Genomic DNA, 144,179 nt, shown 5'->3' with positions numbered 1-144,179 from the left:
TTGAATGTCAGCAGCAGTCTCCTCAGTCCCTTGATCTGCCTCTTGATCTAATGGGTTCCATCTTTTGAAGAGAGTTGAGGCCAAAACTTTCATTTCTGAAATGTCAAGAAATTATTAAACTCGTAACACAAATGACATCAAAGGAAACCCATGGTGTTTTTGGTGTCCCGGGGAAAATTTCATCTTATATTTTGGGTTTAAATGTATAGTCTTGCATAAACAAACAAACAAACAAACAAAAACACAGTGCAGTAAAATTGTCAGTGATTTTGAAAGCCCAAGTCAAATATTCTTGAGGATATGGCTTGTTTAATAATTTTTAATGTGGTTTTCACTGGCTTCATTACATAGAGGGCTAACCAGTGCTGCTTTGAACCACTGAAAAGAACAGATGACCTTGGAGATACTGTTTTCACACTACCTAATTAGAATAAAATAAAGCAAATGTGACTGTTAAGAAATTGCTGTTAGGGGAAAAACCTTTCATTGTTTTTATACAAAGTTGCTATTGCAATGTACCTATTTCAAATCATTTTAGGGTTTATGAAGTTTGTTTATAAACATGGATTTCTTTTACTAGTACAATAAACCCATTTGGTGGGTAATGCATTCTTCTTTTTTTTTTGAGACAGAGTCTCTGTTGCCAGGTTGGAGTGCAGTGGCGTGATCTTGGCTCACTGCAACCTCCACCTCCTGGGTTCAAGCGATTCTCCTGCCTCAGTCTCCCAAGTAGCTGGGATTACAGGCATGCGCCACCATGCCCAGTTAATTTTTGTAGTTTTGGTAGAGATGGGGTTTCATCATGTTGGCCAGGATGGTCTTGATCTCTTGACCTCATGATCCACCTGCCTCGGCCTCCCAAAGCTTTGGGATTACAGGGGTGAGCCACCGCGCCCAGCCTAATTTTTGTATTTTTAGTAGAGATGGGGTTTCACCATGTTGGCCAGAATGATCTCGAGCTCCTGACTTCGTGATCCGCCCACCTCGGCCTTCCAAAGTTCTGGTATTACAGGCATGGGGTAATGCATATATTATTGCTGCAGTTTATGTATGAGGACGTTGAGGATTCATAATGCCAAGTTCACTTACAAAAGGCCACACAACTGAAAAGAAGCCGAGTCTGGACTTGAACCCAGGCTTCTGTCATTGAGACCAGTGATGTTCTTATGTGTTAGTCATATTTTTAACTTTCTGTCTTTTATGATCTTTGATATCTTGGGTTCTTGCTAAGGCTAGAAAATCTGCCCCTCCCACAGCTAGCTAATTCCTATAGGTAGTAAACAACTTGTGTTTCATATGCAAACCAACCAATCCAAAACCCATAACCTAAACCACCAGCTTTCTTTAACTCTCACACACCAAACTAGTATTTCCCCTGCCTTAAATCCACTTAGGATGAGGAACTGATAGTCAGGGACCACCCCTATATTATGGAACCAGGTAAAATTTTTCAAACTAGCCAGTCCTCAACTGCTTACCTTGCCTTGACTATTCCTGTGCCCCTAAAACCACAATAAAAGCCCTTTGCCCATACTTTCTGCTCATTCTTTCTGCCTTCTGATGGAACCTGGTCTTCCCCATGTGGCCTTGTATGGCATGGCATGCCCCTCCACTTGGGAACTGTGAGTAATAAAACTCTTTTTTCAAAGGTAGTTGTCTCTATGTCTGCCATCTTGGCACATCTGATTAAAAAAAATCCAGATATATATTAAGGCATCTTCCCACATCAGCATCATACCCCTTTGGTGGTTAGCATTACCCTTGTGCCATCCCTGGACACTAAGGGAGGAAGCTACTTATAAGGTCCCCTGAGCTTCTAAGTTATACAGGCCTGATGCAAATAATTTTTGTATGGTCCCTGTCCTTATTAACATTCTGATTAAAAATAGACTGCAAGATTCATCAGTCCTTACAAGCAACAGTATTTTATTGATGAAGATTTAAAATAATGGGTAGAGAAGAGGTACTTAGGTATTTGCTTATGATCTAATCAGTGTACTGAAGATTCTTTGTGGTGTTCAGGCATTGTCTTGTTCAGATCCAGAAACCATTTTTTAAATGTTCTTTATTGATAAATGTGCAGTTTCTGGCTAATTTCATATTTTTTACCACAAGCAAATGATAGTAATGCTGTTTTTACTGAAAATGTCATGGATCTTTAGAATCTGTTTTATGGGGGAAAATATAGCTATTCTTGCCTCTGCTGTTGCCAGTGCCATTTGTTTACTGCTGGTTAGATCATTACTTTTGATGTTGTATTGTTCATCATGCAACCCATGGATGTTGCCTTCCAGCAACTCTGAAGCGGTTTGTTTCTGTGCTTTGTCAATGAGGCCCACAAATGCAAGCCTTGCCCCATCTGTGCAAAAAATATGAGCAATAATTTGTTTGATGGTCATGTTAAATTTGCCATTCAGAACTTTGTAGTAAAAGCATGTTTTCCAACTGTATATCCTATAAACTCTTTAGAACATAATCACTGTCTTCTTAGAATGATCACTTTTTCAATGTCACCTGCACTCTTTCCTCTACACATTGCGGCCAACAAGAGGTATAAGCAAAGGGCTAGTGAGTGGAGTGAGAAGGGCATTCTTATATGTGCAAGAAATGGCCTCCCTCATATGACATGGTTTAAGACAGACCTGAGAGAACAACATCATAGTATCAATTAGGGACAAGAGAGGACGTGGAATGAAAGGGCCCTTTGAAATAGCAGTGCACTGGTCTTGAACACTTTCAGACTATATAGGTGTAGCCTGCTCTGTGACTGTCAACCATACGTGGCATGAAGCCTGCCAAGAACGTGGGGTGACCTCCCTAGTAACTCACGTAAGCTAAAGGAAGGATGCCTTCTGCCACTCTCACCACCCACAAGTGCTGTAGACAAGAGGTGAATCCTGGATGGAATTTGTGCTGGTGAAAGGCCAAGAATGCAGCCATAGGCCAAGAATCCACAGTGGACCACAGCTCACCCTGCGTCTGACTGGAGCAAGAGGTACTTCATGTCAGTGTGCCAGCACCATGGTGTAGCCCAATTTCTTGTGATCCCATGAAAGAAAGCAAGCAGTCAGTAGAGAACTGCTTACCAGGCCATCCTCCTAGAACCAGGGCCTGACCAGACAGCCTGGGGACAACACCTCAGGCATAAGTCAGGGCATCTGATGATGCCTTGTTTGGGAAAGAGAATCAGAGACTGCCCCAAATAGGAAGATGCAAAGACCAGAACCCACAGAGCCCTGAGCTCAGAGCATTTTGCCCTCGTGGCTCTGCCAGCTCCGTGTGGTCCCAGGTACCAGAGGGTCTTAGAAAATGTCAAGAAAGGTACTTCGTAGTACAGGGTTCTTGAGCTGGGGCCCTGCTTGTCCAACTATTAGGGTGATACTGATTCCCTGCCCCAATTGCATTTTGTTACTTTTTCTGATTAGCAAGACAATGAAAAGCTCCAGAATACATGATGAAAAGCCTCATTTTCTGTGCCAAGTATCATCCATGTGCCCCTTCAAATCCATTTCCACCCCTTTCAACTCCTTTCTGCTCTGGAGGTAGATACCTGACTGATAAGGACTGCATCTTCAAGGTCTCTGACCCTCTAACTTCCAGCTGGATTTCACCAATGGAAAGCCATGGTTGGGGATCGGGGGACATGTCAAATGAAATAAGAGATCTATTCCCCCTCATTCTTTCCTTGTGAAATCATTTTAGCTGTGTTTCCCCACCCGAGACCACTGCCCCTCTTAGGCCGCCCTCCCCATTTTAATCTCTCTCCTGGGTTCTGGCCGCTTCTCTCCCAGTGGTACCAACTTGGTTGCTTCTAGCCCAAGGGTACTGCACTATCTACTAGCCTTACTTCCTTTGTAATTAACTCTTCTAGAATTGTCTTATATTGATACACTTACAAATGTAATGCCTTGTTAAAACATACACAAGTGAGAGACAGGCAGCAACTGGAGAGGGCTCCTGCTTAGTGGCCCATGGCCAGTGCAAGCTGCCTACAAGCCTCATGAACAGGCTAGTCTCACTCAGTCAGCTATCGGGGCCTGAACTTTCTGTCTAAGACATGTGAGCTGTTTGCAACAGAAGACCTGGGCATCCCTCAGCTGGGCTAACAGGTCATGCCCCTCTGGCTGCTTCAGGGAGCTCCATTTCCTGGTCCTCCTCAGAAAACGTTATAGTTTGGCACGGGATTATAGCCAGTCAACATGCTTTCCCATCTGTAAAATAAAGAGGTTGGATTAGGGGATGTCTAAGATCCGTTCTGGCACTAGCGTTTGAGATTTGGAGAAATTGCCGAAGTGGAAGTACTTCCTTCCAGGTCCGCCCCTAACATTTGCAGCGCTTAGTAAAGAATGCAAATAGAAGTCGTCTTAACTGTGAGTCAAAATATTTAGAAGTTTCAAATAACGGTACAAAAAAATTTTTAAAATATGTTCTATATTTTCACCCTGACAAATGATGCTTTCACCACAGTAAAATTTTTTAAATGTGTAAAGATATAGTTTATTGGCAAAATAGCAAAGATGTATGAATTTTAACCATGACTGCATAAATGTGATATTATGTTGATTGACAACATTTGAATGAGTAATAAAATGAAGATGTGCATAAATTATAAATAAATTTATATTACTTCCAAATTTTAAAAGGTATTTATTGTAGTGAAGGTGCTAATTATGGCTTTGTCATCAAAATTTCTTTACAGTTTTTGTTCTTCTAACAGGGTCTAAATGATTAAAAAATAAAGGCAATTGTATTCAAAGTATACAAGTATTTTAATAGATTTTTCTACCAATATGACTTACCTCATAAAAATTCCAAACATTAAAGTTATTTCTATATGTTAAATTAGTTTTCTTCTAAGTATTCAAATTTCTTCTAAATATTCAAAACAATAAGCATTAAGATGTAAAATAATATTAATGAATAACAAACATTCAAATAAAAATTATTTAAATAAAGCTAAACTTTTTGTTTGAAAATTTAATTAAATTTTCTTTTATTAAAAATCTCCCACATTCTAGAGTTCATCATCAATCATCCAGCATCTGTAAGAAACTTAAACAAACTTACAAGAAAAAAACAAACAACCCTATTAAAAAGTGGGCAAAGCACACGATCAGACACTTCTCCAGAGAAGACATACATGCAGCCAACAAACATATGAAGAAAAGCTCAAGATCCCTGATCATTAGAGAAATGCAAATCAAAACCACAATGAGACACCATCTCATACCAGTCAGAATGGCTATCACTAAAAAGTCAAAAAACAACAGATGCTGGTGTGGTTGTAGAGAAAAAGGAAGACTTTTACATTGTTGGTGGGAGTGTAAATTAGTTCAACCATTGTGAAAGACAGTGTGGTGATTCCTCAAAGACCTAGAGGCAGAAATGCCATTAGACTCAGCATTCCCATTACTGGATATATATACAAAGGAATAGAAATAGTTCTATTATAAAGACACATGCCTGTGTATGTTCATTGCAGCACTATTCACAATAGCAAAGACATGGAATCAATGATAGACTGGATAAAGAAAATGTGGTGTGTAACTGTGGAATACTATGCAGCCAGAAAAAGGAATGAGGTCATGTCCTTTGCAGGGGCATAGATGGAGCTGGAGGCCATTATCTTTAGCAAACTAACACAGGAACAGAAAACCAAACTGCATGTTCTCACTTATAAGAAATGGGAGCTGAACAATGAGAACACATGAACACATGAGGGAGAACAACACACATTGGGGCCTGCTGGGATTGGGGTTGTGGGGAGGGAGAGCATCAAATATAGCTAATGCATGCTGGACTTAATACTAGGTGATGGATGGATCTGTGCAGCTAACTACCATGGCACACATTTTCCTATGTAACAAACCTGCACACCCTGCACATGTACCCCTGAACTTAACAGTTGGAAATTAAAAAATATATATCCCACGATTCTGGAGTCCAGTGTCCATCTAGTTGCCTATGTAAAATGTATTCCTTTTACACATATTATTTCCACACCTGATTTATACAAACTTAAGATGAAAACGAATTGTTTAATAACCTAAAATCTTACTCACCAGCCATGTACAACTGTTGTGTAGAGTAGGCTAATTTGTAAATACCTCCAGAAACATAAATTAGAACACAAAGATTAGGAAAAGAAAGGACATTTGGCATTACCAAGAAGCAATATTTCATTACTCACAGGGGCTGACATGTGGTTGGGCACAATAAAATGTAATTTTTATTAGTAGAAGTATCAATAGTCAAGAGTAATAGTTGTAGTATTAATTCTGTTTATTTAAAAATTGTGTTGCTATCTGCAACAACAGAGAACAAAAGCTTATATACAGTAAGCTTGTATATATTAGGTCTGGAAATAATATGTGTGAAAGGAATACTTACTTTTTACATTGGCAGCTAGATGGACACTGCTCTCTGCTTATTCCTTTGCTCTGTGTTGCAGAATTATTTGGGGGCTAATTTAAATAAAGATAGCCTATTTGATTTCTCCTCTATTTTGACCAAATTAAATCCTAATTTCAATTCAATAGATGATTAGGGGGTTAATTAACTACTGTTGTCTCAAGAGCTGTCTCAGTTTTACCTAGAAAGAAGAGATTTTTAGTAAACAAAATCATCATTCTGTTAGAATCTAACTGATGAGTATTTAGCAAAAAATTTTGATTCAGATACATTTTGAGCTAAATTGCCCTCATAATTTGAACACTGAGTCTTGGCTTCTAATTTCAACTACAGAAATGTAACTGCAAAGCAAAATTTTATACAAAGCCTGATACTTTATCTCTTTCAACCTCAACAGACTAGGAGTGTTATTAATAGAACTTTAAGAAATAATCTTTGCATTCCTTTGTCCTATATTAATTTTCGCTTCTTTGCCTTTTGCCTTTTAAAATTTCTCCACTACCTTATCGAAGAGAAATTGGCAATGATCACATTTTCTACTTTGATTTTCACAATGGGTATTTTAAAAAATGTGGACTAATAGACCAAAAGGAATGGAGTTGATCAGAGAGTTCTTGTGCTTTTGCTTTTGTGAATTAAGCTCTTCGCACCAACAGTCGCAAGATTTCTGTCACACTGGTACCTTTTGAAAGTTGGGTTCTTTCTCCTCCAAGAAGGAAAACAGAATTGAGCTTAAAGTGCTTTTAAAGTAGTAATGGCATCTGGAAAAATTATATTTAAATGCTATATGAAAGAACATCCCCAACAAAAATAACTTATCTTGAAATTACCAGAAATGTCACCTAGATTGAGAATGCATGAGCACCTTTTATAAGTTAAGGTGGAACAATTTATAAATACAGTAATGAAACTATAGGTATTGGGATAGCGTACTGCTTTTTTTTTCAGCTGCTTACCAATTCCTTTTTCCTTCCAAAGAGTGAAAGAGAAGGATAGAAGCCCCAAACCCTTCTCTGTTCTCTTTAGTGGAGTAGTTATATCTAGAAGAATTCCCTAAAATTTTCCCAAGACATTCTGGCCTGACAACAGAATAGGAAAGTCCACAGTTAGATAGAGACCCTAAATCCATTTCCAACTAAACACAGATTATCTGAGACCTCTCTGCTTGTGGAAAATATTTCTAAATATCCAAACAAATGAACAAGTCTCTGAAAAATGGGGCAATAATCAGTGTTTGAAACGGAACAGTCCTGGTAGTATCAAGCATGGCTTATGAATATTCGTATTTTAATTTTCAGTGGCCAGGCCCTGAGAGGCCCTGGCACAAATAAATAAAATAACGTACAAATACAAATAACCACTGCACCTGGTCAGTATCTTAAAGACTCTTAGAATGTTTGAACTGGCATGGATTTCAGGGTTCTAAGTACCACATTTTTCAGAAGAAAGAATGCCAAGAGGTAGTGACCTGGGTAATGCCACAGCATTGGACCTTGGCAAAGGCAAGGACTGGGAAGATGTAGAGGAAGTGTAGTGGGGTAGAAAAATCAGGGGTTATGTGAAGAGGCAGACTTTGGTTCTAGTCTCAGTTCTGTCACTTTGACACTGCCTTTGCAAAATTATGACTGAGACAGCAAAAGAGATCTAACTTAACTGATTCCACCTTGCTTCTAACCTCCAATTGTTCATTCCTTGGCGTAGACTGAACTAACTTTGGGAGAAAGTTTTTTTTTTTTTTTTTTCCTGAGGCGGAGTCTTGCTCTGTCGCCCAGGCTGGAGTGCAGTGAAGCAATCTCAGCTCACTGCAAGCTCCGCCTCCCGGGTTCACACCATTCTCCTGTCTCAGCCTCCCGAGTAGCTCTGACTACAGGCGCACGACCAGCTAATTTTTCTGTATTTTTAGTAGAGATGGGGTTTCACTGTGTTAGCCAGGATGGTCTCCATCTCCTGACCTCGTGATCCGCCTGCCTCCGCCTCCCAAAGTGCTGGGATTATAGGCGTGAGCCCCCCCGCCCCCAAGCTCACTTGATAGTTTAAACAAAGACTGTAACAGCCCTTTCCCAAAGCAGACCTCCTTCTTGCCTGGGGACTAGATTGCCTTTGTAGGACTATTATTAGCCACAAGATTAGAAATTATGGTTTAGGAGTCATACCGCTGGAGGCTACAAGATTCTGACCCTCCCTAAACTGCTCCTAAGATCAGTGCTTGAGGTATTTTTCAGACCCTGCACTTGATGGATCAGCTGACGCCACCCAGATCAATAAATTGTCTCATCTGAACTTGTGGCCCACACCCAGAAAAGTGACTCAGCACAAGAAGACAGCTCTGACTCCCTATGATTTCATCTCTGACCAGTCAGCACTCCTGGCTCACTGGCTTTCTCCCACCCACAAAGTTATCCTTAAAAACTGCTCCCTGAATGCTCAGGGAGACTGATTTGAGAAATAATAAAACTCTGGTCTCTCACATAGCCTGCATGAATTGCTCTTTCTCTATTGCAATTCCCCTGTCTTGAGGAATCTGCTCTGTCTAGGCAGAGGGCAAGGTGAACCCTTTGGGGGTTACATTAACATAACAGTGCCCCTGTATCCATTTCCTTATTTTTCAGAGTGAAGCATACTATGTGCTTATGGATTAAACAAAACAGTATATAAAGTGCCTAGCACAGACCAGATGTGTTGTGAACATAGACTATCTCTTTTTTTCTCAAATCAAGAATTCTTTGAAATATAGACCTCTATATATTAGCCCACTAAAGGCACCGAATAAAGGGAAATGTATAGTAATATAAAAAAAAAATATCTCTGACCTAGAAAGTCCTTACTTTCAAAGCAATGGGTGTCAGTGACTCATCACTATTGGACTTAAACAGAAGAAAAGGGATGGGGGTTGGGAGGTTCCTATCAAAGCAAAATAGGACACAGATGAATAAAAATACACACATATATGTTTTATATACACATGTTAAACTATCTACATTTAGGTGGAACTAAAGAGAGTTCAATCATAACTGATTCTACCCTCTTCTGACTCAAAAGAAGCATTAAGTAACTTCCTGCACTCTACTGAAATGAGTTCTCTCCCTGCCCGCCCCAGCACCCTGTAGCCTGAGAACCTGGCTTCACTTCAGAAGTTGAGTCACTGTCTTTTTCTTAAAGACCATTTCTGCCAACACATTTCTCCATCCAATTTCGGAAAAGAAAGATTCATAAAGTCAAGGAGTCCCATTTGAGTAGTATCTTATTTTCACCAGTGCAGGTATAATGCCACCCTGCATTTAAGGTCAACATTAAAGAAACAGAAGGGCAATTTTGAGACGTCATCTAACCAAAGAAAATTAAAATAAAATTCAAACAAAAAGAAAAATATCAATGTTTCAACATCCCTCACAGTTGAATTCAGCTGCAATTTCTAATTTGCAAAAGGAAGTGCTTATTCATCTTAGTTCATAATGGCCCCCAAAGTGCTCAATTTCTCTTGCTTCTCTTAATCACAGACTCTAAAGGGACATGAGAGATGTGGATTAACAATGTGGAGATTTGAAATTGATTTTATTTTGGTAGTATCAACTAAAATATATAATCTTTCATTAATTTAAGGAATTTCAAATTGAAATGAAAGATAATTTTCTTTTCTTTCTTTTTTTTTTTTTTTTTTTTGAGATGGAGTTTCACTCTTGTTGTCCAGGCTGGAGTGCAATGGCATGATCTTGGCACACTGCAAACTCTGCCTCCTGGGTTCAAGTGATCCTCTTGCCTCAGCCCGCTGAGTAGCTGGGATTACAGGCATCCACGACCACGCCTGGCTAAGTTTTGTATTTTTAGTACAGATAGGGTTTCACCATGTTGACCAGGCTGGTCTCAAACTCCTGACCTCAGGGGATCTGCCCACCTCGGCCTCCCAAAGTGCTGAGATTACAGGCATGAGCCACTGCAACACTCTTGAATTAAGAGCATTATAAATTCATATAGAATTAAGCAATAGACACATTAACAATAAAACTTGACTTACCACATGAAGTAGAAAGTTCATTATAGTGAATGTACTCAGTTTCAATATTTTTTAAAATGCCAAGAAGAAATTGCTATGTTGAAAATAATAAGTGGTGTACATATGTATGAAAAGGAAGATCATGGGAAATGTGATGTATATTGTTACATCAGATGTACTTCTTTTCCATCCCTGTAGCTATGGTTTGGAGCAGGCTTCATCCAGATTTGTACAGGCATGATCTGATAGTCTTGCTTTGAGCTATGTCATATACCACATAGTGTGGCATGAGAAGTCCATGGGAAGCCACTTGGTGCTCACCCACATGTAACCTGGAAGTACTGAAGAGTTAACACTGATAGAGCACACTTGACCAATGAAGGATGGGGCTGTTGGAAATGCTTCCCCCCTGGATCTTCTAGAAGGACAATTCTGACATGCATTACATAAGGCTCCTCAGAGGGTCCTGCTGGATGGAGCATCAGTTGACCATAGAAGTAGCCAACACATGCCAGGCACGGTGGCTCATACCTGTAATCCCAACACTTTGTGAGGCTGAGGGAGGTGAATCACTTGAGCTCAAGAATTTGAAGCCAGCCTGGGAAACATGGTAAATCCCCATCTCTACAAAAAATGCAAAAATTATCCAGGCATGGTGGCATTTGTCTGTAGTCCCAGCTACTCAGGAGGCTGAGGTGGGAGGATCACTTGAGCCCAGAAGGTTGAAGCTGCAGTGGACCAAGAGCATGCCACCGCACTCCAGCCTGGGTGACAGAGTAAGAGCCTGTCTCAAAAAAAAAAAAAAAAAAAAAAAAAGGTGACCAACACATTCTTACACTGCCTATCCCTCCTCCTCTGCTTGACTTCCTATATTAGCTATCTATTGCCATGCAACAAATGACCTGAAAACTTAGTGATTTAAGACAACAAATTTTTTTGGTTGTTGTTTTTGAGACAAAGTTTGTCTCTTGTTGCCCAGGCTGGAGTGCAGTGGGGCAATCTCGGCTCACTGCAACCTCCTCCTCCCAGGTTCACGCCATTCTCCTGTCTCAGCCTCCCAAGTAGCTGTGACTACAGGCACCCGCCACCATACCCGGCAAATTTTTTTGTATTTTTAGTAGAGATGGCGTTCACCGTGTTAGCCAGGATGGTCTCAATCTCCTGACCTTGTGATCCACTCGCCTCGGCCTCCCAAAGTGCTGGGATTACAGGCGTGAGCCACCATGCCCGGCCTAAGACAACAAATATTTATTCTCACCAGTCTCTGTGGTCAACTTCAGAAGCAGCTTGGCTGAGTGGTTCTGTCTGTCTCAGGGTCTCTCATGAGGATGCATTCCAAATGTGAGCTAGGAGTGCATTCATCATGAGGCCTGGATGGGGTGGGAGGACCCACTTCTAAAGTTACTTACAGGGATGTGAGGAGCAGCACTCAGTTTGTCACCACATGGACTGCTGCTCACAAGGTGGCAGCCAACTTTCCCCAGAGTGAGTGAGGCAACAGAGGGCAAGGGAGAGTGCAAGCAGGAAGTCACACCATCTTTAATGACCTAGTTTCAGAAGGAACATACTATCACTTGTACTGTATGCTATGGGTGACATAGATCACCCCAGGTTCAAAGCAGGAAGGGATTACACAAGAGTGTGAACACCAGGAGGCAGGGAACTAGGAGGCCATCTTGGAGGTGTGGACACTTTCTCTATGGCTCACTCATGATCCCTGGGGCCATTTCAGAAAAACCACTTTTCTATGGACAGGATGTTTATTGAATTCTCCCAAATTCAGATGTTGAAATCCTCATCCCCAAGTGATAGTATTTGCAGGTGAAACCTTTGGAAAGTAATTAACCATGAGGGTGGAGCTCTTGTGATGGGATTGGTACTCTTACAAGAAGAGACACAAGAGAGCTTGCTTCTTCTCTGTCCCCACCAGGTGAAAATACAGCAAGAAGGCATCCACTTGCAAACCAAGAAGAGGGCCCTCACCAGGAACCAAGTTACTCGCTTCTTCATCTTGAACTTCCTGGTCTCCAGAAGAGTGAGAAATAAGTTTCTGTTCTTGACGCCACCTATTTCATGTTATTTTTGTTATAGCAACTCAAGTTGACTAAGGTACACTTGTATGGAACTCTTTTATCACAGGCTCTAGTCTTGGATAAAAACTATGCTAACACAGTGAATGATTTTCTCTCCGTGACTTTTTTTTAATGAGGTACATCTATATATGTATGTATTGATGTTATTTTGTGCAAAAAGTAAGTTGCAAAACTGTTCTATTGTATACATAAAACCTAAACATTATAAAGGAAACTTAGCAGTGGTAATTTCAGGGGAGAAGGAGATGAGGAAAGAAAGACTTCCTAATTTTCATTTTCTTATTCTCAGTACTGCTTGAATTTTTGAAATACATTTATATATTCCTTTAAACATAACTTGAATTTTTGGGGTAGTGAGATTGTGGGTCACTTTAAATTTCTCTATAATTATCTATACGCAAAAGTACCATAGTGTTTATAAAAAATAACAAATTTAACAGTCAAAGAAACCCTCTTTTGTCAGGAACTATTAAAGGCATTCAAGAAATGGTTTCGTTTAAACAGTACATGAGGTCCCTATGTTTAATCCCTCCAGGTGGTGAGCTTCTGTGTTAACCCAGTTACTTCACATAACAGAATTAGGGAGACATTCCAAACTCCAAGAATCCATGCCCAAAGAGAGCAGACTTCTGTCAGTCACTGTGCTGGCTGGGAGTCCATTCTCTTAACATTATGTTAAACCTGGGAGTACATGGAAGAATTACCTGGAACCATGGTCCAGAATCTTGCTCTTGTCCTCTGTTACTTTTCATGTGTTTCAAATTAACATAAAACCCCTCAACAATACAGCACCAAGATAATGTGAATCCCGATATAAAGCAATTGGCAATTGGTTACTACTATTTTCTCAAAGGAGGTCAGGTAAAAGATCTTATCTTGGAAATGTCAGACAACATTGTGTGGTGAAGCAGGTGATAAGGTGAAGGGTGGCTCCCTGCATCCTCAGTATCTTCCTAGCCTAATCTCCCGCAGTTACAGCCAGAGAAATGAGGATCAAATAAACAGAGCTGGGGTTTCATTGAGCCTGTCCTGGAAATCCCCTGATCACAGAGATAGTTAAGCTGTTGTGGACAGCTGCCACCAGGTGGCAGCAAACTGAGTTGGGACCAGGATGGATTTAGATTCTGCTTCCAGATCTCTCTTGTCAATTGGATACACAGATCCAACAAGCAACTCATTAACCTCGAATAATGCAACCCTGCATTTTACCCTTGACTTCTTAAAACCCCACGCAAGTAGTTATGGCAAGATTTTACTCTCATGTCTCTTATATTCCAGATGATCTCTCAATAATGCTAATATTTGTTAAAACCAGAAAAGAAACTATATTAATCTATTAAATAATTTGAGTTTTCAACAGTATTTGACTGCAGTTGTAAGGAATGGAGGAGACAGACCAAGAAGCTAACAATGCTTTTTGAAATCATTTTTTTTATAACAAGAAAAAAGGTGAATATTAGAAACTACACGCCTTCCCAAATTATAGGAACATTTCTTGGTAAGCAAGTTTATGTCCTACAATTTTAATTGCAAATCCAAGTGTCCTTGCCAAGTTTTCCATGTTGTCAGTGAGGAACAGAGATGACTGTGGCTAAGACATTGTGTTCTTTGGGTGCTGTGGGCCATGACCACGGTACTGTTTGCATTCTGATACATGGACACTAGCAAGGCTCGGTATTACAGTCAGTATTGAAGTCTGTGAATATCTGGAATACTAATATCAGTCAGTAGATTAGTGGATATCTAATATATTGCATCACTTTCTGCTCATCCCAATATGAATTTAGTGTCCCCCAAACTTCCAGCTTATTTTTGTGGTTAGCAGAGACATGAAAGCATGCAATTAGATCAAAATCTTGTCAACGCAATAAAAGTTCAAAATGTGATGTAAATATAAAAAAAAAAGTGGAAAGATATTTTTTGTATAAACTATCTCTCTTGTCCTATAAGTTTGTCCCCTTAAAAAGTTGTTGGTCCACTATACTCCTCTGAATAGCCCTCTGAGAGAGGTTATGTCTACTCAGGACTGATGTATATTGTTGGATTTTCATTTTTGCCTTTTTATGGTGAATATATAGTGTGTGGATTTAAGAAGATTTAGAACACAGCAGATATTTTTCAAGTAAGGGTAAATGTAGCTACAAATATCCTTGCCAGCAACAGAAAGATCAATAGGTATAAATTTAAATTCTATGCAAACCCACTTCCTTATACTCATTTACCCGTAGCTCCTTTTTACCAAATTAGACTGAGAGGTAAATATTAATAAAATGTGTACATATTAACAAGTTTTCTCAGTTATTTTCCTCTGTTGTAAAAAGTCTTGGACCACAGAGACCTTTTTTTCTCTGCCGATGACTGTTTTGACTGGGAGAGACACTGCATTTTTCAAGCTCGACCCAGAATATTCTTCTCTTAACCCAATTAACTATTTTCATAATCACTGTAAAATTTAACCATAAAACTCATCTCTCCCACCTTAAGATTTTGTTTCTCAAGTGAAAGTAGAAAAACATTGTTTATATGAGTTCCTCATAATCGCTCATCATTTAGAGTTGCTGTTGGGAACATCTTTGCAAAGATTCCTGTATCTTCAAGGATGTGGTAGCTCGCTGACTGTAGAGACCAGACTTAACTGAAAGTTCTTTCTTAGATATGAAGATTACGGTATTTACACTCTCCTTTTATTTAGGGAAATTTAAAAAATATTATTTGGAAATTGATGTGTGGACATCAATGTAAATGCAAATAGCAAAGAAAAAATTCTTTTCTTGGTCATATTCCAAGAGTTTCCACCTGGAGGAGACTCAGTTTCGGAGTTGATACTGGTGAGCCTGTTTGGAGTCTCCAGGGTTACAGGTTGGCTGGCACCTGAGATAGATAGGAATGAAGGAGAGCTCTACTATCTGCTTAGGAGGGGAGAGATTTGAGACTTCACATGGGAGAAATGGTCAGCGGGAGACCCAAAGGCTGGTAACTGAGAAAAATGTATGGCAATTTTCGAGTTAAATACCATATGTCATGCAATGCAAGCTCTCCCTTAGTGTCCTCTGCAAAATCATTGGTAAATTTATATTGCTCATTCATGCTTCATAGAGAAGAGTTTCTGTTGGGAAAAACTGAAAAAGTACTGAATCTAGCGTTAAGGCTTGTATAAACTGAAAGTAGCTGTCTACAGAAGAAATTACATATAAGATGAAAAAGAATTTTAATAATATGATTTTCAAGCTGGAGAATCACTTCCTTATCTAAGATGCCACATTTCTCATAATTTACATGAATAGAACATCAGTTTAGATGTCCTAAGAATAAATACTTACAATATTTTAAAGGGAATGGTCATACTTAGTGTGTCCCTCTCTGGGTTTGTTAGGGAGCAAGGACTTGAAAACAGAAATATATAAGCCTAATGCCTGAAGTACCTGCAACCTCTGGAATTGTAAATTACATAAACCAATGATTTCCATTTAAGTTGATTTGGTTTGAATTTCCATCACATGCAGTGAAAACTTTCTTGCCTTTGATGCAGAGAGCAATTCTAGTTATCATCAGAAGTGGTCAGAAAAGGAAGACTCATGGGGATGAGAGACTGAGAATAAGGAAGGAACCTGGTAATCATGGCGGTTTGCCATCCTGTCTGCCTGGTCTAATCAGTATCCAAGCTCTAGCTTCAGTATTAGGCAGGGTGCCTGAAGAATTCCAGGGACTTCTTTATGTGAGAAACATTCTATCAAACCTTACCTATGCCTTGGATATTGACGAGTGCTATGATTTGGATGTCTCCTCTAAAATTCATTTTAAAAGTTTAATTGCCATTGTAATAGGATTAAGAGGTGGCATCTTTAAGAGGTGATTAGGGCTTGAGGGTTCTGCCCTCCTGAATGGTTTAATGTCATTATCTCAGGAGTGGGTTCATTATTTCATGTGTGAGCTTTTGATAAAAAGGCAAAGTTCTGACTCCCCTCCTCTCTGTCCCACATTCTCTCTCGCCCTTCACATGTTATGATTCAACAAGAAGGTCCTCAGCAGATGCTGACACCATCCTCTTGAAGTTTCCAATTTCCAGAACCGTGAACCAAGCAGATGCTGACACCATCCTCTTGGACTTCCCAGTTTCCAGAACTGTGAGCCAAATAAACTTCAATTCTTTTTAAATTGCTCTGTCTGTGGTATTCTGCTATAGCAGCAGGAAATGGTCTAAGACAAGGAGCTGGCCAGTTGCAGACTTGATCACAGAGGATGGATCACTGAGGGTAACTGGGATAAGAAGTAATGCATAATGGTACAAAATGAAGCAAAAAGGTCATTTCTGGTCTAAAGATCTGAGTCTTACCTCTGAACCAGCCTTGACCCTCTTCCTTGACTATACTTCAGCTGATTTTTCCAACCTGACTATATGCACTTCCTATTCATGACACTGGCTGAAGGCATCTCCTTCATCCTTGACCCTGCTAACCCAATCATTACCCCGTACCTCCCTGGGAATTGCCTGAATCTGTCTCCCATTGGACTGACCATGCCCAACTCTCTAGCTAGGTTTGCAGTTGTAGGTTTGGACTCCTGCCATCTGTTCCCTTTTTTACACAGGCCCTCAGTGGCCAGGCCAACACAATGTTCTATCCATCATGTTTTATCAAGGCATTAACTTCAACTGTTTGGGGCCTTTGATTTACTACTCTGATAGTTTTATTTGGAGTTTTGTAGGATGGTAATAACTGAATATGGTAGTTTAGGGGAAAGAGCAGTGAGAAGACAAAACTTGGAGATAGTGGGAATAAAAATTAAAGATTATTAATAATCTTATTGATTGCTTAATAATTTTGATCTTTCTTTCTATTTTAAAAAAATCTCTCTTGTGCTTTCTTCCATCTCCTAAAACTAGAGGAAGAATTCTAGTCATGATTCCCCAGGGGTTTGAGGTGAGCTGCCATTATGGTTTCTAATCTTTGACATCTGGGCATATCAAGGCCTGAGTCAGGGGAGGTCAACTGAATAGTAGAATACCAAGTTAATACTAAAATTTGTCTTGACTCCCAAATTCTTCTATATTTTCTATAACTCTCTCAAAGTGGCTTTCACTTCAATCCTCCAAAACAAATAGCTCCTGTCAAGGTCACTAAATGAAGTCTACTTTTTAAAAACCAGTGGGAAATTTTCAGGTCGCTTACTCATCACAAGTGATTGCACAGCAGATCCTCCCTTCTCACTTGGCTTCCAGGGCACCACACTCTCTGATTTTCTCCCTGGTAAGTTAATGCTTCTTACCAGTCTTTTTTTCTGATTTTTCCTCTTTCCTATTCTTTTAATATTGGAGTGGCCCAGGGCTAAATCACTGGACCTCTTCTACACTGAGTGTGTTGGTGATCTCTCGTGTAATCTCAGGGCCTTAAGTCCCATCTATTTGCAGATGCTTCCCAGATCAATATATCTGAGTTGATCTCTCTTTAATTCCCAGGTGATATATACAACCTCCTACGTTGACGGCTCTACTTGGATGTCTAATTTGCATCTTAACTCTAAAATCTCACAAACTGAATTCTAGATCTTCCTCTTTAAACCTTCAACTTCCTCCTCATATCGGCTTCCCCATCTCAGTGAATGGCAACACAACCTGTCTAGTTGCTCACACCAAAAGCTTTGATGTAATTTTTGTTTTTTAATTTAATTTAGTTTAATTTATTTATTTTTATTTTTATTTTTATTTTTTGGAGACAGAGTCTCACTCTGTTGCCCAGGTTGGAGTGCAGAGGCGTGATCTCAGCTCACTACAGAACCCTCCTCCTGGGTTTAAGTGATTCTCCTGCCTTAGCCTCCCAAGTAGCTGAGACTACAGGTGTCTGCCACCATGCCCAGCAAATTTTTGTATTTTTAGTAGAGACGGGGCTTCACTATTTTGGCCAGGCTGGCCTTGAACTCCTGATCTCAAGTGATCCACCTGCCCCAGCCTCCCAAGGTGCTGAGATTACAGGTATGAGCCACAGCGACTGGCCTGGCATCATCCTTGAATTCTTTTTCTCGAGTACCCCCCATCCACTCTGTCAGCAAATCCTGTTGGTCTGACTTCAGCTTATACTCTACCCACACTACCCCATCATCAGAATCTTCTGTCTGAAATAGCCTCCTACTGGTCCCATTTCTATTCCTGCTCCCCTAGAGTTTATTCTGAACATAGCAGCTAGAAAGATTCCTTTAGTGGGGGGAAAAAGTCAGATTACATTTTTTCTCTGCTCATAAATATCTAACGTCTTTCAGTGTCTCCCAGAGTAAAAGTCAACAGTCTTATAAAGTACTATGAGTCCTGTGCAATGTGCCCTCTTTCACTCCTCTGACCTCATCCTTTCTCCTCTCCCTTCAGCATACCTCCTCTTCAGGGCCTTTGCCCTCACTGTTGCTTGGGCCTGGAACACCTTTCCACACTCACTTGCCTTCTTTCTATGTGGGCTCCAATATCACCTTCTCAGTAGAGCCTTCTCTGACTACAGAATCCCGCACCCCTTCCCTGTCTCGCTTTTGTATTTCTGCATACTTATCACCCTCTGACACATTCTATGTTTTACTTGTTTGTTAGCATTCTGTCTTTCTCTAGTTAATCTTATGCTCCACCAGGGCATACAATTTGGTTTCGTTTACTTCTGTTCTCCACCTAAAACAGTGCCTGGCACATCAGAAGTACTCAATAGATATTGACTGAGAGAATAAATGACAAAAAACAAATTGATATTTCTGGTCTTACTATGTAACCGCCCCTAGCCCCCACAGAAAGAAAATTAGTAATAAACACTGTCTGCTGGAGGCAGTGTTAAAGACACAGCTCTTTCCCCACTCATTTGTATGCAACAGAGTTTTATCATACATATTTCAAGACACTTAAGTATTAAAAATAAAGTTGATGCAAAAAATATGAATATAGTTTCTGGAAAATTAAATGTAAACAAAAAGTTTAAAAATATATAATTACAGAAGATTTGGGGGAAAATCACATTTGGAGGATATAAAAGTCAAAGTAAACACTTTAAAATTATGAACAGGTAGGTATGAACTTAGTTGTAAAATTTGATACCAGCTGACAAATTTTTATTCTTGTTATTGTCCTGTTATGAAATATTTTAGATTATAGATAACATAATAATTTCAAGGCTAGAGAGACTTTGGCTTAGCCAAGAAACACGTTTTCTCATCCACACAATGCCAAATGGAAAACTTCTGAGATAATTACAATGACATTTAGCAGTATCTGACCAATTTTAGCAACATACAATGTCTGACACCATTGTTCTACTAAAACATTAATTTATATAAGAAATGGCATTGAACAAAGGGAAAGGTCATTATTTAAATGACAAAATTTCAATAAAATATCACTTTAATCAGAGGAGACATGAAACCTTACTTTATTATATTTACATTCATTTAGGGAATGTATTTTACCAACAATTTACCTATAAATTAATTAAATCATTGAGATTTTCAAATATGATTTTGGAAAATATACGTAGAGTTTTTTTTCTTTTCTTTTCCTTTCCTTTCCTTTTTTTTTTTTTTTTTGAGGTGGAGTTTCACTCGTGTTGCCCAGGCTGGAGTGCAATGGCGCCATCTCGGCTCACCGCAACCTCTGCGTCCTGGGTTCAAGTGATTCTCCTGCCTCAGTCTCCCAAGTAGCTGGGATTACAGGAGCCCACCACGAGCTAAGTTTTGTATTTTTAGTAGAGACGGGGTTTCACCATGTTGGCCAGGCTGGTCTCAAACTCCTGACCTCGTGATCCACCTGTCTCAGCCTCCCAAAGTGCTGGGATTATAGGCATGAGCCACGGCACCCAGCCCAAGATTTTCTTTTCTTTTACCAAAATAATATTTCAGGCTATCCTCAAAAGACTGGTTTCAATAATTTGAGATGGATGCTGAGAATAACAGAGGTGCAGATGGATCAATATAGATTTAGGTTTGCTAGTGGTGAGTAGGAACACTCAGGGGAAAATGTCAGATAAACCAGGGGAAGCACAGCCAATGTCCTGCTACCCTTGTTACTGTGCTTAACTTCCCTCTATTTACTTCCTCTGTGTCAACCTTGGCCTACTCTCCTCTCATCTTCTCCTTCCCTAACCCACTGGAATCATATCCTATCAGAAACACTCTTAATTAAACAGATGCACAGCATTTTATACATACACAAACCTTTCCACACACCCTCTTGCACACGCATGGGCACACATACAGACACACATGAGCACACATACACATATCCCATCGTATTCTCATATGTATCAGATTTTATACTACATTTAAATATGGTGCTTCTGTAAACACAGGTACCAATAAACTTGTTTACAGACCCTAACACAAAAGTTGAAAAATAAAATATTAAGCCAACACAGGACTTTTATTTGTATACAATTTATTGATACCAAGTCATTGAATAAATGTTACTATAATAATGAAAATGAAGTGATACTACAATTTGCTTTAGAACGTTCTTGTAAAAATTATTTTTTCAGGCCGGGCGCGGTGGCTCAAGCCTGTAATCCCAGCACTTTGGGAGGCCGAGACGGGCGGATCACGAGGTCAGGAGATCGAGACCATCCTGGTTAACACGGCGAAACCCCGTCTCTACTAAAAACACAAAAAATTAGCCGGGCGAGGTGGCGGCGCCTGTGGTCCCAGCTACTCGGGAGGCTGAGGCAGGAGAATGGCGGGAACCCGGGAGGCGGAGCTTGCAGTGAGCTGAGATCTGGCCACTGCACTCCAGCCTGGGCGACAGAGCGAGACTCCGTCTCAAAAAAAAAAAAAAAAAAAAATTATTTTTTCAGTAGTGTTCAAGTTTCCTTTATTTTAGTAATTTGGATAATAGCTTTTTTTTTTTTTTTTTTTTAAAGACAGAGTCTCGCTGTGTCACCCAGGCTGGAGTGCAGTGGCGCAATCTCGGCTCACTGCAAGCTCTGGCTCCCAGGTTCAAGCGATTCTCCTGCCTCAGCCTCCCAAGTAGCTGGGACTACAGGCACCCACCACCATGCCCAGCTAATTTTTTTTTTGTATTTTTAGTAGAGATAGGGTTTCACCGTGTTAGCCAGGATGGTCTTGATCTCCTTACCTCGTGATCCATCCGCCTCAGCCTCCCAAAGTGCTGGGATTACAGGCATGAGCCACCGCGCCCGGCCAATAGTATTTGTTTTTATTTTATTTTATTTTATTTTATTTTATTTTTTTTTGAGACGGAGTCTCGCGCTGTCACCCAGGCTGGAGTGCAGTGGCCGGATCTCAGCTCACTGCAAGCTCCGCCTCCCGGGTTCACGCCATTCTCCTGCCTCAGCCTCCCGAGTAGCTGGGACTACAGGCGTCCGCCACCTCGGCCGGCTAGTTTTTTGTATTTTTTAGTAGAGACGGGGTTTCACCGTGTTAACCAGGATGGTCTCGATCTCCTGACCTCGTGATCCGCCCGTCTCGGCCTCCCAAAGTGCTGGGATTACAGGCTTGAGCCACCGCGCCCGGCCTAGTATTTGTTTTTAACCTCATTTCCTGTGATTGTTTCCCCTGTTCCTTGGAAGGTGTAGAAACTGATGTCTTACTGGATCTATTTATAACTACATTGGAAGCATTTTAGTATATAATTTGTAAAAGGAAGGGGAGAATGGAGAGGGGGTTACATAAAAGAGTGTGTTTGTTTTTCTAAGGCAATGTTCAGGGTAGGTTCTAAGCTCAGTGGGAGTTGAAGTTGGCCTTTGGGATTGTGCTGTGAGAACTATACTCAGAAGAAGTGTCCCTATCCACGTTTCCAAAGTTCTAGAACTGTCCTTAACACATGAACCAGTTTATGTGTAGCTGAAGTGGATTGTGTATATGCCCTTTTCTCATCTAAATGCCTTATGTTACTTTGATACAAGCTTTAGAGTGTTTTGCACACAGTCAACAATCTTTAGAGTCTTTAAAAAATATTTTTTAGAGGAAGCATAATGAAATAGTCATCAAAATTCTTTATGCCTCTGCAAAGAGTTGAATTCAGAGGGTTAAGCAGTTCAGTCAGAAAGTGCCACTATGATGTGGATGAAACAAAATGAAAGCAAACTTTATTCAATGAGAAAATTTAGCACCAAAGAAATATTATAAATGCTTACTAGATAAGTATTTACGTTATGAGTCATGACCCATGGTTAGTGAAGTATTCCTCTTCAGCTTTCAGTAACCACGAAGGTAATTTTTATAAAAGTAGTTTTTACTCTACCCATAATGATAGCTGGAAAAGATAAACTCCTACACAAAGTAGTGGTGGGGGTGTCGGAGGAGGAGGTTACGATCTGTGTGGGAAGCTGTAGGTTGTTGGGGACGCTTTATAGTCCCAGATGGCTCCTACTCATTCAGCATTAGCAAATCACCCGCTACTTTTTCGTTGCTTAATTGGTCTTTTCTCTCTCTCTCTCTCTAATCCAACACATAATTTCAAAAAACAGCTTACAGTTCTTATTAAAACACTTGAGTTTGTATCAAATTGCATCAGCACATGGAATGAATTAATAAGATCTATTCACACACATTTTATTATTCAAGCTGTGTGTTCCTGTAAAGACCTTATTGACTTGTTCCATTTTAAAATAAAGATGCTGCGTCATTCAATATATTAAATTCAGCATTTCATTTGAAATTACCCAAAGCCTTAGGTAATACTGTTCACAGCTTTTCCAAGGAAATAACTTTTATCTTTGCATGGTTTGATTTAAGATTGTGGCTCAAAATTACTTTAGTGGAGAATGTTGTCCCCCACAGAAACATTTGCCAAAGAGGGATTGCTGCTCTGAATTTCTATGTCTCTTAAAGCTGAGTGAATTAATTTTCAGATCTTAATAACAATTTAAATTAGTTTTTAATCAAAAACCAAAGAATCTCAAACTTTCAACATAATACATGTGTTTATACAAATACATTTCTATATACTATATCTATGTCTTTATATATACTCTGTGTGTGTGCACAAACACACACACTTGTATACAGAAAAGTAAATGAAATGAAAAAATAAAACAGAAATCACAGCAGCAGCACACTACAGTTTCATAGCCGTTCTCAGGTATTTTTACAAGTTCACCTCACCTGAAGAGGTCTCTGGTGTGCAATGCTAATTTGAAAATCTGACATATAGAGGGAATCCCAAGCACCCACAGTTTCCCTAAAGAGCTCTGATGATGAGGCTATGCCTCTCTGTCTTTTTAAGAACTCTTTTACTACTCATAGTGTGGGATAAATTGAGTGTGATGCTTCCTTCACCAGTCTCAACAGCCTATCACTACAACCCAAACAGGAACTTCCTCTTTATCCACAATTTTGGCATAAGTCTCTGGCCTAATTTCCAAAACTTAGCTTCTCTCAAAATGTCATCTCAGTCATTTCTGAGAACCCAAGGGAACCATACCATATATCCACCAGGACAAAGGTCTCGGGTCTTCAGATTTCGGCAGACTTGCCCTATAGCTGCTCAGCTGCCACAGCTGAGTTGACCTTCACAAGCTTGTGGTCTTCCGTGAACACCAGTCCTCCAATGTGACTCTGCTGGTGTTCCCTACATGGCTTCGGGGAGGGTGGCTGCTTTTCAAAATTCCTGTTGCACAACTAAGATCAGGCTGTAATTTTTGTCAAGAATTTCCTGAAAAGTTAAAGATAACAGAAACACAACTCAGAAGACAGCTTACAACTGCTACTAGGGATCAAAAGTGGCCTTTATCTTCCTGGGTAGCCTGTGATCAAGGCCAGCTCAACTCTCTCTATTTCCATAAGAAACTTTAAATGTCTAAGCCTCATGATCCAGAGCCCTTCTCTTTTGCCCAAGCTGATTGACAAAGTGCTTGCTTTAACATGTTCTAGGTACTTTACATACACCCTCTTCAATTCTCACACCACCACCATAATAATGATTGTAACAACAATAATAATCCTACTTGCAGATATGAAAAATAAAGCCCAAAGAGGTTAAGAGTTATCCTAGCCGAGTCACAAAGCCAGGATTTGAAAACTGTCTGAGTATCTGACTCCCTCACATGTAGCTTTGGGAATCTAGAAGCAACTAAAACTCTGATTGTGTTCAGAGCACTGAGCTCAAGCACACATTTTAATGAAACTCTAGCAGGCTTACCATTTGATGCAGCAATCCCATTACTGGGTGTCTACCCAGAGAAAAAGAAGTCATTATATGAAAAAGATACTTGCACACACAAGTTTATAGCAGTACAGTTAGCAATTGTGAACATATGAAACCAGCCCAAATGCCTATCAATCAGTGAGTGGATAAAGATACCATAGGACCAGACACTCATGCCTGTAATCCCAGCACTTTGGGAGGCTGAGGCAGGTGGATCACCTGAGGTCAGTAGTTTGAGACTGGCCTGGACAACATGGTGAAACCCCGTCTCTACTAAAAATACAAAGAATTAGTGTGATGGCACCTGCTTGGGAGGCTGAGGCAGGAGAATCACTTGAACCCAGGAGTCAGAGGCTGCAGTGAGCCAAGATCATGCCATTACACTCCAGCCTGGGCAGCAAAAGCAAAACTCTGTCTCGAAAAATAAATTAATTAATTAATTTAAAAAATTACACACACACACACACAGACACACACACATATATATATGAATACTACTCAGCCATAAAAAGGAATGAAATAATGGCATTCTCAGCAACGTGGGTGGAATTGGAGACCATTATTCTAAGTGGTTATATTCAGGAATATTATACTCAGGAATGGAAAACCAAACGCCCTATGTTCTCACTCATAAGTGGGAACTAATCTATGAGGATGCAAAGGCATAAGAGTGATACAACGGACTTTGGGTATTCCGTGGCAAGGGTGGGAAGAGTGTGAGGGATAAAAGACTACATATAAGGCACAGCGTATACTGCTCAGGTGATGTGTGCATCAAAATCTCAGAAATCACCTCTAAAGAACCTATCCATGTAACAAAACAGCACCTCTAAAACCTATGGAAATAAACAATAAAGATAATAAAAAAAGAAACTCTGGCAGTCTTGAGTGAAAGAGATGAGGGGGTACATGGGCAGTGAGGAAGGAGCCAGGAGCAGGAGAGCAGCGGCCCATATTGTGGATAGGCTAGGAGGAGCAGCTGACTCAGGTAGACCCACATGGGAAATTTGAAACACCTACCTTTTTGGCCCACCAGTCTCCAGCAGAATTAAAGCTTGTGTACTCTGAATTCAGAGGAAGAAATGTTCCTTCCCTCTGGCTGCCTTGGCTTGTGGCAAGAATCTCAATAGATCTGGATACTGCACCCCAGTATCATGTGTAGCAGGGAGAGAAGCAGGTGATGCTGTTGCCATTGTTCTTAAGCAAAAGTTTCTTCCTATTCCAAAGAAAGTCCAAATCTTACGGGTAAGACATCAGTTAAGCCATGGTTCGTTTGACGGCTTGGACTGTGAAGGTGGTTCTCCATAAGCCAGAAGTCATCGTGCTGTTCGCAGAGGCATGGAATGTGATGTGGAGACATTAGCCCCAAAAGCTAGAACCTGGGGATCCAAGGCCAAGGCCAAGAAAGGCGTGTGAGCCCCAGAGAGGAAGCTCACCATTGGAGAGGCCAGAAATCAGAAGAAACAATGGGTGGGCAGCCACAAGTCAAGCAATAAGGTCAAGGCAAATTAGTCATCAGTGAGACAAGCAAGAACACAAGTTCTCCTCAAAAATGTGGATAACAATTTATAGCTGTATCTGCTTGACATAATTAAACTAACTGCAGATGGTACAATTCTTTGTAGTGTCATGTAGATTTTATAGTTACTCTAAGATATAGCCATTTTGATGGCCATTTATTTGATTTTATCTGCTCTCTATAATTATTTGGGGCAACAGTCTCATCTTCAAGTCATTTTACCTTTACCTTCAAGATTCTACATGCTCTTACCAGCAAATAGAGTGACAACAATTCCTGTAAGTTTGTATATTCGGGTCAAAATCTGAGCTGAGAAAGTAAAATGCCTTTTTGAGATTTTATAGCAGAAATCTCTGTGTCCCAACAACATGCTACTATCTTCAAGGTAATTTATACAGAACTAAGACAATACACTTCTTCCTCAGTTGTGATAAAAACATGATTATTAAAGATGTACATATATTCCTGAACAATATATTTTAGCTCTATCCTCTAAGTATAACTAAACCTGACTTCTTGATCCTAAATTCTCAGGTCAATAGTCAGAAGGTTCCTTTTGACCACAGAACTTCCAGAATTGTACAGCCTCACGGACAGACAAGCCATCTTCCTGTCTAAAGAAGAGTACTCACATGGTAATTCTAGAATCTGCTCTACTCAGAACCACCTTCCTCAGGGAGTTACATTTTACTTAACTTTCCACACTCTGACCTAATACAGTTAAGCACTTTTGTTCAACCACACTTTGTGTGTGATCTCAAGCCATCCTTTCACTGGTCAAAATTTCCAACAAATGGCAACTGGATGAACTCATAATCACTGAGGGAATTCTCCAGGTGAGAGATTGATTGTGATTTTTAACCCACAATATTTTTTCTACAATCTCCAATAACCATACAATTATTTTATTGAACCTTTCCAAATACTTTCAAATCAACTTTATTGGGAGTAACTGCCATATTGATGTTTACTTTGATTCCTCTTCTTTTGACTAGGCCAACCTAGTTTGACTGTCTACCTCCAACTATCACAGCAAAAAGTCAGGAAGTAGTTTCAGCTCAAGCCAAGACCTTTGATCTCCAATATGACTGTTCTTTGATTGTGCAGATGTGGACCCAAAGAAAGGTCCTGGGAATGGGATACCCTCACAACCCTTTGATCTTTTCCACCCTTTGCTGCTCATAGGCAGTGATCCTAAGTCTCACCTCACTACCCATCATGGGATTTTCTGAAGCATGAAGCAGGAAAAATTGTCTAGATGAACTTTCCATTTATAGGATGACACAAACCCCTTATAGGAAGGACAGGAATGGGTAGGAAATTTTAGTCTCATGTCAAAGGGTCCTGGGATACAGTAGTTGTTCTGACTTCTGATGTTAATGGTTGATTCCACCATGTGGTCACTGACCCTGATCTAGCACGTCCTCTTGTCTGACTACTCTGGCCTGTCTGCCCCTTGGTTCTGTGTTTTGAGTTTCTCTGGTAACGTAATATCCTGGTTCAATGTTTCGACTGGGTTTTCTGTACTCTTTGGCAAGGCAGATATCCTGGCCTCCCGCAGAGTACTCTGCTGCCCACAGTCTAGCAGTGCTGCCAACTGATGCTCGACTTGCACTGAGACATTTCCCATTACTTTAGTAACTACTTCAACAACAGTTGCTTTCCAATTTCTGCTTGTTTTGAAACTACTTGCTAACTTGAGGAGGTTATAAAAAGTTATCTTCTAATTCTAAACTTTGTTTGCACTAAGCCTCAGCTCACTTTGTTTTTTCCCCATTTGAACTCTTAGTTCGGGTACATCCATTGGGGATGACTTTGGCAATTTATCCAAAAGGCGTATACGGAACTCTACGTGAAGGTGTGAATCATTCACAGACTCTGCGGCTCTTTTATTTTCATTTATCAACCCCAGAAGGTTTTGCTTAGGTGCAAGGTGGAGATCTTTTTCTGAAAGAGCTTTAGGAGTTTTTCCATAAGAAAAGCAATCAAAGTGAGAACAGAGCCCAGCTTTCCAAGGAGCACTGGCCACAGCTGTCTTTATGAGCAAAGGACCAGAGGATGTGCAGCTGCTGGATCTTCAGGCTACCCAAAAATAGTCAGGGACGGGTCCCCAGAGTCACTCCCTCAGAGAGGCAGCAAAGCATGCTTTGTCAGAGACGGGAATTGAGGAGCCTGGGCGGACAGCGTGCTAGCCAGAAGTTTGAGATGTGGTTTCAGAATGAGGAAAGAAGGGCTCCAGACTTGCTTGAGAGATGTCAGAGCAAAAGATAATAGGTGATCATTTGCATTATTTGTTTCTTTTTCGTGGAAGTGGGCCTGTGGGCTGTGAACTGGATATCCTTCAAAGTTTTCCAAAAGATAAAAGTAAGACGAGAATTAAATTGTAATGTTTAATAGTTGTACATATTTAAGTACCTGATAAGGCAGTCTATTAGTTTTTGCTGTGTAGCAAATCATTCTAAAACTTAGTAATGTAATATAGCAACCAATTATTTAGCTCTGAATTCTCACAGAGGCTGGTGAGGTCAGGCAATCACGCTTTTGGGGCTTGGCTGGCTTTAACAAGGAGGAGAGTGAGTGGGGCATGGGAGGCACCTGTGAATATGTCTCTCCTCTTGATGGAAGACACTAAAAAGTCACATTGCTTCTTTTATTAAGGGGTAGAGCCTATTTCTCCCGGCATTGAATCTGGAATGCCCTTGTAACTTGCTTTGGCCAATAAAATATGCAGGAAGCAGAGATGTACCATTTCTGAGCCTATGCCGCAAGAGATCTATTCCCATTCCATTTACTCTCTCTCTCGGTTTTTTTTTTTTTTTTTTTTTTTGAACTCTGCTAGTTACCAATGAAATATTAATGAAATTTCATTGAAATCTGAATTGCAATTTTGGGAAGAATGCATGGTTTAAAAATGGCTATTTCAGGTAGAGAACCAAACTTACACAATATTAAGTTTTTTCAATAATTTAAGGAAAACTCGTTATCTGTCTTGTGAAGCTGTAAATCTGTCGTTACCTTTTACCCAACATCCATGAAGCACTAAATTTCTTAGGAAATGACAACTGTTTAGGTTAATATTATTATTATTATTTTTGAGACAGTCTTGCTCTGTTGCCCAGGCTGAAGTGCAGTGCCACAGTCTCAGGTCACTGCAACCTCTACCTCCCAAATTCAAGCAATTCTCCTGCCTCAGTCTCCTGAGTAGCTGGGATTACAGGCACCTGCCACCACCCAGCTAATTTTTGTATTTTTAGTAGAGACAGAGTTTCACCATATTGACCAGGCTGATCTTGAATTCCTGACCTCAGGTGATCCGCCTGCCTCGGCCTCCCAAATTGCTGGGATTACAGGCATAAGCGGCCATGTCCAGCCCCATGTTTGTTTTGATTATCACAGACTTACTGCTCTGCTTCACTGGTATAACCCAGATTCCATATGGAGGTAGCTATTACGGTATGACTTATAATCAAGCAGGCTTTTGAACCATGTGCATAAAGTATTTTTAACATAAACTAGAGAAATTCATAGAACGCATTTCTTCAAGATCCTAAGGAACAACTTTGAGTTTTGTTAGAATACACTAGTGACACAGACAGCATGGAAGCCTCAGAGTTTGAGAAAAATCAACAGCCAAATATGAGATTCCAGACCTCAACTCTGGGGTGGCTCATGGTCTCAGGCACATACAAATCATATAGAATGGCCTCACTGCCCAAGAACAAGTGGTCTAGAGTAGACAGTGACTGAGATTCACATGGTTTCCTCTTCCATTTGGAAGGCAGTCACATCAATCAATTGGGAGAAGTGACAAAAGATGCTTGGAGAAAAAGAAATAGGCCAAGTCCAAGTGAAATACACTTATAGCCAAGGATGGCTGAAAAATCTTGATACTCCCACACTAGGAGGAAATAGGAAAAGATGTTTCCCGTGGCCCTTCAGGGGCAGGACAGTGAAGGAGATCAAATTCGAGAAAATGTGGACTCTGAGAGTTCGAAAAAATGTAAGTTTGCCATAGCTTCTGAAGTCAGACCCAACAAACAAGAACCTGGGGGTAGAAATAAGCAATTTCTCCAATTCCGATCAGCAGACACCTCACCTACAACTTTATTCTCCGACTCCACACCCTCCGATCAGACTGGATCTCAGTTTGGAGACACCATTCACTAATTTGTCTTCATCAGGATGAGATGAGTCACAAATGGGAGGGCCACTTACCCCTGCTATTCACAAACTCTGCCATGGATAGGCAATGAAAACACTATCTCCTTGATAACGTTCTGCTTCTTCATGTGGGTGCTGGTTACACAGGTGTATTTAGTTTTTGAAAACTCATCAAATGCAAATGTGTATGTACTATTTCTATATATTAGGCATCAATTTAAAATGTAAAAGTAAAAAAAAAAAAAAAGAAAGATTACCTCCTAAATGCTTTCAACATTGAAGTTTGGACATAGCCCCGTATTTCTTTCGACTGAGTTGAAAAGGGACATCTAGTGGCAACTTGGCATGTAACTTGAGATGATGTTTTCCAGAGAAACAAATACTCCCTTTCACATTGCCCATGGTCCCAGCCCCAGAGCGCACTCCTCTTCCCAGTCCTAGGAATGAAAGAAGGAATCACCCAGACACTTCCCTGCTGAATCTGGCAGAGGCTCCTGAGTGCAATGACACTGACCAGGAAAAATAAAGATTAGGATCCTGCTGGACTGTGACTAGAAGGACTCTGGAGTGCAAAATGAATGTTGACTTTCTCATTGTGGACGGTGACATAGGTTTTACTACAGTTTCGCCAGAAATGCTTCATAACCATTTATTGTGAGAATTACAGTCAAGAGAGAAAATTATTACATTCTTTGGAGGGTCCTTGCAGGTAAATGACCCAATCGATGGAAAGTCGGGTTCTATCAGTCCTCAAGGGGACTGGGCTTTGTTTTATGGTGACTGAGACATCATGCTGCTTTGGTGGGGTCTGGATATATTCAAGAGAAGTAAAGCAGAAAAAATTGAAGTGAATGCAGAAATTGAATGGGCAGAGAGAAATTGGAAACAACGAAATCTTTTAAGTTTAGCTTTGGATCGAGTTTTCACCCCAACTGACTTTAGAAATTCTTGGTTTATTTGTATAAAAGTCATAATAATCACTGTACGAGATTGTGGGAAAAATACAGGCTTCTGAGACTCACAAACCAGGGTGTGTTGGGCCTTAGATTCCGCATTGCTAGCAGTTTTCCTCGTAATACCGGTACTGCTGATCCAAAGACTCCACTTTAAGTAGAAAGGAGATAATGTTTGTAAAGCATCCGGTATACCATAGATGATCAGAAATAATTGCTAATCATTATTTTCAATCATCATTGTCATCAAAATCACATGTGTGAATTGCTTCCATTACAGTTAATTATATACCACAACAATAATGTTATTAAGTCATACAATAATTGTAAAATACTTATTTCAGCAATAAACTCTGTCCATATATGCTTATTCCTTATATTACGTAATTTTTTAATATTAAAAATTTTAAAAACAAGAGACTATGAAAGCCTGTTGAATTTGTGACACTTTTTATTCTCTCTCTTCATTGTAATAGATACAGAAGATTGTGTGAAGTCTTCTTAGTATTGCCCAATTAGACGTATTATTACCAATAAGAATACTTGGTGGCTTCATTCAGTAGCAAAATATTATGCCTTGTATAATATCAGTTATTATGTGTATAGAGAAGATAAATATTAGAAGAATATACACCAAATTTTCTGAAAATGACTGTCATCTTTGGAAATCACAGTCTATCATAGGAGTCTATTTCTCCCTTTTTTCCCTTTTCGTGTAGTGTAGTTCATGATTCTTATGTGTGGCTTTGTAATTTAAAATATTTTTTAAAATAATTATTATTTTGGGTCTTTGGCTATGCTTGACTTTCCAGAATCCTAGCATCTTTGTAAAATGGAGAAAATTTTCTTAAGAGTGAAGTACTTCCTCTTAATGTCAAATGTTTTTACAGTACAATGAAGTACTCAAGAAGACAGCTTTTCTAAAGATCTAATTACTCCTTTTTAGGAAATTAAGCATTCAGTTATATAATTTTTAAATTGTACTGGGAGTCCAACCTTTTAGGTCTTTGGTACTTTGGTTTAATATCTGAAATCATTCATGCTATTAATTCTATAAGTAGAATCAACTCAGAGTATACATACTGTAGAGCAATGTGAGGGTCATATTTGTGGGATATTTTTCACAATGATACAAAGGACCTTAAGAAGACTATTGATTTCATGCCATAAAACCAATCAAAATGGAAATGTGTTGTTTGCTATTTGGGGTGATATCAAATTAAACTCTTTGACAGGGAAGCGATTTTTAGGCACTATGTATACCAGTCTCATTTTTAGATAAAGGAATGGAAGCCTCCAGGGGTTAAATGAGTCTGATATTTAATAAGTATGTTAGAACAAATGCCCCTGGAGAATAACACATTAGTTTACATTAAACTTCTATAAACAGATTTCTCTCCTTGGTGTATAAAATTACTTTTGATACAAGCTTTAAAATTTTTTTGTGAGTTTCAAAGTGCTAGAGGTAAACTTTTACATTTGTTATATAATCTTTTGGATCTTTTGGGATAAAACAATGAGGGCTCCTCTCAAACTTCAGCTTAGTGAATGACTTTACCTTAAAATGTCCATAAACTTAATAATTTTAGTAACTGTTTTTAGAGTTCCAGAGTTCCTGTCTATTCCCAAGCGCATGAACCCCACAATGCCGTAGAGCTGGAGTGAAGATCTGAAGATCATTTAAAAACAGCTGACTGTAAATGAAGGTCATAGAAGGTGGAAACCACAGCTTAACATTAAAAGTTATTTTTCCATTTTAGGTTTTCAACTGAAAACAAGAAACTGCTATAAGCAAAATGTCCCTTCAAATGTCTCTGTATTGAAAACAGAAAAGGATACAGATATAGTGAGGGTAAAAGTCAAAGGGCCCGAGTGTCAAAGAGTTCTTTGGGGACTTCTCTGTCAACACCTGGAATTGCCTTTGAAAGGCCACCATATCTTTTGGGCCTGGCTTAAAGTGGTAACTGGACTTTGGTCCCAAACAGCTGCATTTCTGATTTATCGACATCCATGGTTCATCTCCTTTTTGTTCATCCTCTTTAGTAAGGAGATTTATGCCCATCCTCTGTCCCAATAGTTTGCATGATATATCCTCTTTTTGGCAGCATTTTACAGAACAAAAGTTGACTACAGTTCTTAGGAAAAAGCAGAGCTGTGCTACTTTAATGATTTAAATCATGTGTTGTTTACCTGTTTGCTATCCATATCAGAGTAAAGATAAAAGCATATATATAGTAATGGAAGAGAATGTAGCAAAGATGCATTGAACAACTCGTTTCTCTAAAATAAGAGTCATCAAATATTGTAATCAGCTAGCCATACTTCTAGTTGTGATAGGAGTTTGTATCTGTGAGAAAAAAAAATACTATTCTTTTTTATGAAGAGCAGGAAGCCCAAACTAACACTAAAGTTTGTTCCTAATAAACTGAGCTAGGAGAGAGTAGAACACAAGCCCATAATATGACCCTTTCTAGTTTGATATCCAGTCCAGCTGAGGCTCCCAGCACAGCCACCCTCTGTCCTTTAAGTAATATAACAGGTGATATTCTGAAGTTGCCATGGGAATATACTCTCTAGTTTGCCTCTCTCATCAAAACAATAAAGACCAAAGTTTGGCAAGAGGCCATGGCCTCCGTCTTGAAAGACTCTGGAGGGTAATTAAATGTCCCTAATCCACAGAAAGCTCTCACCTAACAGACAAAATCTAGGTTGAACACTTCCTGAGGAAACTGTACTTAAATGGGACAAACATTGCCAGGTTGGCTTTACCACACTTGGTAGAAAAATTCTACGGTGGTGAACACTTTTAAAATAATTTCCTCAACTGTGACAACTACATTTATTGTCTCCACTCAATCTCCATTTCTTACCCATGATTTGGAACTTGGATGTTGGGAGGCCAAGAGGGAGAGGAGCCTGAATCTGTGGCGGAGGGGGAGGGAGGAGGGTGCCTGGAATCTCACCAGAAAGAAACATGTGGAAGCACTTTGCCTGTCTTCCCGAGGACACCTGTGGACAGCCTACACACAAGGCACGCGGTGAGGTCCATGGGAGCTGACTCTTGAGTGACGCATTCAGCTCATCTTCAGAGACAAGTTGGGTTTACCCTTTCTCAAGCCTAAAGCTTGGAAATTTTCTTATCTTAGGCTCTTTAATACTCTCGCTGAAAAAAAAGAAGAAACACTGAATATGACTGCTTTTTTCTCCCCCAAATTCTAAATGGCCTTGTCTTGCTTCGCCAGTCTCATTTTCTCCTTTCCGCCCCCGTTTTCTTCAGACACTTGTACCCTCAGACATGTGAAACTAATTTTAGATCAATAATTTTTGACACTGGTCTTCAAGTTTTATTAATTTTTTTCCTAACTCATTTCCTCATTTTTCCCTGAAGGTAAATCACTGAACAAAATGCTGTGAACAGTAAAAATCGTTTAGTTGGCACATGGCCAGTTTCTGCTCACAGCTGATGTCAGGTGGCTTAGATGTATACAAGAAGCAATACAGTGTTTTATGTGCAAATAATGCATTTATTTCATGGTGGCATTCAACAGAATCCAGTTTCCCCTCTACAGTTAGAACGGTGAGAAGCAGTGATAACAACATCTGTCATTCTGTTTTATGGACTATTCTCCTCTCCCAATAACAGTTCCATGAGGTAAATAAATATGGTGTCTTTCTACATTTTCATTTGACTAGCATTACCATCCTCACCATCCATCTCATAGTTTGGAGGTTTTTTGTTTGTTTGTTTGTTTTGAAATAGAGTCTCACTCTGTTGCCAGGCTGGAGTGCAGTGGTGCAATGTAGGCCCACTGCAACCTCCGACTCCCTGGTTCAAGCAATTCTCCTGCCTCAGCCTCCTGAGTAGCTGGGATTACAGGCAGGTGCCACCATGCCCAACTAATTTTTGTATTTTTAGTAGAGACGGGGTTCTACCATGTTGGCCAGATGGTCTTGATTTCCTGACCTCGTGATCCACCCGCCTTGACCTCCCAAAATGCTGGGATTACAGGCGTGATTTTTTTTTTTTTTTTTTTTTTTTTTTTGAGACGGAGTCTCACTCTGTCGCTCAGGCTGGACTGTGAGTGTAGTGGTGCAATCTCGGCTCAACACAACCTCCACCTCCCAGGTTCAAGCAATTCTCCTGCCTCAGCCTCCTGAGTAGCTGGGACTACAGGTGCATGCTGCCATGCCCGGCTAATTTTTTTGTATTTTAGTAGACGTGGGGTTTCACCATGTTGCCCAGGCTGATTCTGAACTCCTGAGCTCAGGCAATATGCCTGCGTTGCTCTCCCTCCACACTTTAATTGATGTGATCGTCAAATGAAAAGACATGTGGCTTGAAACAAGATGGTCTTTCAACACACTTTGGGAAAACTTCAGTTCCAATAATAGCAATCACATTGTGAATTTGCATAGCGTTCTATAATTTTAAAAGTACTTTCAGGAAAGGAAGACATTAGTTAGATCTGAATATTCCAGTCTGTAAGGATGGCTTAACTTTTAGCCCCCTTGTTGTTGGCTGATTAATTTCTCCTTGTTCTTTCGATATTGTGCTAAAATAGCATACTCTTGTGAAATAATAAGTAATTAATTTTCTCACATTGAAAAAAACTAACAGGGTAAATGTCATTTTGTGTTCATTTAAAAGACTTTTTAGAAGACATATTCCAAATGCTTTAGGGAACCTTGAAACAATGGAATTTTCATATCAAATGTATTTAATTTAATAACTCAGGTTAAGGATGGACTGTTTACTTCCTAAGCTCTGTTTTGATTTTCTTTTTCAGTTCACTGCATATGCAAGCTACATCGTATAATAGACTATTTTTTAAATTTTTTGAAAATACAGAAACATAAAATACAGTACAGAAAAAGAAAATACAGTAAAGAAAAACGTAAGAAACAGTATGGCTTTACCAACCAGGACTGATTTTTACAGCATTTTGTAATAAAAAGGATAATGTTGAGGCTCCCTTTGTCTCACACTTCCCAAAGCATGTCTGTAGAAGTGGAAGTGTAGAAGGGGATTATCACTGTCCATCTGTTTTTCTGAAGTCACAATGCCTGTTGTGATGAGAGCTAAAGTAGAGCAAAGAATCAAACTCTGAGAAAATGTCTCCTCCAGCATATTGCCAGTATGCTATTTGCCATTTTCTTAATCTTACCATGCCTATCTGAAAAATGAATACTTCAATATAAGCAAATGGTATAACTAACCAATAATAATCACTATTAGGCACTTCCTCAGCAAACATTTTATTCCCAAACTGGTACAAATGTCTTTATCACTTTGGAGAGGTTTACCACTACTAATGATTTTGCAGACTGTTTTCTGGGATAAGAAAAATACACATCATTCCTAATGGTATAGTGCCAGGGAAGCCACATAGAGACTGTAAATATAATCTCCCCTGTAAGTAAGAAAACACTCAGCAAGTCCTGTTTTTAAAAGGTAATGAGCTTATTTCTAAATTACTTTAAAGGGTAACTGTTTAAATGTTAACCTGGGTGCTAGCTCTCTCAGGGAAAGAAATAGGAAGATGAAACACAGGAACATTCCTAGAAATGAGTGTGTGACCTATGTGGTCCTTACAGTAAGTTATACTAATTCTAAATTTATGTTTATGTGTTGTGGCCCTAGTAAGCTGATACAACTTTTCCATTAAGTGGGCAGGTGGATTTCCTGTAGTACCCCCAATTGCCTGAAGAGGTTTATTGTTTTCTTGTGTTTCCATTACAACATAGAGACTAAGAGGGAATCCTCTGTGGTATTTTCACATAGGTTGTGAATCTTTTATCTGTAGGTTGTATTTGTATCTGAGAGGTGAATATTAATAGTCTCTTGGCAGCAGAATGACTTTCTTAAAAAAGGGGTTTCCCTGTGTATGGGTGGATTAACCTTTCAAAATACATGTTTCTACTTAAACCACTTAGTTACTGTTTCATTCAAAGAGTCATAAAGACAGGTCTCCGTATTAGACCTTGTAGTGCGCTTACCTAGACCTGAGAGGGACTTTCAGGATAGAACATGGTGAGTAACATAGTGTCCTGGGCCTTTACTTTCATTTCGCTTACTTACGAGAGTCGGCTGTAACTTAATTTCTTTTTAAAATGCATAAAGTTCTCATATTAGAAAGACATGTATAATTGATCAGGATCTCAGTAATATTAACAATTAAGATATGGTTTTATGTGTTCCCGGTGAGAAATGATATAGAACTTGTTGTAAATGTAATAATGTGTGCTGTTTCCTTTAAATTTTTTACTTTAGAGCTTTTATCAGTTGGCCCCTTTGTGCACATTAGATAAAATAAGCTTTGGAAATGACACATTTAACTATGTGAATGTTACTCTATTTGCTTTATTACTTCTAAAAATCCTATAAATAATAACTAAATGTAAGTACTTACACGAATAATTATGCTTTCCCTCTTGGCATATTACAGGGTTGAACAATCTTGATTAAGCAATGAGCAGAGCCAGCATCCATTTAGTGTGTTCCTCTGCAGGGGACATTTTTCACCATGTTCTTCATGGTGCTATAGAATCATGTCGATGGGGAGCATAAGACATTCTAAAAGAATGTATTTCTCAATATAAAGTTACCGGGCTCTTTTATTTAAATAGTCAAATTTCCCAAAGGAGATTGGAAAATAAACTTCCCTAGGAATAATTTAAGTGTGAGCAGTTAAACTATCCTGCAAGGAAGGTTCATTTTAAAAGCGAGCAGTAGACAAAGGTAGACTAGATGCTTACAGGTGCAGTGCCGATATTTCTTGAATCTGATAACATTTGCTTTCTGGCTTAACCACAAACTCCCTGCTGTGAAATGCTGAGAACTTCGTTCTTCTTAGGAATCTCGATCAGTGGCCTGTGGCAGAGACTCCCAGAGTGTCCTTTCAAGTGGCACTGCATGCACAGACCTGTCCCCACAGTGGAAGGCCTGAACTGGGCCTTAACCTAATGAGCAAGAAGCAAATATTTGTGGAATGGATCAACGTTAACAAACTATGTTCAGATATGATCTTCTCAACTTTTTAAGTCTATTTTTTATATCAGAATTTTAATGAATTTTTAAAGTCTAGAAGGGAAAAAACATTATACCTTTTCATTTTCTCCTTTCCTTTTCACTCTGTCTCTCTTCCTTTGTGCCTCTGTTGCTTTCTCTCTGTCTTCCCTATGTGTACCTCTGCCTCTGTCTCTTTTCCTGTCACTCTCTGTCTCTGTCCCCCTTTGTCTGTTTCTGTTTCTCTCTTTTTTGTCTTGATCTCTCACTATGCCTCTGTTTTTCTGTCTCTCTTTCTGTCTCCCCTTCCGCTTGGTCCTACTGTCTCTCCAAGTATATATTTAATTATCATTGGCTTCCAGCACAATTCTCTCACTGAAATTTGTAGCCATTGTACAATTCCCCAATTTTAATGATATTAATGAGGCATGAATGAGGAAGAAATAAGACTTTTTAAATATGGGAAATAGACTGTTAAATACAATTCCTCCTGTTAAAGGAACCTAAAGCACATAGTCGTCAAAGAGACCTGCGGCACAGTGTAGAGGAGACAGGCAGAGTTCCTGTATATCTCATCAATCAAAGTCTCTGATTCATCAAAAGTCCTGGAGGCCTCCTTGTCCAGGTGGGGGGCAGAGGTGGAGAAGGTGTGAGGAGGGGAAGGCAAAGGTGCTTACTAAGTTTTTGGCCGACTAAATACTTCCTGCTGGATAAAACCTTAGACCTCACTTTAACTGTTAACTTTCAAAAATTGCTCTTTAACACTTTACTCTTTAGCTCTTTTTCTAAACACTGCTTTCTTATTAAGATCAGATAATGATGAATTATCAGAGGAACACCTATTAGTTATAGTTGGCTCCCATCTGTTTGTGGTTGTGACAGTTTAGATCTTTCAAATATTTGTTTCATAAAGGATAAAGATCTTAGAACAAACAAACAAACAAAAACCTCACTTTTCACATGTATGTCCACAAATCTTAAAGAAAAAACCGAGAATAAAAAATGCCCTTCTAATGAAATTGCACAGAGCATGAATAAAAATCAATTATATTTGAAAACATGGCCAAGATTAAATATCTCCGTTGTTTTGAAACAAAGACACCATATGGGGGGAAATTATTCTAGTGGTTGCAAAGCACAATCCAAACAAATGAATCTCTTGATTAATCTAAGTATGTAAAAAACCTTGGATGACGGTCACAAGGGGCAGTTAGTACATAGTTAATAGATCATTGTGATAAGTAATAAAAATTAATCATTCTCTGCCTTTGCTAATCTGACATGTATGAATGCTGCAAGAAGAAAGGATATAGGATGTAATGTAGTATTAAGCAGTATAGTTAATAAAATACATTTGAAGGCAAATGATTCCTTTCTCAGTTTTTGATTACATCTTAAATTTCAAATATGGTGAAATGTTTCCTTTTGATGTGAATAAATATAGATATATAGATTACAGCCAGATGACTCTCAGACAGTGTATAGCTGACACACTATATTCAGTATGCTGTTCAGTATGTTGTCACTTTTTTCAATATTAGAGAATACGTTGTCATTTTCCCCCAAACTCTTTACTTAGAAAGGTGTTCAAAAATCTTCTAGTAAGATAGTTCACATTTTCTAAATTACGAAAGGCAAAACAATTGTAGATATTAAAATAAAAGAAAAATTGTTCAGCTTAACTTTAAGCTATAAAGATCAAATTTTATTTATAATGAAAAGAAATACCTAAAATCATTTTAATAGAAAAAAATGAGTAGAAAGATTATCAACTTTAAAGTGTTTAATGTAGACAAATTAGAACCTGCCTAAATATGGGTGAAAACAATAAGATGAATTTCTAATTAGAGAGTGTTCTGCAACTTGTTTAAAAGCAAGAAAAATATCAAAAAACATAACCATGAACATGTACATTAAGATATAATTAGTCTGAGAGGATCTTGAGCTTTACAGGTAAAAGCCGAAGTGTGGATTCTGTATCGGAAATCCAGTGCTCAGGGATCAAGTCTCTCAAGTCTCATCTCAACTTTTCTTTTTCTTTCTTTCTTCTTTTTTTTTCTTTTCTTTTTTTTTTTTTTGAGACAGAGCCTTGCTCTGCTGCCCAGGCTAAAGTGCAGTAGCACGATCTCTGCTCACTACAACCTCTGTCTCCTGGGTTCAAGCAGTTCTCCTGTCTCAGCCTCCCAAGTAGCTGGGATTGCAGGCACCCACCACCACACCCAGCTACTTTTTGTCCTTTTGGTAGAGATGGGGTTTTGCCACACTGGCCAGGTTATCTCAAACTCCTGACCTCAGGTGATCCTCTTGCCTTGGCCTCTCAAAGTGCTGGCATCTCAACTTTTCATTATCAGCAGAGAGTACTAATTAAAATCACAGAGCTGAGATCAGTCGTTATTATTCATTACTATAATTGAACAGTCTTCTATTTATTTTCATTTGAGGAATTGAGACAGCATAGTTCTTTGTATTGATGCTTGTTAATCTGGGGATAATCACTGTCTAGCCTCGGGTGGTTAGATTTAGCACAACTGATTGATTTTAATAGTAATAATGTATGTTTTTTTGAAAGAATAGTTTCTGATATGGCTTCTATTGCTGAAAATTTGATGGAAATCAGAATTCATTATACTCTTTCCTTTTAGTTGCTAACGATCTGTTGACAGGAGTAGAAAAACTAGTATTACAATTATGCAGATACCTTCTGTGCTAATGGATAGGGAAGCTAAGAAAGTTGTTCAAGGACACAGCTCTGGCTTCTGCTCTTCATGCTCTGAATCTCATAAGGCAATGATGAAATGCAAGTGTGATAATAAGGCATTTACCTTTTCTAGTTTCTGTGGAGCCTTGTAAGGTCTAAATAAGTGGAGGAATTTAAATCTTGTTTGATATTTGAAACTCACTGGAAAGCACGTAGCAAAAGTGATTTTTTATAGGACATCAGTATTATTGTGTGTTATTTTTTAAAACCATCTTTCAGCTACTTTACCATGGAAATAATGAGAGCGAATCCAGCATTAAAGTTTGAATTGTTTTTTTACAAGACCAGGTATAAGTTTGGTCATTGCTTGCCAAGCTGCATTCAAAATTAATGTATAGTTATAAAACAAAATTTATTACTTCAGAACAAAATCCTGGTGTGCAAAGATTTCTGATAAATTGGCACAGGCTATCCTTTACTTCCCTTTCAAGCGGGTAAGCATCTGCCTGGAGGAACTGGTACAGTTAGCAGGAGGCTAAGGATAGGCCGAGGCTGGCACACCTGTAATGGATATGAAAGCGATCCATTCCTAGTTCCACCTGAAGCATATTCTCATAAAAACAAACACACCCTCAGCTCCACATTTTCATGATTTTCAGCAGAACAACCAACTTTAAAAAATAATAACATATATAATAACATTTATGTCCAATAAAAATCACTTTCTCTATAGGCTTTCCAGTGAGTTTTGAAGATTAAACAAAATTTAAATTCTCTCACATTTATTTGGAGCTTACTATTTGCCATGCAACACTAGAAAAGTCATCTTATAGGGCAACTGAGGTGGAAGTTGCTTGCAAATGCAGTATCTTGTTTAATCATTATGGACTTTTCTTTGAAGAAGGGAGGTATTATCCTTACTTTGCAGGTGAGTACATTGGGGCTCAGAGTGTTTAAATAATATGCCCAAAGACATACAGCTTGTTAAACGTGAGAGACAGATTGGAATCCACATCTTTTGACTCTAAACCCAATCATCCTTCCAAAACATGTTTGAAAAAGCGAATTTGTAATTTGGGGTGTTTTTATGAAATATATCAGTAGAAATCCACAATACAGGAATATTCCCAAATAGAGCTGAATAAAGACTCAGAACAAAGATATGCTCATTTTTCTGCAGAATGAAGGAATTCTACGGAAAACTAGATCCTCTTCACAGGGCAAAAATTTCACTAATATTTCACTAAGCCTCTAAGATGCATCAAGAGCAAGATAGCAATATTGCAAAATCCTAGGATGACCAGTTTTCATAACACTCAAGTATTAGGAGCACTCTTAGCTACTACGATGTACAATCTGTTCTCATATCAGAGCTGGTGATAGACATTCAGCGACAAGCAAATGTAGTGATAGCCCTGGTGACAGACAGAATCTTAGTCTCCTGACTCCTGGTTCAGGAACTTTTTTAGTTTCAGTCCTCAAATGTCAGTTTTGCATGTAGAAGAAATGCAGGTGTCCTGATGTGATTGAGCTGTAGAGAATTTGTGGTAGCAGAAAACTTTATCGCTATAAAACAAAAAGACTTCTTAGAAGGAAATAGATGATGAAAGTCCCCTTATTTGACACCTTTCTCAGAAATATGAAATGGAAAAAAAATAGTTACAGCTCTTTTGAGTAGTTCTTTCTTTTGGTTTAGCCAAACGATGTGTAGCCAAAAATCTTTTTCTTGTTCTCAATTTCTCTTGGGCCATTACTGTAAATGACAGTAGTGTGTAATTTTCCTTTCCTCCAATTTCTTCCACACTGTAATCAAAGGTCCTTAAGTACCTATTAGGTATAGGAATCTTATTTGCTAGAGGAAATAAATGAATTAAAATGTGTAACATATCTTTTTTTGAATAGCATTAGCATATTCTTAAAAACATTGATCATTTGCCTCATTTTGCATAGAAATTATCTGAAATCTTTTATTGCTGTTTTAGCTTTGTGCTTGTAAATTTAGGTTAGTTTTATAGTCACATGACCTGCTTTACTGTTCCTGTTTCTAGGCTAAGTGAATTCCTTTTCCTTTTTTAATATTTATGGAGATAAAATGATGGATAGGGAGCTTTAAGGATAAAGCTTCTTGAACATACAAACTGGTTATTTTATATATTAAGAGTGATTTAGACTGAATATTAAAGATATTATTAGAAAAACATAACCAAGATTTTATACTAAAAATGTTATAGTTCATTACATCTCTTTCTTACCAATAATAGCAAGGATCTCAAAAAGGTTGTCCATTATCATCCACATATTGGCAACAAGTATCTCAAGCTTTGGAAATTACAAAAAGCCATGAGAATTGCTAATAGTAAACCATAACTTTTTAAAGAGCATTGGATTTTATTTATTCACATTGATTTTTTTAAATAGAATTTTAATACCTTTGGGGAGGATATTTCTTCACTTACTCACCACAGCCCCTACCACAACTTGTCACCAATTTATGTCAGCTTCCTGACTCTGCAGGCATTTTCCCACTCTTGACTGAATCTATTGCTCTTTTTCATCCCCTACTCAGTCAAATCACAGCAGGAACAAATCCATTCGTTCCGTAAAACACACAGACTGGCACTCAAGGCATGCTGAATACTCACAGCTAAGGACATTCACTTATTTCTGACTCTAAAAGTTAAGTGGTACATTTACCTAGGATCATCTTTGTTTATTCTCCCACACTATTTATGACAATTTTACTTTTTTGCCATTACATATTTAAATAAAATGTATATAAGCCGATAATACATGAGTACCAAAAGGTTAACAAAACATTGTTTCAATACAAGCTAGTTTTAGCATCTTGGAAACATCTAGTAAAGGTTAAGTTATCAAATTTGAATTGGATATTGGTGAGGGCGAATACAAAAAAAAGTAGTTAATTATCATAAAAACCTAAAAGCAGTATGTTTTCAGATTGTTTTGTGTCTTAAAATTTTTGCTCCTTTGTAAAGAAACCAAAACTAGAATTCACCGAGGATTTATTGTGGGCCAGAAGACACATGTGGACAACCATTAATAGATCTCTCCTTAGAAAACAGCGCTTAGCAATGATGTTCACCTATGTATTTTCAGTGACATTAAATTAATATGGTATTAATGTATCATTCTTCATGAGTCCCAGCTTTAACCAATATTTTGATTAACTGACTGCCTACCTGTAGGTCTCTTATGTGATCAATAAGAAAGATTTCATGTATTCTTAAATGGTATAATGTCATTTCTAAAAAATTAATATAAGTGCTTTTATATCTGTAAGCATGTGAATGTACATATATATGGTTTTCAGCCTATTACTTTATAGATTCTTCATTACTTATTATATATGGATACAAGGATAGTAATTTTCATGATGGTTTAGTACCTGATGAGAACATTTCATCCTAAATGGATTGAACCCGGTTAACATTTAACGTTAATTTAGTAAAGATAGTAAAATGAAACAGTTTCCAGGTAGGTGTTATGAGTTGTAAATTGCATGGCCCAGAAAGAAACACATTTTATATAAATAAATATGCCTTGTCAGCTTCTATCCTTTCTACCTTAAGTAAAGTTTTCATGCCTTTGATTGTATGTAAATTTGGACACCTCTCAATGTGTAACATAGACTTGACCAACATAAATGTAAACAATAGTACAATAATTCATTGGTAATTTTTAATATAACATTCTCAAGGTCTGTAAAACCTATCTGAGCAAACTTTGACTATCACAGGTAGTACTAACATCTTGCCCTTGAATCTGACTTTAAAAATCCAAATATTTTAAAAACTGTCACTAGAAATGTCAAAAAGCTCATAAAACTTTGTTTACTTCCAAAAGTAAGTTTATCTTCAAAGTTGGGTTATTTTGGAACTATGGATTGTGTAAACTTCTGCTTAAACAATCAATAGCTTATGATTTTCACTGATGTGCTGAAATGCATCCAAGAATAGAGAACATCTTTTGGCTAAGTTAAACGGAAAGCAACAGCTGCTTCTTTAGCAGTATAGGAATTTCTAAAAAAGGAGGAAAAGGACGAGGAGAAGTAATCAAATGATGGAAACAAAGGCATGTGTTTGCTTTTAGCTTCAGAGGATGCTCAGTCAGTTGGGTACTCTTACTTCTATGGGTTTTTTCTTTGTTTGTTTGTTTGTTTGTTTGTTTTTGAGATGGAGTTTCAGTCTCGTTGCCCAGACTGGAGAGCAATGGTGTGATCTCAGCTCACTGCAACCTCTGCCTCCCAGGTTCAAGTGATTCTCCTGCCTCAGCCTCCCGAGTAGCTGGGATTACAGGTGCACACCACCACATCCAGCTAATTTTTGTAGTTTTAGTAGAGTTGGGGTTTCTCCATTTTGGTCAGGCTGGTTGAAATCCTGACCTCAGGTGATCCACCAGCCTCGGCCTCCCAAAGTTCTGGGATTACAGGCGTGAGCCACTACGCCTGGCCACTTCTATGGTTTTTAATTGTAAATCTTTTTGTTCTCTGAAATTATATGTGGCTGTAGCTAGGGAAAGTAGTGCACACCTGTAGTCCCAACTACTCAGGAGCCTGAGGGAGGAGAATTGCTTGATCCCAGGTGTTCAGAACTATGGTGCACTATAATGGTGCCTGTGAACAACCACTGAACTCTAGCTTGGGCAATATAGTGAGACACTGTCTCAAAAGAAAGAGACAGAGAGAGAGAGAGAGGGAGAAGAAGAGGGACAGGGAGAAGGAGGAAGGAAGGGAGGGAGGGAAGAAGAAAGGAAGGAAGGAAAGCAGGAAGGAAGGAAGGTAGGAAGGAAGTAAGGAAGGAAAATAAACTATTGGAAATTAAAATTATGCCCGGGATATTGACTTTTCTGATTATCACTGGTTAATATTTTTACTTCCTGGATAGAATAATAACAAATGTAAAATTCTAGCCTAGGAAAAGGTAATTTATGAAGGAAGTACAATGTTCAGTAAACTAATTAATGTCTTTGAGACAATTTCCATCTTGTCTGTTTCCAGTGCCTCCAAGATATTATTTGTCAATTTTAAACTGTACAATATTAAGTCTGGAGATTTCCTTTGGCACATGCCATTTTTGGGGTGTTTACCACCACAGTTCAAATAATACGATGCCATTGCCTAAGAAATATAGTTTTATGAGGTTGTATCTGTAATGTAAAAATTTTGTAGGTTAGTTTTAAAATATATTAGTATTAAAATAGATCAGTATCTAATTTTATTTTATTTCAAACTTAAAATTTCATCTGTATAATTTTCAATTATGGAACAACAATAGAAGATCGTGACTACAGGTCAGATGGTTTGGTGTCTAATCCTAGATCAGTCATTAATTAGCCAAGTCATTTGTTTTCTCTGGACTTCTGTTTCCTCTATTGTAAAATGATAGCATTATAATTCTTAGTGTGTTCTCCACAGTGTCCGATTCTATGATTCCCTGATACTCCAAGACTCCATGTGTAATTTCACATATGCTTGGAAATTAGCATTTTAAAGGTAATTTTTGAAATAGTGAAAGAATATAAGACAGTTTAAAAACGTTACTATAAATTTGTTTATTAATTAAATATTTAAAACTTCATGTTTCAGAAATGAGCACTTACTGCAGTCACTCTATCAGATGGCTATCACTTGGTTTCCTCTTCAACATATTTGCAGAATTGTGTAATATCTCCAGCGTGCCATGTAAACAAGATGCGCAGTTGTGCAATTTTGCATATTTAAAAGATAGCTGTACTAGTTGGTGGTCCAATTCCTTCCACAGTCCGGAAAGGCATTTGCTTTCATCTAGTAACTAGCTACCATGGTGGTAACAGATGATTTTTAAACAGCTGTCACAAGCTGAAAACAACACAAAACAAAACAAAAAGCCACCCTCCCACACTATGTACAGCCAGCTTGCCAATAGCTGAAATGAATCTTTCCTGGAGCATTTTAACAAACCTTTTTTTCTTTTGTGGTGGTTGTTACAATTAAACAGAGAGGCATGAAACTCAGACAAACTGGCTTCATGTTTCCCATGTGCCTAACTCCTAAATGTTCTAATGGGGTCACAGCAATTGGTGGTTTCCAGATGCATTTAAAATGTGTTCATTGCCTGCAGGAATTGGCTTTTAAAGCATACACAAATCAAATTCTTCAATCTCAAGATTCTACTGTAAGTCCCATGAGGTACTATGTAGTCTGTATAACGTTTGTCCACAGTTTGGTGCTTAAGTTGCACCAAACTTAAGTGCAACTTAATAATAAATTTTAAAAATGAGAAACAAATTCTGGCACAAGTAGTTTCTTTTCTCTCTTTTTTTCATTGTCTCATTACCACTTCCCTTGTTACCCTGAAAATCATAGAAATAATCAGTAACTCCTATTGGAGAAAAAGCTGTCATGAGCATTCTTCCTCGAAGAAAGCTGCTGGCGTCCTGGGGTCAGTAGGCACTCCTGGATAACTCATTCCTAGACTGGGGTTAATTAAACTACAAACATGTCAGTCTGACAACTTTAACCGTTCATGCTGTGTGTATTAGAATGTCCAGCTTTCTTTTACTTGCTCCTGGACAATTTCTCCCTGTCATGAGATTCTTCCTTAACTCACTGAGCCTGTGTTTACACCCAGTGTTTTACCTTTCATTGAAACTAGGCAGAAGGCAGGCTTGTGGTCTGTCTTCTCACGTCTGGCAGGGCTGAAAACAAGACATGAGAATAAAAACATGGCTTTTGATGAAAAATGCATTTAACAGGTGGTTTTCTCCTTCGGTGACTGACATAGTTAACTTCCCTTGAGGTACATCTGAGACTCATGTCCTTCATATTTTTTTCTTTTAGATTCCATGTGGACGGCTCATAAACAAAAATGAGAAACAGGACGATAAACTGGTAATGGTCACCAATCAATCTGAAGATTCTGAAAGGTAATAACAGTTTATTTGGAGATTATATGCTTCTGATACTAATATTCTAATTAGAGCACTTCTGCTTTGCAACAATGATAGTGTACTAAGAGTAGAAGAGAAGCTGTCTGGATGGAGCTATATAGAATAGACAAGGAAAAGATGACGGGTCACAGTACGGCCTATCTATCTGAACATATTTTCTTTTATTGCTATCCACAGGGCAAAAGACATGGTAGGTTATGAAGATTACTTGATTTTTAACGTATTTGTAAATTTCCATTGACAAGCCTTGGTAGATGGTTTCTCTGTAATTGCACAAATTTGTCTCTAGGAAACAACTGTATTCCACCAGTAAGGTGAAGGAGTAGCTTTATCTTTTCTCCTGATTTGCTTAATCCTTAGCTCACCTGAAGGAGTGTGAGAAGTTTACTAAGTTCCTTATGAAAAAAAATCCCTTACTTAGGCACTTTCCACATTCTATCAATCTTTCAATGTTTTTTTTTAAAGCCTCATTCTATTTGTTGGTTCTAAGAAATCGGAGGAAAGTGAGATTTCCAGAGATTGGGATAGAAATACACGAAGTGGTTTAACCTAATTTCTGGCAAAGAGAAACTGAGGAGAAAGATGGAAAAACAGAAGGAAAGGCTATTCCAAGCTGAAGGCAGAATGTGTGCCAAGATGTGGTGGTAGGAAAGTCGTGTATTTGTGTCTGGATCAACTAACGGTTTGTTTTGGCTTCCGCAGGTGGTGTGTAGTGAAAAGGAAACTCAGTTGATACTCTCTCTTGAGTGAGAGACTAAATAGCTGAGAATTTATTCTAAGGCCAATATTTCTGTTTATAAAGACAAAACTTCTATTTTGTGATACCTTTCAAGTGAAAGATAATTTAAATATATAATAATAATTAAGTTCTTAGGCCAGTGGTTCTTAAACTAGAGTTCTCAGATCCTGTGTGTCTGGAGTCATATTCTCAGATTGTCTATGAGAATCTTTTCATTAAAAGAGGCCCGTCTGTACTTTCAATACGAAAATCATGACTGGACAAGGGGTAACATTAAGAATTTCGAACCAAGGATTTCCAATAGGCTACTCTAGCAATAGTGTTAAAAATTAATTGGAAAGGGAAAATATCTGAAGTTCAAATAAATATAGAAATATTGATTTCTCCCATTCACCTCAATTACATTCAGTATCTTTAACAAGCATTTTAGCCTTTAATTGTATACAATTTAGCATTTTCCTGTGCACTATACTTTATTATTCTATAACTGTACTGGGTGTGTAAGTCTCTCCTTGTCAATATGATTTTACCTACCTCAACGGAAAGACTTGACATGCAGCAGAATATTCCCCCCGAAGACTGTGGGTCTACAATAAGCATTGATCTATTTTATATAAATTTTAATAAAATATTAGTAAAATTGAAATTTACATCACAGGAGTCATTTGATAATGAAGTTATTATATTGACAACCTCTAAGATACTATAGGCATTACAGAAACAAAAAATATATGATGTGATGTTGAACAACTTCTACGAAAGATGATACCCATCCTCCTTTGGTAGCAGAAGCATATGCTTGGCAAAATTTCACCATGTAGAAAAGGAAGAAAGGAAGGGAGGAATAAAGAAAGGAAGGGAGAAACCTATTATTTCTAAGAGGTAGGGGCTATCCTCACCCCACCACCTCTCCACATGCGCAAGCCATTTCCTTCCACATGGAGAATTCTGAGGACTTTGTGTGAGCTCCTGAGTCCCATTCTCTTGCCTCCTCTCCACAGCCAGCAATGCATTTTACTGTTTAGTTCTATTTACCGATGATGAAAATTATGTAGAATTTAGTAGCTAATGTTTTTTCTAAAGTGATTAAAATTTTGTATTTTGAATAGAGAGGGTTAGGTTCTTTGATAGTAATCTAAAATGTTCAGAAGATGTTTTTCAACTTGCCTTCTAGGGTGTATATACCTGGAAGTGCAGAAAGAAGGATAAGGGATGAGGCAGTGAGGCAGTGGCCACGGTCCATGTCTTTGCCTGAGGGAAGTGGGAAAGAAGAATAAAGAAGAGAGGTGAGAGCAAACAGGGCAGGAAGAGAATAGTGAGCGCCTGAGTCATCTTTCCCTCTGTCACTCCTGAACTGACTCCTTCCTCAATGAAGTGCTTTAGGGCCTACATATTGATATTATGGTTGACACCAGGCTTCCTTTCAAAGGAGTGGAAGAAATAATTTTGATTGTCAGTGTGGGGGATTATCAAAGTAAACATGGTGTTTTATAGTTTTTATATTTCCCTTTAACACAGTTTTGAAACATATTGTTATTATAAAAGCAATCCCTCTCAACATGTGTGATCCTGGGGTCATCCTTTTTTCGAAGTACTCTTGTAATACCAGTTCCTCATTTTAATTTTTCTAAAGCAGATGCTTTCCTGTCCTAACAATTATTGTAAGAAGAATGTCTTTTTTTTAAAAAAAGGATCATGCATTCAGAAAATTATAATTATAACGTTGCAAGAAAAACTACTATGATTCATTTTAGCCTGAAGTAGAACTCATCTCAGAAGAATGAGATGAATTTGTGTTCTCATGAAGTAACCCTTTTACCTGGCATTAAACTCATTCACAACTGCAGTCATTGAACCTAATATTAAACAGGATCTAATGCCATCCATTTTTCATGCCTTCTGGTAACGATGTAGTGGATTTCAGATGCACTTAAGGAGCTCTGTGTCTTTCTTCATATTCAAATCATTCAAATGTCTTTATGTAAAGCATTGGTGGACATTAAGAAAATTAAACAATACTTTTGTCTGTTTTTCTCCATGTGAGTAGCATACTCTCTTCCAGATGCAACATTGAGCAGCCAAACAGCTGCTGGCTATTAAAAGTCCCTTAAAGCTCTATTTTTTTTTTTTTTTTGTCTCATAAAAGGAAGAGAAGTGTAGGAATGTTTATGGGGTGACAGGCAGATGTTTTACTTGTACTATGTATGTGGTAAACGAAAACTAAAATGATCTCTTTTATAATATCATCGGCATTTCTACAATTCTTTTGGCCTCTTTATTTTTAACCCCCTTCTTACCTGACTCTAAATTAAACTGTTCTGGAAAGGCAGAAGGAAGAACCATTTATGCAGCTACTGTAAGTTAAGGTTATCTCACACCTTTTCATAAAGACAGACATCCCTGAAAATGTATCTTCTGTCCATTCATATTGTTTTGTTAGGTAGAAGAGAGCCTTATAGTTTGAAGAGCTAAATAAAAGTATTTTTATTTTCACTAAATAAGCAGCAACACTGATGAATAAGTATTTTTTAATGACACACAAAACATCACAGACCAATCATAATTTTTTTCATAAATTTTACTAATTTATTTATTTGCAGTTCAAATTTGTTAGTTTTTCAGAAATTACATGTCTTCAAACTGATAAACATCAAAGTCCCATTGGGTCTCTGGACAATAGACTAAGTTTCTTCTCTTTCCACATTAAGAAAGCAGTCTCTCAATCTTATTTATTTATGTGTAGTATATTAGATGAAATTACATTTTATTGGATGGATACATTCACAGAGATTTGAGACAAGGAGCTTTGGGACAACTTGTGCTTTGAGCCAGGCTCATAAAGCACATTTCAGAAAAACCTCTTCCATGCAAACAACGCCCATGGGATAAACACAGATTTCCATATTCTGAGGCCTACCTTATACAGAAGGTCCAAGAAGATATTTAGAGTATACCTTTTGTTCTGTCTGCCTTTAATACTTCATGCTTGCATACACTCTTGGATTCAATGTAGAAAGCACTTGTAAGCCTATTACTGTATGCTAGAAAGTGTTTGGGAGATGTTGTGAAAAGAATACCAAATTAGAATTTTCCCAAGAATCAACTTAGCATTTTTCTGGGAAGTACTGGTACCAGCATAAAATTTGTGTGTCTAGAGATGGGAAATCACCCAGCTTTTACCTCAGTGGAAATGTCTTTGATAAAAGCTGTGGTGGCACGGAGCTTGCTTGGAGGTCTGTACGAGGCCCCAGGCAGGCCACAGACAACCTGCAGCCAGCTGAATGAATTTAAGTCTGTCCTTTCTGTGTGTGGCAGCTCTAAGGACTTGGCTCTCTTTTTCCAGAAGGCTTCAGAGTTTATGCTGAAGCCACCTCCTCCGAGTTGATAATTCAATATACAGACCCTCCATGGCAGTACATTCCATTTCTGTGGCTTAAATTTGAAGCAGTTTCAAAGCCAGTTAATATAATAGAAGGTATTGCATTAGCAAAATTCTAGTTTTCAGGGCAATTTGGAAATAACATATTCACAACTCTCTCTGCTACTCTGACAGGAATTTGTGTAAATGTACTAAGTGAAGAAATAATGGGAAAAATGAAGACACTAGAGTTTGGAAAATTCAATTTGGCTTTGGTTTGAATCTTTTTGTTTTTATTCCTTCACATAAATTGAAAATTTAAATGTAATACCCTCAGTGAGTTGGGTTTTCATCTCTCATGGGCTTCCACTTGGGATACTACTTATGTCTCTATTCAAATATAAGTTTAGAGAGTAGGCAGGTTATATTGAAGATTTGTTTCAAATACCTTTTTATTCCTCTTTTTAGTATTTTATGTCATTTGCTAGTATTTATATTGACATAAGACTCTAGCTGTCACTTCATATTCTAAATATTCTGCTCTGTTAGTTAAATTGTATCATAATTATTTAAATCACACATCACCCCTCTTTCCAAGCCAAATGAACTAGAGAATCATTTTTCAGTTTCACATCTAGGAATCATTTCTATGCCAAGGGCATTTCTGCTTTCCAAGCCTAGTTATTTTCATTGTTCTAACCATAGAAATTCCTTTATTTTCTTTATATTACCAGATCAGGGTTTTCAATTATGACAGAAAATACCTGCGTACTAAAATGCAAAATAATATTTATTTTAAGATCCAAACCATTTGATGATTTCTCTTTTTCATTTCATTCTTTGCTGTGCTACATCATACTTCATTTTAGAACACAACAGTGGGGCTGAATTGTGTCCCCCTAAATTCACATGTTGAACTCCTAACCCCCAGTGTGACTACATTTGGAGATAGGGCCCTTAGGAAGTAATTAAGGTTAAGTGAAGTCATAAGAGTGGGGTTCTGGTACAATAGGATTAGTGACCTCACAAAAAGAGACCAGAGAGCTTGCTGTCTCTCTCCACATGTGCACAAAGAAGAGGTCATTTGAGCACACTGCAAGCCTTGAAAAGAGGCCTTAGAATGAAACCTACCTGTTCACAAACTTCCCAGCCTTCAAAACTATGAGAAATAAATACCTGCTGTTTACACCCAGTCTATGCTGTTTCCTTATGGCAACTCAAGAAGACTAAGACACCTATTTGTGCTACAGGTACTTAATAAGGATTTTATTTGCTTTTCTTATTGATCTATAATGATTTCAGAGACTGTGTGAAGAAATTGGGCTTAAGTGGCTATTAATATCTAATAGGCATCTGGAAGTCCAGGCAATATATTAGAAGATATTCCCTTAGGGGACCACCAATACTTCTATTATTTAAGATATCATTACTAAACCTGGTGCAATTTCAGGCTATTAAAAAATGTTCCAGAGAACAAGGACTTATTTTATCTCTATGTAATAGTAATTTTTCCTTTCTTTATTATAAATTATAATTCATTAAAGGATGGTGAAATACCTTTTCATCTGTGGGCTCAGGGTACCTCACACCTACCCTTTTGAGCAAAGCTGATAGCAAAAGTTCTTATTTATTTAGAAGTGAGAAGTATCCACTATCTCAATGACACCATTTAAAATCAGTATGGTGGTTAAGAGTGTGGTTTCTTGAATCAGACTCCCTGAGTTCAAATCACACTTCTTAGGTAAGTCATTTAATCTAAAGCCTTAAAAATACTTCAAATTTTAACAATTTTCTCTTTTATTAGAAGCACTCATGTAAAATTCAGCAAAACTCTATACATTACCAAAAAAATGTGCCACCAACTAGTTTTCTATAGTAAGAAATATACTATAAGAAGTACCTAGAATAGTTCTTGGCCTGTAGTAAACCTCAATAAATATTTGTTGAGTGAGTGAATAAAAGTTGCATAACTAAAATGATCAATAAAACATCAATAAAATAATATAATGGATATTTACCTCTTTCTATTTGGAATAAAAAAGCAGAAGATCTTGAATCTTCTGTATTTGTTTAATGGAGCTTCACAGGTACACACATGTGTGGTATTTGTCATAACTTTATCGGTCTGAGTTTACAAGGCTAATCTGGAGCCTAATTATTTCCTCTGGGTTCACTATTCCTTCTAGGAATAATGCTGCTTGCTTGAGTTCATTTAAGCATCCATTATACCCAGTGTGACTTCTTTTTTCTGACCACAAATGCGTAGTTTTTTCCCCCAACTCTCCATGCCAACTATGTGGCCAATAATTCAATTCAATGTTGACACTACCAGAAGTTAGTACAGACCCCACAGGTTAAGGCCTCAGTCCCACAAGACTGCCTGCACTTCAGAGGCCAGTTACAAGTTCAGTGACCACCCACACTTCTGACCAACATGCTACAAATTCAGAGGTTACCACAACCCCATCCTCAGGTTTGGTAATTCATGCGAAGGACTCACAGAACTCAGGAAACACATTTTGCCAGTTTATTATTAAGATACAACTCAGGAACAGCCAGATGAAAAGAATCCAAAGGGTGAGGCATGGAGATGCTGTCACACAGCATCCTCGCCCTTAACAAACCTGCCATCCTCCCAGCACATCAATGTGTTACCAACCAGGAAGCTTTCCAAATTTCTTTGCTCAAGAGTATTTATATCCATACAGAACCCAGTAGACTTAAGTTTTTTTTTAAAGAGTATTTACATCCCAATGTCCAGCTACCTCCCCTTCCTGGAGATTGGGGAATGGGGCTGAAAGTTCCCACCTTCTAATCACAAATTTGGTCTTTCTGGCACCCTGACAGACTTCATTAGCATAAACTTAGGTGTGGTCCAGAGGACTGTATATTTCAAATAACAAGACACAGTCATTCCTATCACTTAAGAAATTCCAAGGATATCAGAAGCTCTGTGCCAGGAACCAGAGACAAAGAGTATATTTTTTATTATACCACACCCACTTGTAACAGCACAATGGATTCTCCTTGCCTGTTGCCTAGACAAAGCCAATTTATCAAGACAGAGGAATTGTAATAAAGAAAGCATTTATTTCACACATAGCCAGCTGAATGAGAGACCAGTTTTACCCTTACTCAAATCAGTCTCGCTGAAAATTCAGGGATCAGGGCTAAGGATAATTTGATGAGCAGGGGATTGGGACGTGGGTAGTGCTGATTGGTTAGGTTGGAGATGAAATCATAGGGATTTGAAGCTGCCCTCTTGTGCTGAGTCAGTTCCTGGGTGGGGTCCACAAGACCAGATGAATCAGTTTATTGATCTGGGTGGCACCAGCTGACGCATTTAGTTCAGGGTCTGTAAAATATCTCCTCTTGGGTTTTACAATGGTGATGTTATCCCTAGGAGCAACTGGGGAGGTTTCAAATCTTGATGTCTCTGGCTGCATGACTCTTAAACCATAATTTCTAATTTAGTGGATAATTTATTAGTCCTATAGAGGCAGTCTGGTCCCCAGGTAGAAGGGGGTTTGTTTTGGGAAAGGGTTGTATGTTAGTTCATTTTCATGCTGCTGATAAAGACATACCTGAGACTGGGAAGAAAAAGAAGTTTAATTGGACTTACAGTTCCACATGGCTGGAGAGGCCTCAGAATCATGGCGGGAGGTAAAAGGCACTTATTACATGGCAGCGGCAAGAGAAAATGAGGAAGATGCAAAAGCGGAAATCCCTGATAAAACCATCAGATTTCATGAGACTTATTTACTACCACAAGAACAGTATGGGGGAAACCATCCCCATCATTCAAACTATGTCCCACTGGGACGCTACCATAAGACATGGGAATTATGGGAGTACAATTCAAGGTAAGAGTTGGGTGGGGACACAGCCAAACCATATCAGGTTGTTATCATCTTTGTTTCAAAGTTAAACTATAAACTAAGTTCTTCCCAAAGTTAGTTTGGCCTATATCCAGGAGTGAACAAGGTCAGCTTGCAGGTTAGAAGCAAGATGGAGTCAGTTAGGTCAGATCTCTTTCACTGTCATAGATTTCTCAGTTATAATTTTTGTAAAGGCAGTTTCAAATTTTTGGTCTTCTTGTCTAAATTGCCCGCCTCTGTGTGGTTGCCATGCCCAAATCTGCAGGCTGGTTGTTTTTATTAACTAATACCTTAAGTCAATGTTAAAGTAGTTAAATAAAGCATCTAAACATCACTGAAATTATGAAATAATACAGAGAGTAAGATTTAAAGATATATAGCATCTACATAGACTTTATTGCCTAATCCATTAACATACAGCTATTATAAATCATTCATTGACATATCCTGGTTTCTACGAAACTTTAATAGATTTAAACTTAATGGAATTTTCTTGATTTTCCTGGGACTTGTTAGTTGCTCTTTTAAATTTAGAAGTTTCTGCTTTACAACTGTCAATGCTTAATGTCTATTTTATGCTTTGAGGTAAAATACGTCATTGATCATTGTTTTTTAGTGATCTTGAGGCTTTTTTTCTGTACTTCTGAACAATTCTCTGAATATTCAGGGTTCCTTCTTCTTTCTTCTTCAATTTCCAGTCGTTAACGGCAACAAATAAACAGCAACAAATAAACAGCAAACAAAACAAAACAAAACAAAACAAAGAACCCCAGATCACACATACTATATTTTCACTAATATGATCTTCCATGACTGTTTTCTTCCAATGAAAACATTTCCCTCTACCTGATCCCATTTTTTTGCCTTAGCTCTTTGCCCTTTGGAGTCAATATTTGAACTTATTTCTATTTTAAATTGAAAAGTTGACCTTTCAATTCATGTACAACTCCCATGAATTCAAAATTAGATAGCTCTGTACCCTCAGGAACTTAGTGCAAGAAATAAAACATGGCTGGGCTCAGTGGCTCACACCTGTAATCCTAGCACTTTGGGAGGCTGAAGCAGGTGGATCCCTTGAGTCCAGGAGTTTGAGACCAGCCTGTGCAGCATGGTGAAACCCCATCTCTATTAAAAGACAAAAAAAAGAAAAAATTAGCTGAGCATGGTGACACACACCTGTAGTCCCAGCTCCTGTGGTCTCAGTTACTCAGGAGGCTGAGGTGGGAGAATCTCTTGAGTCTGGAAGGCTGAGGCTGCAGTGAGCCATGATTGCACCACTACACTCCAGCCTGTGTGACAGAGGAAGACCTCAAAAAAGAAAAGAAAACACACACACACACACACACACACACACACAAAATATATATATATATATACACACACACACACAAATGTAATATCTTAGCACCTTTAAATACATTTATATTTTAAAAGTTAGAACAATAAATTTATGATAAAATTCCTATGAGAATAATGAATAATTTATAGATTATTTTTAAGGAGCAAGTTGCTTATCATCATATTTAACTTACCTGAGGATCAGGGAATAATAGCTTCTTCCTAATTGTGTTAAGGTGAGGATTAAATGAGATAACACATGAAAAGTGTTTAGCAAAAAGTTTATTTTGATTAAGACTTGCATATTCACCTACCTAATGAACATGTCTCCTTGAGAAGTCTAAAAGATATCCCAAGTAAGGGTCTCCTAAGACTAGTCTAAGTTTGCTCTTCTCTTGGTCTTCCCTGTCTGATATTGTTTGGCTATGTCTCCACCCAAATCTCACCTTGAATTGTAGTTCCCATAATTCCCAGATGTTGTGGGAGGGACCCAGTGGGAGGTAATTGAATCATGGGATAGTTACCCCCATGCTGTTCTCATGATTTTGAGTGAGTTCTCACGAGATCTGATGATTTTACAAGGGGCCTTTGCCCTTTGCTCCGCACTTCTTCCTGCCACCCTGAGAAGAAGGTGCCTTTCTTCCCCTTCGCCTTCTGCCATGATTGTAAGTTTCCTGAGGCATTTCCAGTCATGCAGGATTGTGAGTCGATTAAACCTCTTTCCTTTATAAATTACCCAGTCTCAGGTACTTCTTCATAGCAGCATGAGAACAGACTAGTACACTATCTCAATAAAGGGCAACTTTATTATTTCTGGTTTCTTAATCTGAAAGAATTTGGAGGCACCCTTGAGCTTTTTCTCTCTTTCCTTTTTCCCTCCTACTGGCCGAATTCAAATTACGCCCAGAATACCACCTTTGTGTCCACATCCCTCACTACCATTCTGTCCAAACCACAAGTATCCCTAGTCTGCATAATTTCAAGAACTTATTAAATGGTCTTAGTACCTTTATCCATGCTTCTCTACAGGCTGTTCTAAAGCCACCAACAAGAATGATCTTTCCAAACTATGTCACATCATATCCCTCCTTTGCTGAAAACCCCCATCCACTCAGAGTAAAATGCAAAGTTTTTACAATGCCCACGAGCTTCCTCGAGCTGGCTCCCTTTTACCTTTCCAGTGTAATCTGCTACAACTCCCCTTCTCACTCCCCCCACTCCAGCCTATTTTCCTTCTTGTTGTATGTTGGAAAAACCAAGCAAGCTCTAGCTGTAGAGATTTTGCACTGTCTACCTTTACAGGGAATGCTCTTTCCCCAATAAGCCATGTGGCCCATACTACACCTCCTTCACGCCTTGCTCAATTGTCACCTTTCAATAAGTCCCACCTTTGATCACTCCATTTAAAATTGCAATTCCCATCTCCCCAGCTAACACCTCATAACCCTGATTCCACTTACATTGCTCTTTATTTCTTCTATGACACCTATTACCTGTTAAAATGCTAACTAGACACAGAACTTCTACAAACGGGAAAGGGAAAAGACACCCATAATGAAAAACCAGTCAAGAACCAGAGCAAACAATTATAGAAGAGAAAAGCAAATGAATAATGAACATATTGAAATATGATCAATATCGCTGGTAATTAGGAAAATATAAATTAGAACAATGGAATTCTTTTGGTTGGCAAAAATACCAATAACACCTAGGACTGACTTCGGCTGCAGGAAAATAAGAATTCTTACACGTAGCTGACAGGAATGAAAATTATCGTAACCAATTTAGAAAATAACCAAGAAGCACTACTAAAAGTTTTAATGTCCATACCCTTGGAACCAACAATCTCACACTGGTAAATCTATTCTATATAAATAAAATACTAGTATGTAAGAATATATCTAGACAGGCATTTTTATTGTGCCTTTATTGTAGTGACATCAAGAGGAAAACGTAATTAGAAACAACTTGCTATTCCATCATAGAGAAATGATTAAGTTGTGAACCCTGAAAATCTGAGACAGGTCTCGGTTAACTGAGAAAGTTTATTTTGCCAAGGTTGAGGATGCACGCCTTAGGAGGTCCTGATGACATATGCCCAAGGTGGTCAGGGCACCGTTTGATTGTATACATTTTAGGAAGATATGAGACATCAATCAATGTATGTAAGACAAACATTGGTTCGGTCTGAAAAAGGCAGGACAACTTGAAGCAGGGAGGGAGCTTCCAGGTCATAGGTAGATAAGAGACAAATGGTTGCATTCTTTTGACTTTCTGGTTCGACTCTCCAAATGAGGCAATCAGATATGCATTTATCTCCATGAACAAAGGAGTGACTTTGAATAGAATGGGAGGCAGGTTTGCCCTAAGCAGTTTCCAGCTTGACTTTGCCCTTTAGCTTCGTGATTTTGGGCCCTAAGATTTATTTTCCTTTCACGAAGTAAATTTGGTCCATTCATAATTTTCAAATATTATTTGTCTATTTAAAATAATTAGAGCAATATGTATGAACTGATGGAATATTCAGAGAGTTTTGCATAAATGCAAAATAACCAAATAATTAGCAGTTATATATAATACAATACTTTAATATTAAATATTTAATTTATAATATATATTTATATTTTAAAAAGAAACAAAAATATCTTGTGTATTAGTGTATATATACAGACACACATATATTATATATATACTCTACTTATATTTGTATAAACACAGAGAAAAATATGGAAGAGTGATGTTCATACTAATTATCAGAGTAGAGTGGAACTGAAGGAAGCATAAGAATATTATTAACTTTTTTGTGTTCTCTAATGTTTGCTTCTTAAAATGGATATATTTCTATAATGTAAAATATCCATTAAAAAATAAAACAGGCTACTATTTGAAAATACATGGTCCAATAACCTGATAAATAAGTTTATGTATTATATCAGATGACCTAGATTGTTTTGAATGTTTTATTTGAATAGGTTTTTGGGGAACAGGTGGTGTTTGGTTATATGAGTAATTCTTCAATGGTGAATTCTGAGATTTTGGTGCCCTATCACCCGGGCAGTGTACACTGTACCCAATGTATAGTCTTTTATCCCTCACCCCTGTCCCATTCTTTCCCCTGAGTCCCCAAAGTCCGTTGTATCATTCTTATGCATTTGAGTCCTCATAGCTTAACTCCCACTTATGAGTGAGAACATATGATGTTTGTTTTTCCATTCTTGAGTTACTTCATTTAGAATAATGATCTCCATTTCTAGCCAGGCTGCTGCAAATGCCATTATTTTGTTTGTTTTTATGGCTGAATAGTATTTCATGGTATCTATCTATCTATCTACCTATCTATCCATCTATCTATCTATACCACATTTTCTTTATCCCCTCATTGATTGATAGGCATTTGGGCTGGTTTCATATTTTTGCAATTGTGAATTGTGCTGCTATAAACATGCGTGTACTAGTATCTTTTTCATATAATGACTTCCTTTTCTCTGGGTAGATACCCAGTAGTAGGATTGCTGGATCAAATGGTAGAACTGCTTTTAATTCTTTAAGGAATATTCACACTGTTTTCCATAGTGGTTGTAGTAGTTTACATTCCAACAGCAGTGTAAAAGTGTTCCCTTTTCACCACATCCACGCCAACATCTATTATTCCTTGATTTTTTTATTATGACCATTCTTGCAGTAGTAAGGTGGTTTTGCATTTTGTTTTTAACTTGCATTTCCTTATAATTAGTGATATTGAGCATTGTTTCACGTTTGCTGGTCATTTGTATATCTTCTTTTGAGAATTATCTATTCATGTCTTTAGTCCACTTTTTGATGGGACTATCTGTTTTTTCTTGCTGATTTCTTTGAGTTCCTGGTAGATTCTGGATATTAATCCTTTGTTTGATGCATAGATTGTGAAGATTTTCTCCCGCTCTGTGGGTTGTCTGTTTACTCGGCTGATTATTTCTTTAGCTGTGCAGAAACGTTTTAGTTTAATTAAATCCCATCTATTTATCTTGTTTTTGTTGCATTTGGTTTTGGGTTCTTGGTCATGAAGTCTTTACCTAAGCCAATGTCTAGAAGGGTTTTTCCAATGTTATCTTCTAGAATTTTTATGGTTTCGGGTCTTATATTTAAGTCTCTGATCCATCTTGAGTTGATTTTCGTATAAGGTGAGAGATGAGGATCCAGTTTCATTCTTCTATATGTAGCTTACCAATTATGCCAGCACCATTTGTTGAATAGGGAGTCCTTTCCCCACTTTATATTTTTGTTTGCATTGTCAAAGATCAGTTGGCTCTAAATATTTGGGCTTATTTCTGGGTTCTCTATTCTGTTCCATTGGTCTGTGTGCCTATTTTTATACCAGTGCCATGCTGCTTTGGTCAGGTCACTATGGCGTTATAGTGTAGTTTGGAATTGGGTATTGTGATGCCTCCAGATTCGTTCTTTTTGTTTAGCTTTGCTTTGGCTATGTGAGCTCTTTTTTTTGGTTCCATATGAATTTTAGGATTTTTTTTCTAGTTCTGTGAAAAATGATGGTGGTATTTTGATTTGAATTGCATTGAATTTGTAAATTGCTTTTGGTAGAATGGTCATTTTCACAATATTGATTCTACCCATCCATGAACATGGGATATGTTTCTATTTGTTTGTGAGTTGACCTAGATTTTTATCTCAATGCTTCAAAATAATGTGACATTTAAAATAAATTATATAACTTCAATGTTGGAGTTTATCTAGGCAGTTTCTTTAATTTACATATAAGGAAAATGAGATCCTCATGTACTAATACATAGCAGATTCTTGGTATATAACTGTTGAATAAATGAATGTGTGTATTAATTAATATACAAATGAATGAGCTAAATAATTGCCCAAATCATAGCTAGTTGGTTAATCTAGAATACAACTCTTCTGATTCCAGGTCCAGGGCTCTTTCTACCATGACACAAGCCTGGAAGAATAACATGCAGACATGTATTGCGTGAAGCTAGCTAGGCTTAGCTAGAAAACTCTTACAAACATTCTAGCTCCAAATTTGCCTAAGGCAATAATCATGATGCTCATGCTGTAGAACCATATTTATGTCTTCTTCTTAGAAAACCTATTGTCTTCTATTTTGGGAGTTTTGTTTGATTTTGAGACATACAACATAATGCTTAAAAACTAATTTTAAACACATGAGATACAAAACAATGCCTAGTAACCAGATGTTCCACCCTGGAGCCTACTGCTCTGTAAGAAGCCAGCCATTGACTACACGCCATCTTGCATGGAATGCCCTCGTGGTTTCTGCAGTAAGTCCTTCTGTGGTCCTTCCAAGCACTAAATAAAACATCCGTATGGCCACCCAGTTGCCCCCTTTCGTGGAACATTTGATTAGCACGTTTTCTGGACTTTCCTCACACCTCAAAACTTTCTTTCCTGCCCCCTACTCATCCAGACTCATCAGAAGCATCCATTTACATAGTTTAGAGTCCATTCATAAATTAATCATGGTTATTGCAGCCACCAAAGTTCCCCCTTGACCTTCAACTCCTACTCTCCTCCCCAGCACACAGTTCCACTTTTGCTAATATTCAGAGTATCTTACCAAAAAGTGACCTTTACTTTCACTCTCACCAAGCAGATCCAAAAAGCCAGTTTCACTTTGTGACACTTCCCTCTGGGTTTATTTCTGCCCATGATAAGTGATTTTCCAGTACAGTTTTGTTTGTTCTCTTAACAGAGCCTGAAAAGAGGACTTGAAATGGCCAGCTGAGCTGGGGTTCCAGATATCTGCTGGATAAAAAGGAACAAAAAGCTCTCTGAGGAAATTAAAACAAAAATAAACAACAACAAAGAATCTGTTGAAAAAAAGATAGCCAAGGTGCCTGATTACTGGCAGTAACTCCGGGATCATTAAACCAATAGCTTTGGCAGTAAATGTTTGCCACAGTTCTCTTTGAACTAGATGGTTCTATCATAGGAAAAGACAGTAGTTTGTTGGTGGTTACTAAAAGCACCATGGGAGCCCACTGGTCAGGGCATGTGTGCTCCGGGGTCTCTGTGAATCCAGAGACTGCCAGGGACCCCACAGCTGCCAACTGTCAAAGCTCTGCGTAAAGTTGAAAAACGTTGCTGAGAAGTGTGGAAAACCCCCTCAGCCTGACAAGTTCTAACTAGGTACAGTTTTGAGACATTGTGTCTAAATAAAGTCTACGGAGGGCCCTACTATAAAGTTTTTGAGAAATCTTGGACTGTAAATATTCCTCTTCTTAGTGGATTATGCAAAAGGGAATTTATAATTTTGTAGCATCTCTGTGGAAACTCTTCTGCAGTTGTCTCGGTGAACCCATTGTTCAGCATTCTCAGGTGTGGCTGCTGTTACCTATTTGGGTGAGAACCAAGGCAAGAGGAAGCTCCTTTAGCATGTCTGTGCTCATTTGGGGTCAGTAAAGGAACCCAGTGAAAGTGGTCACAGTGTTGCAACATATAAAAAAAAGAAATGCCAAATGCCCTCACAGTATTGACAGGTAAGGGCTCTGCCTCTGACCATGGTTTTTGAGGGGACACAGTTCCCAAGGCAATGCTAGCTTGTGTAGTGCCTTTGTGTAACTAAGAAAAAGCACTCTTTTTTCTGGGCATATGCAGCCCCGCACGAGGTCTCTTGCCTGGGCAAGTAGAGAATGGGCTGTGTCCCAGCCTTCACTCCTAAGCCAGGTGCTCTCACACAACAACCTACACAACCGTCCTCAGGTACCTAACCTGACAAGTTACCTACTCTGATGTCACTTGAAAAGATTAGGCTTCCTTGGTTTCCTTTCTTATCTGAGGGTATCAAAAGAATGTCTTTCTTCTGGGCATTGTGAATTTGTGTTTACATGATCAGCTTTCTCTTCTCCAGGCCATTCTTCTCAGGCTGTTGAGGCTTGCTGAGCACACTATTCTTAATTCTAGTGAAGAATAGAGGAATTTGGAGATAAAGATCAATTCGGTGATAAGCTTAATCTCAGATCTCTCAGCTTGTCATGGGTTGAAATCTTTAATCAAAGGTTCCCAGGCGTCACTTCCTCCTCCCATTCATTGACCCCTTCTCATAACTAGGGCCTTTGAAGTCCTTGTTTTTCCTGCCCATCTACCTCTGCCAGAAAGAGGTATTTCTGGGCTAGAAATGTAGTAAGATTATTTTCTTAAAGACCTCATGTCCAACTTCTTTTAAGTGAAAACTGCTGTCTAAGTAACAACTAGCTGTATAGGTATATCTTGAAGCTTAGTGTGCTGTAGATATTACCGGTATTTTACTAACAGTTTCCCGGCTCTGGCATCCATCCCTTCCTGGTTCCCTGAAGTTGTATTGCCACCATTTCTGTGAGTGTGTCCCTGTTTCCCTAAATGCTCTGGTTTTGCTTTTTGTTTTGCTTTATTTTTTGTTTCGAATTATCTATCCGCTCTCTCTCCTTGCTCAATGCTTTCAACTGGACCTGCCATATCACATCTGAGTTTTCTCTAGTCCTTTTGTTTGTTTGTTTGGTTTTAGGATTTCACTAAACTTCCTCTTAATTGTTTACAACTTTGTATCTCTGGCCATCGAAGAGGATCTATACCCTTTTCAAAGATCTCTTTTAAAGGTTTACATGTTAAAGGCAGTCTCTTTCTCATTACCCTGTCTAATTCTTCATTTTTATTTAAAAATTTTAAATACCTCAGAGCTATATGTATATTTTATGACAGCTCAGGCCATCATTACTTTGAAAGAACAGCTTGTTCTCATAACGTATTCCATAATTTTTGTTAACACTCTCTTTGAACTTATATTTTCCAGACACATAAACCAACTTTTAAAAATTTTACCTTGAGGCAACCCATCTTCTTGATCATCTTCACTAGATCTTTCAAGTCATGTTTATTAAGGAACTTGAGGGTAAATTCACTATAAGTTTGTTCAGAGGCAAAATAATGCTACAATTTTTGGTGTTTTTAACAGAAACCTTGAAATATAAGCTCCATGAAAACAAGGATTTGTTTTCTGTTTTGTTCATTGACATAATATGCTAACCACCAAGAAATGCATCTGGCCCATAATAGGTGCTCAAGTGTTATTTGCCAAATGAATGATAAAATCTAGTCATTGAGAAATTTTGCACTGTAGGTTCTGTGAGAACGATTTCATAAGCAAACAATCTAAATGCCTTGTAAACCTCTTTGCAACAGAAAGTTTAGTCTATATATATATCAAATACATATGTTTTGGGTTATTTTCTTCTCTAAATGCAATTCTTTACAATGAAGGTCATGCTCTACTTTTCAGCCTATTCCTATAAATTTGTGCATTTTCTCTGTAGCTTATTCCTTTTGCTTTAGCATTTTGGTTTGAAAAGTCCTAAAAATGTCATTGCTTACTTTCTCTTACAAGTAATTTCTAAAAAACAAAACAAAACAAGAATGAAACTTCTCCTAGTCAAGGTCCTTAAGAAAGAACAAATATTTATACGCACCCAGAAACATGTCTATTATTCGCATCCTCTAGTTCTTTTCTAGGATGTATTTTTAAAAACATGACGAACATTTTCATAGTTACTCAATGTTTAAAATTGCCTTCGCCTGTAATATTAGTGAATCTTTCACATGTGTATTTATTCAGTCAAGCAAGATTTGTCATTACAGAAACTTTTCTTTCCATAGCGCAAAACACTTGAATAGTAGTGAACTTACACCATGACTTTCCACTACTCACTGATAAGGACTTCGTCTTTCTTATATGGTTCTCCTTATTAATAAGAATAATACCAACAATCTTCATTTCTCTTTCATGGTGGCTAATGTATTTTGAGGAGGATTTCTAAATTTGCCCCCAAATTTCTTCAGAATTCTTGGGTAATTCCCAGTTTTTTGTTTATGTTTAGTTTTCCAGGTAGGTTTGGAATAGATTTACATGTTAAAGACGATCTCTTTCTCATTACTCTCTTTGATTCTTCATTTTTATTTAAAAAATTTAAATACTTCATGTGTGTATTTTAGCTTGAATTTAGCTTAGGTTTTTTTTGTGGTTTTTTTTTTTTTTTTTTTTTTTTTGAGACAGAGTCTCACTCTGTCACCCAGGCTGGAGTGCAGTGACCCGATCTCAGCTCACTGAAATCTCTGCTCCTGACTCCGCCACCAGGCTCAAGCGATTCCCCTGCCTCAGCCTCCCAAGTAGCTGGGATTACAGGCGCCCGCCACCACGCCCAGCTAATTTTTGTATTTTTGGCAGAGAAGGTGTTTCACCATGTTGGCCAGGCTGGTCTCGAACTCCTGACGTCACATGATCCACTCGCCTCGGCTTCCCAAAACGCTGGGATTATAGGCATGAGCCGCTGTGCCCGGCAGGACTTAGGTGTTCTTAAAGAGAGCATTCATGTAAGAACATCCAAAGTCTTTAACAGTAAAGCTAAACAACAAGTTTCTTAAATCTTAGCAGCCATCTACTTGTTATTTATGAGTACAACTTTTATATTGCATTGATAAATAGCCCACTGCTTTCTATTTGATTTTTTCCCATTTTTGGTGTATTTAACACATTGTATTTTTTTAAGTTCATTAAGACTTTGAGTCAAGTCTATTCGTGCTTGTTCTTGAATGCTTTAAACTGAATTCTTATTCTACCCATGGTTCTTTGAGTAAAAGAAGGAGAATTTTATTTCTTATGGTTTTTAATGACTGATGAAATACTAATCAGAAAAAATAAAATATAAAACTCTATGTATCTCTAATCTCAATTTTAAAAATTCATATATAAACGGAAAGAAAATAGGAGCAAATCTATCATAATTTTGTTTTAAATTTTCTACACTGAAATTGTATTATAACAATTATTATAAAAATCTTTATACAAAAGATTAAAGTACTTGTTTTTCCTATTTATTTATTTGTTCAGCATTTGTTGAGCCTTTGCTAAATATTTATAGTTATCTTTGGTATTAATGTATATTACTAAGCAATTGTTAATTTTTTCATCTTCAAAGCTGTATATACTTTATATCTCAGGTAATTTATAATTCCATTAAAAAATGTGACAAATTCGTTGGTTTTCCAAATCTCGCTGGAATTTCACATTTAATTGTTATGATTTCTATTACATAGTCAACCACACACAATTACTTCCTATAGCAATTCCAGAATTTTAGCTATTTAGAACCAAATATTATATTCATCCATTTATTTTCTTAATTAAAAAAAAACCCTGTATTTTGTTAGAGGAAAAAACTTATTAAAAAGAGCTACCTCTACCATTATCACTAGTTGATCTGTCTTAATTCTTTACCTTTAGCAATTTACAAACACAGGTTTAAAATGGATTTTTATCACAGTATTAGTTTTAGACACAAAAGCTATAAAAAGGAAGTATTGTGGATTTGTCAATTTATTTCTGAGTACAGAAAATGGATCATTTGTTCCTGAGTAAATGCAGTGATTAAGAGCTCACCTTGAGCAAATTGCTTAGTCTCTGTGAGTCTCAGTTCCCTCAACTCTAAGAATAGGGAGACAGTTTCCACCTGAAGAGGGCCTTCTGCAGTCCGAAAAAAATCAAGCGAATGGTGTTTAATGCAGGGCCTGGCTCCATGAATCCTGCCATCACTGTGACTAGTTTGGGCAGGAGGTCTGTTTGTTTGTATGTATTTCTACAAGCATCAACAACGTGAGGGTAAATGTCGTTTCTTTAGCAGAATGCCACTGTTTCCCATTCATCCTATCATCACTCACAAAACCAGTTCACTTCACTCCCTGCTGGTCCCTGTTCTTACTGCTGAGTGCTATCAGCCCTAGTCAGTTTGTTTCTGAAATGTCAGCTATAGTGAGACTTGCTGTTGCTGTCAAGTAATCTAACTTACCCAGTTTTAGGAATTTGTCTTCGAGCCTTTGTATAGCTGCATTACTACAAATACTAGATTTGCTTTTATGTCAATCGTATAAAGAGGATTATGAAGAACAACAAACAATTTTATTCCAAATAACTTTTAATTTCCTGGTCTCTCACATTGTCATGACCCTTGTTAATTCTCATCTGAATTCGATTGTTTGACATGGTATAATAAACAAAGAACCCAATGTTTTTGGTATTTCACCTGTGAAAAAATGGTCCACTCTCTATACTCAGAAATAAATAAACAAGGTCTGTAATACTTGGGTTTTATAACTTTTCTAGCCAAAGGTAATGCTGTGATATAATTCCATTTTAATCCACGTGATGCTGTCTGATGTCAAGGCTCATACCACTGTTGTTTAAAGAATAATTTAAAAAATTCCCTTATATGCACATTTCTTCCTTCTATAATCTCATCTAAAATTATGAGCATACAGACAGACAGTTGATTTTTAAGGTGTATGGGGGTTACACAAAGAGGTTTTTAAAAAATATCTATTGACTTAATTGAGAACTCTTTTTTTTTTTTTTTATTTGCTTTTCGCCCAGGCTGCAGTGAAGTGGCACGATCTTGGCTCACTGCAACCTCTGCTTCCGGGGTTCAAGCAATTCTCCTGCCTCAGCCTCCTGAGTAGCTGGGATTACAGCCACCCGCCACCATGCCAGACTAATTTTTGTAATTTTAGTAGAGAGAGAGTTTTGCCATTTTGACCAGGCTGGTCTCAAACTTCTGATCTCAAGTGATCCACCTACCTTGGCCTCCCAGAGTTCTAGTATTGCAGGTGTGAGCCACTGCACCCTGCTGAGAAGAAGTGTGTGTGTGTGCACTTTTTTTTTTCTGTTGTTCATGGATGTTAGCACTGACTCACATTTCCAAAGGCAGGCTTCTATAATCTGAGGATTCTAACTGAGCCTATTTGTTTATTATGAGAAGTCCACAGGGAGGTGAAATGCCAGCCATTAAAGAGAGCAAAGATGAAGACACTGAAGGTTTAGGGGTTTTGTTTGTTTCATGTTTTTTACTATTTGAATTTTGAATATTATAGTGGGAGTATTTCATTTCATTTTCTAGAATCCTTGGGCTAGAACATGCCATCACAGTAATATGATGCACACAAATGCTCTTCCTCCACATCCTTTTAGAAAAACAAAACAAAAACTAAATCATCTTAGTTGCTTTGGTTAGCACTAATTTTGTAAACCCCAGGAAAGATTTATTGGTCTGCATCTTAGTTCCTGCTACATAATGAAATGCTAATTTCATTTTTATAAAATAATTTCTACATTGAGCAAAAGATAATTTTAAGTATCAAATCAGATCTTATTTTGTAGGTTTAATATTTTAATTGCTTTTTTGCACTTATAAAATAATTTTAAACTTATCAAAAATTTTTACAAAGTGCACAAAAATATTTTTTCCTCAGCCGTTTGGAAATAAGTTACCACTGGAAGTTTAAAGTCTGTTCTGTGAGAAAGAAAAAAATTTAAAAAGGTCCCCACTGGATGATTTAGTCTGCATGTCCTATCAACAAGGACATACCACAAGATAACCATCAAAATCAGAAAAAGAACATCGATAGAGTACTACATCTAATCCTCAAACCCCATTCAGGTTTTGCCAATTATCCTATTACTATCCTTTGCATAAAAAAGGCTTCAATCCAGGATCTTACATTACATTTAGTTTTCATAAATTTTAGTCTCTTACAATCTAGGTCAGTTTCTCAGTCTTGGCTTAACGTTCATGACCTGACACTCTAGAAGATTATAGGCTTGATCTTCTCTAGAATGTCTCTCAATATTCTTTTGGCTAATGTTTCTTTGTAATTAGATTCAGATTTTATAATTTCGGCAAGAATATCACAGATGTGGAACTTTTTTAATGCATCTTAACATATGATCATAGTTTGGCTTTTTCTCATTACAGGTGATTTTAACCTTGATCATTTGATTAAAGTGGTACCTACCAAGATTCCTCAATGTAACGTTATTCTTTTATATTTCCCCTAGTATTCACTACATACTTGGTGGTGGGAGTATGAAATTATGTAACGATCCCATTTCTTATCAAATTTTCAGCCACCAGTTTTAGCATCTATTGATACTTCTTACTGAGATTATTACTATGATGGTTGTCAAATAATGATTTTCTAATGGGATAACGTTCTCTACACTTATCAGTAGGCATTCTCATGTAAAGAAAAGCCTTTTCTTATCCCCATTTATGTTTATTTTAACATTTGCATCAGTATAGGTTAATAATTCCTACTTTATTTGATGAGTTATAATATATTCTTATAATTACATATTTTGATGTTGAAAGTATGCCATATTTGATCAATTCTTTGAATTCTTCCTAATTTCTGGCACAAAAAGAAATTCCAGGCTCATCAATTTCACATCCATATGAAGATCACAAAAGAAGAGAATGAATATGAATTTTTGCAATTTTTTATAAAAATCAGCTTACATATGACAACGTACTGTCTCTTCTCATCTCTGATAGCATGTCCCAATCCTTTTGTATAGCTGATAAAGCAGAAGTCACTTTTGGTCCGAGCCCTTGCATTAGTTTTGTTAGAGATGATAGGAAATATTCTGAATCAAATCATGATCGGTTGTTATTATGTATAGGGTCATTCTATGTCTATAAAATGAGAACTGTTTCTGAAAAGCTTCTACAGAGCATATAGGAGGAAAGTTATTGGATATAAGTCTATTATATAAATGTCCAACAACAATTGCAACTTAAAAACCAACTTTATTAAGGAAGAAATAATTGTGCTCACTTCAGCAGCACATATACTAAAATTGGAAGAATACAGAGGCGATTAGCACAACCTATATGCAAGGATGCAATGCAAATTTGTGAAGCATTACATATTTTTTAAAAGGAAAATAAAAGAAATAATTTTTATCAAAAGTTTTAACATAAATGAGACAAAGGAAATGAGCTATAATTATTACTGACATGTACACCACACATTCTCTATACTCATGCCGCGTCTCCTGAATTCAAAATTCAAAATGAAAACCTTGGGGAAAAGTGCGTGCAACCTCAGAAACTACTTTCGACCTGAACTGAGTGCAGAGTGCCCTCTAGAGGCATCATTAAATCAGTGCAATCTTTCCAACGGCAGATGAACTGAAGCTCCATAGAAGCTTTTCAGAAGCAGTTCTCGTCAAATAGGTAGAATTACCCTACACATGATAAGTGATCATGATTTGTTTCAGCATATTTTGTACCATCTCAAACAAAACTAATGCAAAGGATCTGACAAAAAGTGGCTTGGACTTTATCAGCTACATGAAAGGATTGGGAACGTGCCATCGGAGATGAGAAGGTACGTTAACACTGTCCTATGACATTTTGTAAGCTGTTATGACGTCTTCCAAATATTTCACGCAGGAAGAATGTCTTCAGAAATTCATTCCGCTATTTCTTAATATTCTTTAACACCCACAGACAGTTCAGGCGTCGATTGAGATTGGCAAACTGCTGCAGCGGTCAGACTTGACTTGGCTCGGCGTCTTCTTTGTGTATGCACAGGCGCTCAAAAGACTCTGGTGACGTAGAATCAAAACTTGTAATCATGTCTTGAAAGGAAATTCCAATACAGATGTGAAAAGAATGCACATTTAAACTGTTGTTTCAAATAAATGTCATTTAATGATTAAATAGGTAATGCATTTCTATTATAAAATTTTTAGACAGCTCTTAAGTATATGGTATCTAAATGACTTAATATGCCAGATATAGTCATAAAAATTATGTCTTTTTCACCACCTTTGTCATAATTTCTGAAGAATTTGAATAAAATTATTTTTAGCAATGGCTGTGTCTTAAAGAAAAAAGTCCTTTCAAATATTTATCCCAATGAAACTCAGCCTTAACAATATTGGTTTAAGAGAATAATTTTAAGATAGTAGTGTTTTGTTATATGATAATAATCTTTACTTAAATACATAGTTAATAAATAACAGTGAGATACTAGGGAAAATTATTAGACATGACTCAAAATTTAGTCTTCTCATATTCCTAGAGAATGTCACAAGTTGGAATGGTACCTGTCTAAAATTCAGGTAGAGATTTGAGAGAAACATTTTGATGAGTTAAAGGACAACTGTAGTTGACATGGGATGTGGTTACATGAGGTGAATGTGTAAGATATAACTTATGTACTCTACTTCATTTTGCAACATAGACACAACTGTAAAATACATCATTTAAATGTTCTTGTTGAAATGCCTACTTCCAAGAACATTAACAATAAAATACATAATTTTTCTGTGCATGTATAGCCAGTTTAACTTTGTTCTTCACCAGGGATTTATCAATAGATCCATCTGAGTGTATTTCTACTGTAGAATAGTGGTGCAAAAGCACTAACAGGTGATACAAATGTTAGATCAAGTACCAACTTTTTCTTCACCTAAATATAGGGGCTCAGCCTTGTTCATAAACTTGATTAGGAGCTATGTTTCCTATTCTCTAAATCTTTGTGCACTCCTTATAGTCTCTACTTCTTCAAGAAAATAGAGTTTCAAATAAATAAAAATAACCTTACTAATAGCATGCCATACTAAAATAATAACAATAACAGCAACAACAACAACAAAAACAAGGAAGCTTTTCTCTGTTGACCCATAATGCTATTAAGCTGTGTTCTTCCTGTGTCCCTATCAGAGGGTAAATTTCGTGTAATTTTCAGCTTTGGAATAAAGGGTAGTGAGAGTAACAGTGTTTGACCCTCTTCTTAGTTTTGTCCTTTCTCTCTACTAGGGTCCTTGCTCTCTGGAGAGAAGATCACATCTTAGCATAACTTGGTCTTCCAGGCTTACCTTAACCATGAAATCTAATGTGACATCATTTTTCTTTGAACTTTTATGAAGAAACTCTCTGAGAGTTTGTTCGGGGAGTATTGAGCTCAACACTTACCTTTGGTTAAGGTTCTACCCTTATTCATATTTCTTTCGAGTATTGGCCTGACTATAGCTTTAATTCCAGGGAACTTGGGAAGGACTTCCGAACTCCAGTATACCTCCAGATCCCTGCTCACTGACATTGACATTCTATGGCTTGTAACAGACAGGCGTGTCCCCTGTTACGCTACTCAACTGTTAAGACTTTGTGAGCCCCTTTTCCCAGAAGTGGATTTACTGAGGCTGAGAAGGAAAGACATAATATGGATAAGTTAGAGTGCATCTGAAGAAGACAGGGGACCAGCTTGCACAGTACTTTTTAATGGGAGCTTTTCCTTTTCTAATTCAGATCTAATTATTCTTGTCAATTTACTCTCTTGTCAAATACTTAATAATCACTGTGAGGCTCTGAAAAATACAATGATTAGCAGGCTAAACCTGTCTCTGCCTTCATGAAGTTTATAATCCAAAGGATACTGAATGTGAGTAAACACGCCAGGCAAAAAGGCCGAGATATGCATGTTTCAGAATATCTTCTGTTAAAACACTGTGTTTTCAAAAGCTCTATATTCAGTTTTAGTCTGTCACTCTGTTTTGTGAATGAGATTGTTTCACCCATGCAGAGCAGTCCCAAGAAGAAGGCCAAACCTATGACTGCAGGATGCCTGTAGGAGGATGTGGTTTCTACAGAACTCTGTTCACTCCTAACCTCTCGCTGGGGCTAGCACCAGCACCTGAAGCCACGCTCTATCTCTACTCCAAACTGGCTCCTCTGCCTGCACGGTGCTCCTAGGCACAGCCACAAGAGGTTTGGATCAGGTTTGTGGCATAAGTATAGTGACCTGGCACATCACAAAAGCAGGGAGGAAATAAACAAGGAGCCAGCCAAGAATGCAGATTGAGGGCAATAATAGTGCCCAGGTTTATAAGAAACATCCCCCACCCCATTCTCTGGGCTTTTATTTCAGACATGCGAATACAATTCTTCGATATCTATTTAAATTTTTAAAACACATAGCCTTGGGTAAAACTTTAGAAATGTTCCTTCTTGTCCGAGGACAGTGTTACTTTCAAAATTCTCTGAGCAAACCCTCTCTCTCTACTACACTCTTAAGCCACAACTGTTAATATTTCCAATTACTAAAATAATTAAGACACCTGAACTCAGTCGTCTAAAACACATATACACAGAGTAATTTATGAGTCACTTGTTTCTTCCCAAAATCACCAGGAGCATACTTAGAGTACTAATCATAATAACAAAAAGTAAAACCTAAAAATTACTGCTTGATTAGCATCTTTTAGAGAACACTTCTCATTCTGGGTCACATGGATTCCTGATGTTTAAACATCTGTAAGCATTTCCATTATAGAAGAATCTCCTGTCAATTCTTCCTTTTCTCGTATTTGAAGATGAGCTTTGTTCTCCAGGGTCTTTCCTGAAAATAATGGTTTATGACATAAGATCAAAGCAGAAAATGTGACCTTGGCAATAGACTGGGAAGAAATATGGCATTTGAGGTGGGCGAGTGTGCGGAGGAAGAAAGAACACTAACATCCTAAATTCTTATTCTGGCTTTGCTGTCTATTACTTAGCCCCACTGAGCCTCATTTATTTGTTATGTTAATGCAGGAGGTCAATTAAATGATTTTCAAGTTATTTCTAAGATTGTGGTTATATGTTTTTTCTACTGAATGTAATTATTTTCCTCTTGAATTTATACTTCTTGCCAATACTAACGAGGCAACCATACCACGTAACCACAAAAACCAAGTCTCGTGGTTTGGGTTGCATGCTAACCAGGCATCATTAGTGTCGACTCGAAATTCAATGGTATTAAAGTACTGATATCCAGGGGTGTTATGGTATAATTTACAAAAAGTTAAATATATGACACTCATGCAAACCTAAAATGAACCCTTGTCCAAGGTTTTATTCAATGCATTAATTAATAAGATATCCTGAAACAGAAGACAGCTCATTTCAGAAGCATTTGAGGAGCTGGGTATTTATAGGCAATTTAGTAGAGAAGTGTTAGAATAAGATGGTTAGATACAAAACTGCCAAACAAGGCAGTAAACCGTAACCTTTTAGATTATCTTCTCCACCAGATAAGATTCTACAAGTTAATGGTATTTATGCTCTCATCAACTAGTACAATTTAAATAAACAAAATTTAGATGAACTCATTAAACAATGTCATTCAACAACATATTGGACCCTTTAGATAACTTATTGGAGACTTCCGTACTGGAGACCTTTGAAAAAGTAACAAAAATATGGGGGCTCCAAATATAGCTGAAAATCATTGATCTCTTCCTGTGTCCTCTCTGGCTGCTCACAGAGACTACAGGGCAGATCGCTATTTCCCAATGTTAGTCTGGGAAAAACAGTTCACAATAATACAGAACTCAGGGGAAAGTCTGTTTTTTTTGTTTGTTTGTTTGTTTGTTTTTTAAGTTTCATTGTCAAATCGGTGAAACCTACTATCCTATTGATAAAATCTAATTCATATTAATATCATTTCTATTTCATTTCTATGTTGATTTATTCTTGTGAGTGAAGGGCAGGAAGGAAGGAGATTTCTGTCCATGTCAGTTTAAAATAAGCTGTGAAGAAGCCAACACCCAACCGGTATTTACTGAATTTCATTGATTTCTGTCACCCTCACCTCAAACTCTTAGCCTAGTAATATTCCCTCCATCATTCTCTGTTCATTTATAATTTAGTAAACAGGCTCCCTTAAATCAAGATTTTAGTAATAGTATTTGGTTCAAAGAGTCATTGCTGAATTTTTATAACTCCTGCGTGGTTAAAAAAAAAAAAAAGGAAGGAAAGAAAACATAATAAAAGTGTACACTTAGACCCAAAAAAGTAGTCACTAGTGAAAATAACTAAAGTTGGGTCAGGGCTTTTAAGCTTTTTAGAGGTCCAGAACTTGCTAGAGACCCTATCTTCAGGAAGAGACGATAGACACATAACACACATATTATTTTGTATTTAATTTGGTTGAATCCCATCCATGGACTTTGGTCAAAAATATAAGATAGACGTGATCCCTATATCTTATCTCCCAAGCCTCTCCGAACATCTGACTTGACAAATCAGCTACATTTCAGTTGGAGGGACCTATAGTTGTTTTCTTTAGAACTAGAGCAGAAATGCCTGGCACAATGGAAAACCTAAAACAAATTCTTTGGAAATAACACAGCCCTCCATGGTCCTGCTGTATTAACGATTGCTGAGCTCACTAAGACCCCAGATGTAGAGTAAAAAAGTCACAAGCTTCAGCATGAACTCTTACCCTGCTCTTCATGAGTCAAGTGAGCTGGGAGAAGGTGTCTAGCCTCACTGCTTATCCTCATTGACGCTCAAGCTTCCTATCTGAAAAATATGTGTGAGTAAGAGGTAGGGCCCAGAGCAGAGATCACTGGAGCCGTAACTCTCAATCAGTTGAGCAGATTCTTGGAACAGATCCCAAGGTGGGGACAACTATGTACCCATGGAACTAATGCAAGGATTATATAGGATCTGTTCTATTGGTGTTTAAAAGTTTGGTAGGGTGTTTTTTTGTTGTTGTTGTTTTACCCTAATGCAAACCTCAGGTCATAGTGTTGTATTATGAGCACAATACTGTTGGATGCGATTATTAAGTGATCTCAAGAAAAAAGGAGGATTTTTCAACTTTAATTCTGCCTCTCGATTGTCAGAATGTTGAGCTTTATAGGAAAAAACGAACTCTGGTAAGTACTTTCTTCTGTGAAATAAATCTAGGTCAAATTGAAATTTATGAAACATAATGAATTTCACTAATGTAAAATATTTTCATGTACAAATTCCTACATTAATTAAAGAATAACCTAAAAGGTTTCCTAAGAATATTATAAAGCCCAAATAGGTGACATAATTCTCATTTATTTGAAGTGTGACTAAACTTCTTGAGTATATTTTGAACCCAGTGAATATTTTTTGTACTTTTCTTTTCTTTATGGTGGTATACTAAATTTATGGCTCCTGCTTTCCAAACTTGTTTGTTAGAATGTTTGGTAACTATTCCAGACCCTCAGAATAATAACAATAGCATCAATCACTGAGCATCTATGGCATGCCTGGCACTGTGCTAAGCATTGTACATATGGCATCATTAATCCTACTGACAGCCTCACAGTATTACATTGTTTTCCTCTGTTTACAAAACAGGCCAAAAAGGTTCACAGATGCTAAAGGACTTACGCTAGATCCCACTGTTGTGTTCAACTCTAAAAGTGTGTTGATTTTCTCCTGCATCACAATGCTTCTTTCAGAGGGTTCATATGCAAGTTCTGAGGCATATTCATTATAGTGACAGTGACAATGTCAATCATATTGGCAATGAGAAAAGACAGTAAGTGCAAGTCCTTACTGTGCTACAATCCCCGGAGCTCCACCCCTCCTGTGTCCTTTCCGTTCCCAGCTGGATTCCTGAGTGCTCGAAACCTATCCTTCCCACAGTGGTCAACACTGACACCCACTCTCTCCATAGGTGTGACCAAAGCCCCCCCATGTGTGGTCACTTCCATATGGTTCTCTTTTTTTTGCTGCCACTTCTCCTCTTTCTGTAGTGGTCAAAGTCAGTGAAGCTATAGTCACCACGCTGAGTCTCACTGTGCACCAAGCCCAGAAAACCACTATCCTCATGAGGGCCCCTCCCTCTTTGGTTGTGGTCCTGAGGGATGTGTGCTGAACCGGGCTCACATGAGAGGACGCAGGGTCCCAGTTCTGAGGCTGACCCTTCACCACTCTGTCCAAATGAAGTGGGAACAGTAACTGCTGGCTTCTAACACGCTTGCCACTGAAGTTGAAACAATTTGAACAGTGATGACTGCATGTGATTATTTCTGTGAAAAGTCAGTATCTTGCAATAATGGATACTCAATTGTTGTTTAATATCAAAGAACACATATAATACAAGTAAAAAAGAACAAGGTAGCCTTGAGGGCGATACCAGCTGAGCTTGAGTGTCCATTCTGAAGCTGCTGCTAGTGTTTCCTTGCTTACTGATTTGTGTTTTGACTTTATCAGTCCCATGAGTTTGAGTTTATTTACATACATTTTAGATAAGCTCTTAATTTATTGGTTAGATTTGAGTTAATAATTAGGTATTTTGAGTTAAATCTCATCCTGTTGTTATACTTATTCAATAACAAATCCTTATTGACGTCCTACTGTGTGCTAAGAGACGGAGCAGTGAATAAACACAGACAAAGGCCTTTCTTCTTTCCTGGGACATAGATGGAGCAAGGGAGAAGAAAAATAAACAAATATGAAATCAAAATAATAATAAAATTCGAAGAAGAAAATAGAACAGAATTAAGGGACAATAGTGATGGGGCTGAGAAAGCTAGTTCAGATAGGTTAGTCAGCAGAGGCTTTTGTGATAAAGTGACATTTGAGCTTGCACTGAATGAAGTGGGAGAGCAAGTTTTGCAGAGGAAGTGCAAACGCCAAGGCCTGGAGTGGGAACTGCTTGGCATGTTCCATAAAGTTTGACGATGCAAACGTGTCTGGAGGAAAGACAGCAGGAAGGAAGAGAGAGTAGAAGGTAAGATTAGAAAGCAAGAAAATGAGATCATTTGAGGACTTGTAGATCATGAGGAGTTTTATCTTCAAATGATCTTGCCTGAGATTGAAGTGGCTCAGTAACTTTTCTGTCACAGAGGGATGTGGTACCAGAAAGTCTTGTGGTACTCGGCAGGCAAGTCTGGTTCAGAATAGGTCCGAAAGCTGCCTCAGGAGCTTAACATTTAGACTAGTCAAATTCTGTTGCTATGTGGGAATCTAATTAACCTGAAGGACTTAGGGCAGTTACCAAACAAATTTTGTGACTTTCCTCCTCACAGGTTTGTGGAAAACCCTGAAGATAGGTCCAAACTCATTGTTATGCATAAGCAACCTTTTGCACCATGAAGGATTTACCGTAGACCCAGTAGCCCATATTTTACAATGGGATCGTACACGGCCCATGATGTACAGACATTTCACAGCCTGAAAGAAACAATATAAATATGAAAGTCAAGGTGCATATGTAGGGATTTTTGATTTTAGATAACAGAAACCAAGCAAAGCTAGCTTTAAACATAATGCGAGAGAATTCATTATAACGACATGGAGTGTTTCCCAGAATCCAAAGGTTGGAAGGTAGTCAGACCTTAGAAGGGGCTGATTCTAAACTAGAAAATTGTCAGGACTCTCTCCATCTTTCAGCTCCACATTTCTCTACCTATATGCTTCATTCTCAGTTCACTCCAGATGCGGAGGAGAATCCCACTGGCCAAACTGGGATCAGTTGTTTACTCTTAGTCCAATCAGTTATAACCAAAAGGCAAGTTCAAGTCATACCAATGGAAACATGGCTGTCAGAGCCTACTCCTGTGAGCCACTCTCAACGAAGGTGGTAGATTGAGCAGACAACCCTAGCAACCTCTGCCATACAGGCATTTGAATAGGTCGTTCATCTAGTTATTTATTTTATTTGGAGACCACTTTGAGAAGTACTCCTGCAAGAACTCCTCCCTCGATCCAAGGGGTTATTTTCAGGGGGTGAGATATGATGAGGCAGGCAAAAATATATATATATATATATTATATATATTTGTATATGTAATATATATTTTATATATATGTAATTTTATATATAATATATATTTATATATAATATATATGTTATAAATAATATACATACAAAGAAAAAATCACACAATGCATTTTTCCTTGTGAGTTGTATTTTTAATGAGAAAATTTCTCCATTATACCAACATCGTATAAAGCAGTAGTCCCCAACCTTTTTGGCAGCAGGCACTGGTTTCATGGAAGACAGTTTTTTGACGGACTGGGGCAGGGGTAGGATGGTTTCAAGCACTTTACATTGATTGTGCACTGTATTGGTATTATTATTATATTGTAATATATAATGAAATAATTATATAACTCACCATAACGTAGAATCAGTGGGAGCCCTGAGCTTGTTTTTCTGCAACTAGATGGTCCCATCTGGGGGTGATGGGAAACAGTGACAGATTATTAGGCATTAGATTCTCATAAGGAGCAGGCAGCCTAGATCCCTCACATGTGCAGTTCACAATAAGGTTCACACAACCTAGACCCCTCACATGCGCAGTTCGCAATAGGGTTTGTGCTCCTATGAGAATCTAATGCCGCTGCTGATTTGACAGGAGGTGGAGCTCAGGGGGTAATGTGAGCCATGGGGAGGGGCTGTAAATACAGATGAAGCTTTGCTCACTTGCTTGCCTCTCACCTCCTGCTATGTGACCCAGTTTCTTACAGACCCCAGACTGGCAGTGGGGATTGGGGACCCCTGGTATAAAGGAAAAATAAAAATTTGATTTGAGTAGGAAGCTCTGGTTTAAATCTTGGTGTTATCAGCTAATGGTCATGTGACTGTGAGCAACTCCCTCTGAGAAGCAGCTGGACTAGATTCTCCTAAGGGGGCTACCAGATACTCTTCAGCTGTAATCTATTATTTCCATTTGGTGGCAAGTAGCTGCTTAGGGATTTGTTTTCAGGTTAATTGAAGACATACAGCAAAAATGGTTGAGACAGGCTGTAGAATTCTATAGGTCTGAGTTTGATCTTGGCCCTGCCGATGCTTCAGTTTGATTTCACTTAAGTTAGTTAACTTCCTAAACTCAAGTTTACTTATCTGTCTAATGCAGGGGACAGTGGCTACTTTAATAGGTTGCTGTGCACATTGGATAAGAAAATGCATGAAAGAGCCTAGCTCACTGTGAGTGTTTGATTCAATTCTTGCCATTTTTCTCAGACTGAAAATTCCTAAACTTGTCCGTATCTTCCTTTGTAAGAGAAAATTAAACTCTAATGCTCTTTCAAAGTGCTCTCATGGCATGCACTAATGAAAACATAATGAGATTAGAGTTTAGGAGATCGTAGAGAAGTATCATACATAAATAACACCTCCATGTCATCCATAAGCTCACTCTACACCTGAATAATTTTTAATTACCTTTGTATAACGTAACTTTCTCATGTCTTTCTGGGCAGATGTGAAAGCATGGAGCTGGACAAAAAAATCCAGGATCTGATTGAGAGAAATGCTTCTCCTCATCCAAAAGGGTTCACCCCACAGGCCATGCCAACTCACAGAAATCTGTGTTCTCCGAGGGTAAGAAAACACCTTTTTTCTCCTTATCTCGATTACCCTTCAGCAGTTTATTCACCAAGAAGAATTTGCGGGGACAGTCCCCAAGTCATTTACAGTCAGTCATGTACTTCCTTGTCAGCTGAGAGGATAAAGTAAAGCAGTATAAAACTTCTCTCACACAGCCACTTCCTGTTACTAAAGAAATTCTTCAGCAGAAGAATTTGCTGGCACTTTCCGGTTTAAAGTGTCCAGGCAGCTGTGACTACAAGAAGGTGAGGAGATCATGCTACTAGAAAGAATGTTTAATGCAGGGATAACTCTCTTCTGGGAGGAAGTAACCCATTTTAAGTAAACCTGTTTAAATTGGGTCACCAAAATCAGCACAACTCATGTCAATGATTTTTTGTAGTCGTTTTTGTTTCATTTTGTATTTTTGTAAGAAAAAGCAAGATTTCACTGATTAAAGGAGTTGTTTGACTTTGAACTTCCACTTGTTTCAGGGTATTTGTCTATGGTGCTTTATATAAGCAAATAAAATTCAAGGGTAGGCTCAAGCTAGGAATTTTACAGATGACTATCTTGACATACATCCTATGACAACATGAACTCTTAAACTCTAGTCCTCCCAATTAAAAACTATCTTTCATGATTCTTACTTAAAAAAAAAAAAATCTAATGTGAGTAGTTTGAGAGCATGGCTGGCATTTTAAAAAGTAATTTATACTTCTTTTTAACAATAACATTAGTTCTTCTTTCTAAAGAAGTTCTTACTCAGTGTAGAAAATGTATGTGGATAAACACAGAAAACTATAAAAATCATGTAGAGACAGATTTGCTGTGGAGATAATGGAGCATGGGCTCCCTTAAACAAATATTTACTTTTATAACTAATTTGCATCCATAAATTTGTTTCTTTTTTCCTTTAAAGGAAATCACAGAATTGTATAGGCCTCAGGCTTCACTAAACATAGAACTGCCTCTGAAACCACTAGTAAGCTCACCACCTATAGAGACCATCTCTTAGCATTTGGGTATCTCTGTCTTTTACACACACACACACACACACACACACACCCCTGTCTTGTTAACTTACCCTTTTCACTTAATATGCTGTGGATACTCCTGTACCTCTTTTTTTCATTCATGTCATGAACAATGTTGTGTGCTTTCTGCATTTAGTCACTTTTTCCTGTTTAAAAACTTACTTCTTCCTTAACAGGTTGTCTTTATGTTTGGAGTTACCGATGAATGTGTACTAATGGTTAAGGGGTCAAATAAGACCTCTTCTGTTTTCTTTTGCTCTTCTCATCCCAACTCCAAGCCCTCACATATACACCTCTAACTCTCAACTAGAAATTTATTCCTTCATGAAAATGTGTGCTTTTTCCAGCCACCTTCTTGTCTAACTCCAGAAAGAAATTTCATGGTGATAATATCAATTCCCTCTGGTACCCTCATCCTCATATCCTCTCATTATCATCCTCTAAGACCCATTTGCTCATGACTGACCTCCTTGCAATTCTGTTCATTCATCTTCTTGTCATCCTTTACATGATAAAAAGCTCTTCTACATCCTTATTACCATCCTCTTAGCTACAGGTTATGTCTCCTTTTGGACTTCACTGAAACTTGTGTCTCTCTCTCTAAGACATTGATTCTCCTATGACCTCATTGAGGAAATTTGCTTGTTCTCCTGCAGTTCACACTTCCAGGCAAAGGGCAGCAGATTCTTAGCTAATGTTTTCTATTTTCTTTGTGAAGTATGAGGTAAAGACATCTACAGAGACTGAGAGGGTGAGAGGTGAGACCCAAGGCTTAAGAGAATTGGGGAAGATATGAAATGACTGCTGGAAGGCAGGGAGACAGAAGAGATAAGTAAAACTAAAATGAGTCGCAGAGTAGTAGTGAGGACCGAGTTGAGTTTGAAAACCACCACTGTATGATAAGACCAATCACTTAACAGTGTGGGGGTTCCTGTATCTCCAATCTCTCCATCACCTCTCACCAGCTCAAAATATGTACCGTTCTCCTTCACTTCAAACATATATGAGACCTCATCTTCTTTTATGGGTAATGTTTGAACTCACTCTTACACAACATAGCCAAGCTCATTGATCACAGCATCCAAAACTTTCCCTCTCCTATCACACCATTAATAACCTCTATCTGGATCAATCCAATCGTCATTTTGCATTTTACTTTTCACTTGTCTTCTTATTTGCATTTGACACTACTTAGTCTTTCAATTTCCTTAAAATGTCTTATTCCATTGACATCTATAATATTAATCCCTAGATACCCTCGCCACCCCTCCTTGCTTTTTTTCTCTGGTCTCTTCTTCTCACTCACCTTCACGGACTTCCCTTACGTCACCTACTTGTGCTACATTAGTGTTACTCAAGGATCTGTCCTGGGCTCATTAAACTACCAAACATATGACAATGACTCCAGACACATGTACTTACTAAACATGGAGTGCTTTTCTATATGTACTTTCTTTCCACTCAGTCTTTCCTGAAGTGAATTCAATATATTTCCTGCTATATCTGCTTGTCATCCCTCCCCCACCCCAGACACTACACACACATTTTCTATGCTGGTGAGTGAATCACTAGGCACCCAGTCATCCAAATTTGGGGGAATCCTGAATTCCTTCAGGGCCACCATGCTGCACGACTCAGGTGGCACCATTTACAGAATAGTGCCATCTTTCCTTCACTCTGGACCTTCCCTAAGGGAAGATCTAATCTGCCTTCATTATATCTTTGGACTTTTTTCCTTTTCTTCATTTTATCAACATAGATCTTACTGATGTACTTAAAACCTAAAAGTGCTTAAAACTTAAAAGTAGATCTCTTTACATACATCACTGAATCCAAATGCCTTTGCATCATATATACATTCCTCCAAGATACAGCTTCTGCCACATTTAGAACAAAACATTAGAAGAAAGATGTAATACTTGTTGGGGTAAATACGTATTGGGGTAAATACTTTGTTTGTTACCTACAACAACACTTAAATATGTCTGTCTTTATCCACATTTTCCAGATGAGGAAACTAAGGTTCATAGAAATTTTAAAACACTGCCTAAATTCACAAAGTTGTATCAGGATAGAAAGCCAAGTTTGTACATATTTTTCCTGTAGTGTTTTAGTGTCTTCTATATATTCTGCTGCTTCCCAAAGTGCACCCTGTGTTCTAGCTACCAATAAGCCTTTAACAAACCATGAAGTTTCCTCTGCTGTCATTTCACATGCTGTTTACTCTTTCTGGAAATCCTTGCTTCCTTGCCCATTTGATGAACTGCCTTTTTTTAATCCCAATTCAAACCTTTCTTGTTTTGAAACCTTTTCACCCTCTCTAGTCCCACATGGCATTACTCAGCCCCCTCCCTGCTATGTCCTACTTCTTTATCTTCTTTATATGTCATTTATAGACTTCATCATTTTGCTTTTGTGATCACTTATGTATCTAAGTGTTTTCTCTCATATGAATTATGAGAGACTCATGGATTCCTTGATGATGGGGTATAAGTGTTCCATGAAGGTATAAAGTATCACAACATAGAATTTTCTAGAAAGCACCAGTAGTAAACAACTTGTTTGGTTTCATGAGACATGGTAACACTGAATATACAATTGATTTATTCCTATAATTCCTTTACAAATAGTTCTCAGAGTCTGCAGGGGAGTATAAAATGTACACTCAAGCTCAATCTCTCCGTTCTTGTATGGAAGCTGCCATTTGGTCTTACCCATCCTGGTGTCATGAAGTTACTGACTGCGGAAAGTTTTCAGGTGCTCAAACTCCTGGCTTCTCAAAGTTTGCTGTACCACTCTCAGGAGCACCGTTGGGTACCACTCACTATGCCAAGTGTGCTCAATGTGGAATATGTCTTCGAGAACTCAAAATGCAGCCAAACACTATTGCTCTTGTGACCGAGGTGAAGAGACTTCTTCTTTTCCAAAATTAGCGTGCACTTCCAGTGTTTGCCGGAGGGTCACGGTCCTTTCAGTTTGTCCTTGTTCGAGTTTTAGCTGCTGTCTATTGAGCACCTACTCTTGGCCAGCATTTTGCAAAGTATTTCTATTCATTAGCCCATTTCATCTTTACCCCTCTATGGATGGGGAAACTGGAGTTCAATGCGGCTAAACAATTTTCTCATGATTGTACAGCTAAGGGGATTTAGATTCTGGACCTAATCTCAAATCTGTCTAATGAAAACAATTGCCCTGTACTTTCTACTTTTAATTTTCCCTCCCTCACTTCAGAGTTATTTGAAGAGTAGACCAGAGCTCCAGCTGGTGTCAGGAACGATACTGTCATCAGGCTAACTCCTCCTCTTTGAGCTTAAAGCACCAAACTTGGATCAAGCCACTGTGACTTGATTCTCTCTCCTGGGTAAATTCTCCCAGAACAGCCCCCAGGAGTCTTCATTCTTTATCCCAATAGACCACTGGCATATCCTCCTCAAGTGTCCTCTGCAGGTATTTCAAATATTTGATTCTTTGAGTAAACATGGCTTAGTTTCCAGGTGGAATCTCTGCTGAACTATTTACACAATAGCACTCTGCAGAAAGAAATCCTATATTCAAAACAAAACAAAGACCTTCACATTTTTGCTGAGATATTGATAGAAAGGGAAATATATAAGAAAATTTCTATTTGGTTAAGACAAGGGTGAGCCAATGACAGGGACTGAAGAAGACTTCTCTCGTTTTCACACTGAATGAAGTTAGCCTAAGAACAATAAGGTAGATTCCCTTTCAAGGAGAAGGAAATTGGTTTCTTTATGACTTTATGGGATGTGAAGGGTGCGACTGAATAAAAGAGATATTATTTAGTGAAAGAGTCTGAGATATATGTCAAGTTCCCTTTTTGTTCAGCTACTATTGCCAAGAATATGTAAAGAAGAAGAATTACTATAAGAGAAATGAACAGACTGACTCACTGCTTTGAGGAAACAGAAAACCACTATTGATGAACATGAGGAACTCCATGAGCATGAAAGTATGCTTTTATATTCTGGGACAGTTGAAAAAGTAGAAAGTTAGTAATCAAAGGTCATTTAAAGTCTTGTAGGCAAAGGAAAAATAATTACCTAAGTGAGAATGACATTAAGGTTCCAATATGAATGTTAAATGAAAGCTATATATAACCAAGTTATTGTCCAAGTATTATGAGAAAATTATGAAAATAATATATGAACCTGCAGTCATATATCTTCAAATACAAAAGAAAGGGACAGGATACTCGAACTGTATTTCTTGGGTAAACAAATACGTTCCAATAATGCTTGAAAACAAGGATGAAACCTGGGAGTGAAAGGGAAAAATGCCCAAATTTTAAGCAGATCCTGCCAGGATTGAATTTACCTAAAAGCCCCATCCTGTCTTTGGATTCCATTGCTTCTGATTTTAACTTAGAGGCAGAACTAGAAATGGGCTTTTAATTACTTTTGATACAAGTTCAGGGAGGAACTCCCAGTGGCTGGGGACAAATTCTAGACCTGGACACTCTTCCCAAGGTAAAAAGCCTTGAGAAATTGCTTTAGTTGGTTCCGAGATTAATATATACTCATGACACTTCAAAAGATTGTGAGGGAAAAACTTCTTGCAAACTACCGTAAATTGACACACGTTTTCTGTAACCACACTGTTGGGAAAAAAAAAAATCTGGCTTTCCTTTTCTTATTTCCCTTTTTTTGAAAGCTGTGTATTTTTTTTTAATCAAAATCTTATTTTCTTATCTGTACAATGGGTTGTGATAATTATACAAATTGAGTGAAAATGCACTCTGTAAATATAAAGTGCTAAATCAACACAACACTATCATCATCATCATCATCATCATCATCATCACAATGCTAGTAGGATGAGCTTGAGCTTCAAACTTTTCTTTAATGGTTTTCTCATACAATAACTGACTTCCTCTTTGAATCTCATTATCTAATTTCAAAGGTAGCTGTGGAATGTCTTGATCTATTTTTTCTGCTAGAAAAAAAAAATGTTGCATTGTTGTGTGAGGATCTGTTAAACTTTCATTGGGAAACCTTTGGATACCTGGCTGAAAAGCTCTGCCTGCAAGTTCTCAGGCAGTGAGGAACCTGTCAGCTCAGCTGCTGCACCTTATGGCATTCGAAACTCATTACTGGCAACATAGGTGAAGTTATTTAAATGAACCATGTATCTTTCTATTATCAGTAAAGCTTGGCTCTTAGTGTTTAGTCTTCTGATTCTGAAAGTTTTATAAACTCTCCAAATTAAACAGATTAGTGGATAATTAGGCCAGGTTGTATTTCCCAAAATATCACCATAGAGTTAATTTGATCCCATGGTTAATTTATGACATATTTCTCCTTCCGTTCATTACAAGGATTTTTAAAGGATTCCACTCTACATGAATATCAGGTATACATCCAGATAAAGAGATCTTGCTGCATATGCCCAGCTTGAACTCTATATTCTAATAAAACACCACCAGACATCCCAAGAAAACAGAGACATAGGTCTGTGAACTAAAATTAGATCCTAAGACCAAATAATTAAAACTCATAAATATTAAGAAGAGAAAATATTTCCCTAACTTTTGAAAGCCACACACCCGTTTGGCAGAAATTTCTATACAGGACAGAAGAAGTGGTGCAACGGGGATATAAACTGAGGCTCCATTCTTGTTGATAAATAAGACACGCTTTTGAGTAGGATGCTTTCTATTTACTCAGAAGTCATCTGTTCTATCACTGGGAGAATTTGTCCCATCTTCCACAAAAGAAAGAGTTACAGAAAACTGGGAGATGCAGATTATCTTTTGGAAGATGTAAGCAGTAGTTAGAAGAGGATTCTCTCTGCCTCAGTGAACACAACAGTCCAGGCAGTTCTAGTTTGGGTTAATGGTGTGGGCAGGGGAGCAGACGACAACACTGGGGGGCTTGGTGGTGGAAGTAATCAAGACTTGAAGTGAAAAGTGGCATCTGTGTGGAAATTATAAATGTTAATTAGAAGAATATAAGTCTTCCTAGAACCCTACAAAGAGAAAAAAAAGCACTTGAGGTCTAGGGTTTCTACTGAATGGACATTTAAAGCCAAAGGTATTATTCTTACTTTTGGAATTATCACTCTACCTTTGTCTTCTTCCAGACTTGCATGACTTCAGTAAGTAAATCTGAAGAAGTTTTGGATAGGTATTCCTTTTAATGTAAGAAGAAGAACAGCATAAGCCTGTGGGTTAGGAAATGTGTAAACTCATCATGACAATGTTAAGGAAGCAAAATATTGGGCTTGTGAGATACCATAAATAACGTGTTCATAAGAGTTGTTTAGCAAATGTGTTTATGATGTTCTTGATCTGTTTAGCTTTGTGACAGGATGTGGATGTCTCCTAGGGACATCTCAACCCAAGCTGGGTTTTGGAATCTAATACATCAATAAGTCTTCTTTCTCAAGTAAGCCTTCTTATTTCTAGTTTGATTGAAAATATTTTTGAATGGGTTTGGGAACAGTACTAGCAAAATGGACACTGTAAGCTCTTGCTGAAGAATGTTCATGTCATTCTCATGTCCACCTTCTAGATGAAATGTAACAAAAACGCTTTTTACTTTATTTTGTACTTGTGGTGAGAGTGAGGTATAACTCACAAAGTATGTAAATATGTTTTCTTATGGGACTCTAGAATAAATAGCAAAAAAATAAGATCAATTATTCCTTTATTTTCCAGTGAAGAAGATAGCTATTCTGATTTCTTTTTAAAATAAATGTTTGTTATTAAAACTGAGTTAGCAAATGTTTGCAATTTTTTAGGCTAGCATATTGGGAGATTTTTTTTTTTTTTTTTTTTTTTTTGAGTCAGGCCTATTTTCAGACAAAACACTTTCGGTATGTGTTCTTTGTATCACCCATGTTTTGAGTACTCACCATTAGCCTTTCCATATACCTGTATCATCTTTATATGCACATGTTCTTTCTCAATTTTTAAAATTTTACTTATTATTATTATTTTAGAGACAGGGTCTCGCTCTGTCACCCAGGCTGGAGTGTAGTGGTGCAATCATGGCCTGCTACAGCCTCAACCTTTTGGGCTCATGTAATTCCTCCATCTCAGCCTCCCAAAGTGTTGGGATTATAGGTGTCAGTCACCATGCCTAGTCTCTTAATTTTTATAATTATAACTTTTGGTATTTGAAAATAGTGTCTAAATCTATAGATACAGTGTTGAAATATATTGTCTCAGGAAAAAGGTAGTTCTCTTTCACCTGAAGTATCCAAGCTAATCTGGACAACCCCTTGGCAGGAATGATGCAGAAAAGATTCCATCATCAATGGAGTGGTCCCCTCTAATGTTCAGATTTTATATTCAGAAAACAGAAAATACAACTGAGATGTGCCTTTTGCTCATCTTCATATTCTAGTACTAAGCACAATACTTGGTCCACAGACAATAATCAATAAGTATTTAATATAAGAATGCATACATTGGCTGGGTGCAATGGCTCACGCCTGTAATCCCAGCACTTTGGGAGGCAGAGGTGGGTGGATCACTTGTGGTCAGGAGTTTGAGACCAGCTTGGCCACAGTGGTGAAACTCTCTCTCTACTAAAAATACAAAAAAAATTAGCTGGGCGTGGTGGCGCACATCTGTAATCCCAGCTGCTCGGGAAGCTGAGGCAGGAGAATTGCTTGAACTTGGGAGGCAGAGGTTTCAGTGAGCCGAGATCTCACCATTGCGCTCCAGCCTGGGCAACAGAGCCAGACTCCATCTCAAAGAGAAAAGTGCATACATGAATGAAGGTGAACTCAACACATGAGCAAAGTACAAGAGAAAAACAGAGTGATCTGCATTGCTATAAAATGATCAGCAGCTAATTTCCTTCCAGAGAAAAGAATTTAAAAAAAAAAACTCAAACACAGATTACAGTTTTAAAAGGCTGAATTTCTCTTTTCTAACCACTACAGTTTTTGAAGGCTGAGTTTCTCTTTTCTGATTACTACAGTTTTTAAAGACTGAATTTCTCTTTTCCAACCACTAATTTCTATTTTGGAAATGGAAATTAATCTCTAGGCAAGCAATAGTGGGAATTTGTTAAGATTTTGTTTGGATACAACATCAAAGGTCAAGCTACCTCATACCTATCCTTCAAAAAATGCTTAATTCCCATAAAACTTCCCTGAATCATATTCCTAATGGCTTGGGCCCCCGCATTGCTTTTCCATCATTGGTAAATGATGTCTCCTGCTATAATTTTTAGGTGTGTTATTTATGTCTACCAACATAGATCAAAGGTTCTTTGGGGGAAGTAAACCAGGAAGACTAAATGAACTCTGATACGGGTTCAGCCACCCACTTGTTACGTCATAATTGTGAGCGAGTCATTTGCCGTCTCTAAATTCAACTTTGTCCTCATTAACATTAAAGATGCCCCTTCTTACAGGGCTGTTATGAAGTTCAGATTGAAGCAAATAAAGTATTTTAAACCACATAACTCCTTAGTACAAAATAGTAATTTTATTTCTGAACTAAATTTAGTTCCATTCTAGGAACTGTAGCTTGTCCTTTGGAAAATAATTTATCTAGTTGACTGCAGAAAATTTCAGTCACTTCAGTGTTTTCTCGGGCAATTTATATTTTCTGTGCAGTGGTATGCAAGAATTCTCCCCTATCCCTTCATGTAATGGTACCTAAGGGTTTGTGGAACAGATTTTGTGAAATAATCTGGGTGAAATAGGGTTGCCAGATGTAGCATATAGAAATATAGGATGTCCACCTAAATTTAAATTTCAGATAAATGGCAGAATATTGTATGGGACAAACATACAAAACACTGTTGTCTATCAGAAATTCAAATTTGACTGAATATTATGTATTTTTCTGGCAACTTTGGGGTGGAGGCATCAGGGCTACAGTGATCCCCCATCTGACACTGCCATTGGCACTGATTTAGTCTATCCCTTGTGGGTTTTTTCACTGGCCTGTATCCTCACTGGCAATCACTAATGCTTCCAGGTCACTCAGCTATCTCTTATCCTTAGGGTCATGTGGTAAACACTACATCCTCCTCAATTTGACCCTGAAGACCCCTCAAACCCTCAGTTAGCCACTCTTTCATCCTTCTCAGGATGCATAGGAAATTTCTGGCTCTGCTTCCACACCACTCTAGGGTTGAGTTGTCTCAGTACCTCTCTACTTAAACAAGTCGTAAGGCCATGTCACAGCCGTGGAGAAATTCTCTTCAAGGCTTGTACCTTCCCTGGACTTAACCCAGTGAGTAAGGCTGGAGCTGACTCTGCTCTTTGATGTTCAATGTAAGCAATTTGGAAGATGATAGATGAGTACCTAGAAGTAGGAGAATAGGGGCCAGGTGTGGTGGCTCATGCCTGTAATCCCAGCACTTTGGGATGCTCAGGCAAGCGGATCATTTGAGGTCAGGAGTTCAAGACCAGCCTGACCAACATGGTGAAACCCTATCTCTACTAAAAGTACAAAAAAATTAGCCGGGCTTGGTGGTTCATGACCGTAGTCCCAACTACTTGGGAGGCGGAGGCAGGAGAATAGCTTGAACCCAGGAGGAAGAGGTTGCAGTAAGCCAAGATCACATCACTGCACTCCAGCCTGGGTGACAGTGCGAGATTCCATCTCAAAAAAAAAAAAAAAAAAAAAAAAAAAAAGGAAAGAAGAAGAAGAAGAAGAAGAAGAAGAAGAAGAAGAAGAAGAAGAAGAAGAAGAAGAAGAAGAAGAAGAAGTAGGGTAGTAGGGCTCCATTCCTCATGAGAACTGAGAAACATCCAGGCAGTACTCTTTTTGTCTGATTCATTTTCACTTTCCTGGGGCATGAAACCTTTACTCTTCTGGGGCAGATGGTGAAAGTGGTAAGGACAGGTTACACTGACTCTTCATCTACTCATTTATTTTTATCAGTTATTCTTGGTATAAGTTTTTATGCCTTAATTCAGACTTTTCCCCTAACATTTTATGATGAACATTTCAAACATGTAGCAAAGTTGAAAGAATTGTATGGTATACACATATACCCACCATCAAAATTCTGCCATGAACACGAACATTTTACTCTACTTGTTCACCATTTATTCATCCATCTAGCCATCCCTCTTTTAATCCATCAACTCATGTTACTTTTTGAGGCATTTCAAAATAAATTGCACAAAATAAATTAGCCTAAAATCTTTAAAAATTGTTTTGAAAACATTAGCTCTTGAAATTCAAAGGTTTGATTTTCCAGATGGTATCTAGAGTTTGGAGAGTCTATTTTGAAATGCAAAGGCCAAACAGGGGCTGTTCTCCTCTTTTTATTCTATGACAAACTTAATCTGACAAAAGATATCCCTTACTGGCAAGGCATGGTGGCTCATGCCTATAATCTCAGCACTTTGGGAGGCCGAGATGGGCAGATCACCTGAGGTCAAGAGTTTGAGACCAGCCTAGCCAATGTGACGAAACCCCAACTCTACTAAAAGTATAAAAATTAGCAGGGCGTGGTGGCAGGCACCTGTAATCCCAGCTACTTGAGAGGCTAAGGCAGAAGAATTTCTTGAACTCGGGAGGCGGAGGTTGCAGTGAGCTGAGATCATGCCACTGCACTCCAGCCTGAGTTACAGAGCAAGATTCCTTCTTAAAAAAAAAAAAAAAAATCTCTTACCAAGCAAAGAAAGAATTAGCTACATAAAACAAAAGAATAGTGTGTGTTTTGGAGGATCATCAGTTAATACTTCAATATATTAACTTACAAGATCTTAGAAAGCACCATGAAAATGTAGAAAATATCATTAAAGACAACAGTTCTGCCTTTTAAATTTTTTCCCATAGCATATCTAATTATTTATATTTTTTATTTATTAAATAGTAATCAAAATCAAGTAAAAAATTTTAAAAGGCATTTGTATGAACGCTAAAGAATATTGATCACGTAACCAAAATAGGATAAAGTAAAATATTTGCCTATAAAATGAATAAAAAGTAAATACACGGAAACAGGCCAGCTCTTTAAACATGTGTTAACAGTTCTACCTGATCATTTCTGGTTTGGAGGCAAAGCCTGTAACTTTGTGTATCCCTGTGGTCATTGTGTGTTCTGGACTGTGTTCTGAAAAGCAGGGGTGTGCTATGATTTTGTATTATAGATTCGTACACAAATGGACCCATTCAATAAAAATGTATTGTACTACTACTCTGTACCCTGAAGGTACTGTGGTAGTTCCCAAGGCTAAAATGATAAATACTGATCTCATCTTCAAGAAGCTTATAGCATCTCAGAGGGGAAGGGAACATACAATTAACAGCTGCTTTACAATAAGTGCAAGAGTTAATGCTTCACAAAGCACCATGAGATCTCAGGAAGGAAGTAGCTAACTCCACTCTGGAGGACCAGGGGAGACTTCACAGAGGAGCTGATGGTCAAGGTGGGTCAGATTGTTTACTGCTTTGTGGGGCAGTCAGAAATCTCTAAACACGGATTTCACAAAGTCTGCAGTTTTATAGAGGCTACAGACTCGTCAACAAAAGCCGATTTGCCTTCTAATGTATCTGATGTGCCCTAAGAACTAAAAGTGTATAATCAAAACAGACTGCAAACAACCTCACTATATTGCATAGGAGCATTGTTTCAGAGTTCCAACCAGGAGGGACGTGAACATATATCCCCCAAGAGGCTATGGAATCTGTGACACCCCATCCCCTGACTCTGCTTGTTCAAAACCAGGTTTGGGGGAACAAAGAGAGGTGATTTACTAGTTGGAAGCCAAAAAGTTGAAGTTTCTGATCTTTAGATCTCATATCTCTTGAGAAGATACCTGATTTGAGAACATCATAAATTTGTTTCAGGGTAAAGAAGGCAATTTGTGTGTGTCTGAGTCCCATGTGAACATGCGCAGGCACTAAAATGGCACTACTTTAGCCTCGAGAAATACAGAGTGAACACAACACACAAAAGTTGCTAGCATGGAGTTTACAATCTAGTGTCAGGAGGCGATCAACAAAAAGAAGAAGAAAATATAGTGCTATGGAAAAATAAAGCAGGAAAGGTGAATGGAAAGTGCTGGAGTGGAGAGCAATTTTACATTGGGAGGCCAAGTAAAGACTCAATAAACAGATGTCACTTACACCATTACCTGTCAAAGGTGGGGGGATGTACCATGTGGACATCTAGGGAAAAGATAGTTCTAGGCAAGAGAGAGTAGGTTCAAGGGGCAACAGCGTGGCCAGGACATGGCACAGAATGAACTAACAGAAGGATACCAAGAATGAGGTCAGAAGGGCCTGGGCTGGATTGTGTAGGACCTTGCTAGCCACCGTAAAGAGTTCTGCTTTCACTCTGAGTGACATGGGAAGCCACTGAAAGGTTCTGAGCATGAAATGACATTTTAAAAGCCTCACATTGGCCACTGTATTAATAATGGGTGGGGGTGGGGGAGTAGGAGCAAATATAGAAGCAGGAAAGCCCTTAGGTTATTGCAATAATCCAGCTAAGAGATGATGGGGGTCAATGCAAAAATGCCAATCATCTTGCCCAGGGTCACATAACTAGCAAGTGGTGGAACTAGGTTTGACAAACAGCCAGAGATCAGTCACTGCTGGATACGTTCTTAAAAATGTTCCTATGAATAAAATCAGGAAGCAAATATTAAAGTCCTCATTTTGAAAAAGTTATTAAAAGGCATTTTTTTTTTTTTTTTTTTTGAGAAGTTGAGGTGGGAGGATCATTTGAGGCCAGTAGTTCAAGACTAGTGTGGGCAATATAGTGAGGCCCCATCTCTACAAAAATTGAAAAGGTAAAAATAGCCAGGCGTGGTGGTATACAACTGTAGCTACTCAAGAGGCTGAGGCAGCTGGATTGCTTGAGCCCAGGAGTTGGAGCTTACAGTGAGCTATGATTTCACCACTGCACTCCAGCCTGTACTACAGAATGTAACTCTGTCTCAAAAACAAAACAAAACAAAAAAATAGAAAACAAAAAAGAAAAAGGCCGGGTATGTTGGCTTATGCCTGTAATCCCAGCACTTGGGGAAGGCCAAGGCGGGTGGATCACAAGGTCAGGAGTTCGAGACCACTCTGGCCAATATGGTGAAACCCTGTCTCTACAAAAAAATTAGCTGGGTGTGGTGGCACATGCCTGTAATCCCTGCTACTCGGGAGGCTGAGGCAGGAGAATTGCTTGAACCTGGGAAGCAGAGGTTGCAGTGAGGCGAGATTGTGCCACTGCACTCCAGCCTGGGTGACAGAGCAAGACTCTGTCTCAAAAAAAAAAAAAAAAAAGGTAAGTTTATTTCACCTTGCCACTTGCTCATTAAACTGAGAAGTCTCTAGGCTTTTGTGGGTAATGTGTTCCTCCCCTGTCTGGATATATTTTCAAAAAGCCTACAAAATGTTCAGGTAGATTGGATACAGGATGTAAGAGAAAGAGGAGTCAAGGATGACTCCAAGATTTTCAATCTGGAGAATAAAAGGTGTTATTAATTGTAAGAGGGAAGGCAAGTTTTGCAGGGAAAATCATAAACTAAGTTATCCTGATCAAACAGGTCAGGTAAAGAAGGAGGCAACTATTATGCATACAAGCGGAGATGACAATTAAGCAATTAATATAGGAGTCTCGAGTCCAGGGGTATGGTCCATTCCTAGTTCCCCTGGTGAACTGATTGCTAAATATTTTGATTGTCACAAGCTGTTGAAATAAACATTTTGAATATTAGTTTTGCTAATATTATTACATTGGAATATTAACTACATTGCAGTTTCCAATCTCTCCCATTTAATACATGATGAACTAAAACCAATTAAAAAACCACTTTGATCATGTAATTCCTTTGCCCAAAGGTCTTTTGTAACTCCCTATGGCCTATAAGGTCAACATGTCTTAATCTGAAATTAAAATATTTTATGTTTTCATCCAAATCAACTTTAGAAATGCCACACGGACCCTATTCTAGTTAAACTGGATTTGTCAGAATCCTTCATACCTAAGTTTGTCCAGTTGTGTTCTGTTTCTTACTTTGCTCCCTTTACAGCATTTATAGCTCAGCATTCACTCTCTATCAAAATCCTATCTATCCTTCAAGGCCCAGCAGAAACTCTGACTCTTTCCATAGCTATTAAAGGTGAGAATGAACACTCTCTCCTCTGAATTCTTACAGGCCTTATTGTCTTTATCATTTATTTCCCAGTTTTCATTTACTGTTTAGTTTTTCAAGTATATATATTGACACACACACACAGCCACACACATGTGTGTATGTATATGTACATTTCATCATAAGCAGGGAATTTTGCTTTTGTTTTCCTTTGGAACCCACACAATGTCAAGTACAGAGTGAGTGATGCATAAATTGTGGGTTTCCCTTTCCTTTTGTCATATTATTTGTTTCATAAATAATTTGATTGATGGCCCTATCTTTAGAGTCAAATTCTTATTACTATCTAAGCTCACATAGCAACCCTGGGAGAATACTATTACTATTCCATCGTATAAAATGGAAATTGAGCCTTAGAGACCTTAAGCATCTTACATGACCAAATTCGCAATCAGGGAGTAGTAGAGCCAAGCTGTGAATCCAGATCACATTCTAGAGCTAGATCTTCTAGTCATTACTGATCCTCTCTTTCCCACCTGCATAGCACATACACTTAAAAATTCATGCAAATAGATTCAGGAAACAAACAAGGTTTTTCAGCTCCCATTCTAAAAGCATACAAAGGAAAAAGCCACGTTTCTTTTACCTGCCAAAGAATGCTTCTGATAACTTGTAGAAATACCGTGCTCTCCTCTTGGACTAATTTTAAGATAATTATTGTCCACTAGAATGATGGTTACAGACCAGTGACTGGTAGTCCTTGTTCCTTTACCACATTTCCCTTTCATAATTTTAATTTTAATTTTATTTCATCTGTATATTATTATAATATTTTTATTTCATCTGTATAATATTGACTTCAGAAATGAAGACTCTTCACAATAGCCTTGGAAACATGGAATGACACCTCTGTCTCTCTGAAAATGATTTCAGCTAGCGAGACTTCTCATGAAACAAAGCTTGACTCAAAGCCAGACTCTTAAAATATGTGGCACAATGTGAAAGGGATGGAGGTGAAGTGAAGAGAGCATATGTAACAGAAAAGACCCAATTAATTCTTAGGGATGGCCTATTGAAAGTTTTGTTTTTCTGAAACCAAACTTGTGGTTCTTCAGAAGAGTTATTACTTATTCATAAATAATCATATGGCTCTCTTGAGCTAATGGAAAACCTGTTTGTTGTTTATCTGCATAGTAGAAGAGGAAAAGGAATTGTAATGAAAGATGTAAAGGTATAGAATTTCCATTTAATAGAAGCCATCGCATCTAACAATGTATGTGCATCAGGATACTTTACAGGGGAGACTCAAGAGGCACAATGCCAAGGATGGTATTTCCTGGCCAGAAAATGTTCTTCCGACCCACTTTTCTGGGTCAATGTTACCACATCCCTAGTTTATTACTACCAAATACAAAGTTAAAGCTGAAGGGAACCTTAAACTGTATAAAACTGTGGAATGTGTATGTGCGTGGTATATTTCAGAAGAAAAATATTTTTACAATAGAGTTTTCTTTTTCTTTTCTGATGAGCAGATTTTAGCGTTGATAAAGTGTCAGTTCAGGAAATCGCGGCCTCTATACCCTAAAGTCAGATCTTATGTGAGTTGTAACTTTTACTTTCAGAACCCTGAATGAACAATTTGACTCCTACCTGTATTTTTGGATTTTGCCTTAAAGCAGCGTCACTCCCTTTCACTCAAGCATAGACCAAAACATAACAAGAAACCAGAAGAAAGTACACACACACACACACACACACAAACTAGCAAAAAGTTCATTGATTTGGTATATCATTATATAGATATTCATCCATTTATTCATGTAGCAAAATGCGTTGAACGCCTGCTGTGTGCCAGACAGCTCAGTGCCTGGCTGCTGTGGACACAGAGATGAATACAGGAACATGGAAATATGTAATCATAATGCATGATGAAGGGTTCTTCTTAGCTGATTAGAGGAGGTCAAGAGAAGATCAGAAGGAAATAGAAGCACTGACTGTAGGTTTCTCCAGCCACAAGGTTGGATGGAGAGCCCGGAGAGGAGACATCTGAGGTGGCAAGAACAGCATGCACAGAGCTCAGGGGCGTAGAACCAGCTCACTCATTTCAGGAAAGGGAGGTCAGTCAGGATGGTTGGAGCACAGGGGAGAGTTGGAGAGTGGGGGGAGATATTCAGGAGAAATGGGAGGGCCAAATGTGGGACACTCAATCACTCCCTTTTGAATTTTAGGAGTTTACGGCTTTATCCTATATATATGTGAATATCTCATAGGCAGGTCTAATGAAGTTAAATGATTGACTATAAATTCTTTTCTCCTTTTAGTTACACGTTCTTTCCCTTTTTGTATTCCTTGCCTCCTTTTTTTTCGTTCCAAGTCCAAAATGAGGTCTTCTGTTCCATCGCAGTTCATTTATGTAGCTCCAAGTAGCTGCCATTTCCACGCTTTTATCTGTACCACCCAGTAGTGCTCCATTACCTCAAGGCCCCTAAAATGACAGCAGTCAACTAATTAAAACTAAAAAGATTCTCCATGAGAAGATTTCACTTCAAATGAGTCATGGAGAAAATCTAGACTTGATTTATAGAAAAGACAGTCTTAAATTTGAGAGGCAAGTTTAACCTTTCTGCCAATACAGAAGATTAGATTTGCAAACAATGCCTATTTTCTTTCTGATGAATTATTTTCCCTTTTACTTCTATAAGAATTAGTGGCACTTATAGAATTATGTATGACTCATTAAGTTCTACCAAGCTACACTCACATTTAGAAGGCATTGCCAGAAAATCTTGCCTTTAGGGAAACTGAGCTATCAAAAAGTCAACAGTTACCTAATTGCTCTGGGAAATACAATGAATTTATAGCAGTTAGGCTACTGAGGAAACACTTGGATTGCCCAGGCTTTCTGTGGTGGAGAACTTCCTCCTCCAGTGGGAGAAACTGCCAGTAAAGGAAGAATGACGATTTACATACCATAGCAAGGCTAATCTGCCCCAGGTCTTAGTCACAGCCTGCCTATTTGAGACATCCTGGGAAATCCCTATTTGGAAGAGAAGAAAAGTTAAAATCACAGTTGCAGTGCTTATAACTTTATTCTGTGTAATTCCTATCCACAGTCACTTCTGTTCATTTTTAATGAAAACCTATTGCTGCTATTTTCTATTGAGTTAATGGTGATGTGTGTTTTTTAAATTTTGTATATTTGCTCTCACCCTAAAATATATCATAAGAGACATTTTTCCCCTCTTTTTCTTTCTGCTTTCCAAGACTCCAGGAAAAACAGCTTCCATGGCACATTTTGTACAGGGCACATCTAGAATGACTGCTGCAGAACGTTCTACAGAGCATAACGAGGTAAGAACATATTTCTAGGAGATGAGTTGATCACATCTAGCATTGATGGCATTTCTAGTGGTTAATTTTGCACTTAATAAGAATAGAAATGGCTAGTTTGCTTTCTTTAGCTAAGATTTACTCTATAGTTTTAACCAATATTATGTAACATAGAAAAAAAAATCTAAGTAACCAGTACATTGCTTTTAACCCACTGGGCTTAAATTCCTTTCAGCCTTCCAATTCCTTTCAGCCTTCCAATTCTGTGGGTTCCTTATTTTGTTCTTGATTTAGAGGTATTTGGTTCTATGTAAAATCTAAAAAGAATACTATATTGGTGTGGGTAGAAATAGAACATATTTTAACAATAGAGTATCTGTAGTAACATTTTTATATATTTACAATTGGTACCATAGATTTTGTTCAGCAATAGAGACTACTGCTAATTGAATGAATGAATTCAAATATTTTCTAGTTTTCTTTTACAGATAACCAAGGTATAATGGGAAACTAAATGGAAACTTCTGTTCATTTAAGTTTTTAATTTAGTAGCATCAGACCTTGAATATACATTGGTAAGGATGCTATCATAGAGAAAGAAGTGCCCATATGCTTTGAACACAAATTCTACTTTACAGGGAATAATTATAGGAAATTATTTATAGGGAATAACTGTTCTGTAAGCAGCCCTTACTAGAAGCAATGACTGAAAATCTTTGTAGTTACTGCAAATCAGATGCCTTCATTAGGCACTGTGAAGCAAAGTAAATACAAAGGAAAAGGTCCCCCAAACCTTTGTATTTGATTAATTTTGCTTTATTTTATAGAAACCTGAGACATATGAACTATAGCAAAATGTTGATTAATCTCCAGAGAAAGCTCTGGTGATACGTTTGTGACTTACATGCCATTCCTATTCACTATGTTTTCTATCTTTCCTCCTTCCTATCCTCCCCCACTTATAACTGAATATTACTTATGAATTTCAAAAACTAGTACTCCTGCAGTTACAAATAGAGTCTCTTGCAGATTTGGTATCTAGATTTTCAGTAATTTTTATTTATAAAAGAAAAATCAAGCGTGAAACATATTATAATTTTCTTCCAGAGAAAATTATTTATGGGGAAACAAACAAAAAGCACATTGTCTCATTGTTCCACATCTGGGTTCCCAAAGTCAGGGACATACAAATGCTTGCCAATCACAGATTTTTGTCTACATCACAAACAGAGAGGAGCCATTTTTGAGCACCCATAATTTATTCCCTAGAATGCGAGTATATTGAACTTTAGTGTGAATCAAGATTACCTAGGAAATATATTAGAAATAGAGGTGCCCTGGCTGCTCTTCTAGAAATTCTGATCCACTGTTCAGGATGCTTGACGTTTAGCAAGCTTAACGGTGACTTTGATGTGCTCTTTTGGTGAGAACCACTGTTCTAAAATCCAGTCTTACTATGGCCCTACTTTGCTGATGACCTCAAGATACACTAAGTAGGGTTGGCTCACAGCATTTTCCAGATCAAAGACGCTTAATGGTTAGTCTGTTCTAACCCAGAATGGGTCTAGTTTCTTGGAAGTCTTCCCAAAAAGAAGAAGATCCAACTACAGGCCCCAACATATTGACATTTGGGTTTCAGTGTCACTCTTGGTGCTCAGCCAGACCAGTGTCTTGAGGTCAAAAGCAAATATAATCATTCAGAATTTATTTACCCATAGAAGACTGTCTCTTTTTAAATGTGGTCTTAATTGTAACATAGGTCTAAATAGGAAGAAGCTAAGGAAACGAGAACATCTATGCTTACATAAAATACCATCAAACCCTAAAATGCCGAAACACAAATAAACAGAGAAAAGATAGAAAATACACTTTTATAAATAATTTCTGATGAAAAAAGTGCTTGAAATACCATGATGATTGCAAAAGAACAATTTCCTCTACACATTTTTGGCAAAGACCACAACATGTTCTGAAAATATTTCTTAATTGTTCATGAACAACTTTAAGCAATTTAGTGGCCCGCAGTAACTAATAAGGCTGAAACTGATTACAGATGTAGGAACTACTCCCATCACCCAATTCATTGTGTTACTTATATGACTCTGGGATGAGATAGTAGTAAGATTATTGAATTATTATAGAGGAATCAGTCCTTCATTTAAGTAAATGTTGTTCTTAGTTGATTTAGGCAGATGGCAGACAGTTTCCACAGCTTTTGTGTTACCTTTAAATGAATACTCTCACTCCTGAAAAAAAAATAACTGAAAAGAAAGGTGGTAAACTTTTCATTATGACAGTAATTTATTATTAATCTAAACTAGTAACCTAGTGACTTTATTCAAGGAGCTGGCTAAAATTACACAGTAATTACACAGTAATAGCTGTATGTGTTTGTCTTTATTCTTGATGATTCTGTCGTTCCTCTGACTTTTACTGGGTCTACTTTTCAGAATATTACTCACATACATGTTCATGGGCACAGCTACCAAAATGACTTTTTTGAAATGTTTACTATAAAAATGCCTAAAATATATCCAGGAAACTTACCTGATTTCTTAATTGTCATTTTTTTGGAAAAGGATTGAAATCCAAATTCATAAAATTTTAATCTCTGACTTACCCATTATAGTATATAGATATATTTATAATTTATTACAGAATTATTATGGTAACTAATTTATATAAAGGATTCTAAAACATAATACGAACTGATTCCTCCACCAGCCACTGTGAAGGACTTAGGGTGTGAGGATTATTACTGCTAGAATCAGGTATTTTTATAAATCGCAACAGGAGAGTTGGCCAAATGCATGGTGTTTGTGAGGAGCAGTACTTCTGTTTATTTTGTAAACAGTTTTGTTTCAATTTTTTCTTTTCTTTTCTTTTTTTTAAGTGTGCTGAATCATCAACAAGAAAGAACTTGACAAATTCTCTTGAACAAAAGATAAGGTGTTTAGAAAAACAGAGAAAAGAGGTAACTTAGAAATACTCGCTAAAACCACAGGTGCCATGGATTAATGCTGAGGATAAAATAATGTATTATCCTTGTGCCTTTTATTTTTGTTATCAGGTCACAGTATTTATCTTTAAGATACTGGACTGCACTATTTTGAGAGCAAATGCTTTTTTCTTATTCACCTGTATGTCTCATACTTGTCTCAGTGTCTGTGCAGTGATGAATGAAAAATGACAAAGTAATAAGTCTGGTAACATAATCCTAATTTTCTCAAAACTTAGATGTTTCCTCCACACAGACCAAGTGACTTTATCCTTTATGCCTTTATCCTTTATGGCTTATGACCTTTACCCTTTATGCCTTGCAACTTCACACACGTTGGAACTCAAGGTTTCTTGAGTTACTTGAAAAGTCTTTAAGTATGGTTGATTTAGGTGCTATGACTTCAGGGTTTGGGCATCCAAACACATGGGAGTTAGAAAGCATTGTCATAAATAAAGTTTGTTTCTAAAATGTTCCTGGGAATTAATGGGTATTATTTTGAGTTTTATTTTTCTGAGCTTAATGAATGTTAGAACCTCTTTACTCTTCTTGACAGAGGAAGTAGTGAAAAGTATAACAATTTTAGCACTCTGTATATTGTCAATTTTGTAATTCCTTCTTGTTTTTTTTTTTTGAGACAGTGTTGCTCTGTCACCCATGCTGCAGTGCAGTGGCACAATCTCAGCTCACTGCAGCCTCTGCCTCTGAGGTTCAAGTGATTCTTGTGCCTCAGCCTCCCCAGTAGCTGGGATTACAGGCATGCACGACCATGCCCAGCTAATATTTGTATTTTTAGTAGAGATGGGTTTTGCCATTTTGGGCAGGCTGGTCTTGAACTCCTGTCCTCAAGAGATCTGCCCACCACAGCCTCCCAAAGTGCTGGGATTACAGGAGTTAGCCACCGTGCCCAGTCTGTAATTCCTTTTCTAATTCATTCTGTGTATTAAATCTTTCATGTTCTCTTCTATGGTGCCTTCTACTCTTCTTTGATACTGCGAAGAATATTGTGACCTTCTGGAAAATTACTAAACTACGGCAGAGTAATGTAACTATAGTATACACAATGGAATCCCTAAAATGCCAACAAAGTAACTCTCGATATAATAATAATATACAATTTCATACTAAATAATGACAGTAACTGCCACTATGGATTCAGTAATTTGCTTTTTAATTAGGAGAAAGTCTTGCTAGTTTTTAGTCATTACCACTATCTTCTCAGCGTCTGTTCTATATCCATAAGTGCTGGAATTTCTCTTAATGCAGAAAACTACAAACTTCCCCAACAAAAAGCTAACCACATATCATAGCATTTCTTCTGCCTTCTAATTAGCAGATAGTTTTAAGATCTTTAAATTATTTTCAGCCTAAAATGCATCTAAATATTGTCTTATGACAAAACTATAATTTCTTGAAAATCTAAATTTTCAAAATAGTGATATTATCTATTTGTTGAATATTTATTATAAATCATGTGTTAATCTTTTAAAGCACATTATTGCAAGAAAATCATGATCAGTTAATGGCGCCTAGGCTTTGTTAGCATAAATTCTGCTTTAAAAGAGCTGGAAAAAATATTTCATTATAATCAGTGTAAGCACATAGAAAAATATGAAAAAGTTTGGGAAAAGAGCCTTCATGAATGAAGAAATCTTACAGACAATCATCAATACTTACAAATTTTTATCAGATTGTGGTTGGATTAAACAAAGAAAATGAAAATTCAAATAACTAAGAAAAGTTAAAAGTTACTGATAAATTGTTCAGCTGCCTTGTCAAGATACACCTACGACTTAATAGTTTTTCCTCTCCCCTTCCCTCCCCTCTCCTCTCTTTTCTTTTCGTGAGATGGAGTCTCACTCTGTTGCCCAGGCTGGAGTGCAGTGGCACGATCTCGGCTCACAGCAACCTCCGCCTCCTGGGTTCAAGCGATTCTCCTGCCTCAGCCTCCTGAGTTGCTGGGACTACAGATGCATGCCACCACGTATTTTTGTATTTTTATTTTTGTATTTTTAGTAGAGACGGGATTTCACCATGTTGGGCAGGCTGGTCACAAACTCTTGACCTCAAGTGATCCCACCCACCTTGGCCTCCCAGAGCGGTGGGATTACAGGCGTGAGCCACCGAGCCTGGCCAATAGTTTTTCATATAAGAACCAGTTGTGAAAAGGTGAGAGTGTGTTCAATTTAATCATCCCAGCACAATCAGAACTTGATGAAAAAAAAATATTGTCTTCATCCATGGCTTCTAAAATCTTAATAAGCTCAGAAAGTAATTTCTTTTTTACAAAATTTCCAAATGGGCAGAAATTCTTTGTTGATGCCCCAAATTTTAATAATTTCAGCTCCTGGAAGTTAACCAGCAATGGGATCAGCAATTTAGAAGTATGAAAGAGTTATATGAAAGAAAGGTAAATACCTCTCTCTATTCGGTATTTTCTTTAAATCCATTATCCTGGTGTGGCCAATTGTGTGAAGAGTCTCATTGATTTCAGCTACGAAGAGCTTTGTGGAGAGCCAACTGTTGGAAAATGATGGGAGAGGGTGCTGAGTGTAGTATTGGTCTCATGGCACTGAAGATTAATGAACGGTGTCAGTGAGTCATCTTGAACAACAGCTAAAGAAAAGTGCAAAAATGCCCCCCAGTGATGTCTCAAGAGTTCTTATGCACAGTTATCATGGCTCACAGAGTATCCCAGCCTTACCTTTGTCCCTAGAAGCCACAAATGCGCAGTTATATGTGAGGTGAGATATGGTTTAAAGTTCACACTGTTTATGCCACGTTAGCCCTAATTCTTTAATTAGATAGCATGAGCTGTTTTCCACAAATAGAGAAACAAATGGTGATAACAGTGAAAGTGTGAGGAAAAATGGGGCAATCTCCTCTTCCATCTAAAGCACGTTTGCTCTTAAAAAGCTCTGGTGAGAAAGGGGCTTTTGGAAGAAAACCTCCTTTAATACATAAAAGACCATTTATAATTTAAAATTATTCTATCTTCAAAAAGAGATAAAGAGAGAAAGTACTTTCCCCTAAATAATTCAGTATTAAGAAACTTGACCATGAGTATTATAATATAGCAGCATTGTTCCTTTCCTCCTCATTTTGTTACCCAAAAGTATTGAATTTAAAATGTTCAGGATAATGTTCCCACTGCACCAGGCAATGGTCAGGCAGCCTTGCAATATCCCTGCTGGGGCAATACGGTCTGTAAATGTTAAAGATGATGATCCCAGAGAGAATGCTGAAGCTGCTTTCTTGAAGGGCTTGCAGGTGTGTGAAGACAGTGTTAGTGATGGCTATAATCCTCATCTTGGAAGACGCACCCCTCTCTAAGATTCTCGCTCTGGACTGTGGTTACTCTGAGGACCTGTCACTCTGTCATCAGAGTGATTTGGCACCTAGTAGAAGTTCAAATGCTGCAAATTACTGATAGATTAAAGGCCATGTCTGTTTTTCTCTGGTGTAGGCATATTCTACCTAACCTGCTGCCCCTCATTGCCTTTTCCAGACCAGGCTAGGCTCGCCTGGAGAGTTGAGAATAGGATAATAAACCTAGAGAATTCCCTGGGTGTGGTCTAAGTCTTTTATTCCCTCTGAAGTAGGGGTGGTTTGGAGAAAAGAAGGAAGAGCTGAAGGCTGTTTTGGTGCAAGGCCAAGCTCCCTTTGAAACGCGAGTATCCCGATCTGTGTTAGGGACGGTGGGAACTAGGACCTCTCCTTAGGGGACGTCCTGGGGTGGGGCGTTTCTGTCCAAAGTTCATACCCTGGGAATAAATCCAGGGGCTTGTGAGCTTCAGAGAAGGTATCTGCAGCTGTCTGTGAACGACCTCCTCAGGTAGCAGAGCTGAAGACGAAACTGGACGCCGCAGAAAGATTCCTCAGCCTGCGAGAGAAGGAGCGGCATGAGAGGCAGAGAGAGGACGACAGGCAGAGAGAGGACGACCGGCAGCGCGACCTGACCCGGGACCGGCTGCAGCGGGAGGAGGTGGGCGGGGCCCGGGTTCTCGAGCCCAGAGGATCCAAGTAAAAGCAAAGGGGCGGGGGGATTTCCTTTAGAAAACCTACCGTTTTATTAAAATCAACTCACTACTGAGCAAGGACCGATGTGCAAGGGGTGTATGGGTTACGCAAGTCCCCAAGAGCCATGAACAAGGGTGGCTTCTCTAGAACAAGAAGGAAGGAGATTCTCTGCCGGGTTTCTCCTGGTTGCATAAATAGGCAGACAGTCATCCCCCAGGCCCTTCCAGGAAGAAGAAAACCGATCCATAGATTTGCTGACTCTCTAGGGCATTTCAGCCTAAGAGAAAATTATTTTTTTTCTTTTGCTTTTATTCGTATTTATTATTTTTATTAGTAGTGTTCATAATAATAATATGGCAGTACTTTGTATTTGTGCAGTAGCTTTTCAAGCTTACAGAGAGATTTACATATGAGGTTTTACTTCTGTAACCATAAATTTATGACATTTTTAAAAGGCCTCATCCTCATTATCTCATTTAACATTCTCGGCCCACCTGTCAGCAAAATAATTATTTTTGCTATATTAAAGATGAGAAAGCTGAGATGTAAACAAATTGAATTGCCCACATTGATAAAAAGGGACTGGAACCCAACCTCCAGATTCTAAAGCTCCATCAGTCCCTTGCTGAGAACTGGATGGTGTTGAGATGACAGCTTTTCCTAAAAAACACTCTTTTTGTCCTGGTTTTACTTTCCATTATAGGACTTCATGAATATTGTAGAAAAAGGGAGAAAACCTTAAACTCTAATGGTCCCTTGTTATTTTAGGTATAGTAAGAAAAAACAAAGTGTAAAGACTCTGAGGGAATGTCTTATTACTGATATCGTGAGGCATTGGCAATATTTTAAAACGTAGAAATCTTAAGGCAATGTCTAAAATTAGCACAGACAATGCCAGTCCAGGTTTTCCTACCTTGCTGAGGATGTCTTTGTCACAGTGAGTCAGGAAAGCAGAGTTTAGCAACACTCCCTTTCTGCCATGTAGCAGTCATTTCCTTTTCCAATTACATCCTAGCCAGGAATCTGAGTAATTTTTCCCTCAATGCAGTTGGGACCATTTTCTCATTGGAATAATTTTCTCTTAAATTATGCTAACTTAGAAAATAATTGGCTTATTTTCTAAGTGTATATGTTCATTCTATTTAAATAAAAGCAAGTAGAAATATTTTCCCTTTTAAAGAAAATGAATTACCTAAAGCGGATTTCTTAAATTTTGTAATCATATTGGGAAATATGAGTTGCTCAAATAATACACTTTAACACATATATTAGTTATTTCTGCATGTTGAGTTACCTATTTTCTGCAATATTTATTTTACTGGGTTAAAATCTCAATCTCACTAAGAATCCAATTTACTTCACAAAATGTTTGCTATCTGTTATACAAAATTAAGAGGTGGGAGATATTGTCTGAATCCAGAGCCTGTTGATGTTTAAGCAGCTAACCTTCAGTTGTTTAAAACACTGCACTTCTGGATGATAATCTAAAACATGGAGAAGTGGTGGCAGTTGGACTAGTTGATTTCTCCCTTTTAAAAATAATAATCACAACAATAGAGTGCTCTAAATAAGATCTGTAATGAAGGGTCTTATTGGCCTAAAGATTATTCTCTTTTCCCTCTTTCTAATACAGAATGATGCAGGAATGAGCTTTGAGACATTTCGGATTGTTTTCTTACAATGACAGTAAGAAATAGCTGAAAGCCTTTTCTTTCTGCCATTTCAGCTATGTTTCTTAATCGCTTATCCATCACCTAGTAACAGTACATAGGGACTTGCTTATCCTGCAGACCCATTTATTTGACAATTGAAAGTAAGAATTGGGAATCCAGGACTTTGGGAAGCTGAGACGGGCAGATCACGAGGTCGGGAGTTTGAGACCAGCCTGGCCAACATAGTGAAACCCCGTCTCTACTAAAAAATATAAAAAACTAGCTGGGCCTGGTGGCAGACACATGTAATCCCAGCTACTAGGGAAGCTGAGGCAGGAGAATCACTTGAACCCGGGAGGCGGAGGTTGCAGTGAGCCGAGATCTCACCATTGCACTCCAGCCCAGGCGACAATGTGAGAATTCATCTTAAAAAACAAAAACAAAAACAAAAACAAAAACAAAAACAAAACAAAACAAACCAGAATTGGGAAATTTGATTTTTTTTTTCCCCTGGGGTCGCAAAATTTCTAAGATACTTCAGTAAATTCTGGTAAAAGAAAGATTCCTTCAATCCTAATTCTAGCATTCATCCAAAGAATATCGCTCAAGTGGGACGTTAAGTTAAAGTCTTGCAGGTCCTGTTTTTATTGTATTTCAGAAGGGTGACCCCTCAATCTGCCTGCCACGGCCGATATATCAGAATTCCTACAATATCATCTCGTTCGACTTGTACTGATTTTTCTTTTCTTTTCTTGGTCTTTACTTCAGAAGGAAAAGGAACGCCTAAATGAAGAATTACATGAATTGAAGGAAGAGAATAAGCTTTTAAAGGAAAAAAATGCTCTTGTGAACGAGGAGAAGGAACATTATGAATGTGAAATAAAACGCCTTAATAAGGTATCAGGCAGGTCAAGCATGGGATATTAAAATGAGAAGTCCCTGCATAAAACATTCTTACCGAGAGTCACAACAAAATCTAGGCTGCAGTGTGGGTCCCAGCTTTCAGGCACAAGAAATTAGCTGTGATTTTATAAATCACTCCTAGCTGCAGCTTTCAGCTATACTTGGCTAAGGAGGTTTTAGGGAATTTTTGTCCCTACAAAGATTCATCATGAAAAAGAGAAATGAGGAGGAATTATAGAGACAGTAAGAACGTTTCTTAGTTTGAAGAACCACATAAAGCAAGTGGGTGTTTGCGAACAATAACGTATCTCTTGGTCAACCACAAAAGCTTCCTCAGGAAACAAACTGCTCTTTAAAATGATCACTATGGAGTTGGGTGTGAAACACACTCTAAGGAAGCATGCTAAATGCTGAATCCAAGGCTGAGATGGTAGCTCTCTCAAGTGCAAGCCTAAAACCTACTTTAAAGTCAGGAAGAGGAAAGGTGTGCGCATGTGCATGCAGTGGTGTGTGTATGTTGTTTTATGGACTAGTTGGTTCATATTTTGGAGGAATGGGTCGCTAAATAGTTCAGGAAAAATAATCCTATACTGTTGACTTTTCCAAGAGCCAACCCATATGTGGAACATAGGAATGCTATAGCACATGGTTGAGTTGAGATACGCATCTCTCAACTAGATATTTCCCGATAAAAGAACAGAAATTGTCTTCTGAAACAAGAGTAGGTGATTGGACTTGAAACAGATGCTCAACCCCTGTATTTTGGGCCACATGCCCATGGTTCTAGTTAACTAGTGTTCAGAGATGTCATTTAAAGATCCTCAAATTATTAAGTATGTGCCTGCATAGCTGATAGGATGCTTTGCACATGTGATCCTGTAGTAGATCTGTTTGTGGGACAAGTTATTCTTCAGGAGAAAATTGGAAAGTGAGGATAAACTTCATAATACACTTTATCCTCTAAGAGAGAAAAACCATGCTCAAACATACAATGCAGGGCAAAATCTATCTTTTCCCTTTTGTTCTCTTCCAGAAAATGTTGCACAAATGCATTAGAGGAACTATAAACAATTGAGATTATATTTAAAATCCTCCCATTTTTGATACCATATTACAAGTTTTCTTACATTGTCTCATTTATAGACTGTCCTTAAATATAGATACAAAGATATAAACCTTGTAGATATTAAAACAGCCAAGAATGCTGTATTTTTGCTCATGTCCATGTGCACTCTTCATGTTTGTGTATCCATATTTGTAGCTCACAGAAAATTGTTTAAAGTTAGAAAAATATAAGTTTTCATCATTCCAGTGATAATACAATTTAATAATTCTCCATGAAATTTTACATTTTAAAATTTTATGATTTTATAATTATAAAATCTCAATGAGAAAAAATAATTTGAATAAAATCAGATCTTTATACCAATGTCACCTCTCAAAGATGACTTTTCTGGCTATCCTAATTAAAATTACATACTATACTACTGGTGTTTCCTGGTTTAAATTTTCCTTGGAATTTATTACTATCTAATATACATATATATATTATATATATATATATGGTCTAACTTTTATGACTTTATTTGTTTTCTAGCTACTAATCTTGGTTGTAAACTCCATGAGGGTAGGATTTTCATTCCAACTCCTCCATTAGGCACCAGAGGCACAGTGTCTAGGCCTGTAGTACTTTTAGGGGCCCATAAGTATGTTTATGTTTAATTTCTCTTAAAATTAGAAGAAAAAATAAACTTTTGGGGTGAAAACACATTTTCATATATTATGTAACCATCTTTATAACAATGCATTTGTAAAATATCATTTTAACGTGTATTTTAGGGAGGGAGGGACTCAGGCAATGTCATAATGTGGTTCTGAATTTTTTCTGTTTTTTTTCACTGCTTTATCTTAAATACCTAGAGCAGGACCTTGCTCAGAGTAAGATCTTAAATATTTATTGGATGAGTGAATGGATGAATTTAATTAGCTAGTATATAATAACGTTTGGTAGACAATACTGGACCTAGAATTCATGCTTTAACAGGCATAATACATTACGTATGGGTAGTGAGGAAAAAAATAAAAGCATGCTTAAAGCCAGAAAAGATTTCATCCCACATCTATACTTTAAGCTGTCCCTTGAAAGTATAGATATAAAGTGATGAGTTATGACAGTAGATTTTTGTCTTATTTAAGATGGGTATTGGTACCTAATGTAAGATATTATTGTTCTTCTATTTTACAATGAATATTTTTCTTTTCCTTCTTACCAATGTGATAAACAGAAGTTACTCAAAATGTTTTTGGTAGCTGATTGTGCACACCATCCATCACAGCATGGAATCCAGAGCCTACCCTCTATGTACAAGCTGAATGCCTGCTGACCCATATTCACTCAGCAAACATGTGTAATATGTCAGCTTAGTAATTAACATACTGTTTTCAGAAGTTCACACAATTGTGTGTATTCAATTCGATTTGTTTGCTTTGAAGAAAATACCTGGGAGTTTGTTTTTATCAGGCTCCTAAAGGGAAGCCAGATGTTTAACCAAAGTGAAAACAATTACCTAAGGCTACTCAGCTTGTGCCACCCGTGGGCAAACTTGATTTGTCTAACATCTCGGTAGATCTGTTTAGAATATCTATACTAATCGTAAATATTCTAGAATAGGTTATAGGTGTTTGTTCAAGGAAGTTGGGAAAACCCAAAATGGAATAAATATCTATTAGACTCATCTTTCATTTATGACTCATTTACAAAATTTCTAGGATCCCAAATAGCATGAAAAATAGATCAGAAAATGCAAATAACAAGATCTACAAAAGTAGTCTATTCCCAGGTGTAGGATAAGGAACTAGCATATTCAATTGCCATAATCCATTTGGCCCACCCCACCCTAGATTCTCTCTACTACTATTCAGCAGTTGAAAAAAAAATGAACTATTCTGACACTTCCTAGAGCTTAACACAAATCCTCACAAAACATAAATTATTAAGCTACTTTTGTTGTTTCTGTAAATTCTCCCCAAAGGATGAAGAAAGCTCTTTATTTCTCTTACAACTTCCTGAAAAAAATGATATTCATATCAGGCTAGACAGTATCTGTATATTCTAAGACATTCTATTAGGAAATTCCCAGTCTGTCCACATACTCAAAACCATACATTTGCTTGTCTTTTCCTACCTTTATGACCATATTATATAGTAATGCAATGGAGTTAGTTACCTACTAATATCACCAAATAGACACTGTTGAAGTTACTAAAGAAATACAGAAGCAAATTATTCTTAGATCTCTGAAAATAAACCTTTTCTATTTGTACAGAGGACTCATTTGATAATGAGCAAGTAGTCATTTTGTGGTCCCTGAGGCCACACCAGGGTGAGAAGTGTTCTGCCACGATATTTGGAAGTCATTTTTGTTGAACTTATCATGAACCAAAGGTCTTCAAAAGAGAGGCAATGTCTTTCATATGATGTTACCAAAAATAATGTAATGATGTGATCATGATGAGCTAATGACTAAGGACTAAGGACGATCATCTTTCTGGTGAATATAGGCATTTCTTTCCTCTCCTCATGCCATGCTAAAAGCATCAACTTATACTGGATGTCAAGAAAGCAGGGCACTCTCCACTCGGTAGTAAGTTAATGAATGTTTTAGCAGAAAACAAATAGGACTGTGGCTAGGCCAGGGCAGAAGAGTAGCACAACAGAGCTAACAGATTCTGAGTCTGCATGGGCTCTCATTTCTGTGGATGTCCCTCTCTCCTGTTGAGGGCATGCCATAGTTATATAGCAGAATATTACTCAAAACATTACCTGGGACCAGCAGCACCAGCTTCTGAGAAATGCAAATTCTGAAACTATACCCTCCAGCCTACTGATTCATAATCTCTGGGAGTCAGTACCAAGGGATGGGCATGTCTGCTACCTCTGATGTTCCCTAATGTCTGAGCATCATTGATAGGGTATACATTTGACTGAAGCAGAGAATCTGGAGAAAGTCTATAGATACAGATTTTGTTTTCATAGTTGGCTAGGTGGAGGAGGAGGGTCCAACATCAAAGCCTAAATAATAATGAGGATCAATTAACATAAGCATCATCATGTAGAAAAGACAAAGATTCTGGAAAAAAATACATATATGAGAAAATCAGAAAGAAGAAAGTTACTCGGTTACGTCAGCAGCGTTGAACATGAAATGCTTATTTGTGGGTGCATTTGAGATGATTGTAACAATTATAAAAGAATTCATTCCATGTGGTAAATCTTAGATCAACAGTGTACTTAATCTTATTACATAGGTTCTTCAGGATGCCTTGAATTTCAAGTGTTCATTTTCTGAGGACTGTTTGAGGAAGTCTCGAGTGGAATTTTGCCATGAGGAGATGAGAACAGAAATGGAAGTTCTGAAGCAGCAGGTGAGAAGCTGGAAGTGGCATGATCCTGTGGAGAACATACTGCCCATTGTTCATGCTTCTTTGGGCATTTTTAGATGTCTTGCTGCTAGAAATATGTCAAAGGTTTTTGCATTTATTTTAAGTAGAATTATCTAATTTTCAAGCTTGATAGGAAGAATATAGATCAGCTAGTTCAGTCCCACCATTTAGAATATAGGGAACTGAGTTTCAGATGGATTAAATGGCTTACCCAATCACACAGTTAAAAGAGGGACATGCCAATTAACCTTGGGTGAGGTTCTATTAGCACTGGGGCTAGAGAGTTTCATGTAGACATAGTTTTTGGTTTTGATTTTGTTTTTGAGACGGAGTCTCCCATTGTCGCCCAGGCTGGAGTGCAGTGGCGTGATCTCGGCTCACCGCAACTTCTGCCTCCCCGTTTCAAGCGATTCTCCTGCCTCAGCCTCCCGAGTAGCTGAGACTACAGGCGCATGCCACCATGCCTGGCTAATTTTTTGTATTTTTAGTAGAGATGGAGTTTCACCATGTTGTCCAGGCTGGTCTCAAACTCCTGACCTCGTGATCCACCTGCCTCGGCCTCCCAAAGTGTTGGGATTACAGGCGTGAGCCACCGCACCCAGCCACATGGCTTATTTTAAGAACACTATTAATCCCAACTCTGGATCTTTTCAGAAAACAGTAGCAGCTGAGTGATCATTCTGTAGTTGCTAGCCTCTAGGCCTTTGCACAATAAGAGCAGTTTTAAAGAGAATACTTTGTATTTATTATAATCACTGAAACCAGGTCTGCTCAGCTAGTCCCACACCACTTAGCAATTCACTGATGCACAATAGCATTCTCCTCTCCACTCACCTAACCTCACTCACTATTGCCAAGTGGACAGCAAGAGTAAGGATGCACTCTACAACTTCTGCATGTATCTATTGGCAGCATAGCGCAGAGGAGATACCGCACTGGTTAAACTGCTTGTGTCTAAACTTACTCTGGAATTCTCTAAATCTGTTGGAATTCACTTAGCTGAGGGGCCAACCATGTATATCATGTCTCTTTTTATGTGAGAGGTTAAATAAACTAATGTAGAGAAAAATCTGGAATGGTTCATGGCAATAGTGGTAAATACAGGATACATCAAGGAACCTCAATCCCTGAAGCACGCATTGTCAGTAACTTATTGGCAATGGAAGACAGGGTGCCATAGAACAAAGGGCTGGAAAGCATCATTTTTCTGATGTCCCTGGGTATGATTTACTGACTGCTTTTGCCCTGAGTGAGTACTAATTACAAAGATTTTTGTTGCAATACATGGAAAAATCGAGCAATTGTGTTATTATTGCTGTTACTTGTTTTATTGTTACTGCTTCATATGAAGTAACCTATCTGTGAATAGATCTAAAAATTTTACAGCATTTGATGGTAAAGTTGGATTTTCTCTTCTGTCAATTTTACTTGAATAATCTGCTTCATTACATTCAGGGTAAAATACATAGCTGAAAAATAAACTCATGAAGAGAATAAGGGTAATATGCACAGTCTCAAAGCTCTGTCAAATTCTCAACCCCTAGAGTACTGTTGGTACTGGCCAGGATTTCATCAAAAACCAAAAGTACTGCTTATGTTCAAACACTTGACATCTTCGGAACTTGCATATAAGGTACATGACATGCAAGAGTCACTTTTACACATAAAGTTTATAATAATGGTTTGGTTCATATTTCTTACAGTGACAGATATTCTTTTTTCATAATCCCTGTGGGAAGACCAAAATCCATCTCCATAGTTTTGCAGTGTATCTACTGCTGACTTTCTCGGTAAATATTTTAACTGTGCATGTTTGTAATCAGGCACCCACAATCGTTACATCACCAAGTGCCAGGTGAAACACTAAAGGGCTTAAATGCACAAAGAAACTGAGTGAGAATCTTGGCCCCTACCTGACTAAAGTGATGACGTTGCCAGTGTTTAATTCTAATCAGATGGTCTCCTCCCATTTAAAATGCCTCTGGTGATTGTTTACAGAGCATTAGTTTAACTGTCTCTGGAAATGAATGTCAGTTCTTAACCAAAAAAATTATCAAAATGTCAGTGTGGCTGGATGTAGTTTCCCTTCAGTACTTCTGGTGAATAAAGACTTAAAAATTTAATATGAGTATCTGCATGTAAATGTATACAAAATGTTTAATTTCTTCCCTTGCATATTTTGTTCTATTGCTGTCGACTTAGAACAATAAAATTGATAAACCTTTAGTTAAAATGTGTTGCACTGTTAGTGATGAAAGTGTAATGTGCAGTAGTTTTAATAGACAAAAATCTAGCTACTAGGTTCCAATATAAGTAGTAATTTAAATCAGAGTCTTAGAGGAATGTTTTTGCTTCATTCCCTAAGTTTCATTTGTTTTCATAGCTTTATATGCCAGTCTCCTAGCCCTCAGTCAACAATAAGTCAGTTGAAAACAATAACAATACTTAAACCTGTTTTTGTTTTTAGTTTGGTCACTTTTCTGGAATATTTGGAGTGCCTCTCAAGCGGTGTTCCACTCAAATATTACTATTATTTATGATACACACCCAAAGTAACTTATAAAGGGAAAATTTGTGAATACCTTTTAACAATCATGCTTTGCTTTTCCACATACGTAAGGGTTTTGTTTCTCTGTTGCATTCAACTTATACATTATGTCTGGAAACTTGGGCATGTCAGTATTTAGTGACACTTAACAGCTATTTTCAGTAAACTGTCTTTTAGAAGTTCAAGCAATATTCATACATCAAAGTCCTTGTGTTAAGGATGGATGACTTGCTCTGAAACAGTGACACTGAACACTAGTTGGGAGGGTTCTTTACAATAATGGAGTAGGCAGCAGTCATTTAAAATAAAGTCATTTACATGGCTTAAGAGAAAAGGAAGCTAACAGTAACAGCAAGTTAATATTTCTTAGGTGCAAATATACGAAGAAGACTTCAAAAAGGAACGATCAGATCGAGAGAGACTTAATCAAGAGAAAGAGGAGCTACAGCAAATTAATGAAACTTCCCAATCCCAGTTGAACAGGCTGAATTCCCAGGTACAAGTCAAAACAAAATAATCTTTGCCAGCATGTATGTATTTTTTTTTTCATTTAAAAAATTCAAGACTTTTTGACTTCTGTTAATTGCCATCGAATTTTTTTGAAAGGTCAGCACCTGGGATGAAGTCATTCTTAAACAATCTTGTAAAGAGATGAAAATGACTGGAAATTTCTTTTAACTTAAGTATATTAAGGAATTGCCCAAGAAATTGCATTCCAAAGTTTTTTTTATAAAATACAGTCCTTTTTATCTTTTTCTCATAATATTTATCCTGGTAGAATGAGAGTTGAACTACCTAGTACTCAAATAAAGTGAAGTGGTTTTCAAAATTCTTGTCATTTTCTTTGAAGGGCTATGTTGGAATGCTCCTGTCTGCCAAAAACATACATATTTCTAAATGCCATTTATATGTGAGACTGAGGATTTTATTCAGTGGTTCCCAGATGTAATGTAACTGGAGTACTTTCAAGGAAGCCAGATAATGGTCACCAGTTTATTAAAATAGAATATATTAAATGTAAGCATACTAAAATTAAGTGTAATTGAATATATTAAAGTAGATTCAGGAAGTTGCCATGATGGGTAAATAGTGATGTTAATGAAGGAAACTGTAGCTAACATAATTTTGCCTTAAAAAATAAAACAAACTGCACCATTTTTATTTGTAAAATATTGCAATACTTTTAAATAAATAGAAAATTGTTATGGCAATGCTGTGGCAGCTCTTAGTTTCAAGATTCTTAGTCATAAAAAATTTTTAAACAGTCATCATTTTCTTCCAAATACAAAGTGGATTGTGAATTACATTTAATTTTATCTCTGATTTTTTAAAGATTAACTTGAAATTCCTAATTTTACGTGGAAAAAATTGTTTTGCAGAACCATTTTCTCTGTAAGAAATTAGAAAAAATAAAATAGTAGTAAAAAAATCAAATAATTTTATGAAAATAATTCAGGCAACCTAATAATTCATGTAACAATAGATAAGACAATGTTCTCATTATTCTTGGTAAAAAAAAAAAAAAAAAAAAAAAAAGAGAGAGAATATATATACTTTTTTGGTTTTTGAGATGGTGTTTTGCTATTGTTGCCCAGGCTGGAGTGCAACGGCGTGATCTCAGCTCACCACAACTTCCACCTCCCAGGTTCAGGCGATTCTCCTGCCTCAGCCTCCCAAGTAGCTGGGATTACAGGCATGCACCACCACGCCCAGTTAATTTTTTGAATTTTTATTCTTTTAATTTGTTTCTTACATGCCTAGCTAGCCTAATTTCTTTCAAGTTGTCTCTGTACAAACTGTTTTACTTGCTGCCAGCAAAACAGTTTTAGAACAAAAAATAATTTGTTTTTTAAAGCAATTGTAAAATTTGCTGCCAGTACAACAGCAAGTGAAACAATTTTAATTTTAAAACAATTTTTAGTAAATTTTTTTTGTATGATAAATTATATATCAATATATAATTATATAATTTTGTTTATTCTACTATATTAAGATTGGTGATAGACTGGCAATGTCCTTGCCATTACAGAACTTTTAGTCTGGTCAGGAACATACATCTATCTACTTAACGTTATATACTATAATCCACAAGTCCTTTCCTGTGTCACCTGTAAACTTGATTGGTATCAACAAAATAAATGTATTTTCTAAATGCAGTATGGTATAATTGTGCCTAGAACCTAAAGGAAAATCTTAATCATATCTAAAGTGATAACTTAGAGCTATGAAATTTTTTCTTTAAAGTAATGAAAGCCCAATCCTTTTTTTAAAGTCTCATTTACTCAGTAGGAGAATGATAGAATTCACAGAGACGAAGTAGATGGTTTGATGATGTATGTTAAATGTATTAACAGCAGATTAAATGCTAAGATATTTAAAAAAGAACTGATGACCGGGCGCGGTGGTTCACGCCTGTAATCCCAGCACTTTGGGAGGCCGAGGCGGGCGGATCGCGAGGTCAGGATATCGAGACCATCCTGGCGAACATGGCGAAACCCCATCTCTACTAACAATACAAAAAAATTAGCCAGGGGTTGTGGCGGGCGCCTGTAGTCCCAACTTCTAGGGAGGCTGAGGCAGGAGAATGGCGTGAACCCTGAAGGCGGAGCTTGCAGTGAGCGGAGATCGCGCCACTGCCCTCCAGCCTGGGCGACAGAGCAAGACTCCGTCTCAAGACTCCGTCTCAAAAAAGAAAAAAAAAGGCCGGGCGCGGTGGCTCAAGCCTGTAATCCCAGCACTTTGGGAGGCCGAGACGGGCGGATCACGAGGTCAGGAGATCGAGACCATCCTGGCTAACACGGTGAAACCCCGTCTCTAATAAAAAAATACAAAAAAAAACTAGCCGGGCGAGGTGGCGGGTGCCTGTAGTCCCAGCTACTCGGGAGGCTGAGGCAGGAGAATGGCGTGAACCCGGGAGGCGGAGCTTGCAGTGAGCCGAGATCTGGCCATTGCACTCCAGCCTGGGTGACACAGCAAGACTCCGTCTCAAAAAAAAAAAAAAAAAAAAAAAAGGAACTGACATTACCTGACATTACCTTAGTTGAATAACATATTTGCTGTCCAAGTGGACTTTTAGAGGAATGTTCAGGTCAAACCATTCTGGCATTCTGAGTTGCTTTCTTCCCAGAATGTATTCATTCTGTCACTAAAATGCGTTAAGCCGGTGTCAATGGTAAAATAAGTAATGTGGTAAAGTGAAAGATGCTTAGGGTACTTAGAAATAAGAGGAATTTAGGGCAAAAAAGACTTGGTGTTCCTGCCTGCTCTGATATTCCATTGGTGGTAACCTTGAACAAGTTATTTAACTTTTCTATGCTTCCTTTTCTTAATCTGTACAATGACAAAGTTGAACTCGATCATCTCTATAATGTTTCTTATTACTCTAAAACCTCTCTCTAAAAAATAAGTTACCTAACCTCTTTTAGTATACCTGCCTGTAAAATATAGATAATGAAACCTACCTTATGACTTCACTAAGTTGTTCTCAATGGTAAGTGAAAAAAGCAAAAAACAGGCCAGGCGCAGTGGCTCACGCTTGTAATCCCAGCACTTTGGGAGGCCAAGGCAGGCAGGTCACTGGAGATCAGGAGTTTGAGACCAGCCTGGCCAACATGGTGAAACCTCATCTCTACTAAAAACACAAAAATTAGCTGGGCATGGTGGTACGCGTCTGTAATCCCAGCTACTCACGAGGCTGAGGCAGAATAATCTCTTGAACCCAGGAGGCAGAGGTTGCAGTGAGCTGAGATTGCGCCACTGCATTCCAGCCTGGGCAGCAGAGTGGGATTCTGTCTCAAAAAGAAAAGAAAAAAACAAAATACCCTTTAGAAAACATTTAGCTCAAGCCAAATCATGGCTCAGAGGTATTTTATAAATTATTTTAGTCTATTAGAAGAGGGGACATGTTTAATATTTTCATTTAGTTGTATAATTAGCATGCTACTTTCAGTTCCTTGTAATCTAATTTTGATGCTTTCTTTTTGCAAGGCATTCTGCTATATGCTGTGAGAAAACGAAAACTGGTTCTTGCTAGTAAATAACTCACAATATAGTAAAAGAGACATGTACAGTCTATCCTCATCATCACCAATTCTGCATATGTGAATTTCCCTACTCACTAAAATGCATTTGTCATCCCCAAATCAATACTTGTGGTGCTTTGTGATACGTCCTTACATATGAGCAGAGCAGCAAAGTTGTTTCCTGACATATACACATTCATAGTGTTCTTTTTGTGGTCCATATAGTGCCATGTTTGCTGCGTTTTTGTGCTTTTTGTTGGTGATTTCATGGTTTAGAATGGCCCACATATATATGCTGACATGCTCTCTAGGATTCCTAAACACGAAGGATGTGATGTGCCTTACAGAGAAAATGTGTGTTAGAGAAGTTTCATTAAGGCATGTTATAGTACTCTTGACCATGAGTTCAGTGTTAATCAATGAAACATATTAAATAAGTTGTCTTTAATCAGAAACACACATGAAACAAGGTTATGTATTGATTCATTGACACAAATGTTGTGAGAAGAGGCTAGCAGAAACTTAACCCAACAATTCTCCTAGGAGCAGTGGTTCAATATTCACTAATTCAGTGTCCCTGAAGACTTTATGGAATATGACTACCACAAGCAGCAAGAATTGCCTGTAAATAGTACACATTGGTCTAAAAAGTCACACAGTGAATGTACAACACTACATAAGAGGACAGAATAATTCTGATTAGTGGGACCTGGAAAGGTATCATTCAGAAGGGGATATTTGACCATCCCTTATGGGAATGTGGGACACGGAGTATAGGAATGACAATGAAACAGTCAAGGAAAAGCCAGCTTTCTCTAAGTGTGTCTTAAGTTAAGGGAACCCAGGGTAGGTGATTCATCTAGATGAGGCTGGGCCTTAAGTAGTGAGAAGCCGTGGAATATAGCAGTGTGACTTTGAACAAGTTACTCAGAATCTTATGTCTTAGTGTTCTCATCTATAAAATTGAGATAATACTAAGTATCACATAGAGGGATTGGGAGAATTCAGTGAGTTATTGCATGTAAAGAATTTAGATCAGTTTCTGACATGGATTAAGTGCATATATAACTTCCAAAATTTATTATGGAAGCCTTTGAATGTCAGTTTGACAATTTCAGTGTCATTCAGTAAGCAATGAAAATTGTTTCTATATCTGTATCTAAATAGATCTACCTAAAACAGAATTGTAATGGCCTCAAAAAACTGGAATAGCAATTTAAAACTATCACATTTTTCAAACTTCAATTGGAAATGTAAAGATAGAATCAATGCATATCTGGAAAAACCAACCTGTGGCTGTTTTTGTTGGTATTACTGCTGTCAGTGCCTCACACTTGAGTAGGTCAAGAGTGGCTTAGGAACTAATGATTTGAACTTGTCTTGATTAACAAATGCCTTTGTTTTGTCTTTAGATAAAAGCTTGTCAGATGGAGAAAGAAAAACTAGAAAAGCAATTAAAGCAGGTATGTTGTTCTAATTTTCACTCATACATTTATTCCCACGTACAACATTTCTCATTGTCCCAATTAAAGACATATTCAAGCTCTGCTACAGGTGGCCTACAACAACCCATGGTCTTCATTACCGACTACACCATCAATGGATAGACAGTGCTTAGGCACCACCAAGGCCTTTCAACCCTAACACTCATGGAAAGTATATGCTTTATAGAGCATGTTACCAGTAGCACAAACCTTAGTGCTCCTTAGACCCACAAGCACCTGGGAAATAGATTTCACTGGTATTTCATGCAGTTGCTCACACAATTAACAGTGGAAAACTAAATCAAATACTGCCTCTTTTGAAAAAATAACATGCCTTCTTGAGCACTGAAGTATTCTATCCCATGGGTTCTCTAGTTGCCTTAAAGACTGAATATTATTTGTCTTAATTCCTAATTTCCTTTCTGGACTTTAGTTTTCCCTGGCTACAATTTAAGAAAACCTATTTCATGACTCAATGGATAGATTTTCTTCATTGAGGGCCCTCAATAAAGATAACTCAAAAACATAAAGTTAACTCTATATACTTTTCAAGTGTGTCTCATTTCCTCAAAATGGAGAAATGATTATAGTTTCACCTTAGGTAAGACTTGACCAGTGAGCCTTATCTGTATCGGTCCTGAGTCTATTGACATGTTTACGGTTTTGAGTTATAATTATGCCAGATTAGGCGGAACCTTAAGATTGAAACCAAACCTTTTGTATAAAGCAATGTCAGTGCGACTCTTCAGTCTCTCCCACTGGTAGTGAACCCACAGCTTTGTTCTCCTCAGATGTATTTCCCAACCTGTAACTGCGGCTTGGTTTTCCACCTGCAAGATCCATGGCTACCAACAGGCGCTGGAGCTGTGCAGAAGCGACGGGAGCACCCAGTAAGAGTGCATTTGAAAAAGTGCTTAGTATACTGTTTTGGTAGAAATTATGTCCATCTCTGGAATTTCAGCACATTATATTATCTACAGCAAGAGCCTCTGTTTTCTCTCAGTCTCAAACTTGCAAAGTTGGAGTGGTCAGTGTACAGTAGAATTATCTTTGGGACACTGAATCCACAGGACACATAGATACGAATAAATTAACTGAAAGGTATTAAATTGGGAATAATTCCTTGAACAACATATAACATTTTCAATTGGCATACCTCATTCTACCCAAAGGGTATTTTAGGTGTAAAATGTATTTATGTATAAAAGAAAGTGGATATGGCAAAACAAAAAAAAAAGAGATGCTTTTTTTCAGTTGTAAATTTATATTGAACTACTATGGATATTGCTACATATGTGCAAAATAGTTTTTGACATTTTCCAATTGAAAGGATTTTCTTAAAGGATCCAAGAAAAAGTGACCCACTTAAGTTGTTCTCCCTGGCTGTGTCTTCCCAGACAAAATGAAATGCAGAGTTGAGCAATTATTTGTGAGGGGAATTGATTTGGACAGTCAACCTGAATAAGTCAGGCCCAAAGCACCCTTTTTTTCCCTCTCAATAGCAGTATTCCACCCACCCTCCTCTACCTTCTATTTTGCCTACATAGATAGAACCTTTATCCAGGGGAAAAAAAAATGTGTTTTTTCTGCATTTTGTATTTACCCAGGCAAATCCTCCCAAACTTTAGGTTTGATTGTGTTTCTCATGATGAAAAAAATCTAAGATTTTAAACTGGGATTTTCCGACCAGAATGCTTACAGAAAGCATGATTCTCTTGGCTTCTTGAAAGTTCTCATACTTTTGTTTGAGTGTGACTCAAAGCCCTTTTCCCAAGGGAGGAGATAATGACTCTTTGGGTGGCAGAAGGATGTGAGGATTTAATGAGCATCTCTTATTTGACCCCGGTATGACACAGCACACTGCTAAGAATTGGTTCTTTTCATGTTATTGCTGGTTGCTAGTTCTGTCTGCTCTCCTTCCCCAATTTCCATTTTTTTGTTTTCTTTTTTTCTTTTTTCTTTCTTTTTTTTTTTTTGAGACAGAGTCTCGCAGTGTCGCCCAGGCTGGAGTGCAGTGGTGTGATCTCAGCTCACTGCAAGCTCCACCTCCCGTGTTCACGCCATTCTCCTGCCTCAGCCTCCCGAGTAGCTGTGACTACAGGCGCCTGCCACCATGCCTGGCTAATTTTTTTTTTGTATTTTTAGTAGAGATGGAGTTTCACCGTGTTAGCCAGGATGGTCTCGATCTCCTGACCTCATGATCCTCCCGCCTCAGCCTCCCAAAATGCTGGGATTACAGGCATGAGCCACTGCGCCCAGCCTCCTTTTTTTTTTACTTTATCTGTTTGCTTACTTTTCAGTCTTTACCAATAACATTAAAATTTTTTTTTTCAAGATTGTAGAAGTCAACTCAGATTGTGAGAAACACAAAGAGAAATTTACTGTAGGAGTGAATTAACCTATAGAAGTTGGCTTCTACAGGTTGGGGGATTATTCTTACGAAATATTCTTATGAAAGATTAACTATGAAACCAATCAGTCATTCACATTTACCTAAGAGTACAAATTATTGTTTCTGTCAAATCTTTATTTGTGGAAAGAAGGAAGGAATTCACCTACTACAGCTAATCAAGCATTCCCTGTCAATTAAAAAAGGCAAGGCAGTCCAGGTCACATAAAATTGTCACCAAATAAAGGCCTATATTTGAAAAAGGACTCCAAGCCATGTAGAATAGCCTACATTTTTTTTCTTTTTTCTTTTCTTTTTTTTTTTTTTTTTTGAGAAGGGGTCTTACTCTGTCGCCCAGACTGTAGTGCAGTGGTATGCTCTTGACTCACTGCAACCTCCACCTCCTGGGTTCAAGCGATTCTCCTGCCTCACCCTCCCGAGTAGCTGGGACTACAGGCACACAACACCACGCCTGGCTAATTTTTGTAATTTTAGTGGAGATGGGGTTTCTCCATATTAGCCAGGCTGGTCTCAAATTCCTGACCTCGTGATCTGCCTGCCTTGGTCTCCCAAAGTGCTGAGATTACAGGTGTGAGCCACTACGCCTGGCCAGAATGGCCTATATTTTCAAGCAGTAGTCTGATGAAAAAAATCTCAGCATAACAGTAGAATTTACAACCAAATCCTCAAGCTAATTTAAAAATAAGATTTCATGTTTCTTGCCTATATTGAAGGCTGAATTAAGTCACATGCTACAGTGTTGGTAACATTACAGGATATTTACCTTCTTTTGGCAACCCTCCTGGAATGTAAAACTGAGGCTCACGTCACTTATCCTATGTGTTATTTGAGACGTCTAAAAATAAACGAGAAGATAAAAAACAGAGGTGATCTCATTTCCTCTTCTAGCTTTTTCATAAGCCAGAGGAGCCAAGGGCCTAGGTGTCTAGAGTGGGGGTACAGTGGGGTCAAACTGCACTAAAAGCAGCATTTCTCAGTGTCTTGTTGAGTAATTGAACTTCGTAGGTGACTTTCAGCGGTCTGACAGCCTTGTAAATGCTCTCTGTTGACTCATGTTAGAAAAATTTTCCTCAAGTTATTTTTAGGAGATAATTGAATTACAGAACAAAAAAATCTATATTCTCTGTGCCTTGTGGAGAAGTAGGAGGCAGGGGTGAGCATTCAGAGCAGAAAGACAGACCTGCTTTGTGGGCAGGTAAAGCTGAGATTGCTCCATTCCTAGGGGTTAAATACAGAGGTCCGGGCCTTGAAGATATCTTGATAATTTAGGCCTAAGGGTTTACTATTTATTCAATGCAATCTGTTTGGCATTCAATATCTAGCTGTTCTTAACTGGTGTAAACCTAGGAGAAAATCCCAAGAGAAAAATCTTGTCTCTGTAGACTAAACTATACGAGCAATTTAGAAGAGAGGTTCTGCTGGATTGGTTCTTCAGAATAGAAAAAAGGGAAAGATTTGCCCTCCTTCACCATCCTGAACTTCTATCAATGCCAAGTCCCTATTTAATAGCTTAGATTTCCTTCCTTAAACGATTAGAAAACTTGTATTAAGCTTTTTTTTTTCCCCCTGGCCTTCTCATTGCCTCTAGTGTGAGGGTCTCAAAAAGACTATTTGTTGATGCTAAGTTGCTTTGTTTTATTGATGGGTTGTAGTAAGTTTTACAAGTGTTTATACTTCTGCAGATATTCAAAACACATCTGTTTCAGAGAAAAAAAAGAAAACATGTCACAACCTCAAAGTAGTAGAAATTCTGGCCAAACACAGAGTGAATTTAAGAGGGGGTAGGGAGAGATGATGGCAGTGATGGGGGATAAGCAGGATGAGTGAGGTTGGCAATAGGTTTGGATAGAAATTACTTTTGTGTTACCTGCTTAATAAAAGCCACATAGCCTAATTGTATTTTTGACATGCCACTATGTTTGGTTTGAAGTCCATATTGCTATAATAATGTTTTATTGTTCCACACAGCCAGACTATCAGTGGTATGCTCTTGACCAGCTTCCGCCAGATGTACAACACAAGGCAAATGGTAAGACCACAGCTGTATTGAGCATTCTTTCACGTTTACATCTTAATGGGATCTTTTTGGGATGTTTACTCAACATACATTCATTCGTACTTGGGGAGGACTTACTATAAAGTTGTGTTACATACATAACTTTAATTTGATGCACCTGGGGTTAAATTGAACTCCTTAAGACACAGAAAATGTGCAAATACAGAAATGCATGAACTTCAATGCTGGCTTCTGTTCCTTTTTCAGTCTCAGAGTCAGAATTCCATCGGGGGTTAGAAATGAAAACTGTAAGCAGAGCTGTATTATAACAACAACAAAGTTCTGCAATTGTACTACAAAGTACAGATGCACACCCACTATTCCAAGTTGAGTTTGCTAGACAGATGTTTTAAATGTCACTGGCAGACAGACAGAGGAAACCAAAGGCTCAGAACTGTGTTCCCTTATGACTAAATGTCAGACTCCAAGGCAGGGTTCTTAGTTTAGGCCAGGGTTGCCCACAACGCCCACCTCAAAGTATGCTGGGAAAAACTAAAAGTCACTTATGAAGTACTCACAACTAAGATTACTTTTTTACATCTTATTTTTTATTGGTTTAACATTTTCTTTTTTGTTTCTAGAATCTGCTATACTTTCTACTGCTTCTTTCTATGGTCTTGTGAGGCCACCCGGAAGCAGGCTGTATATACTTAGCTATAATCAAAATCCCACTTCTATTCTCATCACGTATACATAATCAAAAGTTAGAAATGTCTGCTGCATGTTTAAAGTCTCATATGACACACACCTGGGACTCTCACTTGTTAATTTCCAAAGATTTGAATCTATCTAAAAATGCTGAAGATGAGCTCTATAGTCTAATTTCAGGCCATTCTTGAAATTTGATCTCATTTGAAGTCAGAGCTGAGATCACAGAAATTTAGTTTTTAATACAAGGAGTCTGTTATGGAGTGTAAATAGGAAGCCAGGGATACCACATGTAGTTTTGCAGGTTGTGAACTTTACAAGTCTAAGGGGTGCATAATGGTCGTCTATGTGGATGGAGCCTGCAATCTGGACAGCTGTACACAGCAGCAATGGGTGTGGCAAAGACCATAGATTATAACAGCATCATAGAAAAGAAATACGAAATGTGAGAACTCCATAATAAAATGTCCAGGTATTTATCAAAACTCTATAGGACTCTCTTTTTTCTTTGCTTTCTACTACAAATATAGCCAGAGGTTTTAATGAAGTTCTTGAGTTCCAACAATAATGGAGTTCTTTTATTAGAAAGGCATACCATTAACCAGAATGAGTGTTGCATAATATATGCAATTTTAAAATCTATTATTGTATAATTGCAGAATTGCTACCCAATTATAATTTTCCATTTTATATTGCTCTGGAATGACTATTAAAGATATTTTCTTTCTGAATTGGAGTTTAATCACTAGAAAATACAATTACTTAGTACGGAACTTAGTAATACCATAAGGTCATTTATATATCATTATTGAATTCTCCCTGGACCAATATTACACAAGCTAGTGATTACATAAAATAGAAACGAATTGTGATGACATTCAGAAACTAAATAGAATACGCAGTAATGAAACGTTGTAGTCAGTGTATGAGACGTACTGATTTTTGTCTAGCTAGGAAAAATGTAGTGAGCTTTGTGATGTATAAGCATACCATGTAACAGTGTCTACAGATGTAAAACTACAACAAAAAAATCTCTATGATGTACCAACCTAAGCTTTGTTTCTGTTTTTTTTTTTTTTTTTTCTGAGACAGTCTCACTCTGTCACCCAGGCTGGAGTAGTGCAGTGGTATGATCATAGCTCACTGTACGCTTGAACTCCTGGGCTCAAGAAATCATCCCACCTCAGTCTCATGAATAGCTAGGGCTACAGGCATGAACCACCATACCCAGCTAATCTTTATTTTTATTTTTTTGTTCAGAGGGAGTCTTGCTCCATCTCCAGCCTATTGCCCAGGCTGATGTCGAACTCCTGGCCTCAATTGATCCTCCTGCCTTGGGCTCCCAAACTGCTGAAATTTCAGGTGTGAGCCACCACACCCGGCCTGTTTTTAAAGAGTTGTTTATTTCAGTCTTCACAACAATGCTATAAAATAGGTTTTGTTTTGCACTATTTAACACATGGGGAAACCGAGGCTTAGAGAATTTATGTAACACCTAAATCACACAGTTAATAAAATTTCACACACGGATTAGATTATTTGATATATAGGATTCTAAAACCTATGGTTTGAATTATATAGTACAGTGCCCCTCTTATTGTACCCCTCTCACTTTATTAAAATTTTCTAAAATTATAAATACAAAAATGAGAATGGGTCTCTAACACAGATAATAATATGACTAGCGTTTAATCCTCAATAATCTCATCTTCGTATGAACTCACAGCATGCTACTCATTTGACATTTAGAATATCACAAGTAAAAGACACAGTACTATGTAAGATTAAGTGTGTAATAAATATGTTATGAACTAACTTGTGCATGGACAGCCCTGGTGGAACCTGACCAGGGGTATGTTATCATTTGAAACCCATCCTTCTCCATACCAACACAACTCTGCAACTAACTATGGCTGGCCAGCAGCAGGCAAGAGGGCTGATCGTAGTTAGGGCACCACCAAAAAATTCCTTACTTAAAAATCTACCTGTTTGGGATTCCTATGCCTCCTTTACTAGCTTCCACATTTGATGTATTTCATAGCTCAAGCCATGTCATAAGAATTGGCAAGAACTCTGAAATCACTCGTCACAAATGACGGATGTGTCATAATTTAATTTCAGTAGTGGTTTTTGCTGGTTTGGGGTTCATTTAATTAAAAAGGTCCTTTTAATCTGTTGGTGTAACTGAATTGTTCAGAATTCTCATAAAATAATTTTGTGGTATTGATTATTAAGAAATCACTGGTTTAAGGCCAGTCGTGGTGGCTCATGCCTATAATCCCAGCACTTTGGGAGACCAACGCGGGTGGACTGCTGGAGCCTAGGAGTTCAAGCCCAGCCTGGGCAACATGGTGAAATGCCGTCTCTACAAAAAAATACAAAAATTAGCCAGGTGTAGTGGCATGTGCCTGTAGTCCCAGCTATTTGGGAGACTAAGGTAGGAGGATCACATGAGCCCAGGAGGCCAAGGTTGCAGTGAGGTGAGATCACACCGCTGTGCTCAAGCCTGGGTGACAGAGAATGACTCTATCTCAAAAAAAAAAATAAATAAATAAATAAAATAAAACTTCATGCATTTTAAAAGGTATGGCAGATAATGAGTGATTAAATTTCAATGATACCACTAAATCTTCCTCTAACATTTCTGGGGCCTAGAGCAAGAATAAGTGGAGAGCTACATCCTATATGTGTAAATCTCATGAATCAAGCATAGAAACTGTTAAAGTATAATCTATCCTCCTACCTTGATAAACATACATGTAAAACCAAAGTACAATTTACAATGCTCAGATTCAAAACCAGTCTGTGACAGGACAAGGTGGCACAGGGAGACCTAAGCCCTGACCTCTTGCCTGGGACCCTCCACCTTCTCTCCCCACCCTCCCATCATAAGGACTCTTGAGTGCAAACTTGAAGACAGCCCAGTTGGGACATCCCAGCCTTGTCCATACACCCCTCACCACTCTACAAACAGCACTCTTTCGACAGCCTTCAGGCTGGGAAGAGGACCACATGAGTCTGGGAAGCTGGTCCAGAATCACTTGGGCAGGGACTTCAGGGGTATACATTTGGGTGCCAGGAGCTTGTTCTGGAGGAAGGGTTGCTCACACTGTGAGGAAGGGTGTGGCTGGAGGAGGGCCAGAGCAGAGTCCTCTATAATGTGGGGACCCCAGTGAAGGGCTTCCTGACTAGGGACTGAGGGTGGTAGGTGGTGAGTACCATGGCGCACAGTCTGCCAGTTAACTAATTTCCAGCTTTGCTCTCAGTTACTGTCTGTGGTTATTGTAGAATGCTTTGGAGACACATTGAAAATCAACCCTTCTTTCAAAAACTAAATATTTTAAATGAAGGGTTTCGAATGTTTTCAAGTCATTTGAGACTTGGCTTTCTCTTGGTATAACATTAAATAATGGTGTTTTTAATACATTGAAGTCCACAGATATTAATGGGTTACAGTTTTTGTTTAGAAACATGTGATTTTACAAAGAACATTTTCATCTTGTTTCATCTGTTATCAGAATGAGATGCAAAATGACTTCCATGTTTATAGAACAATTATGTCACAACAGAGTTAGTATAGCCTTAAAAAACATGTTGTTTTTTCTTCCTTTCTGAAATGTCAAAAAGCTATGGTTTCTGATTGCACTGCATGCCAGTCACTTCTGTACATTCCAAATTTTTCATAGGTTACAGAGTTATGCTTTGTCTAATGAGCCAGACCTGGATTATTAATGTATCTAGAAAGGCATAAAATGTAGGGATATGAAACTGTGTTGTGAAATTATTTCTTTACAATATAGAAGATCAAAGCCTAAATATTATAATTAGCTTTTACTAATGTCTATTAATAACCAACTAAACAAATACTGACTGGATTTGTCTCCTAGGATTGCCATAACAAAATACCACAAACTGGGTGGCTTAAAATAGAAAAACTTTTTTTTTTCCCCAGCTCTGAAGGTTAGATATCCAAAAATCAAGATGTTGGCAGGGTCAAGCTCCCTCCAAGTCTTCTAGGGAGGAGACTTCCTTGCCTCTTTCAGCTTCTAGTAGCTCCAGGTATTCCTTAGCTAGTGGCAGCATCACTGCAATCTCTGCCTCGGTCTTCACATGGCCATCTTCCTTCTGTGTCCAGATTTTCCTCTTCTTACATGTACACCAGTCATAGTGGATTGAGGCCCTCCTCCCACACTCACTGTACATTTAGGGAAATTCTGCCTTCCCTTCAAGAAACTAAAGATCTATCTTTGTTTTTTGTTCAGATTTCCATTCTGCCATGGATTATCTCATGGGCCACAGCCTCTCTCCATCTAAAATATGAGGCTATTGATCTTTAATTCTATACCTGTTTCACAAGAGCACTGTCCAAACTGAAGAGGAGTTAATTTTAAAATATTTAAGATACCAAGGGAGAGGTATCATTAGTGGATTAAATGTTAACTTTAGATTGGTTAGATCAATGAATTTATGCTTCTGGGTTCAAATTTATGTTCTCAACATATTAGATACCTTTTTAACATAATGACCACAGTCCTCAGCAACATAATTTTTCAGCCTGGAAAAGTAACTTATTATCTTCCTATTTGCTTTATTTTTTGTTACCAAAATGTTAGTTTAGCAGGTCTTTGGTATACCAAATGAGGGCAACAAGTACAAAACATTCAGCATGTTTTTAAGTTATCACGGATAAGGATAACACTTTGTTTCTTGGCATTTCTATGATTTTTTTTTCCTGTTGCCATGAGTAAACTTATTTGACTTTGTCTTTCATGTAGTATTAATTATCAAATAGTATTCAATCAAAATATTCCAGATTTTTCATATCGGTCTTCATGATACACCAACAAATCTTTCTATATGATATTTTCTATAGCTTTGGCAGTAAGGTACCCAGTACCATATCTTAAAAGATAATATTTTGCAAGTTTTCTTTCTCTGGGGTAAGTACTGAAACTAACCTAAGTCATATATATGACTTACTTTCACATGCCCAAGCCAAAATGCCAGCAAGAGTGAGAATTAGTGTAGAACATTGCGCTTCAGGCATAATTAGAACGAGGCCACAACTGATTTCACAAAATGGTAAGCATATGTCAATGCTTAAAATAATAACCCTCCATTTCCCGCTTCTTGATTTCTCAGTGTAAACTTGTGGGGAGCTCATGAATATAACATAACTCTTTTTATTTATTTATTTATTTTTTTCGCCATCCTGGAACTTTATGTCAGCCTTAAGCCAGAAGAAGGCAATGAAATGTTAATTTTTAATCTAAAACATTTTCCTACTGTTTTCCATAGGTTTCTCCTCAGAAAAGAAAGTCAATCAGTAGAAGTACACACTAACAGAGAGGGACAACAGGCAACGGAGGACCGTGGCTGAGGACCCTCTTCTTTGTTTATACAGAGGCTTGTTTCTGCCACGAAGGCACATCATCTACCCTGTTATTTGTGCCTGGTCATGTTTCCCTTTGGCCTGAATACAGGAAAAGGCTTCTGACAGCTGAGATCCTGATCAAATCGGAGGAGTCCGTTATTATACAACCAAATACAACTTCCGGTTTCCTTGAAATGAGACGGCAGATGGATGATGCACGACTCCCTGAAAATCTCTTCAGCATATTGCTGTTTGATGCACAAAAGGGATTCTACGATTTAAGCAGCTCAATGTTTGGTGCAGGGATATTGTATGTTGATTTAAAGTGCATATATACGTGTGTGTGTGTGTGTGTGTGTGTGTTTCCTGGGGTAAATATTTCTGCAGTTGTAAATTTTTAACATTGCTCCCAGTCTTTTTCCACAGGGCCTTAGTTCTTTAGCCATTTGACCAGATGTCGTTGACCTCAGTGAACCTAAACATAGAATGGAAGAGGTGTATAAATCTCGTTAAATTAAATAAGTGGTTCAATCTGAATAAAATCGTAAATTGGAAGCTATTCCTTAAACAGAACATTTCTTTAAGATGATGAGAAATTGTGAGCCTGCTTCACAAGAATTGATTATGAAAGATGAAGTCTTGGGCTGGGTGCAGTGGCTCATGCCTATAATCCCAGCACTTTGGGAGGCCGAGGTGGGCGGATTGCTTGAGGCCAGCAGTTCTAGACCAGCCTGGCCAACACGGTGAAACCCCATCTCTACTATAAACACAAAAATTAGCCAGGCTCGTGGCACACACCTATAAATCCAGCTACTCGGGTGGCTTGAGGCGGAAGGATCACTTGAGCCAAGGGAGGCGGGGGTTGCGGTAAGCAGAGATCGCCACTGCACTCCAGCCTGGGAAATGGAGTGAGCAAGACTCAGTCCCCTCTACCCACCCACTCTACACCACCAAAAAAAAAAAAAAAAAAAAAAAAAAATTGAATGTATTGAAATTTTATTGCAATTAAATCTTACAGTGACATGACAGATATCTAAAGACTAAGCAGATTTAGAAGTATTAGGTTTATCCATTTAATAAGAATTCTGCTAGGACTAACTTGAGATCCTCTTTGTGATCCTCTATATACATATATACATATATATGTGTGTGTATATATATATTCTCACAAATAGGATCTCAAATTATACATTTATTATAATTATACATTTATATGTGTATATACATATATATATACACATATAACAAGAAATGTGAGATCCTTGGATACGTGTGCTTTTAGAAGTAAACCTAAAGCAACAGCAAAGCTGAAAATGCAGTTGAAGAAAATAATCCAAAGATATTGCTGAAATTATCCATTTCAGCTTCCAAAAATTATGCTACTTTATTCCAGCTCAAATTATTATTATTCCAGTATCTGGATACACTTGAAGCTCTGTATAATGGGAAGATGAAAGAGCCTTAGGAAAATAAATATTTTCAGGTTCGGCCCTTTGCAACCCTGGAACACAATTCTTGAGAAAGAATTATCCTTGTCTTACATTAATTTTCTGAAGCTTGTTTCTGCTATTTATCAAAGATACAAATCATTCTTGGATATTACCTCAGTATAAGTATAAGCATAAGTATAAGTCAGCTGCTGACTTGTTAACTGTTTTCCTGATTCACTTATACTGAAGTAATACCCAGGAATTGAAACATTTTGGCATATTTCTAAATTTCCATTTCTTCAGATTAGTGAAAAAGTCATTGTAATGTCAATTTCTTGTGGGTGGATTAAATTTGCCAACTGAGGTATGCCCACCGGAATAAAAACTGAATGAACACCCAAGAAAGTATTCCTTGAGAGGCCAGGACCAGGCCTATTCAGCAGCAGGAAAATGTGATTTAACTCTCCAGTCCAGAGTCATCCTCTTACTAATTAGCAAGTTGCCAAATGTTGGCAAGATTGTGGAAATGCTAATGTAATGGGAGAAAATCCAATTTAAGTGAGACCTAATTTAATTTGAACTCCAGTGGGGGACTACAAATGTGGAAAGAGGACCCCTTGCTCAGGGCAACTGCCATTCCCGAAAGACGGATTTCACAACCCTGTCCTGAGAGTGAGCCAGCCTCTCCTGTGTCCCTCTACTCACACCATTTGTTTGGGGACTTTTCTGCCTCAACTCATTATAAGAGTTATACCCTGAGCTGTGACTCTTACTTCATTATTATTAATACACAACTTGCGGAAATTGTGTGAAGAATAGTTATGTCCCTTTGAAAGGAGGGGAAGTCACATGATCTGTTCTTAGGAAATGTAAATCTAAGCGTACATTAGGTCGTTGGTAATCATGAAGATTTTGATCTTTGATTGAAGGTCTCACATGAAGAGAAAGATGTCTTTACTTTGTCTTGGTTGTGATATGGTTGGGTGAAAACTTTCCTTCAGGGTCTGGTTTGGACTGGGAGTTAGGCCAGCCTCTACTTCTCTTTGCTGTTTTGTTTTGGTCTTCACTTTTCTTACCAACAAAAAGAACATTTTGGACCATATTGCTAGTATTATTGACCATGAACTAACTTGTAGATGATCTCCCTTAGTTTATTTACTGAGCTTTCTCACCCAGCAGGAGAGGTATAAACACCGCCTTGTTACAGATGATTAATCAAGAACACAAAGAGATTCAGTAATTTACCTACGTTCTTATGGCAAGTCAATGGTAGAGCCAAGATTCAAAACTGTCTTGAACCTGGGAGCACCCAGTTTCTGGCGTGCTACAATTCTGCTTTGTAGATTACCTTGGCAAGCTCACCTTATTTTTATGATTCTTTTTTTTTTTTTTTTTTTTTTTTTGAGACGGAGTCTTGCTCTGTTGCCCAGGCTGGAGTGCAGTGGACGGATCACAGCTCACTGCAAGCTCCGCCTCCCGGGTTTACGCCATTCTCTTGCCTCAGCCTCCCAAGTAGTTGGGACTATAGGCGCCTGCCACCTCGCCCAGCTAGTTTTTTGTATTTCTTAGTAGAGACGGGGTTTCACCGTGTTAGCCAGGATGGTCTCGATCTCCTGACCTCGTGATTCGCCCGTCTCGGCCTCCCAAAGTGCTGGGATTACAGGCTTGAGCCACCGTGCCCGGCCTATTTTTATGATTCTTTTGGGTTACAGTCAAGTAGCATTACAGGAGCACACTTCTTAGGAGAAAATATTTTTATTAAAAATACTATAAATTGAACGGGATTCGTAAGTTGCCTCCTGAATTAAGAGAAGTATTATCTCATTTAGGCTACTACGCAGGAAAATAAAAATGTATACTAATGTGAAAGTGCACTAAAATAATGCAAGCATGGGCATAAATGGTGCCTTCTCGTGTCAACACTTTTAATGTGGCTAAGTTGCTAATAGAAACAAATCTAACAGAATCAAATCTGAAAGACATGTGACCTCCCAAATTTGTAAATCAGTTTAACAATTACTATTTAAATACCTACTTATTTCTAAAAATGTCTAGGCAGCCCACATCTCATACTGCCTCTGTCTCTATGCACTATGCTTGGTTGAATCCACATTGAGAGCGGAGGACAGAGTTGTTTACCAAACATTATTCCCCTAACTTGAAGGTCCCTTTGCTCTTTTTTTATTTCTGCTATTTTTCTGGCCATCTCCCTGGGGAATCCTAACAAGATTACATACTAGAGAGATAAAATCCATTGCATTGCTATTGAGGCCACACTATGATCCTTCTATCTCTGGCTCCAATTTGCTCAAGTCCCAATGACGCAGCTCAAAAGAAGAAAATATTTGCCGTAATGTCTACTTTTCAATAATTTTAGAATTAATTTATTTTGCCTAATTTCTTTCCTATATATCTACCTCTTTACTTTCATCGATCTTTTGCTCCAAGACAGAAAGGTGTTATGGGGAACAGTTATGCTCACTATCTTTGCGATTCCATAGAAAAGAAAAGGAAGCTGTCAGCACACACACACACCCCCCACACACACTCCACAAATTCATACACACCACAGACACAAACCACACTCACCACACATGCTCACACACCCCACATATACACATCAGGCACATACTCTTCCTCTGCCTCCCCAGTCTTGAAGGCAATGCTACAGGTTCCTGGGTTCTCCATTTGTGACTGGGGAAATTGATTACAATTGAAAAAATTACATAATAAAGCTAATCTTTTCTCATTTTGTCTCAAATCCTTGTGTGTATAATGTATTGCCAAGAATACTGACTAACTCCATGCTAAGATTCCTCCAGGAAGTAATAATGTTGAGATCTAGAACCAATTAATTTGGCCAGTTATTGCTAAGTAATATGAGGGAACTTTTAATGTTTGGGGGTGCGTGTGTGTGAATCTCAGTGCTTTGTGTACTGCACTCAGAAGCTAAAATAATTTGTCTGCCCTCCTTCCACTTTATTCCATACCAGTATCAGAAGGAAGAGTACAATGAATGAGGCTGCTGACATATTTTGGTAAACCAACCCTTGGGGCTTCCTAATGTACTTAACTTGTTAGTTGGGATTAATTTTCTGGAAGATTCCATCTTATTAACTGCTGTTCCTGAGTCTGCTCTTTGCTGGGTACTAGTATGCTTCGATGAAATTGAGACTCCATTTCCACATTTGTAGAGAAGCCTCTTGGCCATGGGATAATGACCCACATCCGTCCACCACAGCCACACACAGAGCTGGCAAGAATGCAGCTGCTCACTCACAGCTGCCTCTGCAGACAGGGGGGCGGGTGGGGCTGAAGCAGAAGAAAAACGGAGAAAAGAATCAAAAGAAGAAAACCTTTTCCTTAATACTTCCCTGCAAACCTGGTTCGTCGAGCATTTAAAGGAAGACAACACTGAGCTGGCACATGCAGCATCTCACAGAACAATCAGGCTTGAGAACAAGAACGGGGGAGTGAGAATCATTAATGCAGCACCCTGATTCTGACGTATTCATGGTTGGAGAGGATTTTAGGAGGCATCAGCGCTGGCTACACTGCTTAGTGGGATGCCTCTTGCACGTTTGCCACCCTCGTGGCTCCATCCTGGCCCTGGGAAGGGAGACTGAGAAACAACGTGTGAGATCTCAGGGTCTTGCCTAAGCCGAGATATTTTGCACTTACCTCTAGGGGTTCCAAAAATTGGGCAAGATGTGGCACGTAAAGAAAGAGGATGGAGTCTTTTCCTCCTCTGATGCTGTTTAAGCCATGTAAGTTCTTTTCCTCTGTTCTTGGAAAGGAGGACCTAATGTCTTCTCACTTCCTGACCTCTCCTGAATTCTTTAGACCGAAACAGCATGTCTTTCCCTTTGACCTTTATTTCTTTGTTCATACTGTCCTCATATTCCTTTCAGACAGCTGAAGGTTCAAAAAGGCAAAATAGATGTTAGAATGGATGTAGACATTATAATCTCAAAATTCTCTCAGGAGATGTGGTAACTTATTTGCGATCTCCAGATTTCCATTCCTCAATCCAGACCTCGTGATTCCTAATAGAGAACTCAGTGTCCCAAATGGAATTTTCCTTCTAAACCCACCTGCTGTGTTGTTTATTCACTCTTCTCATGTACACAACTACCATTTATCTATTCCTGAAAACCAGAAACCTATGAGAGAGCAGCCCCTCCACCCTCTCTGCCAGAGGGTGCCCATTCTGGCTTCCACATCTCTTGAACCCCCCGCTCCTCTCCAGAGCCCTCACCCTGGGCATGGTCCACGCCTGCACTACCTACACCTGGCCTACAACTGTAGTCCACATGCCAGCTGGGTGCCCTGTCTTGCATCCTTGCAACTCTCTCCAGGAGTGGCTTCTAGTGTTCCAGAAGCACTGGCCCCTGAACTGCTGCTTTTGCTGAATGAGTTCAGTTTTGCAGATGATCTCAGTGCTGCTCTGGCTCCACACTGAGCTACTCCAGCTGTGGAACCCAAATTCTTTTCTCGACCATCCCTCACGCAGGATATGTGTATGCAGTGAAATACTTGGAGAGCTCACTATTCTAGTATACACTGAAGAAAGCCATTGTGTATAACCAAGGTTATCTGTAATTGCTTAGGCCTTTTAAAGGAATAGTGGGCAGATACAAATCATGTTGGTGAAAAGTAAATCCTTATACAGGTGGCATACACTCACAAAGAAGAGCAAAGGATGGGGAAAATGGAAAGAACAAAATTCAAATCAAGAATCAGCTCGTTTATGTTCCACACTTTGGCAGCCCAGTAAAGCTGGCAGAGGCTGACTCTTTTGTCTTCCAGCGTATATAATGAGAAGTCCCCAGAAGCAGTCCAAAAAGCCACCACCAGGGGCAATAGAGGGTTAAGTGCTCAGGGCCCTGGTCCTGTACCTAATTCACAGAGAAGCTTCTTCCTTCCTTCCTTCCTTCCTTCCTTCCTTCCTTCCTTCCTTCCTTCCTTCCTTCCTTCCTTCCTTCCCTCCTTCCTTCCTTCCTTCCTTCCTTCCTCTCTCTCTTTCTTTCTTTCTCTTTCTCAATCTTTCATTCTTTCTTTCTTCTTTTTTTATTCTTTCTCTCTTTCTTCTCTTTCTTTCTCCCTCCCTCCCTCTTTCTCCCTCCCTCCCTCTTTCTTTCGTTCTTTCTTCTTTCTTTTCTCTTTTCTTTTCTTTCTTTCTTTCTTTCTTTCTTTCTTTCTTTCTTTCTTTCTTTCTTTCTTTCTTTCTTCCTCCCTCCCTTCCTTCCTCTTTCTTTCTTTCTTCTTTCTTTTTCTTTCTTTCCTTTTCTCTCCCTCCCTTCTTTCTTTTCTCTTTCCTTTCCTTCCTCCCTTTCTTCTTTTCTTTTCTTTTCTTTTCTTTTTCTTTCTTTCTTTTCTTTCTTTTTTTTCCAAGGTCTCACTCTGTCTTCCAAGCTGGAGTGCAGTGGTGCGATCTTAGCTCACTGCAACCTCCACCTCCCAGGTTCAAGCAATTCTGGTGCCTCGGCCTCCCAAGTAGCTGGGATTACAGGCACCCACCACCAGGCCTGGCAATTTTTTTTTTTTTTTTTGAGACAGTCTCTATCTGTTACCCAGGCTGGAGTGTAGTGGTGCAATCTCGGCTCCCGGCAAGCTCCGCCTCCTGGGTTCATGCCATTCTCCTGCCTCAGCCTCCCGAGTAGCTGGAACTACAGGCACCCACCACCACTCCTGCCTAATTTTTTGTATTTTTTGTAGAGAGGGGGTTTTCCCATGTTTGCCAGGCTGGTCTTGAACCCCTGACCTCAGATGAAATGCCTCGGCCTCCCAAAGTGCTGGGATTATAGGCGTGAGCCAGCACACCTAGGCAGAAGCTCCACTTTCATCTGATTTGTAGACTAGAGCTCCATTTAAGAGTTTATCTGACAAAAAGGGGATCCTGTTTCCAAAATTTTAAAAACCCATAGCCTATAGAATAAAGGACAAACTCCTTATTATGACTTTCAAGATATTTACAACTGGCAGTCCTCCTCAGAGCATCCTCTGCCAGTCATAGTCAGCAACCCCCTTCCTGGCCAAGTAAAGATCTTCCTTCCTCAGAGAAGTCTTCCCCAAGCCATTTATTCATTTCCCCTCCCATGTTACCAGTTACACCAACTGCATATGTTTAGTCATCATTATACCAATAACATTGTTTTATCAACTATTTTGCTTCCATGCCTGTTTCCCTTGCTTATCTGTCTGCTCCTAGAGAACACAAGCCTTATTTATTTTTATATCTCCAAGGTGCAGCACTGGAAGTAACTCTAGGTGTTTGACAAGAACACTTAATTTCTGTGAGCTTCAGATTTTCCTTGAGTAAGTATCCCAGACGTTAGTTGGAAGCTTCCAGCCCCTCTGATGTGACCTGTCCTCTCTGTTTCACCATCTCACCATAACCTCCAAAGCTCATATCAATCTGGATGTAAACTTGGATGTGAAAATCAGAGCCTTTCAGAGGTGCCACAAGTCATCTTCCCTCTGCAATGATTTTCTTGTGGTTTGTACAGTCTGTCCTAAAGATTTGTGGAGTCATGGGAAGGGGCTGCGTTCATAGAATTCCACTAAAAGCTCCTATCTAGTATTTGTGTATCCTGCCTTTCCCTCCACCACAACTTTGTTGTATGGTTATTTTTATTTTTACTTTCTTGTCTGCTTGTCTCCATTTAGTGCCTGGCCTCTGACCATTTTCTCTAGCTTCCTATTCTTTCCTTCTCCTCGGTAGTAATACAAATGTCTCCTTTTGTGATAAATATAGCTGCTTAATGGCCATCACTTATTTTTCAGTGTGTCCTTGAGGTCTTACCCTCCACCAAAAAGAATTACCAATGCAATCTATCACCAGAAAACAAACCAAAAATATTGCAGGACTCTCATTAAGATGAATTCTGATAAATTTATTTTTTTTCAAGTGCTGAGGCTTAAAATGAAGACAATAGCTATGCATTTATAGGAGTATGTAAGAGTTCAATTATAAAATGTATATAAGCTTAACATGGTGGCTAGCACATGGCAGGGGCTCAATAAATCCCTTGGTTTCTGTATAAAGACAAAGGTCAATGTTGAAAAGGCTAATAAGATGTTGTCAAGAACTGTAAAATGTCTGAGACTTTATTCTACTTAAAAGATAACCGATGAGCCCACCACGGTTTCATGGATGCTGGCAGAGGATAGAAGACTCCTGGACCAGAGACAGAGACTTTGTGACTCATAGTGATGACTGTAGTCACAGTGTCATCATTTTCTTGGGCCAGTTATCTGGCCCCGAACTTCCACAGGGTGAGTAAAGAAGGCCAAGTGATGCCTACACAAGCAGTAGGCTTCATTACAAGAAAGGAACCCTGAGCTTAGAGAACCCAAGTCTTTGCAATGGGCAGTAAGAGGACATTATCTTCATTATACTGGACATTTAACCTGTGTGCCATTAATTCCAGAAACAGACACTGTCTTCTAAGTCTGTTCACCACAAAATTATTTTTGCAAATATAATCTAGAACTAAGGCAGCCAATTCCTCTGCTTGTAGGACATGCAAAAGAGGAGCAATTATCTCCCAACAGATAGTTATGAATAAAATCACAAATTTTTCAAATACTGTAATAAATTGTGCTATCTATGTGAGCCCGGGGTTAAAACTTGGGTTACAGATACATTAATTTCTTCATTTATAAAGGGGAATACTTCCTATTAATAATTCAATCTTAGACATAATCTGAAACCCTTTGTCAGTTACAAGTTTTAAACTCAGTTATTAAGAATATCTTTCCTTATTTATCTTTGGTTTGTATTGTATGTGCATACTCAAAGAATGATAAAAAAGTAAGTAAAGAATTTTCCTGTTCTTTGAGGAAAGCTATTCCAATTTAATACTCCATTAAAAGTCCCCAGAGAGGCTGGTGGTTTGCTTGGTTTTTACACATTCAACTCAACATCCTTTAGAAAAATTATGTTTCCCCACTGGACCCAGTTTGATCCAAAGTACTGTCTACCCTCTCCTGGTTTCCTGGGCAAAGGAACAACCATGTGATCCAAATCAGGCCAACTGGACACCCCTTTGCTGGAACTGGAACTTCTATTTGGCAGAGCACCTTGGTAAGGTAATGGTTGCTACCTAGGCCCCTTAAGATGCACCTTGTCCTACAGCTTCCCTGTCATCTCTGAATCAATCAGTATCTCTCCAATCAATTCTTTCAGTCAGAGAGTTAATTTCTCTAGTTTTAAATGAAATCATCTTGATTAATCACAAATGTGGGAGTTAAAGTTCAGAGAGTTTCTGTCAAGGGTATTGTGGGGAATATATATGTGTGTGTGTGTGTGTGTGTGTGTGTGTACTTTTTCTTTTCTTCACAATGTGTTTGAAAATGGAAAGTGGAACTGGAGGTGGCCTTAAAGAATATAATCAGATATGATATAATCAGATGAGTTAAGCAATCCAAATGCTATGATTGGCAGTCTTATGGAATATTTCCCTGGTTCATGATGCAGTAAATTTTAACGTATTTTAAAGTGGAAAACACTGTAATAAAAAATAAAGCAATGTTTCATTTGAGTTTTCTCTGAAATCTAGCAAAGCCCCTTAAGAAGATATTTTAATGAAGCAAACTTAGAAAAAGTTACAATAAAGACTACCAAAGCCCATGTCTAATATCTTTATTTCTTTTTCTGAAGTACTTAGTTGCATATAATTTACATTTTAATCAGTTGTTAATAAATAAATCATAGGAAATGGAATTCCTTTGTGTAAGAACTATACCAAATGAATTCTGCTTTAAAAACCAGTGGGACGATGGTGATTCTTTCCAGCAAAATTAAACTCCAGCATTATAAACTTCCAGTTATTCTGTCATTAAATGTTAATTCAAACTCAGAGTATCTCCTTAATGAGAGGTTAAGATAAAATTCCTGATGGCTTCAGAATTTTCGGTAAATTAGTACCTTTTTGGACAGTTGGTCAATTCTACACATATCCTCTTATCTTGGTCACTTATCTATTTTGGATCTTACTGTTTGTCAATATCACCTATTAAAAGTTTCTTTCATTTTCAGAAAACTATACTGTATGTACAGTGATGGGTGATGAGAAAGAAATAGAGATACTTTCTAGGCTTTCTATTGTCAGAGGACAATTATTAGCAGCCATGAGATGATGCAATGAAGCAAGGGGAGACTGAAGCTCCCTTTAATTTTCAATGTATTCCTTGGTCTTTCAGTTCCTCTAGTAGTCTTGCCCTCATTATGTAAAACACAGTAGATAAGCTGTCACAATTTGGCAATTTAGAGAGAAGTATTACAATTACATTAAATTTATATAAATGGTGCCAAAACCTCTTCATTTATGGTAAGCAATTAGAAGTACCTTATTTCTTAGTAATGTACTTTCACTTTAAAAAAATACATCGGTGTGCTACCATATCTAGGGTTAGTTAGAATGTAGCAATGGTACATTCAAGGAGTCTGCCTCTCTTAGAGTTTATCTTTCAATTTTGAAATTCTGAAGATTTACCAGTTTCATATTCTACAGGCCACAGTTCAAAGCTGCAGACCACTTGAGTCAGAAGTGTTTACTTTTGAAAACTAAGAGCATTTTGTCTTTTGGCCATTACACAAAATCCTTTTTATAATTTTCATTTTGCAATTCTGAAGAATTTTAAGTAAAATTCTGATTCCAGTGTTTTTAAGATTATCTCCTTTAGAAAAGCAAATTATATCACTTAAGGAGAAACTAAATCACAAATGTGGTTATAGAGTTAGCAGTCTAGCAGAATGACAACTTTTGATCTCATATTATAGTTTTTAGGCATCCTGATGAAGCCTAACTTACACGTTATGTAGAGAAATTTTGAAAGTCTGACAATATTTCAGAGTAAATGAGCTTCAGGAATATTCTTGATATTAAGGTCTGCAAGGCACCTACAATTTTCAGGAGACAATCAGGCTGTCAATTAGTTTTCACAAAATATGTATCTCAGATCCTAAAAAAAATGGAAGTACAAATATGTCAAATTATACTTGAAACTGTTGATTAAGTGACAGGAAATTACTGATAGGAAGTATATACTCCAAGTGTTCTTTCCTTTATAGCTAATCTGTGAAAACTTCTATAAATCTCACAATTTTAAAACAAATATTCTACTTTGTCTAGTAAATCCTGATTTCACGTATTTGTTAAATTCTAAATATAGCATAAAATAGTCAGATGGGCAATTGAAGTATTCTAACAGAAATTTAACAGTGAAAGAAGTAAGTTTATGATAAAAACAAATTTCTTCAGATAACTTTCTGAAAGTTTTTTTGCACCTATAAACATGACATCTAAGTGCATTTCAGATTCTTTATAAAAGATGTCCAAATTCATTGCTAAGAATATGGTAGCTTGGAAAAGTTAACAACAGCCAGAGAGGTGTGGCATTTTCATGTTCTTGCACCGTGGATTTCTGGAATAAGAAACTGAACTCAGAGTGTAATAAGCTTAAAAATAAATTCTTTTTCTCCTCCTCTCATCTAAGCTGGTCTTTTCACAATCTCTTGTTTTCACAAGTGTCTGGAAGTAGGAGGAAGAGGGAGTAGGCAGAAAGAGGGAAGGTAGGAGGTTGATTGGTGAGGTGGAGGAAGGAAGACATC

At 38.0% G+C, this 144,179-nt stretch overlaps 1 protein-coding gene, 1 long non-coding RNA gene and 1 other non-coding gene across 6 annotated transcripts; 2 read left to right on the top strand and 1 right to left on the bottom strand.

Moving 5' to 3' along the window:
• The first annotated feature begins 47,793 nt into the window (after positions 1 to 47,793).
• Positions 47,794 to 132,688, top strand: TNIP3 (TNFAIP3 interacting protein 3). 4 transcript variants are annotated; one of them, XM_078002704.1, is made up of 13 exons: positions 47,794 to 47,874; positions 81,067 to 81,187; positions 99,508 to 99,594; positions 102,467 to 102,547; positions 104,916 to 104,981; positions 106,407 to 106,556; positions 109,012 to 109,140; positions 113,455 to 113,571; positions 116,508 to 116,633; positions 121,572 to 121,622; positions 122,435 to 122,533; positions 126,022 to 126,082; positions 132,056 to 132,688. In XM_078002704.1, exons 1-13 carry the CDS (start codon positions 47,843 to 47,845, stop codon positions 132,085 to 132,087), a joined length of 1,152 nt encoding a protein of 383 aa, XP_077858830.1. In that variant the 5' UTR covers positions 47,794 to 47,842; the 3' UTR covers positions 132,088 to 132,688. The 4 variants fall into 4 exon arrangements, with proteins under 4 accessions (XP_077858830.1, XP_077858827.1, XP_077858828.1 ...); XM_078002701.1 differs by lacking the exon at positions 104,916 to 104,981; XM_078002702.1 differs by lacking the exon at positions 109,012 to 109,140.
• On the top strand, positions 70,866 to 70,972 carry LOC114678507 (U6 spliceosomal RNA). Its single transcript, XR_003729949.1, has one exon. It is a non-coding gene; the product is annotated as a U6 spliceosomal RNA (small nuclear RNA).
• LOC114678389 (uncharacterized) lies at positions 98,594 to 105,114 on the bottom strand. The gene is made up of 3 exons (XR_003729772.2): positions 104,990 to 105,114; positions 99,214 to 99,280; positions 98,594 to 98,728 (listed from the first exon to the last, which is right to left on the bottom strand). It is a non-coding gene; the product is annotated as an uncharacterized LOC114678389 (long non-coding RNA).
• Positions 132,689 to 144,179: the final 11,491 nt, after the last annotated feature.

The sequence above is a fragment of the Macaca mulatta genome, chromosome 5 (genome assembly GCF_049350105.2).
Source record: "Macaca mulatta isolate MMU2019108-1 chromosome 5, T2T-MMU8v2.0, whole genome shotgun sequence".
Lineage (NCBI taxonomy): Eukaryota > Metazoa > Chordata > Mammalia > Primates > Cercopithecidae > Macaca > Macaca mulatta.
Note: the sequence above shows the minus strand (reverse complement) of the source record. Positions and strands in the feature narration are given on the sequence as shown.

What these genes read in the sequence shown, in the direction of transcription:
- TNIP3 (XM_078002704.1), top strand. Translation starts at nt 47,843, where the DNA reads ATGGTCACCAATCAATCTGAAGATTCTGAAAG. An exon ending in CAATCTGAAGATTCTGAAAG is followed by an intron (nt 47,875 to 81,066) that starts GTAATAACAGTT and finishes CTTTCTGGGCAG; the next exon opens with ATGTGAAAGCATGGAGCTGG. An exon ending in ACCGGCTGCAGCGGGAGGAG is followed by an intron (nt 106,557 to 109,011) that starts GTGGGCGGGGCC and finishes TCTTTACTTCAG; the next exon opens with AAGGAAAAGGAACGCCTAAA.